The 143,789-nt window shown below is 50.8% G+C and overlaps 2 long non-coding RNA genes across 2 annotated transcripts; one reads left to right on the plus strand and one right to left on the minus strand.

Moving 5' to 3' along the window:
• The first annotated feature begins 12,993 nt into the window (after window positions 1–12,993).
• On the plus strand, window positions 12,994–71,218 carry LOC132213091 (uncharacterized). Its single transcript, XR_009447891.1, has 5 exons — window positions 12,994–13,511; window positions 17,307–17,404; window positions 20,313–20,489; window positions 45,745–45,844; window positions 69,124–71,218. It is a non-coding gene; the product is annotated as an uncharacterized LOC132213091 (long non-coding RNA).
• A 24,001-nt stretch (window positions 71,219–95,219) lies between these two features.
• On the minus strand, window positions 95,220–98,652 carry LOC132213772 (uncharacterized). Its single transcript, XR_009448061.1, has 3 exons — window positions 98,403–98,652; window positions 96,513–96,635; window positions 95,220–95,740 (listed from the first exon to the last, which is right to left on the minus strand). It is a non-coding gene; the product is annotated as an uncharacterized LOC132213772 (long non-coding RNA).
• Window positions 98,653–143,789: the final 45,137 nt, after the last annotated feature.

The following is a 143,789-nucleotide window of genomic DNA, read 5'->3' on the forward strand; positions in this document are numbered from 1 at the left end:
CCCCGACCAGGCCAGGGATCAAACCTGCAACTGAGGTACATGCCCTTGACCTTCGGTCCCAGGCTGACACTCTAACCACTGAAAAAACCAGCCAGGGCCAGGGTATTTTTTTTTTAACTCTCAAAATGAACAGTAAAACAAACAACCCAATTTCATAAATGGGAGGAGAATTGAGCATATACTTCACCAATGAAGATGTGTGAACGGCAAATGAGCACAAAATCATTAGTAATAAGGGAAATGCAAATTTAAACAGTGAGATACCACTACACACCTACTAGACTGTTTAAAACGAGAAATAATGACTATACGGAACTGTGGAGGAACTGGAAACTTAACACACTGCTGTGGGAATATCACAGGGTGCATCCACTCTGGAACACAGACGGGCCATTTCTTACGAGTTAAACATACGCTTCCCCTGTGACTCGGCCACTCCACTCGTACCTGTCTACCCTGGAGAAAGGAAAGGATGTGTCCACACAGACACTCTCACGTACACGGTAACAGCAGGTTTATTGTTTATGCTCAAAACTGGAGACAGTTCAAACACATAGTGAGGAGCAAATGGATAGCCAAAGCGGCGGCGCATCCACGCCACAGGACCCGTGAGCAACGAGGAAGAGGGTGGGTGAATCTGAACGTGACAGCGCCTGGTGGAAGAAGGCGGAGGAAAGAGATGCAAGCTGTGTGATTCTATTTACACAAAATTTTAGAAAATGCAGACTCATCTGTAATGACAGGAGAACAGTGGGAGTTTATAGTATTACAGGCCTATCTGAGGAAAAGAGAAAGATCTAAAATCAGTCAGTCAAGTTCTCATCTTAGGAAAGTTTTAAATGTCTGAAAATGTAAGAGACAGGGGGATTCTGGGATGGAGGGCCGAATAGGACAAAAGAATCGAAGTGAATTACAAATGCATGAAGTAGCCAGTGAGTGGGTGGGGGTCAAAGGGGCCACCTAAGTAGCTTTGGAAACGAGTGGAGACCGTAAGGCCAGAAGCAAAAGGGACTGCACAGCACCGCCCTCTAGTTGATGAAGTTGTTCCCGTGGGAGTGGGGATTAATGGTGCAGCCCCCAGTCATGAATCCTGGGACTAAAGAGTTCTGTAAATGGATGGTGACGGTGGAAGCCAGGCTTGTCATCGTTGGAGTGGGAGGTTGTAGCGGAGAAAGGAGAGGAGGCTGGAACGATCCATGTGGTGATGGATTAGCGTCGAGACATCAACAGGGACTCGTGTTTAGCTTAACATAGATACAGACGATGCACACACAATATTTGTAGGTTTGGGTGGGTATGGACACATAGACGTCCTTGCTCTGTGAGCTGAGAGCACCTGGAAGAAATGACAGTCCTGTAGCAATGAGCACACCTGGTACCAGGTGCTGGGTTTTCATCCCATCCTCCAATACTAGGAACCAGGGCTTCCTGGAGAAATGGCTGATTCTGGCGTGGGTGGGGAGTGTGCAAGATGAGCCTGGGGCACTGTGCAGGGCCAGAAAGTAAGGAAGTGCTCAGAAAAACAAACAACAGCACAGTGGTGTTGGGGGGGAGGGTGGGGGGGGGGAGGAGGGGCGTCAAAGGAACACGCACCAGCTGAAAGAGCTCCCAGTGGCCAAAACTGAAATCACTGGAACAAGAAAAGAAGGAAGTGTCGGACTGTGAATGATAGAAGCGTAAAGCAACTGCGTATGATTCCATACTGACATGTGAGTACGATAAGGTCTGTACTGATAACACAAACACGCGGATGGCAGGGAACGGGCAGGGAACGGGCAGGTCTGCTAGGCTGTACAATTCAAATAACTGATGCAGCCACTTGGCCCCAAGGAGGGAAGCGTCACTCCCACTCCTCAAGTGTGGGCTGTGGACAGTGACTTCCTTACAAAGAATACGGTTACGGCGTGGAAAGGGAGAAAAGGGAACTTTAGAATCCGGAGACCCGGCCAACACCACCTCAGCCATGGGTTCAAGGTCACCCTCAAGAGTGAGAAGTCCTGTTGAATACATGTGATGAGAATGGAACTTGACTTCTTCCTCCAAAAACCCATAATCTGAACCTACTCATGACCAAAATGCCAGAAAAAATCCCAATTTACGGACATTCTACAAAATACTTGACCAGAAGTCCGGAAAACCGGCAAGGTCATCAAAAACAAGGAAAGTCAGAGAAACTGACACAGCCCTCAATGCCATGCCGTGTCCTGGGTGGGATTCTGGGACAGATGAACATAGATAAAAACTGAGGAAATCTGAGTGAAGTGTAGACTTTAGTTAACAAAATGTGTCAGTAGCGGTCATTAATTGTGACGGTGTACCACACTGACATAAGATAGTAACTGTAGGGGTACTGGGTGTGAGGTTTGTGGGAGGCTTTTGGACTCTCAACTTTCCTGGGAATTGAAAACTATTCTAAAATAAATAGTTTATTTTTTAAAGTAAAGGCAATTCCCTTCGCTCTCTTCCTCGCTGCCCTCTTCCTTCCCGTTTCCTTCCTCTGGGACCAGGAGTAACACCACGCGTGTGTCCAGCACTTGGCATTCCAGCTCTCCTCCTGCGTTGGGGCGGGAGCCCTGCCACCGCGCTGTGTGCAGTCTGCTCCGAATAGCAGAGGCCCACGTGGGGTCAGAGGGTGAAGCCACCTGTCCCGGGGAGCAGGCTGTGAGCAGTGACTCCTGGGCGGCTCCGGGCTCTGTTGGCCCCACCTGACACCCGGCCTCTCCGCTTGCCACTTGTCCCTCTGATCACAAACCCCCTGGGGCCCAGGGTGTGTTGCCCACATGTGTCCACCCCAAGTTGAGTTGCTTTTACTGTCCCTCATCTCTCTGTGCCACGCACCTCAGTTGGTTAACCCCAGCGCTCTCATGGAAGGAAGTTATCATTGTGCCCAGATTGCAGATGAGCACACTGAGACCAAAGAGTGATTATGATGGTCACTTCCCTTTTCCCTGATCCCCTGTCCACACCAGCCCTGGCTCTGGCTGGCACCCACCTGCCTGAGGACCCAGGTAGAAGCTGCTCATGGACACCCACCACCACGCATGTCCTGATGTGGCCTCTGAGCAGACAGACATCACTGTTCCGCACAGGAATGTGCCTAAGGGAGCGTACCAAACCCCACAGCAGAAATTACACCCTCTGCGGAAAATGTCTGCAGTGGGAAGACCATCCCATTCCCTTCTCTGTCCTCTGGACCGCAGCCGCGCCCCCACACCTGCTCTGGCACCTGGAGGCGTGGGCAGAGCTGAGTGGGATGGCACGGTTACCCGGGGAGGGTTGGAACTTTGAAAAGGTGGTGATCTTTGGGAGCTGAGGAGCTTCTGAGTCTCCCTTCAGCTCCCAGATCCCAACCACGAGCCCTTTCTTGATGTACAACCTGTGCTCAGACCGCAAACAGGGCCAAGGCTGCCTCGCTCTATGTTTGCTGGGACTGGACACAGAGCCGCCTCTGAGATGTGCACATCCCTGCATTTGCAAGATGGAACGGACGGTGTCTCTGCAACTCAGATTCGGAACAGCCTTTGTGCCCTGTTGTGCTGGGGCAGATCCCTCTCTCAGCTGCTCGCATGGAGCCCTGGGAGAAGGTGGACAAAGGTGTCTGGACTGACGTGGGAGGGCGTTAAGGTTCAACTGAAATGTCGGGGGCTGGTGCAGGGAGCCTCCCTGAACAAGTGCGTTTCGGGGCCCCCTCGCCCCACACCAGCCGTGCCGACGGCGCCTTCACCTGCGCGAGGAGCAGCCTCCCTTCGGAGCTTCGCAGGCCGCCTCTGCCACTTCATCCCGTGCGGCCCTGGACGAGGCGCAGGGCCTCTCTCATTGGAGAAAGGGACTGCCTGCTTCCCAAAGACTCCCAGCTCTACGCTCAACACGTTCTTTTGTCTCTGAGCTCATGGGGCACGAGCTATGCTGAGCACTCCTCCCGTCGGTCTGTTGGGAGACAGCCACATCTAGTGACGAGCCGACTGAATTCGAAGCGGGAAGGATTTGGGGCCAAAGCCGGTACAGGAGTGAGTGAACGGAAGAAATTCAGTTGAATCAACTTCGACGATCTTGAGTACCTGCTACCTGGAAGTCACTAAACTGTAAGGGGGGGGGAAGGACAAAGGCGTGATTCTCTCTCTAAATACCCCACATTCTAAAGGCTGCGTTCAGGAAGGCTCGGTGGAGGAAAAATGACCAGAACTTGTGTAAACAGTAGAACAATGTGGGGACAGTGAGGCTAAAAGAGGGATGTCGGGAGGCGAAAGAGAGCAGGAGATGGATTTAAGGCAAAGAGCAAGGGAGAGCAGGTGGCCTCTGAGCTCCAAGTCCAGTGCTCCCCCTGGGACGGTCCACTCGGGACTCCGGCACTGAGCCCCACGTACCACCTGGCAAGGTGCCGTCACCAGGAGGGCTGCAGGGTTCTGGGGATGGTGGCGTGTTCTGTGAGGACTCCCTAGGCTGAGAGGGCTTAGTGTCACTGGGCTGCGGAGACACCGAGAGCCAGGAACGGGGTTCCACGGGAGCTCTGTGCCCCTCATCCTGTCCCTGGGCGAGCACACCCTCAGCTCCTGCCCGTTATTATAACTTTAGTCTTTCATGGGAAGAGTGGGAAGTTAGCAAGAGGCTGGGTCTCCAGGTGGATGCGACAGAGACTCCTCCCCAAGATTCCCAGGGGGGCCGCGCCTGTGCCCAGAAGAGGAAGGGTGCTCGTCCTGCTGGGAGGTATTTGTTGAGAATTAGGCAAAATATCACTTCCGCTGAGGACAAAGCCGTTTAGGATTTCGAGTAGGAAGAGGGACGGTCTGGAGCAGAGAATCAAGGGGCTGTGCTTGCAGCTGCCGTTTGACTTTCTGTTTGGACCACAGAACTGATATCTGCAGAGCCCAGCTGAGGGCTTTGGCGTGGGTTTTAAAGGAAAACTGACCGCAGACACCAGTCCCTGTCCTGGCCCTCTCAGCGCCTGTACCTTCCCCAGGCTACAGAGCGCCCACCTGGGCTAGAACAGGAACGGACGGTCTCGGCTCCGGGGGCTGGGAACCTGAGATCGAGGCCAGGGGGAGGGTTACCCCTGAGGCCGGGAGGGGAGGGGGTCCCTCGTGCCTCCTCCCAGCTTAGAGGTGGCCCCATCTTCGCTGCTCCTCGGCTTGTGGAGGCCTCACCCGATCCCTGCCTCCCTGTGCACGCGGTGTCTCCCTGTGTCCCAGCGTCCTCCTCGTGTAAGGACACCTGCCGTGTTGGATTAGACCAGTGGTTCTCCGCCTTGGCTGCACATTAGAATCACCGGGGAATCTTTTTAAAATCCTGATCTCTGGGCCTCATCCTCCGGAAATTCTGTTTCTTTGTTATGGAGTGGGGCCACAACATTAGTAACAAAGAAACAGACTTTCCGGAGGGTGAGGCCCAGAAATCAGGGTTTTAAAAAGATTCCCAGGTGATTCCAATGTGCAGCCAAGGTGGAGAACCACTGGATTAGAGACCCACTCTGTCCGGGCATCACTTAAGCTAAGTGATTACACCTGTCCCGGCACTAGTCCAGTGAGGTCACAGCCTGCGGTCCTGGGGCTGGGACTGCGGCACAGGAATTCTGAGGGGACACAACTCCACGGGTAGCAGCACCGTTTCTGCACAGAAACTCGAGTGGGAGGGCCCATCAAGGCCCAGGCAGACAGGGATGACGCATGCGTGCTGGCCCCTCACGGTGTGGTGGAGCCCTGGACGAGTGGGCCCGTCCCAGCCAATGGGCTGCTCTCTAACCAGCCCTATTCCCCTGGGCAAGGTGTGACCCGGGGCTCCACCTCCTCCAGGTGACGTGGGGGTGAGGCTACCCCCTGCCGGCCCAGCTACGGTGACCAAGGGACAGTCACTCTGACTGCGGAAGCTCTGTGCCGTCTCAGCTCCTGGGTGTCCTCGGTGCCTGTTGGCAGGGACCGCGTCTGATGCCTGAAACATGCCTGGCCTTCCCGGGCTGGCTCCGCACACCGGGGAGCCTCCGCCAGGCTCCTGGCCGCCTGGTTGCGCCTGCCCGCCTGTCCCGCTGCTGGAAGCAGAGGCTGGAACCCACCAGGCAGGCCTGCGTTTCGGACGTCCCGGCCTGCCCTCCTACGTGCGAGCTGTGAGGGTTCGGACGGGGTGCAGGCAGGTGAGCGGGCGGCGGGAGGAGGGGCCCCTGCGTGCACCTGTGGCGGAGGCTCCTCTCTGGCGGCCCCCTCTCCACGGCCTTCTCTCTGGTGCCTCCAGCCTGCAAGGCTGACAGCCCTCTCCCGATAGGAAGTGGCCTTTCACACCTGCCCGCGGCTCTGCTTGCTAACAGTCTTGCCACCTTGTTCACCCAGGGCCAGGCCTCTCGCTGCCCTGAGCAAACAGATGCCCGTCCAGTGCGAAGTCCATGCCTGTGTCCTCTCTAGAGGGGGGTCACCTTTTAACAGAAAGGCTTCCCACCAAAACGACCCCCACTGGGTCTGTTTCCTGTCTCCACCTGCGGAGAGGGAACTCGCCCACTGCCCAGCTGGCCAGCCCAGGGCTGGAGGGAAAGCAAGCGGTGGGTGTGTGCTCAGACCGACCGCCTCCTCCACAGCGTTGTGCGCGGGGCCCCGGCCCAGGCCCAGGCCCGACAGGACTCTCTGAAACGTGATGTGTTTTCTTTCTTTGCTGCCGTGTCTGTGCCAGATTTCACCATGCCCGGATCTGGGGTCTGTGTGCACAGCGTTGTTCGGATGGTGGAGGGACTGCGCGGGCCGGGGGGTGGGGTGGGTAGGGTGGGGGAGTGTGTCCATGGGTGTTTTCTCTCTGTCTTCCTTTTGCTTTCCTTGCCTGGTTTGCTCACTATCCTCTGAACATAACTTAATGAGACTGTCCTCATCCCCGGTCATGAACGCTTTGAAGACAAGCACCGCCATGTGCCTCCCGTAGTGTGTCCCCGCGCGAGGCGCTGTCTGCGAGGCACCGTGGAGTTCACAGCAAGGCCTCTGGACCCGTGAGCTTCCCCTGGAGCTGTGGTTGGCAAACTGCATCTTGCGAGCCACATGCCGCTCTTCGGCCCCTTGAGTGCGGGCGCGCGTATAATGCAATTGAAACTTCGTGGCCCATGCGCAGAAGTCAGTTTCCGGCCTGGGCGAGTCTATTTTGAAGAAGTACTGTTGATATTTGGCTCTGTTGACTAATGAGTTTGCCGACCACTGCCCTGGAGGGTGTGTGTGGCCATGAGCAGGGCTCCTCAGACACAGAAAACTCCCCCCTCACTTGCAAACAAGCAGCGAAGGCTCTGAGCCCAGAGTCACTGTGGTGCCCGAGGCCCCCACAGGCCCGGCTTTCCAAGGGGCTTGCGCCCCGGACCTCCCTGACCTGTGACAGAAGCATGGCTCCTCCGCGCAGCAGCTGCGTGCCGAGGGCTGGGGTCCGCGGTCCAGTGAAAAGCGTGGATGCCAGAGGTGGGAGATGCCAGCCTCAGTGCAGGGCCCTTCCTGGGAGGCAGAGGCCTGAGGCACTCGTTGGCCGGAGGGGGCAGCCTAGCAGCACATGCCGGGATCTCCTGGGGTGGGGGCCAGAGGGCACTCCTCATGGGCAGAGCCGCCTCCCACAAGGGGGTTGACATCACCCGTAGGACCAGGGCCCATGGGATCCGGGCTGTGAATGAAGAGCCTCAGGTGCCCTGTTCATGTCTTTCAGAAATCACCGCAATCCCGGACAAGACAGAACCACAGGTCTCCCGCGGGGAAGAGGTCTTGGGTCACCCCGGGCTATATTTAGACTGGAAAATGTGCTGGCTCAGAGGAAGCCGGTCCCGTGCCCTTCTCCAAACTGCACCCTGAGCTGGGAACCCCACCCCTCCCTTCCCACCTCCAGGAGCCCTTCCAGCCCGGGGAAGACCCCACAGGGTACGGCCCGGCTCCTCTGGTTGATAAACTTGTGGGTCATGGGATCGATCGTGCAGCTCGGGTGGCGGCCCAGGAGCGAGCTCAGAAGCGCGGTTCCCCCGAAGTGGTGTGAGTGCGGGGGGCCGGACGGGCACAGCAGGGCGTGGGCACAGGTCTGGGCCAGCTCACCTGCTGCACTCCAGGGCGTCACGTGACCACAGCGGAGCCGATTCAGCGGGTCCACATCAGCAGCACCCTGTGAACTTCCTTTTCGTCGCCATCAGCCCTTGCTAGGAACCTGAGTCTGTTGAGTCACCGTGTTGCTAGGGATCTGCTCGTGATTTCTCAGAAGGAACAACGCCCCCCCCCCCCCCCCCCGCCTGCCGCCATCCCGCCCAGCCCCACTTCCCACTTCACTGGCGGCCGGCCGGGCCGTAGGAGCTCTGCTGAAGGCAGGCGCCTGTTCCCTGCGCCGGGGACCAAGGAGCAAAGGGAGGGCCGCCCTGCCCTCGTGGCCGTGGCACCTGCTGTGGACAGGCAGACGCGCCGCTTCCTACCTTCACACTGGCAGCAGGAATGGCTGAGTCCTCACTTCCTCACCCAGTTGGTTCTGCCTGGGAAAGGCATCATGGGTCCAACCCCCGCCCAGGCTCCCATCCATGGCCCCCGCTTGGCCCACGGCCCAGCCTCCCCACTCTAGACTCTACTCAGCAGCAAGTGGGACCTTTGAAAATGCTCACTGAGCCACGCCTCTCTCCTGCTGGGAACCCAACAGTGGCTTCCTCTTGCTTTTAATACAGAATTCTGCCTCCTCCCTGGCACAGCCAGTACCTCCCCTGTGTCACAGGTGTGGCCCACTCACCTGCACTGGCCCAGTCCTGGGCACAGCCAGGACCTCTCCTGGGTCACAGCTGTGGCCCACCCACCTGCACTGATCCAGTCCTGGGCACAGCCAGTACCTCTCCTGGGTCACAGCTGTGGCCCACCCACATGCACTGGCCCAGTCCTGGGCACAGCCAGGACCTCTCCTGGGTCACAGCTGTGGCCCACCCACATGCACTGGCCCAGTCCTGGGCACAGCCAGGACCTCTCCTGTGTCACAGCTGTGGCCCACCCACCTGCACTGATCCAGTCCTGGGCACAGCCAGTACCTCTCCTGGGTCACAGCTGTGGCCCACCCACCTGCACTGATCCAGTCCTGGGCACAGCCAGTACCTCCCCTGTGTCACAGCTGTGGCCCACCCACATGCACTGGCCCAGTCCTGGGCACAGCCAGGACCTCTCCTGGGTCACAGCTGTGGCCCACCCACATGCACTGGCCCAGTCCTGGGCACAGCCAGTACCTCCCCTGGGTCACAGCTGTGGCCCACCCACCTGCACTGGCCCAGTCCTGGGCACAGCCAGTACCTCCCCTGTGTCACAGCTGGGGCCCACCCGCACTGACCCAGTCCTGGGCACAGCCAGTACCTCCCCTGTGTCACAGCTGGGGCCCACCCGCACTGACCCAGTCCTGGGCACAGCCAGGACCTCTCCTGGGTCACAGCTGTGGCCCACCCACATGCACTGGCCCAGTCCTGGGCACAGCCAGGACCTCTCCTGTGTCACAGCTGTGGCCCACCCACCTGCACTGATCCAGTCCTGGGCACAGCCAGTACCTCTCCTGGGTCACAGCTGTGGCCCACCCACCTGCACTGATCCAGTCCTGAGCACAGCCAGTACCTCCCCTGTGTCACAGCTGTGGCCCACCCACATGCACTGGCCCAGTCCTGGACACAGCCAGGACCTCTCCTGGGTCACAGCTGTGGCCCACCCACATGCACTGGCCCAGTCCTGGGCACAGCCAGTACCTCCCCTGGGTCACAGCTGTGGCCCACCCACCTGCACTGGCCCAGTCCTGGGCACAGCCAGTACCTCCCCTGTGTCACAGCTGGGGCCCACCCACATACACTGACCCAGTCCTGGGCACAGCCAGTACCTCCCCTGTGTCACAGCTGGGGCCCACCCGCACTGACCCAGTCCTGGGCACAGCCAGTACCTCCCCTGTGTCACAGCTGGGGCCCACCCACATGTACTGATCCATCCTGGGCACAGCCAGTACCTCTCCTGGGTCACAGCTGTGGCCCACCCACATACACTGGCCCAGTCCTGGGCACAGCCAGTACCTCTCCTGTGTCACAGCTGTGGCCCACCCACCTGCACTGGCCCAGTCCTGGGCACAGCCAGGACCTCTCCTGTGTCACAGCTGTGGCCCACCCACCTGCACTGACCCAGTCCTGGGCACAGCCAGTACCTCCCCTGGGTCACAGCTGGGGCCCACCCACATGCACTGGCCCAGTCCTGGGCACAGCCAGTACCTCCCCTGGGACACAGCTGGGGCCCACCCACATGCACTGGCCTGGTCCACCTCCAGGCCTTTGCCATTTGCTGTTCGGTGACCCTGGTTTGAAGCCTGGACTCTGCATTCTGGTCTCTTTCTAGGGAGCAGCTTGGCACTGCTCTGGCTCACGGGCAGCGCTGCAGCCCACCCCTGCCAGCTGTTCTCTCGGGGAGGAAACAGGCACCATGGTGCCCCACCGTCAGGCTGGTCTCACCATCCCCGAGGCCCCAGCCCACCGGCGCCCTGTGGCCACTCCTCTGCCCCAGGCTAGGGTCAGGCTCCCGAGACTCAGGGCAGCGGCTTCCTTCCTGCACGGGGCCCAGTGGCCGGAACGCGGGGCTGTGAGTGAGGCAGGTGGCAGCCTCATGGAGTGTCAGGCAGAGACCTGTCTGAAAGGAAGCAGACCACTTTGCCTGCTTTAGATGACCTTTCTTGAGCCAATGCACTAACACAATTGTATTTTTCTATTCAATTATAGAGTCATCTCAGAAGAAAACCCTTCTAATTAGTGAAACTTTGGCTGAGTTTGATGTTCGGTGCTGGCCCCAAAACCCAATTGCTTCAAAATCATGTGTTCCCAGGATCAGGCCCACAAAGATGACCTTGAACCAATCACAGGAAGGCAACCCCACATCTGTTGCTCAGAAAAGCTGACCCTCTCACGGGCTGCCGAGGTGTCCTGGGACAATGGCCACTCCAAGGGGCCTTTGAGATAACGTAGGTCCTTTGTAGAAGATGGGATGTGGGCCCCCGGAGGGCCTCCTCTAGTGATTTTTAGAGAGAGTGGAAGGAGAAAGAGAGCAAGAGAGAGAAACATCCATGTGGGAGAGACACATTGGTTGCCTCCCACACGTGTACTGGCCAGGGCTGAGGATCAAACCTGAAACCCAGATATGTGCCCCTGACTGCGAATCAAACCCCAGACCCTTTGGTCTGCAGGCTGGTGCTCTAACCACTGAGCAACCGGCCAGGGCCGTCCTGATTTCTCTTACAGCCCCAGTGTCACACCATGCTTGTCATCAATTTAACCGTTAACATTTTTAAATTAAAATTCACTGTCATCTAACAGGTCATAGGTTTTGAGCAATATGCTGTTTGTTCTAAAAATCCCTATGTAATCAAGTTACCACTCACAATTACTGTCCACCCGGCCGCTTATTAAAAAATTGTTTTCAATGAACAAGCATGGGTGTATTTTCACAGCGTGGGGTCCACAGGAATGAGAACCTTCCCGATCACAGCCCAGCCCCTGGGCGTGGGGGCGATGTTGTCAGATGACAATCTGGGCTGTTCCTGAGGCCATGTGACTGCTATCCTCATGTCCCGTGGTGTGTTTTGTAGACGGATGCCACTTTGTAAAAATAAATTGTTAGATACACGCTTACAGGTGAATGCGCGTTCGAGGTGTGCTGGGGCGGGGCGTTAGACGGGAGATGGGGACCAGGGTGCTGAGCGGTGGGCCTGTTGCCTGGGACAGAGGCCTCTGCACTGGGAGACAAGTACCCCGATAGTCAGACACCCCCAAGTCCCTACCTGGAGAGACAGCCAAGCCAATGCAATCCCTTCCTCCCACCTCCAGCCCCACCAAAGGCCCCACAGTGAGTTCTTCTGCTTTGTTTTATTTTGTTTGTTTTTAATACCTGAGCCACCCTGTTAAAACCTAGCAATTCCTGGCTCTCTTTACAAAACCCAGAAGATCTGGGCCCACCGTGTCTGGGCCCACCCCCAGCAGCAGTAGCTAAAGCTGCTGATGAACTGTGCCCCTGCCCCCACTCCTTCCCTTTCCGGGAGACGCGGTGGGTGCCTGAGCTGTGGCCCTGGACAAAGCACCCGAGAGCCTCAGCCTCCCCTTCTCTCCAGTGGAAGGACAGCGTGGCCTCGCAGGGGGCTGTGTGCTCTGTGAGAAAGACTCCCCAAAGGGCACGCTGCCACAGAAACAGGCCCACGGCAGTCGCTGCCTCTGCTGCGCGTCCTCAGGGGACACTGCGCCCTCAGGCATCTTCGAAACCACAGGGCAGACAGCCGGGCCCTGTGTGCAAGCAGCCTGTGTACTGTCTTCCTCCTAAGTGGCTTGTCGGGGGAGTGAAGACAGCATTACTCAGAAACAGGTGATTCCCAGCTGCAGTCCCCCCTCTGATAACAAAGGACTCTGCCCAGAGCGGAGGCCAGGCGGGAGCTCTGGGCTGCACAGAGGCTGCCGGGACACCTTGGGTTTGTTTGTAACTAATCTCAAATCATGAGATCTTTTCCACTCGCGGCAAACCCGAGTCCCTCAGCAACATCTGTGGTAAGACGCGAGGAGCATCTGTGGACGCCGAGGAGAGGGTGGTTTTCCCCACCAAGTCCAGAGTTACCCTCCAAGTTGTAATCTTATCATATTTAACTGGTTCCACATAAACAGATCTGTGTATATTTTCAGTAGTTTCAGCTGAAACCTGTTAAGAACAGATGTGCAAATGGTTGCCCAGCACTGATCCGTTTAAGTTTATTTTTCCATGAACAGCCTTTTCACTCTGCCCTTCTTTGCAGGGGCAAGAAGAAAAAAGTGGGACTGTCAGTAAAGTGGATATTACACGCTTCAGAGTTCTCCGTAGCCAGTGCTTGTCGCTGGTTTTCAAATAGCTCTTTGGCTCGTGAGGCTGTGAGCTCAGAGGGTGCACTTGATCGCAGTGTTTGCTGAGACGTGTGGCTGGGAGGACGGGCTGTAGCTCCAGCTCACCGCCGCCTTTCCCTGCCCCGGCCGAAGTCCAGCAAGTAAGTTAGCCACATCTTTGACCTGTTCGTTTTGTGTGTGTGTGTGTGTGTGTGTGTGCTTTCCAGTTGGAAAAAAGGAGTTGGGGGTTGTTAAAAGGAACTCCTACAACTCAACAACAGCAAAAATCTGATTTGAAAATGGGCAAAGTACTTAAACAGACATTTCTCCAAATATGATATAGATACAAGTGACCAGCAGGCATATGAAGATGGCCAACATCACTCAGAATGAGGGAGACGCAAAAGAAAACCACAGCGAGATCCTCACCCCCCCCCGCCCCCCGCCCATGAGGATGGCTACTATAAAAACAAACAGAGAACAAATGCCGGTGAGGATTTGGAGAAACTGGGAAATTCGTGCACCGTGAATGGGAATGTAAAATGGTGCAGCTGCTGTGGAAAACAGTCTGGTAGTTCCTCAAAAAGTTAAAAATAGAACTACCATATGATCCAGCAATTCCTCTCTGGGTATTAGCCAACAGAATTAAAAGCAAGACCTCGAAGCGATACTTGTTCATAGCAGCATTATTCACAACAGCCAAAAGGTGGAAGCAACCCAATGTCCACCCACAACTGAATGGATAAACAAAATGTGGTCTGCACGCACAATGGAATATTATTCAGCTTTAAAAAGGAAGGCAGCCCGGCCAGCGTGGCTCAGTGGTTGAGCATTGACCTGTGAACCAGGAGGTCGAGGTTTGATTCCCAATCAGGGCTTATGCCCAGGTTGTGAGCTTGATCCCCAGTGTGGGGTGTTCAGGGGGCAGCCGATCAATGGTTCTCTCTCATCATTGATGTTTCTAACTCTCTCTCCCTCTTCCTTCCTCTCTGAAATCAATATAGATAAAGGAAGGCAATTCTGGTACATGGGACAACATGGATGAATCTTGAGGACATTATGTTAAATAAAACAGGCACCAAAAGACAATTGTATAGTTCACTTACACGAGGGGCCTAGAGTGGTCACATTCTTTGAAACAGAAGGTAGCATTCTGGGTGCCAGGGGCTGGGGGCAGGTGAGACGGGGAGTTAATGTTTAACGGGGACAGTTTCCGTTTTGCAAGATGAGGAGTTCTGGGGATCTGTTATACAGCCATGTTCACCTGCTCGGCTCCCCTGAGCTGCACACTTGGAGTGATGAAGATGGTGAAAATGAAAATGGGAGGAGTTCTCATCAGGACACGGATTTCATGGCAAGGACTCAGTGAGAGAATGCACAGCTGGCCAGACGCTTGTGGAGATGCTAATGCGGGGTGTGTGTGTGGCGGGTAAGATGGGCTGCTTCCCAGGTTTGAATTTCTGTTCTGGAGCACACTCCTCTCTCCACATCCCACTTCCCACCTGACAGGGTTCATCAGGCCACCTGGGTCTCTGTCACAGCCTACAGACTCTCTGGGAATGTCCCCTCTGGACATCTTGGCCTCTGGATCCAGAGCTGTCGCACTGGCCTACGTTTCCCTGTGGATGGCACCAGGTTCCACCTCAGTGGCCTCTGAGCCATCTCCCTCCAGTCTGCAGGTTTCCATCCCACTGATGGTGCCTTGGCACTGGGAGCTGGGGGGGGGGGGAGGTGGGGGTATTATGCCAGATGAGCCTCAGGGTTCAATGTCAGCTGGGAGAATCTACAGCGCCTGACCATGAGGGCCTAGGCCAGTGGTCGGAAAAGTGCGTCCCCTTGAGTGTGGCTCTTCCACAAAATACCACATGCGGGAGCGCATGTACAGTGCGATTGAAACTTCGTGGCCACACTCAAGGAGCCAAAGAGCCTCATGTGGCTCTCGAGCCGCAGTTTGCCGACCACCGGCCTAGGCGAACCACTTTGCCCCAGGGTATCGCCAGTAAAAGGAGGGTGAAGGCAGACTTGGGCAGATCTGCTGGGGACTCTGTTCCTGAATCAAGTCCAGCCTGGTGACCTCTGCAGGATGCAGCAGCCGAGCTTTACAAGCCTGTGCCGCTTAGCACGGAACAGGACACTGGGGCTGAGCGCTACCACAAGCACCTTTGTGTTTTCACCGGGAGCTGGCCTCTGGGCGCTCGCTCTGGGCCCCCAGCCCTGGGAGGCACCGGCCAGCCAGTGGAGGCAGAGCCTGAAGAATGGTCTTTGCAAGGCGGGCATCCAGCAGGGAAGCTCCCTGGCAAAGTGCACCACTTTGTCTTAAAGAGGAGGAAAGAACACAATCAAAGCATTCATTAACACTTCAAAGAGGTTCAAAGAGCACATTTGGTTCCCAATTACTGCCCTCCTGGTCGGCAGCATCTGGGCGAATCGCATTACCCTAATCCAGGGGGCAAGGCCCAGGCTTCCCAGCTGCAGGGAACTGCGGGAGGCTACAGTTCTGGGGGCCAGTGTCCCATCCTGGACCCGCTGCTGGCCCTGTAGTGATTCACTCTGGGTTAGAAAACCATCATCTTCCCCAAGCTATCCACGTCCCTCCCTGATCCTTTCACCTGATTATTATCTTGCCTGCCCCTGCCCTTTTTTTTTTTTTTTTTTAGAAGTTAACACTCAAAGGCCTTGATTTCTAGAACTGAGTCTGGACTTTGCAGAAGCAAAACCCAGCAGGCCCAGACATGGCTCCTTTATTTCTTACCTCCCTTGTGGCCACTGGTTTGGGGCAACCCCTCTGAGCCCAGGCCAGAAACCTCCCAAACTGGGTGGGGCTAGGGGTGGGGAGTTGCTGGAGTCTTGTCATTATCCTAAGATCTGAGAGCACTCAGCAAGTGAGCCCATGCCTCTGTCCGGGGGAGTTTAGCCCAGCGCTGCCTCCTGAGTGAGGAGACAGGTGAGGGTCAGACCCTCCCGCTCTGTCCCCACCTTCGGATTGCACCTAGAGCCCTTCATTCACTCAGGTCACCACCCCCAATGCAGCATCTTCACTCGGCATTCATGCCCCCCACCACTCTGACTTCCAGATAGTATCTTTATCAATACTGTGGGGTTTTCCTAACATGACTGACAGCTCCATGACCTTCCTCTTCAGCCACCAACAAAAGGGGACTTCAAAGATGTGTGTGCCTATGTGTGTGTTGCCTGTGTGTGTGTGTGTGTGTGTGTGCGCACGAGTGCCTGCCACCTGAAGCACACACTCCTAATGAAAACCAGGATACATTACAGAGACTGGCAACCTAATGATTACAAAAAGCTATATGAGGCATAACCCATTAGTGAGCGGCATTTTGTGCAAAACCAAGATACCGGGGCAGAATAGCACGCCTTTGTGCGGCACGCACTCAGCTGCAGCTCTGACTAATGATACAGCCGGGGTCTGTGCACACTTTCCCCCTTTGTGCCTATTTTCATAAGCTAATAACTCAAGCATGAAATTGTTTCAGGCTGAAAGTAGCGCGAAGAGCACAGCACACTGTGTGTGGAACAACTTTTTGTTGTTGTTGTTACTTAATTTAGTTCGGCTGTTTTTAAGTCAGAGGAGTGGAAACGTTGATGTGCGCTTTCTCTAGCAATGTGGTGTGGTTAAGCCCAAGAAAGTTTGGGATTTTGTTACACAAAGCAAGTTTCTAATGACTCCAGATAGGGGTTTCTCTTTGTACAGGTGTATGTTTCTGTTTGGTACAGGTGGGGACTGTTGGGGGAGGATGAAATGGAATCAGAACTGTATACTATAAAGGACATCAGCCTGACTCACCTGCCTTCAACTAGAAAACTCCTATCCCACCAGCAAGTCAGCAGGCTGGTTGAGCAGCAGCTGCCTGGACAGCTGGGGGTGGGGGCGGGGTAGACAGCTGGGGGTGGAGGTGGGGTGGAGCAACCGCGATGAATGACAGTAATGCCCCTGGATCCTAGAGCACTAGGGTTTGCTGAAAATGTTCCTGTCCACAGAATCAGAGAAAGTCCAATTGGAGGAGACCAGATTTCATAGGAGTCTTAGCATTTTTTCTTTTTCTTTTTTAAATCCTCACCCAAGAATATTTTTCCATTGATTTTCAGAGAGAGGGAAAGACAGAGAGAAATATCAATGTGTGAGAAACACCTCGATTGGTTGCCACCTGCACGTGCGCTGACCAGGGCCCGGGGCCAGGGAGGAGCCTGCAACGGAGGTACATGCCCTTGACTGGAATTGAACCGGGACCCTTCAGTCCTCAGGCCAACGCTCTATCCACTGAGCCGGCTAGGGCTTAAAAGTTTTTCTTTCTTCTTTTCTTTCATTGAGACAAGAGACTTTGAAGACTACAGAAGAATACAGAAAATAATATCACAAAATCCTCATACCCATGTTCCAGAATTAGCAAGTGTCAATATTTTATAATGAGGACTCCAACGTTTTTAACGTAAAATAGCAGAAGCATTACTAATAAAGTGCACCTTTTCCTTTATTTCATAGATGGGCAAAGTGAGGAGCAGGAGGGGCAGGACTTGGCTGACGTCCATCCTCGGCAGCAGCCTCCCGAACTGGGTCCTCACGAGGAGACTATTAGGAAGGTAAGACCAGCACCCTGGTCCCACTTGACAGATGAAGAGCTCGGGCCCCAGGGGAGGTGTCTGAGGGCCGGCAGCTACTCAGGGAGGTCTTCATAGTGACCTATTTCGTGGGGTACAGTTTAACTAACAAGTCGATCATGGATCACTGCCAAAGGAAAACAAAATATCCTGCTACCCAGTGAGACCATGCGATGGTTTTGATTTTTATTAGTGGATTGCTCCACTTATAAATCTTTGGTAAATCCCTGTTCCCCTCAAAGGGCATCTGAACCTGTTGAGAGTTTTTTAAAAGTGAAATTGGACCAAGTTCAGCGAGCAGCCCTTGTGAGCATCTCCGAACTTCTCAGCACACGGCTTGGCGGTGCATCTGTGCAGCCACCTTGGGTTGGGGTTGCGTCATGTCCCGCAGAGCCACTTGCGCTGGGGGAGGTCGGAGCGCCCAGGCCACCGCCCGAATCTCAGTGGGCAGGTTCACACCTGCCCCGGCTTCCAGGCTGAGGGCACCAACTGTGGGTTCAAATAACACTAATAAAAATCCCGCGTTGACTGGTTTTAGCGCTGGAGAATTCTCGCTGGTCATTTCAGAGGGACTGAAACTCCTCAGGATTATTTTAGGAGAAGTAAAAAGCAGCAGAGAAGAGGCGGCAGCCTGAGTTCCCCCAAGTCCCGATTGGGGCGCGGGGATGGTTACCAGGAGGTGCCCGGCTCAGACGGAACCGCGCGCCCCACCTGCGCGCCAGGCAGGGACCGACTGTGCACCTACCTGCGGGGGTTTCACATCCAGACGCGTGGGAACTGCTCCCCTGGGTTGGCCCCGTTAGATACTTTGGGGAAACACCTCCTCCTCGAGGGAGTCCTCTCCTCTGAGGCCCAGGGGAGAACTTCCAAAGACAGAAAAACCGCAGGGTTCCCGGCACAAGGGCCTGGCTTTATCAGCTGAGCGCAGGTCCTTCCTGCCGGGCCCTCCTCTGCCTAGAACAGAAACACAAGCAGAAAAGCATTCTGCAGCAGACACCCGGGCAGTGCTCAGTCCTCAAACGCTGTCCAAACGAGCTGAGTTCATTCTGTCTTTCTCTTTTGTTTAGCTGGGCATGAACATTGTCACCTTTCAAGACCCCTCTAACCAGCAAACAAGCAAACCTAAAAGGGCTGGCCATCTTGAACACACCAGGCAGGCTAACTTCATAGTCAAAGGCCTCAAAGAAAACGCTGGAAAGATGGCTCTAAGCTAGACCGACTCCAGATTGCTGGAGGTGGCCTGTGTGACACTGGAAAGCTGGTGGGCGATGGCCCTGTGAAGAGGAAACTGGGCAGGGAAGAAATTAACACAGCGATTCCTTGAATGGGGTTTGGAAAGATTTGGTTAAGGACAGCCCCATTGTTTCTGAACACCCATTAGCAGTGTGTGTGAGAGTTCCAGTCCCTCCACATTTTCACACTTGCTTACTATGGTCAGTCTTTTCATTGCACTCGTGCTAATAGGTGCATAATGATATCTCTATGATTTAATTTGCATCTCCCTAATGGCTAATAATGATGAGCATCTTTGCATACACTTGTTTGTCATTCAGATGTCTTCTTTGGTAATATGTCAGTTTAAATATTTTGCCCAGTGTGAAATTATTTCTTAAATTTATTTTTCAATTATAGTTGACATACAATATCATATTAGTTTCAGGTATACTAACTAGAACAGCATAGTGATCAGACATTTATATACCTTACGGCATGATCCCCCAGTAAATCTAGTAATTTGACACCATACATAGTTATTATAATATTATTGACTATATTCCTTATGTTGTATTTTATATTCCTGAGACTATTGTTATAACTCGTAATTTGTACTTCTTAATCCCCTTTTTATTTTTGTCCATTTTTAAATTGGGTTGTTTGATTTCTGATTGAGTTTGGGAAGTTCTTCATATATTATGGACACAAGCCCCTTATTGTATATATGACTTACAAATGTTTCTCCCAGTTTATAGCTTACCTTTCCATTTTCTAACAAGGGCTTTATTTTTTTGTTTTGAAGGAGGCCAGTATATCAGTTTTATTTTTTTTATGGAGTATGCTTTTGATGTTATATATAAGAAATCTTTGCCTAGCCCAAGGTCACAGACATTTTCTTCTAGAACTTATAGATACTTTACTCTATGATGACCCATCTTCTAGTTAATTTTTGTATATGATATAAGGTGTGGATTGAAATTCACTTTTTTGCCTATGGACATCCCAAGCGTTCCCTTAACATTTGCTGAAAAGATGATCATTTCTCCATTGCCTTGCTTAGCACCTTTGCCAGAAATCAGTTGTCCATACATGAGTGGGTCTATTTTGGACTCTCGATTCTGAAGATACAGTGAGATTTGTGCATATCTTTACTCCACTGTCCTGATGATTGTAACGTTATCATAGGTTCTTTTGCAATGTTGTTTTGATCATTAAGTCCTTCGCAATTCCATAGGAGTTTTAGGATCAGTTTGCCAATTTCTACAAAAACTCTTCTGAGATGTTGATCAGAATTGCATGGATTCTATAGATCAAGTTGGTAAAGATTTACACCTCAACAATATTGAGCCTTCTGACCCATGAACACAGCATCTATCGGTTAGGTCTGATCAAATGATTGAATCCATACCCCCTCCCCTGGAAACTGACCTTTAGGCCACTTCACAACCAACATTCCCTTTCGCTTAGACCACATTCCACTTGCTAAGACCATTAACCTTCCCCTCTGGACCTTCCCAGGAACAGACCCGCCCAGAGAATTCTCTGCCAAGAAAAAGCCCACCTAGAGTCCTTTAAAACCTGACTCCCCGTCCCTGGGTACTGGCGCCATTTTGGGGCTGAGCCCATCTGAGTTTCCAGATGACCTAATACATTTATGATTCTTTACCACTTTCAGCCTCATGCGTACCTCCTTTGGGGACCCTAACATTTGGTGTTGAAAACCCAGGAGGGTTCCACGGGGAAGGGGAGAGATCGCTGGCCTCCCTCCCTTACGGCCAAGGAGGACACCAGATCCAGGACCTCTCCCTCCCACTGCTGGGCCCCCGCTCAATACTGGCTCGTTTCATCTCCGGTAAGTAACAATTGGATCACCTCTCTGGATTTCTGATTTGCCATTTTCCGTCTCAGACAAAAGACGTGGCCCTAGGCCAGAAATCCTCTCCAGCCCCAGGACCAGGTCCCACAGTCTTCCTTGTTGCGTTGCTGGGAGGCCTGCCATGTGGATCAGACTGTCTTCCTCCCTCCGGAGCCTGATTATATGCTGGGGATGCCCTCCCTCTAGTCTACCTTCCTTGGTCTCCCCTTCTAGCTTCCTTCCTCTTCCTAATTTACCCCATGGGGGGTTCTTTTTCTGTCCCCAGAAAACACTCCTCTGGGGTGTCTTCTCCAGAATCTTAACACACTCGGCCTTCCCAGCTGCAGTGCCTTATCTTCTATTACTGCTGGACACAATGTAAATTATTCACATTTGCCCGAGAATGGAACTTTTGATTTTAACATTCTCCAGGACTTAAGACAATTTCTGTCACCACAATGGGAAGTGGTCAGAGATCCCCTACATCCAGGTCTCCTTTATACTCTGTAATCGTTCTTCTCTCTGTCAAACTTGCTCTACTTATCAAATCCTACTTCTCTACTCAAAGCCCCCTCTGCCAACCCCAGACTGTACCCCTGAGGCTTCTGATCCACCTTTCCTCAACCCATGAGGTCCTTCAGACCCTCCCTTCGACCCTTCTGATCACTTGGTTCTCCATTCCCCTCCAGCTCTACCAAACCCACCTCTTTATGTCACTCCTCTGACTGCCCCCCATCTTCAAACTCCACCTCTTTGTCCATCCCCTCAACCTCCTTACCAGGCCCCCCTCTTACTCGTTCACGAACAGCCCAGCCTCCAGTCCCCGTCCTTCCCCTCCGAGAGGTGGCCGGGGCCGGGGGGTATTGTCTGGGTACACATCCCATTTCCCATGTCCATCCTCACACAGATTGAGAGGCATCTTGGGTCTTTTTCCACCAACCCGACCGCCTTTACTAAGGAACTAAGTACCTGACCCAGTCCTATGACCTGACCTGGCACATCTTCGTCATCCCATCCTCCTCTCTCACCCCAGAGGAGAAGGAGCACATTTGGCTAGTAGCTCAAGACCATGTAATGCCCTTCATAGACAGGACGCAGTGGTCAACCCAGTTGGTGCTACCTCAGTCCCCCGAACTGACCCCAGATGGAACTACCAGGTCACTTCTCCAGGGCACCGACTCCGTACCCATATGATCACCTGTCTCATTCCTGGACTCAAAAAGGTTGCCCATAAGGCAGTCAACCATGGCGAACTTAAAATCACTCAGGGCTCATGGAGGCCTTACAGAAACTGGCCACCTTAGACTCCACCTCCCCAGAGGGAACCCTTCTTCTGAACTCCCATTTTATATCCCAATCAGCCCTCAACATACATTGTAAACTTTGAAAAATAGACCTAGGTCCACAAACCCCTCAAAAAGACCTCGTTAACCTGGCCTTTAAGGTCTTTAATAATATAGATAAGGAGACCCAAATCCAAAAACAAAGGCGAGATCAAGCCAAGCCCAGAAGGAAGCCTTTCAGCTCCTAGCCACCACTCTCGGGAACCCCAAATGAAGTGCTAGTCCTCCAACCAAGGATAAGGCAGGGCTAAGCCTCCTCTGGGCCCATGCTTCTAATGAATGAGGAAGGGCCCTGGACCAAGCCCTGCCCAAACCCGAGACCCCCGCCTGGGCCCTGCCCAAGGTGCGGAAGGGAAGGCCACTGGAAATCAGGCTGTAGTCTGGCCCCTCCAGGTCAGACCTCAGCCAGTCCAGCAAGGCTGCCCTCTGGAACTGGTTTGGAGCTCCCAGACCTGGGACTGGCCACCAAAGACTGAAGCTGCCCAGGTCCTGACAAGGCCCCACAGACTTGTATCTCCAGGACAGAGTCTCGGGTAACGATTGTGGTGGCAGGTACGCTGATCTCCTTTTTAATTGACACTGGGGCCACTTATTCTGCCCTCCCCAAATTAGCTGGGACCCTTGTCCCCTCCTCAATCTCTGTTATGGGTGTTGATGGACTAGTCTCATAGCCATTAGCCATTTCACCTCTATACTGCATCTTACTAGGCACCCCCTTTATGCACTCTTTTCTCATTCTACCTCGGTGCCTGACCAGGACTACCTTGCATCCCCTCATAAAGCCCAGTTGTCCTGAACCACAGTCACCTACCTTGGTTTCACTCTCACTCCACGTAGTTGAACCATTACCTTAGAGTGGTCAGCAAACTGCGGCTCGCGAGCCACATGTGGCTCTTTGGCCCCTTGAGTGTGGCTCTTCCTAAGCCTTAGGAGTACCCTAATTAAGTTAATAACAATGTACCTACCTAAATAGTTTAAGTTTTAAAAATTTGGCTCTCAAAAGAAATTTCAATCATTGTACTGTTGATATTTGGCTCTTTTGACTAATGAGTTTGCCGACCACTGCCTTAGACCAAGACTGTCAAACTCAAAGGCCAACACAGGCCAAATAAATGAGGCATGCGGCCCATGGGCTGTGAGCTTGACATGCTTGCCTTAGATCATAAATGCCTTATCTCCTCCAGGACTGTCCTCTCCTCTAGACAAGAAATACTCTCCTTTCTCAGGCTTGCTGGATACTTTCACCTCTGGTTCCCAACTTTAGTCTTCTTGCAAAGCCCCTCTATGATGCGGCGAAAGACCCCTTACCGAGCCTTTAGGTCCCAATGCCAGCATTCTCACCCCTTTAATGCTCTGAAACTTGCTCACCTCAGCGCCTTCCCAGACCCCGCTTCCCAAATAACAACTTTCTTTACTGCAAAACTGCGAAAGTTTACTTAACAGTCCTGCTACTATCAGAAGCTGAACTCATTATCACCCAAACCTTAGTATGTTACCTCTAAGGGAAAATGTGACAGTTTTAAATCCAAGCAGCTAGAGGTCTGCTCCCTCACTCCCTCCCCCCCCCCCACCACACACATCTTTTCTTCAGCCTCATACGCCTCTACATAATTTTCCAAAGTCCTTGGTAATTTAAAGGCTTTGGGGCATTGCTAGGTTAAATGATAAACATCTAAATATTTTTAAATAACATAAGATATTGAACATTAATTGCTAGACAAGTTTTAAATTCATCTGCTCTTAGCTTTTATTACAGAAGGTCTCATACTTTGTTGAAGGTATATTTTCTTGAAAGTAAGAGTATGTTTAAAGTGTGTTCATAAATGACAATTTAAGAAATGCTGGTTGTTTACTTTGGTTATCATTGGAAATTAAGGTTTCTGAATGAGTAAGAAGGTTTGTGAAAGTTGTAGAAAAGTTTGTCCAGTGAGTCAGGACCTGACCACCCCTGATGTCCGAAGGGACCCCTTCTCTCTTGGTAAGCTAAATCAGCCCCACTCAGGCTCTCTCCTGTTGCTTGTGTCCTTAGATTGAAGCCTAGACTTTCTTTATTTCCACCACTCATTCACAGTCCTTGACACTATCACTGAAAGCCTCAACAGGTCTTCTTGCTTGGCATTTAGGAACTTCTCTCCCCTTTTCTAGCCTTCTTAAAAGTCATACAATGCAAAGGATACAGAGTCAGGAATGATCCCGTAATACAGAGAAATAACAAAGCAGACCAGAAGGCCAAGGCAGTGGCTCAGAGGAAGTCTCTGCCTTCCCAACTCTTAGCTCTACCTCATATAACACCCTAATATACTCCCAAGGAATTTCAGTCCCTTTTAGCTCTTGGGGCCACTCAGGAAGATCTATGGCTAAAATTTCAGAGAAAATATATCCTTCCCAGGGATAGGTCCATGATATCTTATGGGCTAGTCACAATTACCTACATATAGGCTATAGATCGCTTCTACAGTTCCTAAAACCCCTTATCACATGTCCTAGCCTAGCCTCCCTACTGCAAGATATCACCCAAACCTGTTCTACTGGTTACTCAGCATCTCCCCAGGGACAGGTTAGATCTCCTTCTTTCCCCACTCATCAGGCAAGGGGCCAAATCCCTGCACAAGACTGGCAAACTGACTTCACTCACATGCCTCCTATTAAAAGAACCAAATATCTCTTAACCAAAGTGCATACCTTCTCAGGCTGGGTAGAAGCATTCCCCACTGGGTCTGAAAAGTCCTCCGAGGTCACACAGCTCTCATTCAGCATATCATTCCCAGATTCAGCCTCCCCACCTCATTACAATCAGATAATGGACCTGCTTTCATGTCTCAAATAACTCAACAGTCTCCTACACAAGCCTACTGACCCCAGTCTTCAGGCAAGGATACAGACTGCTTTTTATAAGCTAGAGTAAAAAGGCGAATTCCTTAATTCTCACCTAACTCAATTAACTCTCAAAACTAAAGAACCTTGGACTACTCTCCTACCTCTAGCCCTTATGTGCATCAGAGCAAGCCCACACACCCTCCTTTCTTAGTCCCTTTGAACTCGTGTATGGAAGACCCTTCTTATTAGGAGACTTTCCTTCCACAGAGACCCCTCTAAGAGACTATGTTCCCATTTTAAATCTCATCCAACAATTACGGAGAGAACATGCTGATCAGGTGCTCCCTAAACCTTTATGGGAGACATTCCCCCCTACTCCCCTACAGCCAGGGGACTGGGTCCTCCTAAAGGAAATCCATCCACCCAACAATGCACAGCCCTGGTGGCAAGGCCCTTACCAGGTACTCCTAACTACTCCAACTGCAGCTAATCTATTGGGCATACTCCATGGTTCCACCTTTCCAGATTAAAACCTGCCCTTGGAATACTACCATCGCTTGAGCTGGAGTCCCCTAAGTATCCCAGCCACCTGATCAGGCCTACCAGACTCCGCCTTACCTGCATCCCAGAAGAAGACGATGAGTGAGTGAGCACCCCTGATGTGCCGCCTATGTACTGCCCTTATGGACCCTGCCTTCCCTGAAAGCCCGGTTCCTCTCCCTACTGCCGCCTCTCTCTTCACATCAGGATTCTCACCTTTCTTTGGGACTTACCCATGGGATGAGATTTCCGTCTTTCTAGATCCCAAACATGCCCTTTCCCTTCCTTGGGACAATCCTGACCCTGGAAGTGGGAATTAGCTCTCCTTCTCATCCTATTCCAATCCTCCTCTCCTACACCCGTAAGGAACTTTCTCACCTCCACTCATCTCAAACGAACACTTACCCTTACCCATTCCCTCCTAAACCAGACCAATCCAGCCTTAGTCAGGAATTGCAGACTCTGCCTTCCCCTCTCCTCTTCAGCGTATACACCATCCCTTTACCAACCAAGAGACGGAATAAGGCAAAAATCACTCTAGCTTATAAAAAGGAAAAGGGGATTACATGTCTAGAAAAGGCAGACACCCTTCTAGGTAATTATCCTACAGCCCAGGCAAATCAAGCCTCCATTCTTTCCGATACTTACGTTCTATCTCTTACTAAGGTAGCTCCTTCCTCCACCGGGTCACAGATCCTATCACTCTACACACTCCACTAATTGCCTAAGCCCCCTTATGCTTTACAAGGTCACAGGGCAACATAATAGGCCATCCCCCATTGTTAGCGTGCAACACTACAGTTAACCTAGAACTACTGAATGCCACTGGTACCAGGTCTCCCCAGAAGCCAATGGTTGTTTCCTACAGCCGGTCCCTTTTATTTCTTATCCAACCATTCAGGCCCAAGGCTTCAATTGCTTCTTTCCTTCCCTTTCTCTTTTCCCTTGGATATCAGCCCACTCTAGTGTTCCCACCCACTTTCACTGCAATAGAATCTCAACCACTCATCTGTCACCTCTTATCGGCTGGGCCATGGCGACTACCCTCTTGATTTGGAGTGCAGAACCAGGAAAAGGACCCTCATACCCTTTAGTCCACCTCTTCTCTCTACACCTTTCAGCTTGTATCCATGATCAGGGATTTTTCTTCCTCGGTGGGGGAAACACATACATACATCTGCCTCCCAACCAACTGGGCAGGAACCTGTTCTCTGGTCTATCTCTCACCCAATGTAGACATAGCTCCCAATAATCAGTCTTACCTGTCCCCGTAACTCATCATATCCAACACAAAAAGGCAGCCCAGATAATCCCCTCCTCATAATCCTCAGCATCACAGGAGGGGTTGGAACTGTCATAGGGGCCTAACCACTGCTCTATCATATTTTGAAATCCTGTCCCAGGGCTTACAAGAAAGCTTAGATGACATTGCCAAAAGTTTAGTTCACATTCAGGATCAAATAGACTCACTAGCGGCTATCACCTCTTCCAGTGGGAGAGGACTAGACCTCCTGACTGCAGGGAAAGGGGGTCTCTGCCTCTTTCTGGAAGAATGTTGTTTTCATGTCAATCTGTCTGGTCTCATCAGAAATGCTGCCCAAAAATTAACAAAAAGGGCCACAAAAACTAGAGAACATTAATCAAATTCATGAGACTACTGGCTAAAGGATATACATTGGTATACCTGGCTGCTTCCCTTCATAGGACCATTAACATCCCTATTCCTCACCCTTGTTTTTGGCCCATGTAGTCTGCATCATTTTTCATCTTTCCTTCAGGACTGCTTTCAAGCCTTCGCCAACCAGTCTCTTGGGGAATCATGCTGCTGCAACCCCTCGCTCCAACCATGAGGAATTTATACAGTGTTCCAGCCAACTACAATCAAAGTCCATCCCCCTATGATCTCAATGTCCCCCATCATCAGGAAGTAACTACAGAAGATTTGACCTCCATCCCTTTTGCTTAGACCATATTTCACTTGCTAAGACCATTAACCTTCCCCTCTGAACCTTCCCAGGATCCAGACTCGCCCAGAGAATTCTCCACCCAGAAAAAGGCCACCCAGAGTCCTTTAAAACCTCTGACTCCCCATCCCTGGGTGCTGGAGCCATTTTGGGGCTCAGCCCATCTGAGTTTCCAGATGATATAATAAATGTATAATTCTTTATCACATTCAGCCTCATGCGTTCCTCCTTCGGTGACCCTAACCCTGTCTACTCAGGTTCTCTTTCATTTCTCTCAGCAATGTTTTGTAATTTTCAATGTCTAGATCTTGTCCATCTTTTGTCAGTAAATATTTTATACTTTTTGATACTATTGAAAATGGTATTTTTAAAATTTCAATTTTCATTCTTCATTGCAAGTATACAGAAATCCCGTTGATTTTATGTTAATCTTGTTTTTTGAATCTTTACTAAAGTCTTTTTTTTTTTTTTTTTTTTTTTTAGCTCTAGTAGCTTTTGGTTCTACAGGATTTTCTACAGAAACTCTCATGTTATCTGCAAATAAGGACAGCTATACCACTCCATTTCCAAGCCAGGTCTCTTTTCTTTCTAGTTCTCGCCGTTTTGTGCTGGATAGAATCATAAGTATGCAATAAGACCTTGAGGGTTTCTGATCCTAGGAGAGGAGTATTTGGTCTTCTGCCACTAAGAATTGTGCTAGCTGTAGGTTTTCAGTAGATGCCCCTTCCAGGTTGAGGAACTTCCCATCAATTCTTAATTTGCTGAGAGTTCTTATCAGAAATATTGGTTGGCTATTATTAATTGGTTTTTCTGTTTCTGTTGAGACCACAGTTTACTTTTGTCATCACTTTACAAGTTTGAGTGAAGTGTGGAACACTTACCTCTTTTTATATCCCTTTACCCTTTCTGCTTATAATATAACTAGAGGCCTGGTGCATGAGTTCATGCACAGGTGGGGTCCCTTGGCCTGGCCAGCAACTGGGGCCAATCGGGGGGTGGGGGGTGGGGAGGCAGCAGGCTAGGTGGAGGGACTGCAGGAGGTTGGCTGGCCAGCCAGCAGGAGGGACCATGGGAGGTTGGCCGACTGGCCCCCCAGATTGGGGCCAATGGGGGCGGTGGCCAGCTGTGGGGAGGGACCGTGGGAGGTTGGCCAGCTGTGGGATATTGGCTGTGGGAGCACATTGACCACCAGGGGGCAGTTCCTGCATTGAGCATCTGCCCCCTGGTGGTCAGTGCATGTCATAGCAACCAGTCGACTGGTCATTCGGTCGTTCAGTTGTTTGGTCGTTCAGTCGCTTAGGCTGTTATATGTATAGATTGTCTTAAATATTTCTTCTACATACAGTTAGAATCCCATTAGGCAGTGTCACAGTTTTTGCCTCAACCTTCATCACAATGTAGAAAAGTCACAAGGAAAAGGAAAGTACCATAATTACCAATATTTTTGCTTATCATGTTCTTTCTTCCTTACTGGTGTCCCAGAAGTCTTCATTTTATTGTTTCCTTTCTTTTTAGAAAACGTCTTGTAACCATTTTCATATAGTATGTCAGCTGATGACAAACATTCTTAGTTTTTCTTTTCTGAGAATGTCTTGATTTTCTTTCAGCATTTAAAAATACTCTGGCTGCCCTAACCGGTTTGGCTCAGTGGATAGAGTGTCAGCTTGTGGACTCAAGGGTCCCAGGTTCGATTCTGGTCAAGGGCATGTACCTTGGCTGTGGGCACATCCCCAGTGGGGGGGGGGGGGTGCAGGATGCAGCTGATCGATGTTTCTCTCTCATCAATGTTTCTAACTCTCTATCCCTCTCCCTTCCTCTCTGTGAAAAATCAATAAAGTATATTTAAAAAAAATAATAATAAAAATACTCTGGCCTCAAAAAATAAACAAAACAAAATAAAATAAAATAAAATAAAATAAAAATACTAGCCTCTCCAGTTTCTAATGACAATATGCTGTCATTCAAACTCCCCCCAGATAAAGTGTCACTTCTCTCTGTTTTCAATAGATATTTTTTTCTTTCTGTTTTTCAGAGGTTTGACTATGCTATGTCTTGATATTCATTTCTTTGGGTTTATTCTGTGTGAGGTTTGCTCAGCTTCTTAAATCTGTAAGTTCATGTTTTTTGGGGTTTATTTTTATGTGTTTGTATTAATTTCAGAGAGGAAGGGAGAGAAATAGATAGATAGAAACATCAAAGAGGAGAGAGAATCATTGATCAGCTGCCTCCTGCGTGCCCCATACTGGGGATCAAGCTCCTAACCCTGGCATGTGCCCTGACTGGGAATCAAACTGTCCCCAGTTCCTAGATCGACGTTCAACCACTGACCCACACCACCCAGGCTATGAGTTCATGTTTTTTGCCAAATTTGGGAAGTTTTAAGTCATTATTTAAATTCAGTACTTTCTGCCCTCTTTTCCTCTCTTTCCAGAACTCCAATGTCACAGAATTTAGACTTTATCATAGCCCCCTTCACCCCACCGGGTCCCTGAGGCTCTGGGTCTATTTTTCAGGCCCATTTTCTTCTCTGAGTGTCATGTACATTGATGGTTAATATTGTCCTGTCTCTGGTTCGGTGCCTCCCCTCTGTTCTGCTGGTGAGTAACTCCACGGAGGTGGGCTGTTGCTTTGGTTACTGTATTTTTCAGTTCTAAATTTTCCATATGGTTCTTCTTTCTATTCTATCTTTCTTGACTGGGACTTCCTATTTTTTCATTTGTTTTAAGAGTGCTTGTTATTGCTCTTCGGAGCATTTTTATGGTGGTTGATTTAAAAGGTTTGTCAGGTAATTCTAACATCTGTCTTCTTGGGGTTGGCATTTATTAACTGGTTGTTTTCACACAGTTCGAGGTCATCCTGGATCTGAGCATGATGAGTAGTTTCCTATTGAAACCCGGACACTTGGGGTATCCTGTTAGGAGACCGTGGGTCTTCCATTAATCTGTTTTAGGGTCTCCTCTCACACTGCTCCAGTAGGGACGGCAGGAGTGGCAGGGAGCCGCCTCCTTACTGCCAGGTGGGGTGGAAGTCCAGGTCCCACACAGCCTTTGTTGACACCGAGGTAAGAAGTAAGAAGGTGTCTCCCCAGTTCTAGCTCCCACACGGCCTCCACTAATAAATAGTTTCCTCAAATGCAGGGGTCAGAGTGCCTCATGGCTGAGGGGTGGGCTGAGTCCTGGCTCCCCCAGGCCGCCTCTGATACCACCAGTGGGGAAGGGGAGGGAGCCGTGTTGCTGCTGGGTGGGGTGGAAGCCCAGGTGCCCGATGGCCCACAGCACCGTGGAGGAGCTGTTCCAGGGGGCACAGAGGAAAGTCTCAGCTCCCTGCTCAGCGTGCTCAGACACACCCTGGGTGGAGAAGTTGGAAGATGGGGAGGGAGTGACACTGAAGGTGGGACACCCAGCCCATGTTCTCTTCATCTTATCACATTCGCCACCACAGGCCCGCACCGAGCTGCTCACACTGGCTATTTCTGTTTTATCTCCTTTACCTCTCTCCCTGCCCTGCCTCCCAGGGTTAGAGCGAGGCAGAAGCAGAATTCCCAGCAGGTCTGGCTGATCCTAGGCCCTTGCTTTTAGCCATGATGGTTTATCATTTATTCAATTCTGCATAGAGGGGACGAGTGCCCTTTGGGGTATGCGTTTGCGGGGTGTGGGGAGGAGGGGACTGGCAGGGCTCTGAGGGAGGAGCCTCCATGGGTGTCCACGTCGGGGGGAGAGAATGGCGGGCTTGATGGGAAGGAGCTGGGATTTGGGGATTGGCAAAACCTGAGTTCAATCCCAGGGTCCACCCGAACCCACTGATGGCGGGAGTTTGGGGAGTTGTTTAAGCTCCTGCTTCCTCCCCACGTCTGGGCGATGAGGTGGCAATGGTGGCTCCCGGGAAGGTTGCGGGTGGGTACACTGAGGTCCGGCGTGCGAAGTGCTCAGGTGGTGCCCAGCTCACAGGAAGTCCCCATGCGTCTTTGTCATTGTTCTGAAAATTGGTGGGCACTGCAGACCCAGAATCCTGACGTGAGTGGACACACCACAGGGTGGCAGGCAGCCCCGTTTGTCCAGAATGGAGAACCTAGCAGAGCCCAGGACCCCCGGGAGGACGTGTGCAGGGACCTGGGCTTCCGCAGCAGGGCCTGAGCGGCCTCTGGGTCTCTTCCTTGGAGAGGTCACTCCAGGCCTGTGCTCTGGGAGCAGCAGGGGCTCAGCAGAGGGAGCAGCGGCTTCCGCCGGCTCTCAGACACCCAGCTGCTGTCTCTGGGAATGTGTTTTTCCACCCAGAGGGAAGTGGGGGGTGGGGGGGTTGAGAAAGGAGGCAGGACGGTTTCACAAACACTGGCCTGTTAGCTCCCGTGCGCGTGCCGTGGACACCAGGCCAAGGCCAGCGATGTGCGGGCTGTGGGCACTGCACACTCACGGCACCACTGAGATGGATTTTGCAAACTTATTATAAACAGATTACATTCTTATCCTAATGTGGCTGTTGGCCACCTGCCCGTGAATTTTAGCCTTCAGGAGAAAACAATCGCTTGAGCTGGGTGTTCAGTACTTTTACTTTCCATACATGACTTGGGGTTCCTTCCAGTTTCCCTTCACCCCAACACACACACACACACACACACACACACACACTCATACACACTCACACATACTCACACACTCTCTCTCACACACACTCACACACACTCACTCACACTCTCACACACTCACACACACTCACATACACACTCACACTCTCTCTCACACACACACACTCACACACACACAACCTCTCACCCACACTCACAACAACACACACTCACACACACACTCTCACACTCTCTTTCTCACATACTCACACACACACTCTCACCCACACTCACACACATACACACACACACTCTCGCACCCACACTCACACACACACACACACACACTCTCTCTCTCTCTCATCCACACTCATCCACACTCACACACATACACACACACTCACACATACACACACACTCGCCTTCAGTAGTGGGCCCAATGACCACCTTTCTATATATGTATGTTGGGAGCGCAGTACCTACTACCATGTTGGAGGCAGTATTTTGGCTTTTTAGAAAAAGTCCTTTGGGAGTCACCAAACAGTTCACATTCAACAAAGTCACTCTGGCTTCTGCTTACAAACTCGTCCCCTCAGAAAAATACTTTAATAGTCCCCTCCTTCCCTCTCCCAAGTCCCACCAGGCTCCCCTCCCCTCCTGTCCGTGTTTATAGTCTCTTCCTCCCTCCCTCCCTCCCTCCCTCCCTCCCCGTCTCTCTCTCTCTCTCTCTCTCTCTCTCTCTCTCTCTCTCTCTCTCTCTCTCTCTCTCCTTCTTCCTTTTACAAAGTCCTCCCCATTTGCCCTTACCCAGAAATGCCGTCATCTTTGCTTCCTGCCCACCATGGCCTACAGAATCCTCCTCTGAGCAGGGAGGTGGGCACAGAATGAGTGCCCAGGCCAGGCCCTCAGGCCCCAGCACCAAAGGCGGAGGAGACAGCTCTGTTCCCCACCCACTGACAGGGCGGCTGCATCGCCATCTCCCATCTCGCAGCCAGGCAGTGTCTTTGCCCCAAGAGTCAGCCCGGCAGCCATTCCAGGCACTGGCTGCTTTGATCTCACAGGGCAGGGCCATTTCCTCTCGTCTTTCCTTGGTAAAAAGTCCACTAGGCAGCACATTGTGGAAAGGGATTCTAGTCAGACCACAGGATGCTAAGAGTGAGTTCTCTGGATGCAGGCACTGAAGACTCCCTGGCCCACCTGGAAGGGTCTGGGCTCCGCTAGACCTCCCGTAGGTCCCACCAGAGGCTGGCTGTCAGGGGGTTCCAGCAGCAGGTGGCCCTGGCCCGTGCAAATGTGGCCACAGACTGGCTGCTCTTACCAGACAAACGGCCTGGCAGAGACTTTGTAGATGGTTCAATAAGTGCTGAGTGAGAGGCCTTGAGGGACTCCTCTGTAGAAGAGCTTACCTGTGGGTGAGCGAGTGTGTGTGTGTGTGTGCATGTACACTGTGGTTATGCATGTGTGAGGATGTGTGCTGTGTGAATGCATGCACACATGCTGTACTGATTGTGCATGTGTGAGTGTGCACAGGTGCTGTGAATGTGTATGTATGAGTGTGTGCACATGTGAGAATGCATGCACACATGCTGTGGTTGTGCATGTGTGAGTATGCATGTGTGCATGCATGTGCATGTATGTGTGAGTGTGCACATGTGCTGTGAATGTGTATGTATGAGTGTGTGCACATGTGTGAATGCATGTACACGCGCTGTGGTTGTGCATATGTGTGTGCACATGTGCTACAGTTGTACATGTGTGAATATGCACATGTGTGCACCATGTAGAGATGGACACCAGGCACGCACAGCTTTCCCCCTCCCCCAGCAGCTGCACACATCTGCTCTTCACATCCACAAGCAGTTGGATGGCTCTGAGTGCCAAGATGACTATATTTGGTTACATTAAGGGCAGCAGGCTGTGCCACGGTTTATTTAACAGGGTGCAGAGCGTTAGATATTAGTGTTGCATCCTATCTTTGGCAAATACAAGTGATGCCTAAACGTTTTTCTATGTTTCACTGCTCACACTTGTGTGAGACTAGCTGTGGACAAATTCTCAGAGGCAATGTGCCCAAGTAAAGAGATAGAATGTGTTTGTGGTTTTAATAGATGTTGACAAATTGCCCTCCATCAAAACTGTGCTATTCTATAAACACCCAGGATGAATAAAAACACCTGGTTCAAACATCTTTTCGAACCTGCCACGTGGCCACAATGGGGCTGTCTGAAAGATGAACAATGGGCCTTGGTGTAAACATAATCGCCTTTCTTTTTTCATGAATGGTGTTGGGCATTTCCTCAGATGCTTGGGGGCCCCTGGTAACCCATTCCCAGGTCTGCCCAGTTCCCATACTGTCCCATTTTTCTATTGATTTCTAGGTGGCTTCATATATTAGGGATGTTTGCACTTTGTGATCTTGAGTAACATAGTTTCTCTCAGTTTGACATTTGCATTTTGAGTTTGTTCATGGTCGGTGTGGTGTATAGAGAAAACTTGATTGTTAGGTAGTCATTTTCAACAATTGTTTTTCCCCTTTGGTTTTGTGGTTTGTGTATTTGCTAGTAAAGGCATTCCTCCTCTGAAGTGAAAAAAATAATGATCATTTTCTGTTAGAACTTTTATAGTCTTATTTTTACATTTAAATGTCTGAGCTATGCAGATTGTGTTCAGATATATAACTGCAGTGTAGGTTCACACGGTGTTTTCCTAGATGCTGCCCTGCCTATTGTCCCAATACTATTTCCTGAGTGACCCTCTCTCCCCACTGATGTGAAATGCCACCTTGGTCCCCTCCCCGAGGCCTGGTTGGCACATGGCCTTCTCTGGGGTTTCCACTCAGAGGAGGAGAAATGCTTTTAAATAAGCCACACATATGCATAGCTCAGCTCAGACCGGGTAGCATCCCCAAAGGCTTCCTTTTATCTATGGTTTTAAATGTAGAAAAATCGCTCCTCACTTTAAAAATACACCCCTCCTGTTAGCTTCCCATCCCATCCCATTGTCAGCCTCCCACCATCACCGCCCCTGCAGCAGCCCAGTGGTTTGAGGGCGAGGAGGAAGAAGTGCAACATTTGGGCCCTGAGCGGGAGAAGCTCAGAAAGACATTCCCGGTCAACACCTGGGCTGGCCAAATCCAGGACACTGACAGGGCTGTGTCTCAGTCGCCCACCTCTGCTCTGCCTCCAGGTCTCCTTCAGTGCCCCAGGGGCTCCGCTACAGGTGGCCCTTCCTGGGGGGTTCCCGTGCCAGCAGCTCCGCTCACAGCCTGTCCCCTCAGAGGCCCGGGTAGCGGACGGCCACAGTATTTCCCTCACGGGCACACTGGCTGTCGCTATCCTCCTCGATGACAAATCAGCTCCCACTTGCAAACACACCCTCCACGCAGATCTGACCTGTATTGCTGGACTACCTTCTCTTCTGAACCAGCTTTCACAGAGCTGTCCCCTGAGGAGGCATTTAAACCCACTGAGCAGCTCTGAGTCCATTTGTCTCTGCTCCAGGTGGCACAGAGCAGGTGGAAGGGCTCAGATAAACCGGGGTTCCTTTTCCTGTGTGCGTTAGAGCACCCCGAGGACGGTGTTAACCCCCTTCCGAACCCTGGGCCTGTTGATGGTCACACTGGCTCCTCCACTTTGTCCCAGAATTAATCACTTTATAGGTTTGAGAGAGAGAGAGAGAGAGAGAGAGAGAGAGAGAGAGAGAGAGAAAGTTATCAAATCCAGACCCCATGCAGAGCCAGAGACCTCTCCGTGGAACCCCCAGAAGAGGGGGGTCAATGCCTGTCACTGGAGCCAAGATGCCCACCAGCAGCTGGGAGGGTCTCCCCCAAGGGCCAGAGTGTGGCCCCAAGTTCCTTTGGACATAAGAGTCTTAGTCTTCTTCCCTATAAGGTGTGTCACTGAGCGACAGGCGACGTGCTGTTCCAGAGGACAAAGATCGGGGCACGCCCTGATGTGACATCCATCGAATGTGTGCAGACAGATGCCACAGCCCCACAAACCTTATCTCTCCCAGGACACACATCATCACCTTCGCCAACTGTGGCGTGTAATCCGAGGTTCCAGCACCGGAGCGTGCCGGGCAGGTCACACGCTCAGGACACCATACAGGGTATTGTCTCCATTTCACTTGGTTAAGTCTCAGTATCATCTTTTGCATGTGTTTTGTCCTAATGGCTTTTTTTTTAATTGTCTCATCACCTAGAGATAACCACTAGGAAGAAAAAAACAAAATGTTCACCTTTTTTTCTGTATAAGTGTGTATTTCCCTTTACTATTGGGATCATGATCTCTACAGTGGTTTTCATTAGGAAATAATCTACACGTGCTTAATGTCTGTGTGATATTTCATCTTATAAATGTATCATGATTTATTATCAGGTGGACCTGAGCGCACCAGTGTCCACCCTTTGTGGCCACATTGGTTTGTTCCTAGGTGTTTTCTCTCTTTGTCCTTCACTGGGCTTAGTCACCATTAGACAAACAGAATTGGGGCTTCCCCCATCACTTCTCTCACTCAGGATCTGTGTGCCCGTGGGCCCCAGTCCTTCGGGTGAACATCAGGAGATGGTGCCCAATCTTTCTGGCCTCAGGTTCTTCTTGTCATACTGAGCCTGGTAGCAGCATTTATTTCCTGGAGTTGTTATCAAGGAAATAGTGTGTAGTTATTATTGATATCAGTATTATTATCTACCTGTTATTGGAACCATTTCTGGTTACAAGTGATGGAAACTCAACTCAAACTGGTTTAAACACAAAAAGAGAATCTATTGGCTCAGAGAATTTTCCCCAAGGGCTGGCCGCCAAGCAAAAGGCTCAGAACTCTGTCAAGGTCACCGGGACTCAGGTCTCCCCTGGCTCCACTGCTGCTCTGCGTGGAAGGGAGATGGTGGTGGCAGCACCCAGCCGTACCCTCAGCCCCCAGCCGGGCAGAACCATGGTAAGGAGGCCGGCCTCAGCATGGACTTGGCTCTTATGGCCTCAGTATGGACTTGGCTCCTATCTCTGGGAACTGGCGCCGGGCCCAGATGAGGGGGAGCCCCACTCTGAACTTGGGAGATTTTCTTTCCTCAAGGGAAGTGCTTTCGAGCCTTCCTGGCCGGGATGACATCGCTGACACTCCTGAGCATGTCCTCCACTCTGCAGCGGACCCATAAATGCAGCTCTTAGCAGTAAGACAGACTTACCCCCCCCCACCCCCCCCCCCCCCACCGCCCAGTGTGGATCTGACATTCCTAGCCGTGACTCTTGTCTGACATGGCTAGGCACCTTCTTGTGCTGAGGGTGGGTAGGTAACTGTCGGCATTTACCCTTGACCCTCCCAGCCTCCTAGATGAGCTTCCACACCTGGTGACAGACCTTGCAGCACCCTTCCACTCTGCCCAGCAGGCCTGCTGGACTGAATTGGATGCTTGCTTCTATTTCTGCGAGATGGACACTTGGCCTGTCCTAGTGCAAGTCTGGTCACTCACTGTGGTTGTGGGGTGACACTTGGGTGCTGGGAACTCTATTTTTTGTGACCTAGAATGCACGGCCCCTTCCTTTTTGCAACTCCATGGCCCCTTGTGGCCTGGCTTCTGTCATGGTGCAGTCTCCATGGAATGGGAATCCATTCCCCTTCCCTCTGTGCCCCTGCATGGAAATGGAAAGGCGCTCTGTTGTCCACAACGCCTCGTCCCCTGCCCAGAGCAGTCCCCAGCTGAGCTGAGCGCAGCAGCCTCGGAAGCAGCGGGGCAGCCCTTTCTTTCCCCACAGAGGCACCTGACAGTCCAAGAACTCCTGTCTGGGGCTGAGCCTGCTTCTCCAGCTCAGAGCCCAGCTCTCCCGTGGGCTCCATGAGCATCTCTGCAGCGTCCAATGCACGCCCTCCCCTTTTGCCTGAGTCAGCAGGAGTCATTTCTTTTGCTGTCCAGAGCTGGCTGATATCCTTGTGCAGTGCTGCAGCTGCCCGGCTTTTATAGATTTACTTGGGCTTTTTGCTTTCTCCCTCTGAAGTTTCCATCGAAACCCTTTCTGGTCACACTGGCAAGCCTCCTGCAGCATGTTCCTCTTGGATTTGGTTAGTACATACTCCTTCTGCCAGGACCCCGCAGTGCTGGGATGGATCCGGGCTGTGGTCCAGGAGACACAACTCTCCACTCTGACACCATCCACACGCCCAGATGTTCCCTCTGTATACTTCCCTCCTCCTTTCTCTTCCAAAGTCACAAATTTCAAGTGAAAGAAGGAATGAAAGCACCACCTGTAACACCATTTCCTCCCCAGAACTTCAAAGCAAAGAGAAATATATTGGGTTTAGACTCATCACACCTGGAAGAAAACTTAGAAACCATCATAGGTCTTTGCTCGGTGCCATCTCTGATCGATTGGTTGTGGCTGGCTGGGCTTCCCATCTGGGCGCGAGGAGAGGTGCTGTGAGGGATTTGCAATGTCTGCATGGATGTGGTCTGGGAGTCAACAGCAGCGGTGCTGATGACTACTCGCCCGTGCTCCACATTTTACAAATGATGAAACTATGTCACACACCCATCAAGTTGTCTAAAGCTATTCAGAAAGACAGGGCAGATTTGGGGATAGAATCTAAGTTGCCATGCCTTTCCTACCAATGGCAGTCACTTCCCCTTCCGGCTGGAGTTCATCAAAGGCCACCTGCTGATGGCAGGCATGCCTCCATCCTGGTGCTGATTCTGTGCTCACCCACCTGTGTACATGACAGCAGGGCCTAAAGAGGAGCAGACTGGTGCCTGGGGACCAGGGTAACACTCCTGGGGGACTTTCAAAATCATGCTGATGCCTCGAGGCAAGAGGTGGTGTGGCGCCCAGGAAAGGCATCCTGGGTAGTCAGGCGGGACTGGCCTGGAGGGCACCCTGGGATCTCCCCTGGGCTTCACACTTTTTATTAGATTGCGGTTGGAAAACTTCAGAAACTGCTTTCCCAAGTGGAATCCACGTGGGGAGACGACAAAGAGTTGGGGGAACCTCCCCCAAATGCTAAACTCATCACACTGAAGAAGGAAGTCGGGTCCAAATCCAGACCTGGCGTGACTCCTGAGAGCCCGCTGTGGGAAGCTGGGGACGGAATATCTTCATCCTGCCCGCAAAAGCCAGCTCCTTCTTCCAAAATCCATCCTGGTGGACTGTCAAGGTCGGAGCCCTCAGAGAAACTGCTCACCTCACGGATGGCGAGAACCCAGCCAAAGCAGCTCCAGGGACTGGGTGGCTGCCAGCGAACACTCACTCAGCAAGGCCAGTGGCGGGTCCCCCGTCAGGAACAGACCACTGCTGCTTTGGGGGAGGGAGTGCCTGTGGATTGAGACCTATTTTCAAGAGCGTCCTCCGTGGCCGTAGCAGGGGACAGCAGCCTGTTTTATTAAAAGCCAGTTGCTGGCAGGGAAAGCTGTCTGCCTGCTGCGTGGGCAGGGGCCCAACAGTGCTGCGGGCAATTCCAAGCCAGCACTTCGAGCTGACATCAAACCAGGAAAGAACACGGCTGCTTTTTAGCTGATGAAGCAGTACTTTTCTTTCTTTCTTTTTTAACAGTTCTCTCGCCTGGTTCCACTGGACATTTTGTGTGTGCGGGCATGCGTGTGAAATTCTCTACCTGCCGCCTCTGCAGTTAACAACCCTCCCCTCTGACCCCCCTTCACCCCCTCCCCCACTCTGGCCTCATCGGCCTTCCTAACCCTCAGGCCTCAGCCCCGTTCCCCCCACCCCCCACCCTGCTCCAAACTGGGGAGGAGAGGGAGCCCAGACAGTGGCCTGAGGTTATTTAGTGGGTGGGGGCAGGGAGGAAAGAGAAATGCTTTGTTTATCTTCTGGGTCTGGAAACTACAAAATTCATCTGTTTCCAAGGAAGCCTTCATTTGTAGGTTTCCAAAAATAAAAAATAAAAGGAGGCTCACTTCAAAGAAACTAGGGAAAAGCTGTTGTCTTTGTGAGTCCATGGGTTTAGTATTGTTTTGTTCCGTGGTTTTTTCACAGGTTTGTTGAAGGTAGGCAAAGGCTGTTACTTTTTTCCTCCTCTGCTGTCTTACCAGTGAAGAGGACAAATATTTTAAGAGACTGATAGAATTTGTTCTCAGAATATGTTCTCAGCTCTGCTCATTTCACACAAGTCTATGGGAAATTGAAGTTTTGTGTAAACGTTTATAATTGCATTTTCTGCTGAGGTTTTTAGCTGACTTTGGGTGTCTTCCATTTATGTTGTAAATTAAAATCACTCAAATTGTCCCATTTTCAGAAATTAAAAAAAAATTAAGTGTGCTTCAACACAGAATTTTAAAATAATTTTAAAAGCAGTTTTAATAGGCTAGTTGGTGGTCTGTACATGATTTCTCTCGGTCTTTTGAAAATTTGGAGTGAACAGTGCCCATATCAAATATGACATGTTAATTTATTGGCTGCTTTCTAGCCTTGAACTCAGACAATAAACTCTTCATGGAGTTCCCAAAGATGGTATATGTTTTGAGAAAAAAAAAAGACTTTTAAAATAGAACCCGTGTAAATAAAGGGACTTCAGAAAAAATATATACTTGAACATGTTACTTCACATGTGAATGTTCAATTTCATCATCAGGTTATAAATATTCCATTTCCTGTAATTTACCACATTATATGAATCGCTGTACTCTTCTAAGCCTAAAATCATGTAAATGAAAAGTTCTTGCTATGTACATTAATATTTCATACATTCATTTTATAGGAATTTTCAAAATCTTGGGAAAAGGTAATATACGGCACCGAAAAAAAGAGTGACATAAATCACGTTAAATCCAATCTACTTTTTCCTAAACGATGTCTTTAAGGTAAAAGACGTTCAAGCCATTGGGTGTTTTTTCCTCTCCGCTCTCTGGTTCATAAGAGAAACCAGAGGATATCTTTATGGGGAGGGAACGGCTATAGGAGGCAGTATTATTTTTAAGGAGGCTCCGGGTTCTATCAGTTGGCACAGTGTTCTGCCTCTTGTATCTTTGCTGGTAAATTTAAAACACGAGTTGCAAGTTTTAACTTTCCCACATGTCATTGGGCCACCAAAAGCCCATCCTGTATTGCTGGGCAAAGGCCCAAGGTGAGAAACAAGTAAAACAGAGAGAGGGGAGGTCTTGAGTGCAGCTACACATCTGCAAACAAGGAAGCTCCGGAACGCCCATGGTAGGTCCTCTACTTCTAGATAAATGCAGTCCTCATCATTCCAGACCCTGGGTGAGGGATGGGAAGAGCTCAAAGAAACCAGTATTTACGTTGCTAATTAACTTTTGCTACAAGAAAGAAGTGATAACCTGCTTGTGTTTTCAGAAGAAATCCAATATCCTCTTAATGAAACACAGACCGGGCACAGAGAATTGTGACTACAGTCTTGAATAATTGTGACTACGGTTGATTTCTTCCAAGAAAGCGGAGGGTGGGGTTTTGATCATTGGAAGCACCAATGACAGTATTTTCTTCTGCTTTCTGGAAAATCAACCAGGAAAGAAACTGTTAGCATAGGTAGCTAGATAGTAATGAAGAAAGGGAGAAAGAGAATCAGACACCATTAAGCATAATAAAGTAGGGAGCTGAAAGGACAATAAGCCTGCTTCACTAAGAGGCTACAACTTCACACACTCCCCAGGGGACCGCTGCAGGGGGGTCCAGGGGTCATGCCAAGAAAGGAATAAAACCATAAAGGGGAAATTCCTCTGTTGGGCGCATGCCCCGTAGAAGCCAAGATGGTTCAGGGGGAGGTGCTTCCACTCAGGCATGTGAAGTGGGAGCCAAGACGACAACCATAAAGGCCCGTCCGTCCGTCTGGCCTGTGGAAAGGATCAGATCGCATTAGGGATACAGAACCCCAGACGATATGGGGAAAGGGTTGGTTAGGGGGAGGAACCAGAGCCAGCCTTGGAAGAGTCAGGAAGTTGATTGGTTATAAAAAGTACCTGGTCCTTCCCAGGTCCGAGATGATGTAATCAGCCTAACAAAGGCGAGCGCTCTGTCTTTCTCATGCTTTCTTCCTTGGTAACACCCACTCACCCTGTTCTTTTGCGTGTTCTCTCCAGAGCAGCCGTGCAGCCCTAGCAGCTACGTGGACTCCAAGTGCAGGCTCCAAGCACAAGCCTGGGAACAGCACACAGCGCCCGCCAAAGTGCAGTGCATCTAAGCTAGGGCATGTTGGTAGAGGCTGACCTGGACCAAGCTTTGATGGGGACTGAACAGATGGCACCGAGTGGTAGACACTGGCCTTTGCTCTAGGCTTGGTGGAGACAAGGCTTTTTCCACAGACGGACAGACAGAGATGAGACGGTGGGAACCTGGGGGCAGCCTTCCCTTCAACCCCAACAAATCTTACCACTAAGCCTTATCCTCCTGTTCGTGGGTCCCTGGAGTGCTTTCTTTGCGACTCTGTGAAAAGGCCCTATTTCCACTGGCAGCAAAACTATGTCTGAAACGTTTAAAAAGTAGTTGGTCCTGGCCTCGGGTTCTGGAACTAGGTGCTGCACACTCACCTTTCCCTATCCCATTTCTGTAGATACAACTCAATACCCTGGCAATCAATTGTTTGCCAGGGTATTGACAAAAGAACTCTGATGGTTGGGGGAAAGAAGGGGGACTGGCAAGAAACCTCAAACTTGAGAAACAACAATTTGTTGAATTTTCAGTTTTTTTGAATCTCCCATGTACCTGACTGAGGCTCAGGAGAAGATTGCAACCTGGAAGCACCAAAAGGCACAAACAAAACATCTCAAGATTATCCAGCTCCCTCTGCCAAAGTCTGGGGAAGGGGAAACCCAACAGAGACAGAAGTTCCAGTCCCCACTTTACAACCCAGAGCATCCACCCCACTGACAGCAGCAAAGCCAGGGGCAGTTCTGGCTCCTGGTCCAAACTGACATACCAGTGGCCCATCTGATGCACCCACAGCCACAGCAGCAGTGAAGCCCTGTGTCTCCTTGGTCTCTACCCAGTGGCCTAAGGAGGCCCAGGCCCACCAGTTTCTTTCCCACTCCCAAAGATTGCCTAGCAACAGGCTCTCCAAATATAATAATTATTAACAAACAGTACAAAGTGATATACTGAAAAACAATTAAATCAAAATGGAACTCTAAAAAATGTTCAAGTCACCCACAGGAAATCAATAAAAAAGAAACAGAAGAATAACAAACAGAAAACAATTGATAAAATGTCAGACTTAGCCCTAATAAATCCATAATCACCTTAAGAGTAAATGGTCTAAATACACCAAATAAAAGATAGAGATTGGCAGAGTGGTTTAAAAACATGATCCCAGCCTGGCTGGCATGGCTCAGTGGTTGAGCGTCAACCTATGAACCAGGAGGCAATGGTTAGATTCCCTGTCAGGGCATATGCCTAGTGTGGGCTCCATCCCCAGTGTGGGGCGTGCAGGAGGCAGCCCACCAATGATTCTTTCTCATTATTGATGTTTCTATCTCTCTCTCCCTTTCCTCTCTGAAATCAATAAAAATATATTTTTACAAACATAAATAAGTAAATAAATAAATAAAAGCATGACCCCAAACTCACTTCAAATTCAATGACACAAGTAGACTAAAAGCAAAAGAATAAAAAAGAAACATGAGTGGCTATGCTAATATCAGACAATATAGAATTCGAAACAAGAACATTACTATGGGCAAAGAGGGGAATTACATAATGACAAAAAGGATTAATCCATTAAAAAGAGCTATCCTATGAACAAAGCAACATTTCACAACATATGAAGCAAAAACTAAGCAGAAAAAGGAATTAGATAAATCCACTACTATAATTGGGAGCTTAAATTCTCACCCTCACTGACTAGGACTTCTAGGACTACTAAAGAGAAATAGAGAAGAGCTCAACACCACAACTGAAAAGATGTAATTAACATTTACAGAACGCTCTGTCTGACAACAGCAGGATCTGCATTCTTTTAGAGGGCCCTTGGAACATCCTCCAAGATAGACCCTCTCCTTGGTCACAAAACAAACCTTAACAAATCTGAGAGAAATGACATCATGGAGAGTATGCTGTCTGACCATAATGGAATACAATTAGAATCAAAACAAAAGATCAACAGGACAATCTCCAAATACATGAAAACTGAACAATCCTATATAATAAAAGGCTAATATGCAAATTGTCTCCTCGACTGGAAGTTCAACCTGAAGTTCAACCAGGAGTTTGATAAGGGGGTCGGGCTGGCTGGCCAACCACCCGAGGCCCATCCCCCTGGCCAGCCTGGCCCAACTGGCCCAGATTGGGGCAGGCCAGCCAGACCCCACCCATGCATGAATTCGTGCACTGGGCCTCTAGTAAACTTATAAATAACTCATGGGTCAAATAGGCAATCACAAAAACAAATTCTAAAATACGCAGAACTTACAAAAATGAAAATGAATGTATTAAAATGTGTGAGATGCAGCTAAAGCAATGCTGAAAGAGAAATTTACGGCACTAATGCTTACATTAGAAAAGAGGAAATATCTCAAATAAAAAGAAAAGCAAAATAAACTAAAAGCAAACAGAGGAAATGAAATAATAAAGAATAGAAATCAATAAAATTGGAAGCCGGGAAACAATAGAAAAAATAATGGAAATAGAAGCATCATTAATAACCTCTAGCAATATTAGTAAAGATAAAAAGAGAGACACAAATCACCAATATCAGAAATAAAACAGGAGATACACATTGAAAAGAAAATAAGAAAATCCTACAAACAGCCCTTCCAGTAGCTCAATTGGTCAGAAAGTTGTCCCAATGCCCCAAGGTTGGGGGTTTAATTCCCAATCAGGGTACATACAAGAAGAAATCAATGAATGCATAAATAAGTGCAATAATAAATCAATGTCAGCCCTAACCGCTTTGGCTCAGTGGATAGAGCATCGGCCTGTGGACTCAAGGGTCCCAGGTTCGATTCCGGTCAAGGGCATGTACCTTGGTTGCGGGCACATCCCCAGTGGGGAGTGTGCAGGAGGCAGCTGATCCATGTTTCTCTCTCATCGATGTTTCTAACTCTTTATCCCTCTTCCTTCCTTTCTGTAAAAAATCAATAAAATGTATTTTTTTAAAAATCAGTGTCACACACTCTCTCTCTTTTTATGAGGCCATCATTACTCTGGTACCAAAACCAACCAAAGACCGTACAAAAAGAAATAAAAAGCTACAGACCAGTATCGCTCATGAACCTAGATGCAGAACTCATCAACCAAATTTAACTAATCAAATCCAACAATGTATAAAAAAAGACAGCACCACCAAGAATAATGTATGCCAAGTAGTCAAGACTGATTTAATATTTGAAAATCAATCAATATAATCTACCATGTCTACAGTAAAGAAAATTATCATATGATCATATCAGTTGATGCAGAAAATAATTTGACAAAATTAAACACCCATTAATGATGGGGAAAAATACTCTCAGGACACTAGGAATAGAGGGGACATTCCTCAGCCTCTTAAAGACCCTCTGCTAAGCCCTACATCAAGCATTATCTTTAATGGTGGAAGACAATGCCAATTAGCTCCAAGTTCTGGAACAAGAAAGGATGTCTACTCTCACCACTCTTTGTTAACACAGTACTGGAAGTTCTAGCCACTTTACTAAGGCAGGGGAAATAAATGAAAACCATACAGGTTGGAAACGAAGAAACAAGAATACCTTTCATTGCAGACAACATGCTTGTTTACATAGACATTCTCAAAGAATCTATGAAAAACACGTTGTCTTACTTCCATGGCTGCACTGACAGGCAAGTACGTGCAGTTTTCTTAGGGGGTTGCTTCAATCAACAGCAGCACAGGGGCTGAGGGTGCAGCTTGGGCATGGTAGACCAGGTGGACACCCCAATTCCACCATTCCCATCTGTGTGCCCCCGGGGACCCTCCCTGGTCTTTCTGAAGTTTGGTTCCCTCATCTGAAATGGGGTCAATGACATAACCCAGAGTCTGTAGTTGTTGTGAGTGTTAAATGACAAGTACTGTGCTGTTGCGGGTCCTTGTTGCCGCTGTCTTCCGTGATAATGTGCTATCTGCTGCGCTGCCCCCAGGCACCACCTCTGGAGCCAAGAGACCAGAATTCTCCTGGGACTTCTCCTGGGACTTATCAACTCACCAAACATTCTGAGCCTCACTGCTTTCATTTATAAGGTGGGGACAGTAACCCTGTCTCATAAGATTCTTGTTAAGACCATATGAAACAGCACATAAAAGTGCTTGGAGCACTCTGCTGATGCTGATGATAATGATAATAATAATAATAACAACAACAACTACAATTTATTGAGCACCTCCCACTTCCAGGACCCTGGCTTCATTTTTACCTACAACCATTTGCTTAATCCTTATAGCTATGAGCTGTTAATCTCATTTATGTTGATTGGGAAATAAGGTCCCAAAAATAATGTGTCCAAAGACACAGCTTGTAAGCGAAAGACTAGATTTGGACTCCCAGGATCTGGCTGTGTTCTCATGCTTTCCAGAGAAAGAAAGTTAGTGAGGGCAGGACTGGGTTGGCACGGCATACTTCCACTGGTAAAGTGGGTATAATCTGGTGTGACAGGCAGTAGAGCAGCCAGAAATCACCCTTGGCAGTGCCAACTGGCTCCAAATTAGCAAGCTGTCTGAGAAATCAGGTTCCCTCTGCTAGGACACCAGGCAGATGCTAATCAGACAATCATCCTTCCATTTCCTCGAAGGATCAGAGATTAGGCGAGGCCACCACGTGCACAGGTCTAAAATAACTCGTCACTTCTATAAGGGCTCCGTCTGGACTGAAGTCATTCTTTCACGTGCAGAAAAATAAAGCTCATGGACTTAAAATAGGAGCAGGGTCAGAGGGCCAGCTGGGCTCATGGGTGCCAAGGTTCTCAGCTGGTGTTTCCTCCTAGTTCCTGCTTTGGAGAGCAGGTCTCTGCCTCGGTTTTGAGCGGAGAGGGGGTGAAATGTGTGTCTGAAAAGCCCTTTTCCTTTGCTTCCTCTCTTCTCCATGTGTTCCTTTCATCCATAATCCACATTCATCTTCACTGGCTGTTCATGTACTGTTCTGAAATATGCTAGTTACAGAAATGGAAATGCTGCCTCTTTCTCCCTACGTCTGTACAATGGATCCATAAAGTTTTCTTGGAATATCCCTGCGCGGAGTGTAATGAGGAAGCCGTCTGGGCAATTCCCGTGATCCCGTGGGAGGAAATGGGCTGTCCCCATGTTGGTTACTTCTATGAAAAGCTGTGTACTTCGTGAAGGAGGGTGAACTAGTGTCTAAGATCTTACCAATTCTAAGAGTCTCTGATTTATTGCCTTTTTATAGCTTGGCCTATATTTAGGTCAATGAATTGTATTGGAGATGGACTCATCACTGATTTACTCAATGAATTATTTCATGAAAAAGTTATTGAAATGAGTTCTAATCCAGACAAGATCGCATAAACGTGTTTCTCCCATCTCCCCTCCTGGCTAGATAATCCAAAGGAAAACTCTGAAAGAGGAGAAGAGATAGGAGAACCAGTTAGGGACCCGAGAACTGGAGGAACAGCAAAGCAGTGGGGTGTCATCTACCCCATTCTAACAGGAGAAGGGGATGAAGCCTGGCATTTCCTGCCGCCCAGTATAGCACCCGAGGACGCCAAAGCAGACTCCTTCGTTGCCCCTTCCTGGTGGGCTTGGGATCCTCCTCCCTCACTGACAGACACCTGGAGTGACTGGGTGGCATCCACAAAGGGGCTTACATCACAACCACAGCCCAGCCTGGGTTGCAGGTGGATCCCCAGCCCCGGTCAAGGTGCTTTCAGGAGGCGACCGATCCATGTGTCTCTCTCTCTTCCTGCTCTCTTCCATTCTCTCTAAATATCAATGGAAAAAATATCATCAGGTGAGGATTAACAAAAACCCAAAATGTATACATTATACCAAGAACCAGGAAAATAAATGTGAAAAAAATAACCAGCTGACACCAACCCAAGATATGGAAGTATCTGAAAAAGACTTTAAAACAGCCATCACAAAAATGGATCAGAAAGCAATTCAAATTCTCCTGAAACAAATGAAAATGTAGAAAAATCTCAGGAAAGAAAAAAGTTGTAAGAAAAAAAATCAAGTGGAAGTTATAAAACTGAAAAATACAATAACAGAAAACAACCTTACTGGATGAGCTCAATAGTAAATGCATATGACCAAAGATAGAATCAATGAAATTAAGGAAAGAACAATAGAAACCACAGATTCTGAATAACAGAGAAAAAATAGACTGAAAAAATTCTCTAAAGTGAATGAGGACTTTGAATAACAAATTAGTGGCATTAACCACACTGGAGAAGGGTTGTTAATCAACTTACAAGAACTAATAGTGACAAATAATTGAAAAAAATTTAAATGACACCATGAATAACAGCATAAAAAATGCAGGAAATAAGAGGGGCAGAGAAGATTGTCAGCATAGTGAAAACACTCTATGATACTATATTGGTGGCTACATGTCGTTATACATTGTCCAAACCCATAGAATGGACACACCAACAGTGAACCCTAATGTAACCACGGACTTTGGGTGATAGTTGGGACACCCGTGTCAGTGTAGGTTCATAAGTTGTAACCAATGCATCTCTTTGGTGGTGAATGATGATCACAGAGAAGGCTGTGCATGTGTGGGGGCAGGGAGGATAAGGGAAATCTCTGTTCCTTCCCCTCAACTTTGCTGTAAACCTATATCTGCTCTAAAAAGTCTATAAAAAATACAGAGAAATAAATCCAATGAAATTTAATTGAAAACTGTGATAGTGTTGAGAGAAAATCTCTCCAAACTGATCTATAGAACCAGTGCAATTTTAATACAAATTACAGTAGAATTTTACTTTATTTTTAAAATAAACTTTATTTTATAATTTATTTGGAAAATTTAAGGACCAAATCAATCTTGAGTAAGAACATGTGTCAAGACTAATTCTGAAGCTTTAGCGAACAAGGCAGAGTGAGATTTGCATAAGCCAGACAAAGTGACCCATGGAACAGAAGAGAGAGGCTAGGTCTGTGGTGAGGACACTGCCGTGCGGTGAGGCTAGGATGCATGTTTTTTTCCTAAACTCTGCTGAGTCAATTGGACATTCACATATAAAAACAAATCCCGGCACTACCTCATGCCAGACACAAAAATCAAATCGGGTAGATAGGGGATATACATGTGAAAGCTAAATTAACAAAACTTCCAAATGATAGCATAAGAGAATGACTGCATGCTTGGACATGAAAAAAATGTTCTCAACTCCAGCACTAAGCCCACAGGAAAAGATCGATAAATAGGACTTCATTAAAACTAAAAACTTCTGTTCATCAAAAGACACCATTAAGAGAGTGGAAAGGTAAGCCACAGTTGGAGAAGATACTTGTAAATCATATGTCTGATAAAAGACTCATCTCTAGAATGTTTAAACTTTTTTACGTAAGTCACTAATAACCCGATAGAAGAAACTGAGCAAAAGTCTTGACCAAGCACTTCACCAGAGAGATGAGACGGTTTACCGGTAAATGTGAGCAGGGGTGCAAAGTAAAGTCACAAGGAGACAGGACTCCACACCCGCCCAGCGGCCAACAGTGAACGGACTAATCATCCCAAGTGCTGGAGAGGAGGTGGGCCACTGCCACGGCCATCCACCCACCAGCAGCGTGTAAATTGGTACAAGCACTTTGGAGAATTGTTTGGCAGGACTTCCTACAGCTGAGCATTGCATATCAGGACTCAGTAATTCCACACCCAACTGAAACACATCCATACGCGCACTGGAGACGTGTATACAACTGCTTGTTGCTGCCTACAGTAGCCAAAGACCGGTGCAAGCCACATTTCCAGCAACAGTGGGGTGGATAAATATGTTATGGTGTACATAGCAGTGATATTGAACAGTAACACAACACCCAGCAACACAGAACTGAAATCTTCATGGTCAGTGAAGGAAACCAGACAACCAAGAAGTACACTGGACAGTTGTATCTTCATGAAGTTCAAGAACAGATCAAGCTCATCAATGAGGACAGAAGTCAAGGTGTAGTTATTTGGGGAAAGTGACTGGAAGGAGGCAGGGGGCTGCCGGGAGTCGATAATGTCCTATTTGTGACCTGGCTAGTGATTTCATGGGTTTGGACCTTTTGCAAAAATCCGTCAAGCTCTCCTGCTTCTCATTTGCACGCTTTTCTTGTTTTACTTCAATCGTTTACTTAAAAGAACATACTTGGGTTTGCAAAGTGGAAAACAACCACAAAATCCTCATTACATCCCAAAGAGTATTTTATAGGATATTCAAAACCATTAGAAACCAAGATGTCCTCTTACTCCGAGCCAAAAAATAAACAAATTCATCCAAAAGGAAGTGGGCTCACAAATGACTTACTCATACACGGTCCACCCTGAGTGTCCCGATCTCTTCCAACCTTCCTTGCAGCAGCTGGTCTGCTCACCTGTCAGCCGTTGAGCCCTGGGAGTTTGGTCACTGAGCCCTGACTCTGGTCCTCCCAGCTGTTCACCCAGCGCCTTGACCAGGGACAAGGAGGCTGGGCACTGTCAGCCTTCCCTTGTTGGGACACAGCTCACCGGTGACCTGTGTGGTCATCCCTTGCCTATTCCCCGTGGCAGGCATATAGAACTGGCTGCAGAATTCTATGGGACCTTCCTCTCCCTCTCTCTGCAATATCTAGAGAAATTTTGCTGAGACACCAAAGATGCTAGGAGCCTCTACTGAGCAACTTGGCTAATATCATCTTGGCCTTTTTAATGAGAAAGGGGTTCTCATTTGGAAGGTGTCTCTGGTGAGAGGAAGGGCCCTTAAACCCAGAAACCCAGATACATTCCACTGTGAGAGGCTTAGGGCTTTCCAGTCCCAACTCCCACCGACCAGCCGGTGAGAAGTGTTGGTATAGCCAGCGGGGCGTTTTCAGAAACCATCTCTGTGCAGGCATCCTGATGTAGCTGCTCCCTCCCGAGTAGTTGCTGAAGTGATGTGAGGGTGGGTGGGGCCTTGGAGAACACCCAGCATAGGCCCCGGTTGCCAAGGAGGACACCCAGGCCTGGGAGGGAAAGGATTTGCAACTTGAGCAGGAGGAGCACAGAGAAACCTGGCCGTGACCCACACCTGGGGTGTGAGGCCAGAGCAAGGCCTGTTGATCCAGAGTTAGCTGTCACCTGCTCCCGTTGGTGCCTTCACTTTGCTTCCTACTATCAGAGTCAGGTTCCACCGCCTCCCGAGGCGGGGGAGGGGCCGCCTGCACCGCCTGATGGAGCCTATGGCTCCCAGCCCCACCTGGGGTGGGCAGAGGAGAGAGGCAGCTGGGCGGAAGGGCCAGTCCAGAGAACGCTCATCCTTGTGCCTGCTCTCAGAGCACGTAGGGAGGAGTAAGGACCTTGGCCTCTGGAAGTGCACGGTTCAAGGCCACCTGCACCTCTTAACTTCTCTGGACCCCAGTTTCCATTCCCCTGAAGCAGGGATGGTGGCTATGGCCACTGTGTGGGGCTGCTGGGAGCAGCAAATAGCAAGTGAAGGGCTCAGAACAATACCCAGGTCACAAGCACTGTGAGTGGTGAGGGTAGGTGACCACTCCAAGAGGCAGGGCCATTCTCCCAATTCCTCAGGTGAGGAAAGGAGGCAGAGGCAGTTCTTGGTACTTGCCCATGAGGCAGAGCCTGTCAATTGCCCAAGCTAAGCACTACCTGGCCCCTGGGAAGGACCACCTGGGTGGGCAGAGAAAGGAAAGGAGAGTCTTACAAGTGCAGCCCCGATTGGGCGTGGGAGAGCTGCTAAAGGAAGACCAAGGTCACCCCCTTGACTGGTCAGCCTCTAGAGCAGGGGTGGGCAAACTTTTTGACTCGAGGGCCACAGTGGGTTCTTACACTGGACCGGAGGGCCGGAACAAAAGCATGGATGGAGTGTTTGTGTGAACTAATATAAATTCAAAGTAAACATCATTACATAAAAGGGTACGGTCTTTTTTTTTTTTTTAGTTTTATTCATTTCAAACGGGCCGGATCCAGCCCGCGGGCCATAGTTTGCCCACGGCTGCTCTAGTGACAATTTTGCACAGCACCTGGCCTGGGCAGGGGTTGGACGGCAGACTCTCTGTGGAATGGGTAGGGGCAGCCTGAGGTGCTCTAACAGCTGGGTAGCCTTTCCCTGGAAACCATTCCTGCTGGTGAAAGGTCCACTGTTAGCCATTTCTTTGGCTTAAAGGTGGATCTCTGTTAAAAGGCAGAGTCTTTGCTCACAGAGAAAAAGAGTAATTCTCCTCAATTCCTAACTCTGAGTTGCATGTAAGCAGGTTTTAAAGAAGCTGGGGGAGAGAGCTTTATGGTTACCTCATGTCTGAAAGAAAACGGCAACGAGAACACAGCTACAGAGACCACTTGGTTTTCTGGGCCGGCCCCACTTCAGACGTGCTGTGCTAAGTGGTGCCTCATTTTCCACACTGCCTCCTCTCTGTCTCCTATGAATCTCTAGCATTCCTGTGAATCGCTTTATAGACGGGGAAACAGAGGCCACTCCTATTCCAGGGAGCAGAACAGCCAGTGCTAGCAGATGGGGGCTCCTGGGCCCAGAGGGGACCAGGAGGGAGAGGGGACCAGGAGGGAGAGGGGACCAGGAGGGAGAGGGGACCAGGAGGGAGAGGGGACCAGGAGGGAAGGGAAGAGCTCCTGGAAGCCAGACCGATGGATGTGAGCTGCATTCCGCGGGCAACATGAAATCCGGTTAGTAACTCTGAGACCCATGTAGTGAACGGGACTCCTGCCTCAGAGCCTTGCCTTTGCCTCTCCCTCCACCAGAGTGCTTGGCCAGGCACCAAGGACATCTCCGCTCTCAGCAGTCACTCCTCAGAGAGACCTCCAGCACCACACGGTCGCCCTCTGCCTTGCACCCTAATTTTCATCAGTGCTTCTGATGGGTTCTGTCTGCAGTCTGTCCCCATCACTAGCAGGTCAGTTCTTCTTTGTCTCAATGTCACAGTATCCTAGCACCTGAAGCAGTACCCAGTGTGGGGCAGGTGTTCAGTAGATGACTGAGGAATGGATGAATGGGTGGGTGGATGGATGTTGAGTAAAGTGAGCCATTTCTCCTGTCACACCCCACGCTGACACTGTGGGAGGTGTCGGAGGGGCATACACTGCCAAGTTCCAACCAGTCTGTCCTTAGTCACCGTTACGTGGGCCCGTCTACGAAGGCTTCGGCGGAACCTAAAGTACTTAAAGGACAAGATTAGGCAAAGAAACTCATTTGTGTGGCCGAGAAGCTATTCGGGATGGTTATGCTTCGTTCTAATGGAGTGGCACTTCAAGTTTGTGATTAGTGTTCATCTGCAACATTTCTGCTTTTGCTTCCAAGGCTTGGTGTGATTTTTTTAAGAGACTAAAGGAATGAGAGCAGCTCCTAGCCTCTCGCAATAAAGATGGCACCAATGGCAATCGTTTCTGGAGCTCTTGCAATGTGCTGAGCGCCATCCCAGGAACCTGACAGGCGTTATCACACACAATCCTCACAACAGCCCCACACAGAGAGAGGAAACCAAGGCCTCAACCAGCTGCTGTTCCGCCCTCACAGCCTCCTTTCCTTCCAGTCCTGGGGGTGGGGGGGTGGGGGGGGCGTTCAGGGCGGTCAGACTGGCCCAGGATGCCCCAGGCAACCCTTTGGCGATGTGACAGGTCACCTCGGTTGGCTCTTTACAAGACGGAGGGTCATCCTGCAAAATGTGGGTCAGGGGCCTCCCACTGCTGGAAACCTGCCTTGTTCCCTGGCAGCTTGGGGGTTCGCCCAGCCCGTGTGGGCCCAGCTCTGCTTGGTGCGCTCAGCAAACCAGGTGCCAAGAGGCCGCGCCACCACGCTCCCCCCTCCCTCCCCATCGCATTCCCTCACCCGGCGATGCCTGCACAGGCCCCTTTCCACATCTGCCAGGGGGTTTTGTGAGATGTTCTCAGACCAGAAAAACAATGGCCAGCCCGGTCCGACCTCCAATGCATGCAAGACTTGTTTGAGAACAGTCCTCAGATCGGAGTTCTTAGCCTCCCGCTTTCAGTTTACAGAAGTCATATGCAATAAACCCAGGGCTTTCTCATGTTTTACGGATTTTTGAGGGTCCGCTAATGCCAGACTCTATAAGGGGCGTGAATAACATACCAGTGACTCAGACGGGGAGGGAATGCAGTTGTGGGGGTGTGGGGAGGATGGAGGAGGTTCCAACCCAGACCTAGGGGCAGGAGAAGACCCCCAGGCTGGGGTAGGAAGGGTAAAGGAGCGGGCAGCCTGTGGTGGTTTATTTTATGCTTCCACTCGCCTGGGCTGAGGAACCCCCAGAAGGCTGGCCAGACATCATCTCTGGTGTGTGTCAGGTGTTTCCAGAGAGATGAGGTGTGAATCGGGGATGGAGGGAAGCACGTGGCCTCCCCAGTGTGTGTGGGCATCACCTAGCCAACCCCAACGAGAGCAAAGGCGGCCAAAGGATGAGTCTGCTCGGTGCTGCAGCCAGGACAGCCATCCTCTGCCGCCCCGACGTGGCCCCTGGTTCTGGGCCTTTCAAACTCAGACGGACATGACGCCATCAGGCCTCTGACTCTGAGTTCTGTGGACAAGGCAGGACTTCACACCCGCTTCCTGAGCCTCCAGCCAGCAGACAGCAGGTCAGGGGGCTTCTGAGCCTCTGTGACCATGTGGGCCAATCCCTAGACTAAAGCACCACACATGCACCCATATGTGCCTGTCCAGTGGAGCGAAGTGAGTCCCAGCGTCAGCAAAGGGGCCAGAGCAAGCGAGGTCCTGGCCTCGGCAGGGATCTGAAGGAAATTCAGGGGCAGAGACCAAAGGAATGAGGGCAGCAGCTGTCCCGGAAGAGGCAAGTCTCATCCCACGCGCTGTTCCTGATCTGGGGCGCAAGTGTCCCTGGAAAGGCAGGCAAGCCAGGATGGATCGTGGGCCAGTCCTCCGTCCATCCTGTGTGTAAACGTCTCTCTTGGGGGGGTGACAGTAGTCAGGGGACTCATGCTGGGTGGCCTCTTTCCCCTTTCAGATCTCCCGAACCATCCCTGGGGGCCTGGGCGGAGAGAGCCCTGCTCAGCAACTGTGTGTGCACAAACCTCTGCACCCGTGTTTATTTTTAAGGCCCTTTCAGACACTGGCCCATTCGTTGGCCAGACACCGAGCCTGCCCTCGGGTGTAGCTGACAGTGGCCAGTGGACTAGTGCTGCACAGAGGCTTGGGCTGCAGACAATGGAGGCTTTGATGCCAAGCCTGGGATTACAGGAAGTCTCTTTACCCAACTCATGCTCTTACCCAACAAGCCAGTGAGGCACGTGATGTCTGGAGGTCAAACGCCTTGATGTCTGTTCCCTCTTGAATTTGATTGAACCCGTGGAGGCCACAGCCTCAGGCTGTCAACTTTGCACTTGATTTGAAGCGCTTTTCTGGCGGCTATGTGAGTGGCTCCAATGGCTCGCCTACACTGACTGTAAAATCACCCCTATCTTCCTTGGGGTGTGCAATGTGTGAGGAAAGACAGGGTGGCTTCAATGTCCGGACACAAGGTAACATGTAAGGGGAAGCTCCAACCATCACTGCTGCATATGATCGGCTCAGGGGAGCAGCCTTCCCCGGGTGAGCCCTGGGCCTGCAGTGGGTGTGGGGAAAGGCAGAGCAGTTCCTGCCCCTGCACGTTTCCCTCTTGTTTGTTGTTCCGTTTAGAAGCCTGGGGAGACAGAGATGGCTCCAAACCCTCTGTTCTCGGGCCTGGTGACAAACTGTCCCCATCCATTGCCCACTGCACCCCGACCTGCTGGGTGCAGACCCACTAGATGGAATAGGAACCTCCAGGGGGCTGTGCCCACTGACCCTGATTCAACAACCTCTGAGTCCTCTCTTGGTCACTTCTCCCCGTGACAGCAGGGGAATGGGAGCTGCCAGGAGGGGAGAAGCTTGGTCCACTGGCCAGGAGCTCTGCAGGCATCCTCTCCCAGGCAAATGCCTTCACTCTCTTTGGAAAGCTCCCATTTCAGGGGGAGGAGGGGACCAAGGGCTGCTCTGGATGGTGCCACGATCCCAACGCCAGAGCCAGTTTTTTGGTTTTTTTTTTTTGGTGGGGGGGAATGCAGGACCCCAAACCCATTCTGGAGAGGGGCCTGTAGGGGGGTGTGAATGCGAGGAGGGGAAGGGCAGGAGGTCATGGCACAGCCGACCTGGATGGCCTCCCATGGTCACCCAGCTTGCACTCTTGCCCTTGGCTCACTGGCCACACGGGGACATGCTGAGGGTCGCTGGACAGATGGCAGTGGGAAGGGAGCAGACAAGGGGGCTGGTGAGAGCACCAGTAACGGGCACTAGTGCAGTTCGAACTTCCTGGTAAGAAAGGAAAACACAGAGGCAGCAGCTCCTGTGGCCACTATGAGAAAATGTGCCAATTCTTCAGGGAACTTCTTTTTTTCTGGCAACAATTCTTGGAAGAATTTATGTGACAGACACCCCAGGGGGACAGCCTGTGTTGGGAAGGAGGTTACCTGGCCTGCGGGGCCTTGGAAACTCCAGTCATGCCCTCAGAAAAGGGCCAGGCCAGGCCGCCATGTGGTCCAGGGCCTGGGAGGATGGTGCTGTGTGTGATCAGAGGATGCCCTGTGTAGGAAGAAGGGGGCTGGGGAGGTGCCCCCAGACTCGAAGTGGAGATCTGGGCTACGACAGACCACGTACCTGTCACTCCACCATTTACACTGTTTGCCTCATCCAAAGGGCCTATGCCTGTCCTTAGGGACAACCGCCAACAGGGAGCCAGGAAGACAGGGCTCGCTCCTTAGCCTAGGCCAGCTGAAAGGGGAAGTTGTCACGGTCAGAATAAGTGGTCAGCATTGCACCAAACCCAAGAAAGCAGCCCTGGGCCTCTGGGAGAAACGGAGCCTGGGGAGTCGGTGAGATTTGAGGACTGAGCTCGGGCTTCTGGAGGCTCTGGGTCCTAGAGCAGGTCAAGGCTGTGTTGCTGCCGATTCAAATGCCAATAGGAATCCCCAATTTGGGGTGCGGTGAAATGGAAAGTTTATTCAGTGCCAGCAGCTCCACGGTAACACAGCATGGCTGTGAAAATCACTGCTGCGGAACATCTCCAACGCCATGAGGCTGCAGCTCCATTCAGCAACGTCGCCTCCGGGATGGTGTTTCAGCTTCAGTCACAGAAAGGCAGTCTGCAGTCCTCATGGAAAGTGCACATCCCTGAGCCCAGGGAAGCTGGCTTATATAGACTGAAGTGCCACTCCTGGTCCCTGATTGGTCAGAATGCAGCCACAGGGATTGGTCAGAATAGAGTCACTCCAGTTGGTCAGAGCTATGCAGCTTGTTGGGGGAGAGCTTCAGTCCTATTGGTTGAAATAGGATTCCAGGAACTCCTTTAGAAGGGCTGGCTGGCCGGGAGGCAGAAACACAGTGCAGGCAGGCAGCTCAGTGCAGGCTGGTTACGGCAGAGGCCACTGAGCAGTGTGTGTGGGAGGCCCCTCTGCAGAAATGGCTGCTAGGCTCTCCTTTTTTTTTTTTTTTTTTTTTTTTTTTTAGCCCAGTTAGCCACCAGGAGCCCTTCTTACCTTTTTTGTTTTGTTTTTTAAATTTTGTTTTATTGCTTAAAATATTACAAAGAGTATTACATATGTCTCCTTTTCATTTTCCCCCTTGACCTTCCCCCGGCCTCCCCTACCCCCCAGTATCTTGTGTCCTTTGGTTATGCTTATATGCATGCATACAAGTCCTTTGGTTGATCTTTTAACCCCCCACACACACCCCACACCCCGCTCCCCCAACCCTCCCGGGCCTTCCTGCTGTAGTTTGACAGTCTCTATCTGATGCTGCTTTGCCTCTGTATCTATTTTTGTTCATCCTTCTAACCTTCTTAGTCTTCAGGGCTCACAGCTCAAAAAGTGATGCCTGAGAGAAAAACGAAAAGAGGGAGGGGAAGAGACGGGGAAGAAGAAAAAAGGGAAGGAGAGAGGAGGGGGGAGTGGAGGGAAAGGGAGACAAAGGAAGAAGAGGTGGGGAAGGGAGGGGGAGAAGGTGGAGGGGAAGAGAGGTGGAGGGGGAGGGAAAGGAGAGGGGAGGAAGAGGAGGTAAGAGAAGCAGGCAGAGGAGGGAAGGGGAAGGCAGTGAGGGGGAGGAGGAGGGGAGGCAGAAAGAAATGGAAAGCTGAGAGGATAGAGAACAGGACTAGAGGCAAATGAGACAGCGGTCAGGAAAAGAGGCAAAGCCAAGACTGTAACTGGGAGTTCTCTATTCTGCTGTCTGGCTAGAGCCATGCATGTCATAGGCCCCATAAACTGAAAACATATCCATCAGGAGAGGTTGGGGAACGCTATCCTAGTGGGACGCCTCAGGAGCTGGCTTCCCTGACCCTGTGGTCTCAGAATGGTCCAAGCTAAGTCGCCAAGTTGGCAGTGAGAGAAGGTGGGAGCTGCTGGAGGAGCGGTCTGGGAAGGGGTCTGGGAAGGGGTCTGGGAAGGGACACAGGTGGGCCAAAGAGACTCTAAAAGCTGTGGGCAAGTCTGGCTCTTCCACCCCCTCAACCCCTAAACAGACCCACCAGTATGGGGGGAAGGAGGGAAGAGAAATAGCAGCAGACCGAAGGGTTAAGTAGGGACTGGGAGGTGGAGGGCTGGGACTTATCACCAGGCAGGGGGCATGCCCCTAGTGAAGCTCCCGACCCGCCCTGGCTGGGGGGCCTGAGACAACTGCGTGATTCCTCAGAGCGCTGCCCTGGGACGCCCCAGGAGTCAGCTCCCTGCCCCCACAGAGCTGTTATGAACCCCAACCCACCACCCAGGACGGGAGACTCTGGGTCAAAGGAAAAGCAAAGATGCTTCAGGGGACAGAACGCATCTTAAAAGATGCTTCATTTGACTCTGAGATTTCAGGAAGATGCTCTACCCCAAAACCATGCAAACTGTGTGGAGACCATTGAAGGCATTAAAAGAATCAGCACCTTGATCACCTGTCTCCCCTGTTCTCCACTTCTCTACTGAATGTAGAGCAAACCGTAAAGTTGGAAGTTGATTTAAGTTTTTAAATATATGAACCACTGTTTATTATATTAATCTGAGTAAGAAACTAATTTTTTTTTTACATTTTGATTCTCAAGGTTTTATAGAAAATTATAAATTTTCATCAGAAAAATGATCTAGGTCTACAGGGCATAGCATTTTATACAAACTTCCGAATTTCCCCCAAGGCCCCAGGTGTCGGGTTTGCCATTTGTGTCTACAGCTGAGCATTGTCCTGCCACAGTCATGACTCAGCGGCTTCAGGATAAACTTGGCTGTGAGTTCTCTTCAACGATTCAGATCTTGCCCTTGACACATGCCTTTAACGGCTGCGTCACCTCCTTCACATCTGCTCAGTGATGTCCCAATTCTACTGAGTCATGGGGGAACCACAGGCTGCAAATGGCCTAAGAGCCCTCGGGTGGGTGGGCCGAGCGTCACCTGCCGTGTGACTCAGCAGCCAACAGATGCCATCATGGAAGAGCAGAGAAAACAGAAGGGCAGCTCGTCCACAGGAAGACATGATGACGTGCTTATTTTATAGTTTCAGTGGTGTGTCGCCGGTCAGGTGTCGACTGTCATACTCTCCAAACAAGTTGGTCAAAATGGGAACTGCCGTTTCCTTGGGCTGCCCAGGTCAAGGCTGGTCTGGAAAAGGTGGAGCCAGCGGGTGCGATGGGCCCTCGGTCAGGGCCAGGGCACTGTCTGGCCCTCTTCTGCCCACAGAAGACGCTCCTCTGTGTGGGCGCTGAGTGACAGCCGGCTCAGGTCGGGCCTGCTTCCGCCACCGCAGATTCCTCTGCCACAAGTGCCGGCTTGCTGGCAGTTGTGCAAAAGGGGAAGTCTCAGCAGGGACCTAACCCTCCCAGGTCTTCCCACACCCCTCTGGGCAGCCCTGCACGTGGGTTGAGTGACGGGGAGCCCGCCACCCAGGCCCATTGAACTGCAGAGCTGAGGCAGCAGGAGTCGGAGCATCTGGAAGGTCAGGGAGATCCCAGCTCCAGGGAGCTCTGTCCGTGTGTCATCGTGGCCAGTTAGTGGAAGAAGACGCTTGGCACAGCTTGTCTTTCACAAACACTCAGAGGAGAGTGCCAGCTAATCACCGTGCTCATGTCACCTGCTGGGAAGGAGGGGTCTTCAGCCTTTGGCGAGGGCTAGAGAGCAAGGTCAACCCCTTTAGACAGATGCTGTGGGCCCCTGTGGGGCTGAAACTGGCCTAGGGAGTGCCTGGTCTGCAGGGAGCCCAGAACGGTGGTCAATGCGCTCTGTCAGCCCCCAGAAGGGCTGGCCTGGCTGGTTGTCACCAGGCTGGGGTTCCGGCGAGGCTCTCCAGGAGGCTGAGCTTTGAAAGCTACGTCTGAAGCTCCCCTGTCGAATTACTTTTATTCTGTCCTTGTCTCAAAGTCTGGGTTCTCCACCTGGTCCTCCTGCCTCTCTCCTGCTTGGCCTCCTTCCCTTGTGCAGTCTCTTCCTCTCTCTCCATAGTTCCACTTTGGGTCTTCTCACCAGGGGAGCTTGTTTTCCAGTTCTTTCTTTCTTTCTTTTTTTGTAGTGTAAATAGCTTATTTGCTCTTATATAATGAAGAGATCAGAAAAGTAACATGAACTGCTTACGTAACATTTCTAATATTTCATAAAATTTCTAATATTGCCAAGAAGCAGGCCCATTAAGAGACAAACAGAAAGGAACATGCCAACATTGCTGACTATTTGTGGATTACCAAACAGGCGATTATTTTAACATATGCTCATCAGCATGAGTTTTGGGAAACAGCTGCTTGTGGTAAAGTCCCAACTATGTGCGCCGTATAGAAGGCAAGTCCTCAGTTATTGGGGTCGTAACCTCTGAGAATCCAATGGAAGTGACTCACCATTACCTTAAAAAATGCACAAAAATAAAACCATAAAACACACAGTTTTGGATGCTGGTGGCAACTTGAGTCCAAGTTAAGAGCCTGTGGCCCGTGTACACATAAGAATTCCCCATGTCCACATGGAGCTTTCCAGCAACAAGTGGGAAGTGAGCCCTCAGGTCAGCTCCTACTTTTTAAGAATCTAATGAAAGTCATGGATTTTCCCCCCTAAAATGAACATATCCTAATGCCTCTAAAGCTTAGTATTCATTTTCAGGAGTTTCAGATTCCTCTTAAAGCCCCCTCATGAAAATTCAACTCTGTTTTCTGATGACATTAACTATGAACTGTGAGTGTAAGCACCCCCACCCTGAGGCCATAGTTTGGGGTCTCCTCCCCTATTTCCCCCTCGGTTCCTGACCCCCCTCCCCACTCTCCTCCCCCTCCTTAGGTGTCCTGGCTCACTCTGTGGCTCCTCACTGTGACTCCCAGGGGTCAAGGCCACAGATACCCAGTACCTCTTGCCATGGCATCTGGAGATGTGGTCAACATCCCAGTTTTGACCACAGTTTTTTTTTTTAAATATATTTTATTGATTTTTTTTACAGAGAGGGAGAGGGATAGAGAGCTAGAAACATCGATGAGAGAGAAACATCGATCAGCTGCCTCCTGCTCAGCCCCCACTGGGGATGTGCCTGCAACCAAGGTACATGCCCTTGACTTGAATCGAACCTGGGACCCCTCAGTCCGCAGGCCGACGCTCTATCCACTGAGCCAAACTGGTCAGGGCTTGACCACAGTTTTGAATAGGATTCATGGAATAAGGGATTCTGGGTCTCTTTTTCAATACACATTTGGGTCTTCCCCCCCCCCCCACCCCACACACACACAGGTTAAAACAGGTTAAGCAGTACAAAACTTGGTTGAATCTAAGTTTGCTTATTGGGTCAGAAACATACCAGAACTGGGAGAAGGGCAACTGATAAAACCCTGTAAACACCAAAAAGATTGAGAAATTTTCATCTGTGAAGATGGTGACTGAGGGAGCATATGATATCAAGGAAACCATGAAGGCTATCAGTAGCTCACACTGGGGTTTGCTTACCGAAACTGAAAATACTGAAATTAAGGGGCCTGCAAAAAAAGAGAGATAGACAGCATCTTCTATTGGCTTTCACACTAATTTGTGTAGTGGGCAAAGGAAACATAGGGGCCTCATTATCCTGAGACACTGTGTAAGTCATAGACGCAAATAGGTTCAAGAAAGTTTAGAAATCACTGAAGGAAATAAAAGAAGACATGAATGAAAGAAAAAAAACATCTCGTGTTCACAGAGAGGAATATTTCATTGTCAAGATGTCACTTCTACCCAAAGCAATCTACAGATTCAACACAATACAGAAATGAGAAAGTCTATTCTCAAATTTAGATGAAGGTTGAGTGCCCCAAATACCCAAAACAATCTTGAAAAAGAAAAAGGCAAAGAACTTACACTTCTTTATTTCAAAACTTACTACCAACCTACAGTAATCCAAGCAGTGTGAGACTGGCATAAGAAGAGACATAGGGATCAGTGAAATAGAAATGAGAGTCTGGAAGTAATCTCGTACATCGATGGCGAATTGATTTAGACAAGGTGCCAAGTCCCAGTGGGGAAAGAACAGTCTCTTCAACAAATGGTGCTGGGACAACTGGAAAAACACACGCAAAAGGTGACATTGAACCTCTACCTCAAACCATATACAAAACTAACTCAAAATGGATTAATGACCTTAGTACAAAGGCTAAAACCATACAACCTGTAGAATAAACCATGGGGGTACATTTTCATGACTTCAGTAGGCTCTTGGATTTGGCATCAAAGGCACAGGCAACAAAAGAAAAAAATAGATAAATTAAACATCAAAATTAAAAACTTGTGCACCAAGGGATATTATCAAGAAAGTTAAACAATTCTATAGAATGGGAGAAAATATTTGCAAATCATATATCTAATAAGGATTTAAAATTTAGAATACATAAACTACTCCCACAACTCAACAACAGAAAGGCAAACAACTCACTTTAAAAATGTGCAAAGGATTTAAACAGGTATTTCTCTAAAGAGGATATGTAACTGACCAACACACACATAAAAAGATGTTCAAAATCATTAGTCATTAGAGACATGCAAATCAAAACCACAATGACATGCCACTTTACACCCCCTGGGATGGCAATAATAATGATTAACGAGTGGGAAATAAGTGTTGGAGAAGATGTGGTGAAATGAGAGTGCTGATCAGTGCGGGAGGGGATGTAAGATGGTGCAGCTGCTGTGGAAAACTGGTTCCTCAAAAAGCAAAACATAGAATTGCCATATGACTCATCAATTTCACTCCTAGATATATACCCCAAAGAGTTGAAATCAGGGACTCAAATAGGTACTTGGATGTCAGTGTTCATCGCAGCGTTATTCACAATAGTAAAAGACGGAAACAATTCAAGTGTCCGTCAGCAGATGACTAAATAAACAGAATGTGGTGAATATATACAATGGGAAATTATACAGCCTTATAAAGGAGTGACGCATGCTACAACATAGATGAACCTAGAAAACACTGTGTTTGTTGAAATGAGCCACACATGCCCTGGCCAGGAAGCTCAGTTGATTAGAGCGTTGTCCTGATACGCCAAAGTTGCAGGTTTGATCCCCAGTCAAAAATCGACCAATGAATGTATAAATAAGTAAAACAACAAATCAATGTCTCTCTCTCTCTCTCTCTCTCTCTCTCTCTCTCTCTCTCTCTCTCTCTCTCTCTCTCCTTTCCACTTCCTTTCTCTCTCTCTGTAAAAATAAATAAATAAATAAATAAAAATTTTAAAATTAAATAAAAATAAATGAGCCAGACACAAAAGGACAAAGACTGGTGACACCACTTAGATGAGGTCCCCAGAAAAGGGGATTTTACAGGGACAGAAAGCAGGATGGTGGTTACCAGGGGTTGGGGGAAGGGGAGTGGGGGTGAGTGTTTAATGGGCACAGAGTTTCTGTTTGAGGTGATGAAAAAGTTCTGGAAATAGAGGCAGTGATTGCACAACACAATGTATTTGATGCCACTGAGCAGTAAGCTTTTTTAAAAACAAGATTTAGAGCACTGTGTAGGTTATACTATCATTCTGAGCCAAAGAAAACATGGTGGGATCAACCCCGGCCTTTGTACAGCTTCATCCCACACCAGTGTGAGTGACGGTCCCAGCCACGGAGGTGCCCCTCGAATGCGTGTGGCTGGGTGAGGGTGAGCATTGGCTCTTCTGGAACCTGTCCTCAGTGCCACCAGATGTGGTCACTGCAGACATCCCTCAGGCAAAGTGGAGTGCCAGTGCATTTCTGACAAATCCAGAGCTGCTGGCCACGGGTGTCGCTCCAGGAGGGGCAGTCCTCCAGGCACAAAATAGTCACCTTTTTGAGGAATAGCCACAAAGGAAACTATATTCTATTAGTTTGCTGGTAAGAAAGAAAATCTCTCTTACACACACACACACACACACACACACACACACACACACACACCAGTTACAGGTATTGGCCATGGCTCTCCTCTCCATCTGGCATGCTTTTAGGCCAGGACTTCCCACCTGGTTCACCGATGGCATGACAGCCACGCCCCTGGATCCCGTGGAGTGCTAAGGCAGCTCCCTGCAGGCTAGGCAGTGTCCCCAGCGCCAACTGCAAGAGAGACTCAGCCAGCTCAGAAAGAACCCGGGGTGGGGGGGGGGGGGAGGAGGTGACGAGTGGCCTTGGGAGGGGACCTGGGCTGCTCCAGGGCTGGGAGAGTAGAAAGCACAATCCTCCCTAATGGCTGAGACTGCCTGTCCCAGGTCCCACTGGGACCCATGACCCTCTGTCCCTGCCTCACTCACTGTGGATGCCACACCCAGGGTGAGGGCCTCCAGGCCAGGGTAGGTCACATACCCCTCTGAGTGGCTCAGGCCAAGGCGAGACAGGATTTTGCTTCCTAGACTCCTGGGTCGGGGGTGGCTAGTCCCCCACCTGCACAGAACACAGGAGGAGAAGCATCCCAAAAGGACACTGGGGCCAACAGGAAGCAGAATGGATGAGGGCAGACAACACCTGGTAACAAGTTGTATTATATCACGCCCCTCCTGGAGACTATCAGATCCCACTGGACTGAGGGCAAGGGTCAGGGCCCTACAGCTTCTTCAGTACCGCCTCGCCAGGCCTGCTGGGTGTTTGTGCATCTGGAGTCGCTGGTGCCTGAAGGAAAATGCATGGGTCTCCAACTTTGGCGGAGCAGCCCAAGCTCCCTCTGCTTTCCCACACAGAGGACACCCTGCCTTGCTCTCAAAGCCTGGGCCACAGCGGTCTAGATCCTCCGGGCGGAGGCTGGGGTGCGGCGGGTCCCCCTGAGCAGAGACTGTGGAAGCCTGGTGATGTCACCCCCTTTCTCCTCAGGCAGCTGATCGGGACATAAAATGACTCTGTGGCAAGTGCACCCTGCTCCTTTTCTCAGCCTCCTGCGTGTGGTGCTGGTGCCAGGCGGAGGCAGCAGGAAACCAAGAGGCGGTCAGGGCCAGCTGGTGGGAGAAGCATTCGGACTGGGTGGTAGGTGTGGGGAGCAGGTCAGGGTCGGGCATGCTTACCCACAGCTGGGCTATAGGAATAGGGGCCAAGGTCAGCCACACAGGGAGAGTCCCAGAGGAGGGGTCAGGCCAGACGATGATCAAGAGAGAGAAAGGAAACAGCGAACTCCGTGGCCAGGCCTGTCACCCTCAGATATGTGCCAACCCTGGGAAAGTCCCTGGGAAAGTGGGCACAGCGCTGCCCTCCCCGAGGCAGGCAGTGAGTGGCAGAGCCAGGGCTTGAACCCGGGCCCCTCAGTCAGAGGACCCAGCAAAGAGGACATGGTTGGGGACCAGTGGGGATGTGGAACAGTGGACAGGCCTTCCTGGGAATTAGGAATCGAGGGCTGGGCATGGCTGCCCCCGGGGACACCCGAGTCAGCTGCCTGAGTCTTTCTCTGTCCCTTCCCATCCACTCCTGCAGTGACTGACAGTAACTTTGAACTTTGACTCCATGTCCCAGCCAGGCCTTGTCTCTGTGTGTGCATCCAGCAGGAGGGTGGCTCCCACAGCACCGTCACAGTGCCTGACGCCAGAGGCCACCCACTGGGGCAGAGGGTCTGAGGAGGTGCCCTGTGGTTGGTCCCACTGCCCCTGCTACGCGCTGGGTCAGGCTTGCTGTCTCAAGTGGCACACGATACAATTTGCAGAGAACATTCACACGGTCCCAGCCTGCCTTGGACTCATGTTTTCCTTCTTGTACTGATGTTCCCTTTCCCTCGATATTTGAAATCATGCAAAGATGAGGCTGCAACAGAAGTCACTAACTGCTACCAGAGTTCAGTCCATATTCCCCCTCTTGCCTTCTCAACCCACTATCTGAAAACAAGAGCCTGCATTAGAACACAGATGTTGATACAGAAGCTGCTAAGAGTTCTGCACAGCCCAGCCGGCGTGGCTCAGCAGTTGAGCATCAACCTATGAACCAGAAGGTCACACAGTTTGATTCCTGATCAGGGTACATGCCCAGGTGTGGGCTCAATCCCCAGTGTGGGGTGTGCAGGAGGCAGCTGATCAATGATTCTCTCTCATCATTGATGTTTCTCTCTCCCTCGCTCTCTCCCTTCTTCTCTGAAATCAATTTAAAAAATAAAAATAAAAAAGAGTTCTGCACAGACCATGCCAGCTTACAAAAAAGGTTCAGTTATTGTTCCCATTTAACAGATGAGGAAACTGAGGCTCATAAAGGGGAAGAGCCCAGCCCTGGGCCACGGCAGCATCTCAGACATGAACCTGCAGCCCACGCTCTAGTCCCTTGGTCTTAAAGCTACCACCTTCCTCCACTCCCACCCATGACCACCATGGTCTCACCTTTTCAAGTAAAAAGAATCACTATTTCTGGGGATGCACTTAACTGTCACACTCCACCCCTGCCCATAACATATTAATTATACCCTTTTATTCCCAAAGCAGCTAGAATTGTGACCCAGTGCTCTGTTGGCCTCAGATCAATGCTTGTGGCAGCTCCAGCCTTCAGACAATCCTAAAAAGGGGGTTAGGACGAGCTCACCTGGCTCTCAGTTGGGTAACTGGTTAACAAGGGTTTACACCAAATATTGATTTGCTGGGTGTTTGCTGAGCAGTCCCATTTGGAGTGGGGTGGGGAGAGGGAGAAACATTAAAACATAGAAAGTTCGGTGATCCCCAGGGCCACGTTGCTGATTTGGAGATGAGGGAATAAAGAAAGGTCATGTGGGAAGTCGCTTCTCTTGGCTGAGGCTGGGCCGGACCATCACCATGTGTAACCCCCTGGCTGACAGGAGGAAAGCGTGGGTCTGTCCTCAGGTGAGGGCACGGCCTACAATCTGGCGCTGCCTGGCTGTGGCTAGCTTTTGGTGTAAGCACTGATTAAGCCAGCTCAGCTTTTCAGAAGGGACCGTCTTCTTCTTTTTTCTTTCTAATCCTCACCCGAGGACATTTTTTCCATTGATTTCTAGAGAGAGTGGAAGGGAGGAGTGGGGGGAGAGAGAGCGAAACATCCATGTGAAAGAGACACCTCAATCTGTTGCCTCCCACATGCACCCCTCCCAGGCTGGGCAACCTGCCACCAAGGTTCATGCCCTTGACCAGGGATAGAAGCCGCAACCCTTCAGTCTGCAGCCCGGTGCTCTCACCACTGAGCACCGGCCAGGGTGAGGCTGCCTTCCTGACCCAGGGGAGCTGGCTGCGCACCTGCGGTAGGAGAGGCCGTCCTGGCCCGTCCGGGACCCCCCTCTGCGGGCCCGGAGCCGGAGCCTGCTCTTCTTGGTGCTCAGCTCTTCTGAACGAGCCCGGCCTCTAACCGACAGAACCCAACCCAGTCAGGGGGAGGCATTGAAGTTTCCAAATGTTCGCACCATTAGCAAGATTGTACACTCATGATGATAATGAACCTTAAAGCAACCAACAACATCAAAAGACTTAGGTGTGAACTCCGTTATTCCTAACGGCCGAAAGGAAACATCTTTCTTTGAGAACCAGATGGAGGCAGTGGGTGGGAATCGGGCACTGAGCTCTGGCTCTCAGGCGACAGACCCTGGTTCTTGTCACATCTACTGTCATTTGAAATCGGGCAGTGATTCAGGGGCTCTTCAGGGGACCTGGCTCACATCTCCTGCACGTGCCTCGATGGTCCCCACGCTTCCCTGAGTGAGCGGGGCATTCCCACGCTGCTCTGGGTGGGCAGAGCCCAGCGCAGCCTAACGCCTCTGGGCAGACAGCGGCAGGGCCTAGATTGGCAGAAGCAGGAGGGGCAGCCAGCAGACTCCAAAGAACCAACCACACACAGGCTCAGAGGGAGGACAGAGGCACTGTGCAGAGTTCCTAGTGCAGTGGTTCTCAACCTCCTGGCCCTTTAAATGCAGTTGCTCATGTTGTGACCCAACCATAACATTATTTTCGTTGCTACTTCATAACTGTAAAGTTGCTACTGTTATGAATCGTAATGTAAATACCTGATATGATGGATGGTCTTAGGCGACCCCTGTGAAAGGGTCGTTCGACCGCCAAAGGGGTCACGACCCACAGGTTGAGAACTGCTGTCCAAGTGTGTCCCATGTTGCATCACTTCTGTTAAAACCCAAACCTGGTCCTAGCCAGTTTGGCTCAGTGGATAGAGCCTCGGCCCACAGATTAAAGGGTCCCAGGTTCAATTCTGGTCAAGGGCGTGTACTGGTTGCGGGCTCAATCCCTGGCCCTGGTTGGAATGTGTTCAGGAGGCAACCAATCCATGTGTCTCTCTCACAGCGATGTTTCTCTCTGTCTCTCCCCCGCTTCCTTCTACTCTTTCTAAAAATCACTGGAAAAATATTCTCGGGTGAGGATTAACAAAAAACAAACAAAAACCCAAACCTGGCTGCCACCCTTCTTAGGCTGGAAGTAAAACCCTCTACAGTCCCAAGGGACCCTGGTGAAACGTCTGCAGGCATCCTGGGTCTGGGGGGAAGGTGGCCGCCCTACCCCTCCCCCCTCTCCCCCCCCCCCCCCCCCCCCGCCGCCTCCTGCAGTGACTGCCTACCCCTCAGGTCCCCTGCCTGCTGGGGCCTTTGTCACACACTGCCCCAGGAAGCTGGAGTGGAAAGCTCACTTTTTCCCCTGTTTGAGTGCAGTTGGGATCATTTTTAATACATTTCTTTTTGCTCTTCATCAACTTCAAATGTATTAAGATGTCCTGAGGGCAAAAGAACCGATTTAGCTCTCTGATTACAAGCCGGCTCTGCGCCTAATGCCTCACTCGTTTTGAAATACTGACATTAACAGGAAAATCACTCAAGCTCTCTCCTTACTTCCTGTGCTTAATTAAGTGGCTCCGCAGGTGACTCAACCCTTTTATTTTTCAGAATGACATCAGACTTATTTTCCATTTTAATAGCCTGGTTACTTCATTGATTTTTAAAAATCCAATTTCAGTTCCTAGTGCAACTTTTGTCTGTGGTTTTTTTTTTCCTCCACCCCAGGAAATGCGAACTCCCATCCCGACTAAACTCCAACTGTTGCGAAGGCCTCTGTTTATGTTGTGTCCAGGGTCCAAACCTAGAATTCGAAGGACTTTGAGGTATGAGCCATATTTGCTAATCACCTAAGCAATGGCACAAAGTGCTGGAGTTTCAATGTAATGAGTGATCTTGTGCCAATCCTGAGTCCCGGGGGTGGCGTCGGGGTCCCTGAGAGGAGCCATGTCTGGCTCTCAGGCCCCTCCGGCCTCCGGGACTGTCCACGCCGGTCACGTTCCCCTGTTGATCGAGGAGGATGCGTCCAACCTCACCAGCTGGTTTCGCGTGTCTTGGACATTCATCTGGCGGCCGTATGACAGTATTCACCATTGCTGGGAGGTAAGATGCGTCGTTTGAGGGGAGACCGGGGAACCGCTCATGCTACTATGACTGTTTGGACTCAGCCTCATGGGAAAGCAGATGCCAGTGACTCACGTGCTTTGCCTTGTGCTGGGGTTTGGTCAGCGCTTGGGTGAGCTGGGTGAGTTTCATGTCTGTCCCCCGAGGGCTTTTCCTCCATTGATTCACGCTCGCTCCTGGTGAGGACGGGGCGCCCATCCGGGGCCCTGCAGGCCACTCGGTCCTCAGGTGGCCCTGGGAGGGAAGCACACAGGCCGCACAGACCCTGGAGCAGGGGCCCCGGTGGCCCAGCCTTCTCTCCGGAGGGAAGGGCCTGGACGTGAGCAGGTGACGTCCGTGCTGTGCTGCCCGCGCTATCCTCCTGGCTCAGCCACAACCGGAGAACTCCCCAGGGCAGGGCCTTAGCGGCTCCCATGATGCTTTTCTTCTTAACCCAGCAGGAGTCAAAGATATAATGCAAACCCTAGGCACTCATCTAACGTTAATCTCTTCCTTCTGTCATGTTTGCATAACGATAATCTGAGGAAATTATCCTGGAAGAATACATTCTCTAATGGTAATATTCCCCCTGAGAAAGATGTCAGCCATCTGCTGTCGGCGTTCTTGTTATTAGAATGTCCTGCTTTGCCTGAAGAACTAGGAGGTTTGTTCTAAACTAGCATCCCATTTGAAGAAACGCGGCCTCGTGATGAAATATGTCATGGCCGTCCCTGCAAAAAGTTCCCTCCGACCCCTCGCTCGGAACACACACGCCAGCCGGGTCCCTGCACTGAGCTGCTGTCACCCAGACGACACGTGGGCGGGTGGGAGGTGAGGGGGAGCCGGCGTTGGACTCAGGCCGCCCCTTCCCCTCCAGATAAGGTGACGGGCTCACGCGGGCTCTCAGCCGCTGCCACCCGCTCCCAGGCTGGCTTCCTCTGCGCTGCTCCCTGTCAGGGTCTCCCGTGCTGCCTGGTCCTCAGGCCCAGGGACAAGCCCAGCCCCTCACCGAGGACCCACGAAGCTCAGTCTCAGAAGGCGTGTGCGTGACAGGCATTACCGAATGGTGGGGGTGCCTGGCTCATAGGAGGTGGACGGTAAAGATCCGCACAAGCACTGATCGCACATTAGGGCGTCTTGCTCTGAGCTGTCTTCAGCCCCCACCCCTGCGGACTGCCCTGGCCCCTTCTCAGCCTCCCTGCTCGAAGGTGCCAGGGACCCGGCTGACTCCTCAGAGGGTCGCGTATTCCTCTGCTCCTCCCGTGGCCCGAAAGGTTCCGGGTGTGTCTGTGCGGGGTCCCCTCAGCCCCACGCCCCAGTCACCAGGAGACAAGGTGGAGAAGTGTCTGGAGGGGAAGAAGGGGGTTCTCAGGGCGCACGCTGCTCCCCACTGTCCCGCTGGTCCCTTCGCGCGGCTTCTCTGCTGGAGCTGGTGCTCTGGCAGAACGGGCAGGACAGGGGTAACTTGGTGGGGAAGCCACAGACGCCTCTGCCGCCGCCTCCGCCCCACCTGGCCTCCCCCAGGGGGAGGGGGGCCGGGGGCTCTGTCCACGGCCACTGTCCACAGCTGTCCTTTCGCTGCACTCTGGGTCTGTGCTCGCTACTCATTTTCTTGAAACTTTCTCAAAACGGAGCGACATATTACTTAGAGATGGTGCATACCGAGTAAAACGTACAAGGAAAAGCTAGGCATGGCTGACGTGAGAGCCAAGAGGCGCTTCTCTGGTGAAGGGAAGCCGAGGCGTGGGGCGGGGGTGGGGGGCCAGGGGAGGGAACGCAGGACTCCGTCACCTGCTTTCCTGCTTCACCCTTGGGTGCGCTGCTCACAGGTGCTGCAGGCTTCCCCGGGAGGCAGGTTTCACAGCACGTGCGCTGCTTCACAACCAAGAACATTTTGAAGAAGCCTGGACCACCCCTCGCCGGCACCTCCCTGGAGCCAGCCAGACCCAGCGTGCGTGGGGGCGGACCCACACCGGCCCCACCACCGCCTGCCCACCAGCCACAACCACCATCCACAACACCAGCCACAGCCCGTCCTGGTCCCCATCGCCTGTGGCCACTGTCACCTGGCAGCATTCCGGACACCCCGTCGTCTCCCCTCCCCATCTCCCGGGATGACGTGGAACTAACGGATTGTGTGGGCGAGAGCTCTGCTTCCAAGTCTGGAACCTGCCTCCACCCTGAGTTCCGTCCCGGCTGGCGGGTCTGGTCAGAAAGGCAGGGACACGCCCGGTACAGGACACATGACTCAGCCCAGGGCACCTGCTCAGCGCCATCCTCGATGGGCAGCATAGGAGACTCGTCCCCCCTCGTCCTTGGCTTGGGTTAACACCCCCATGACCCGGACCCGTGTGGTCCTTGCCCCGACCCTCAGGCCTTCCCTCCACCCAGCAGCTCGGACCACCCACTCCGGCTCCCACTCAGCCCCAGGCCGGCCTTGCCCTGGCGCTGACGTGGTGCCTTCTCCTTGACAGGCTGCAAGGTCTTCTTTGCAAACAGGTCATTGGGCCCTGACGCTGCTATTGACCCCACTGATCAGACACCACTTTCCCTTTGAAGCGCTTGTCTGTGAGGTGGACACGCTGATACCAAACCTCTGTGCGAGGGGGCGGGGAGGGGAGGGGTGAGAGGACACACAAATATTTGCTGGATCAACTCCCAGGTGTCTGCAGATCCGTGATAGGGTCCCACTCAGGAGGACAGGCGGGGCCATTGCTCACAGCTGATCTCCCACCGTCCTCACCCCTCCCTGCACGCGAGGCCATGCGGTGGCCGGTGCACAGTAGGGCTCTTTTTCTTTGAGTAGCTGGTGAGTGTATGTCAGAGCTGGAGGCACGTGGCTCTCTGGGACGTTAAAGCGAAGAGAGCATCATTGAGCTGCCTGAGGCCACACAGCTCTTTAGGGGCGCAAGTTTCAGGATGGACTCCCCATATTCAATCAACGCACCTTGCCTGAGCGGGTGCCACGGGCCAGGCTCTGCTGGCGCTAAGGCACATCAAGAACAATGGATTAATATTCGCCCGTTTAGAGAAGTCAGTCCATCCCAGCAGACAGACTGGAACGAATAAGCACAGATCGAATGACGGCCTTGGTGAGGGGACGCGTGCCCGGGCCCCAGGGGGTTCTCCGGGAGGCGGTGCTAGGCGTGAGCAGCGCTGCCTGCGGGGGAGGGAGAACGCCCCTGGTGAGGAGGCCACGAGCCAGAACGCAAGAGGAGGGCCCGCAGCTAAGAGGCGATGAGAAGTTAGGGTCCCAGGGCCTCACAGGCACTACCTGAGGTGTATGCGGGTGACACGGCCAGGCGCTGCACTGGCTGGAGGGAGAGGGAGCTGGCAGATCAATGGGAGGTGTTTGCAGAGAAGGTGACGGGCAGTGTCCTGTCGTTCAACAGAGGGGCCACGGTGACAGGCCACTGGCATCTCGTCCTTGTTTCCCTGTGTGACAGGGACACGCACGCCTCACAGCCCTGTTGTGGGGGTTGTAGGTTTGCAAGGGGCCTACGCTGTGCAGCACCGAGAGAGCCCTGCCTGCTTTCCCGTGAGACACTCCCTGGGCTTCGTAGGAATTGCTAAGATCCGCTTTTCCTTTTATTTAAGATGGAGATAAGTTCTTCATTGTAATGCGGTCGCGTGTACCAGTCTTTCGTCCCTGGGTTTGTGCTTTCTGTGCCTTGCTTGAGGAATCCTTCCTTCCCCACCATGAGGCCACAAATATATTTCTCTTACATTACGTTTTCATAGTGAGGCCTTTAATCCGTCTGGAATGTGTGTCTGTCTGTGTGTGAGCCAGCTCCCTGCTGCTTGGTGGAGTAATGTTGAGAAAACTGGGTCCCTGGTCCCCGTGTGCCCACCTGACAAATAAGCAGCTAGATGAGGTCCTGCCAGACGCTTCCCCCAGCCCACAGTGAACAGTAGGGGTCCCCCAGCCCACAGTGGACAGCAGGGGGTCCCTCAGCCCACAGTGGACAGCAAGAGGTCCTCCCTGCTGCAGACTGAGACCAGGGTCATACTCCTGTTGGTGCGAAGGCAGAGCAATGGCCACATCTTCCCACAGGTTTCCCCGAGGCAGGCTTCCCAAGGCCTACTGCCACCAGAGCTTTGCTTTGCATCATCACTCATTGACCTTAGAGTTTAGCTCTGTTTCATGCACCAGGCTAAGGAAGGGAGAAGCTCAGCAGCTAAAATTTGTATTTAAACCCCATGTGCAACCACCCTTGCCTTTCTGGAAATGCCAGCCTGCAGGGAGTTCAAGTGCGTCCTTTAAATTCTTGCAAACTTGCACTGAAGGGCCCCAGAGGTGCCCAGCTGTACAGGTCAGGATCTGCCTTCATGGCCAAGGGTCTCTGGAATGAGTGGCTGGTGACCGAACAGTGGCGCACAGGTGAAAACCAGCCTCCGGTTGTTACGAGACTGAGTGGGGCGTGGTCACCCCACGGTGGGGAGACGGCCTGGTGAGGAGGAGCCAGTGTTCACAGCAGGTGGCGCAGGTAAAAACAGCTCAGCCCGACTCACTGAAGCCTCATGGTTGCACATGGTCGAGATTCAGGGGAAGGGGGCGGTGCCGCATGGGATCAAGGGTGGAGAGGGACCTGGGAGGAGCTCTGGGAAGGAGAGCCTTCTGCCCGCCGGGGCCCAGGTCCTGCCGGCAGACACCAGCTGGCCTCTCTGTCGCTGTGAGAAATGCCTCTGGATGGGGAATCGAACGGCTCGAGGTCTGTGCTGGTTCATTTTCTGCCAGCTGGACGGGGCCACAGGGTGCCCAGGTGTTTCTGCACCGATGCTTTTTGGACGAGTTTCACATTGAAAACATTGTTCTTCCTAATGTGGATGGGCCTCGTCCAATCAGATGAAGGCCTGATAGAATAAGAAGCCCACCTTCTCTGCAGTCAGGGGGGCTGCTCTGGCCTGCCTGCCTCCGCCCAGGGCCGCGGGCTCCTCTGGCCTCCAGACTCAAGGGGAAGTCTTGGTGCTTCCTGAACCTGGGCCTGCGGCTTTTGCTCTGGGACTCACACCGTCACCTCTCCTGGCTCTCAGACTTGGACTTGGATCGGAACCTGCAGCTCTCCTGAGCCCCCAGCGTGCCAACTGTGGTCCTTGGGACTCTCGGTTTCCATCATCCCTGTGTGTATGTGTGTGTGTGTGTGTGTGTGTGTGTGTGTGTGTGTCCTATTGGCCTGTTTTTCTGGAGAATCTGACAAAAGTCAAGGCCCCATGGAACACATGTGCCTACCTGAGATTCCCCTGACCCTCCGTGATGGGAGGCGGTCCCCGACAAGATGACATCCTGAGACCCGGAGGGTCTACAGCGGCCTTTTCACACCTGGAGCAGCAGGGGGTCCCCTCCCCTGTGTTCCAGAAGCATGCTGGCTGCACATCCATGTAACAATGCGTGTGTGTGTGTGTGTGTGTGTGTGTGTGTGTGTCCAGTCTCTGCACTCCATAGGGCCAGTGGCTCAGCTCTTGGACAGTCGTTCAGTCTTTGTATGTCGAGACCTAGTCCAAGGCTGGCACGTGGATGATGCTCAAGTGTGGCTTTTGAACTGATTGGCACTGAGGCGGCCGTCAGCAGGCAGGGCTGGGGGATCCCCAGCCACCTTGGCAAGTGGGGACAGAAAGGGCCTGCACTCCAGCAGGTATTCCCTCCCCCCGGACACACCATCAGCCCTTGCTTTCAGGTAAAGCACCGTGGGGTCTCCAGGCCCTCCAGGCAGGCTCGAGAGGGACCACACATCCGGGCCAGGCTCCGGGGCAGGCCTCCTCCACGCCCGGCAGCTGGGCATGCTGGTGCGATTTCCAAATGGTTTTAAAACTTGGAGAAACCAAAGGGCCATCCAGGACTGTGATGTTCTCCTTCATGCAAAACTGGCCTGCAGGGTGAGCGACAGGCCAGGCCAAGGCAGTGCTCGTCAGCCGTGGGTGGACCAGCGAGCTGCTTGCCTTGCCTGTCCCTGGACCGCACCTTCACTCTGCTCCCTGTGTCAGAGCTCCGTGGTCAGAGCCCAGAACCTTCCTACCCGCAAAGGGAGGAGGTGCCCACAGGAAGCAGTGCAGGGCCTCAGTGCTCTCCTGCCTGCCTGCCTGCCTCTGAGGGCAGCAAAACGGCCCTGCCCGGCCCCAGCAGTTATCCGTGGAAGTAGAGTTCTTCGGGGGCCTCGGGGAAAAGAATTTCCTGAGGTCCTCGCAGAAGGATGGAGTTTTGTGGAAAGCTTTATTGATGATGTAAAATTAAGGGGGTTTTTCCTCCGAGGTCTCATCTCTGTCCATCTCGCCATGGAATAAGGTCCACTGTGTCATCAGCAGGGCCCGGGCTAGGCCACTGCCCCAAGTTTCTGCTCCATATTAAAGTCCAGGCCAGCATCTGGCTGGCTCAGCTTGTGCTCCCAGCTGCAATCCATTGCGTGTGGGGTCACATGGCCATGGCCATGGCCGTGCAGCTGCTTAGGGCCACATGGCTACGGAGAGAGGACACAAAAGCGCAGGGGCAAGTGCAGGTCAAGGAGCAAGAGGGAAAAAGGCAGAAGAGGGAGATGAGAGAGAGGAACTCTTTGCTTGGGATTTTACCCTTCCAACATTTCAGGCACTTGCAGTGGCTCCACCCTCGTAGCCAATGACTCTTTCTCAGGCTAGACGGACAGGCAAGCAGCTACCCTACGTCACCCCGACTTCACTGCGCATGTACCCAGTTCCCCCTTTGTCAATCCCTTCCCCCAGTGAATGGACCGGTGGTTCCCTGGGGAGAGTGAAGTTATAGTTTCCTGGTAAAGCTGCCCAGACGGCCATGCCTATAATGGCTGGCTTCCCTTTGCTCTCTTCCTCTTAGGAATATTAATAAACTAGCTAATTATGACAACACTGTGACCCTATCCACATCAGGGCCTTCCTGCCTTCTATTTCCTCTTAATGAAAGTCTGTCTTTTTCTCCACCCATGTTTGTCTACCTTCAGTGAATGGCTGAACTGTGTAAGCTGTGTGGACCCTGGGGTACCAGTCATGCATTTGCCGTTTCTGGTCTGATGGTTTCTGACAGCCTGGGACTCCATCCTCCAGAGTCTTGTAGCCATAGAACTTCAAAGCCTGAACTTTGAAGTCATCTGCTGATGCCTGGGCACAGGTATAAGGAGGGATGCACACAGGACCAGATGCGAGGGCACAGAGACCCATACCTCTCCGCCATGGTGCTTCTTCCAGTTCTGTCCTGGGTTCTTCTGTGGGTTTGAGAAGGCTTCTAAGAGAAGAGGCACCTGTTTTCAGTCAAGGTCTTAGTGAATATTGTGTGGATCTGACAGCTGCACACACACCAGCTTGCAGAGCTCAACCTTGCGTCCTTCGACTGAGTCATCCATCACAGGTGAGAGGCTGGCTAAGGGCTCCTGCAATCGGAAGCCTGGTCAGAGCCGAACCAAAGGAGAAATGAGAAACAAGATGTTTAGGACCAGGAGAGGGGGCAGGCTCCTCTGATGCAGGGGCGTCTCTCTTCCCACCCTCCAGGCAAAGCCTCGCAGATGGCCTGCGCAGGGCCACCCGGCAGCCTGCCCGCTCTTCCTTTCATGGCTCCACCCCAGCTCCCCTAGCCAGTTGCCTCGAGAGGGCGGCCTTCATCAAATGGCTTTTCACCTTTAACCTGCAATGCCGGTCCATGACAGTCATTACCTGCCAAGGAACAAAGAGCAACAAGGCAGATATGTACACACATGCACACACACAAGGGATAGTATGTGCTGAGGGGGCAGTTCATGCCGATGAAGAGAGTTCCGCCCACGGGTGGAGAGCAGACCCAGTCGCTGGCGTGCCATTCCCGTCACAGGGAGACAACACTGGTTGGTGCCCCATTATTGGGTCTGCAGTCGAACCACAGGATGCCATCCTGAGAGGGTCACAGAAGGCCAGGGCTGCATAGATGCCTGTGACCACCATGAAACACGGAGAGCAACGGCCTTTGTCAGCCCAGGGTGCAATGTGGGAAAGCCTGCCCAGCGGAAAGGGGACCAGGGCGTCACCAGGAGCCCAGAAGTCTCTTCAAGAAAAAAATAGTAACCCGCTCCACTTCCCCAAACAGACAAATTCGACTTGTCAGATGCAAGTTCAACTTGTGGACAACCCCCTCACAACTGGTCATCTCCATGGGAACGGCTGAGTCACCTGATGACACAGAAGGTGCGGGGAGAGGTTCCAGACACTTTCCTTCTGGTAGATTCCAGGAAGTCAGCCTGGTTAACAGGAGCGGAACTGGGGCATCAGTTTAAGTCGTCAGCGGATATCCTTCAAAAAGAATGGAAACATTTTAGCTGGTTCCCATTCCTGGGCCTGGGCCTGGGCCAGGATGGGGGCTCAACATGGCACCTCCTGGCCTCCCTCCTGTTTAGCCGAACTCCAAGCAGCATCCTCAGTGCAGCTCCCACTGGGGCTACGTACAAAGAACAACCGTTATCCAGAGCCCTTTAAGATAGCGAACACCTGTGAGAGAGGGAGCCAGGAACTCGCTTCAGCAGCACCCCTGTCCTTTTTCATTAGTATTATACATTTCTACTTTAATTTCCTACGGCTTCTCCCTGCGAAATACGGGTGTAATGTACACAAAGCTCGCCAACCATGACATTTTGTTCCTATACAAGAAACACTGTCCCCTTCCCAAGGTGATCTCTCTTTTTAAAAATGTGTTTTTATTGATTTCAGAGAGGAAGGGAGAAAGAGATAGAAACATCAATGATGAGAGAATCATTGATCAGCTGCCTCCCGCACACCCTCCCCACCTTCCTAGGGATGGAGCCTGCAACCTGGGAATGTGCCCTGATCAGGAATCAAACCGTGACCTTCTGGCTCATAGGTCGGTGCTCAACCACTGCGCCATACCAGCTGGGCAAGGTGTCGTCTCTTTTAGTCAGGCTTCGTGTAGGTCTGGTGACTTGAGGGTGGAAAGTTTGTTCATTTTCAGATTCAAAGGAATGAGATGTCTCTTGCCTTCAAAAATATCTGTGACTCGTGACTCGCTCGGTGAGAAGGTGACAAGGCTGCTCCCCTGTGGGTCCCACCTGGTCACGCGCAGCTGCGGAGGGCTCCTTTCGCAGGTGCTCGGAGCTGCCCCTTCACTGCCACATTGGCTGCGGGTGTCGGTGCCCAGGACGCGAGCTTGTCCAACTCGGCAGCATTTTGCTTTGTCTGCCACAGAACAGTTGCCTCACTGTCTCCAGGTTAATGATGTTTGGGCACAATGATTGCAAACATCTGGGGCCTCTTTGCCCTTCACCGGCGACAGACCAGCCGGTCAGTCCCTTGGGAACCCTCCTCCGAGTCTACTCCGCATGGTCAATGTGCTCCGGTGTGTGTTTACCCATGACTCTAGTTGTTGCTGCCTGACAAAGCAACCCCAATTCTTAAACACACTGTAGGTGAACATGTGTGAACTGTGGGAACGAACAAAATCCCTCACATGAGAACCAGCAAAGACATTTATTAGGAGTTTGCTGTAGCACGGGTGTCAGCCAGCATCACTTTTGGGGGCGGGCAGGGTGTGGGAGGCATCACAGTGGCAAAGGGACAGCTCCAGGTGGCCCTACGGGAGGCCATGGCCTGGGAAGCTGTGACGGCCTCGCTAGAAGCTGGGCATCCTATGTGATTAGTCACGGTACATGTTTGACTTTCTCTGCTGGTCCCATTTGGAAGTGGGGGCAAAAAATAGGCAGCTGTCAGTTAATGACCGGGTGCTGGGAGTTGGGCTGAGTGCTGTAGGCATGGTGGGGGGCCTCCTGAGCTGGCTGCTGCGGACGGTGGTCCGGCTTCTACCTGAGCACACACTGTCTACTCCAGAACTTGCTTGAAATGAATGTCAAAACAGGAAGGGGTGGGGAGGGCAAGCATCGTTTTGTGCCCATAGCCACATGGAGATGGGAAAACGGGGTCCTTGGCCTCCATGGCACCTGCCCCCTGGCCCATCCAGTGTCCCTGCAGCCCGATGACCTTTCTCAGGCCCTGCTGGGAACTTGGGAGCATGTGTTGAGTCCAACTTTGAGGACCAGGTGGGCCAGAATGGGAACCATGGAATAGGCCAAATTAGCCTCCAGGTGTGTGCACCCCCACTTCTCTGACCTCCTGCTCCATCCCACCCCCTGGGTCTCCTCCAGTGTCTCATCCTCAGACTCAGAGAGTTTTACTCCGAGCAGAGTGTCAAGCGGCAGACAAGGTGAATCCGTTTAACCAGGAGACAGAGCTCAAAGACCAGGCTCAGCCCTGGTGATGACGTGTCAGACGCTGGCTGCAGGCAGTGGCTCTGAAACACCCTGGGCGGGTGGCAGCCAACTCCACCACCCGCCAGGCAGCGGCACTGTCTCCAGGCATGCTGCTAGTTTGGACATGAGGTTTCTGCCCACATAACATGCCTTCAAGCAGGAAAGAGATTCTAGAATAGATCTTTCCAGAGGGCACAGATGAAGGCCTGGGGACCACATTCAGTCTGGATGTGTGCTTTGCTTGGCACACATGAATTTTAAGTCTTTTAATGACTTATCAAGATTTAAAAATGAGGAGCTAGCCTTTCATATTTTAAAAAAAAGTGTTTTCCAACTTCTCCTGGACAATGTGATGACGGGTGACACGGGGTTGTCTTCCCACTGAGGCTGCTCAGCAGAAGAGCGGTGCCCTGGGGCGGGGGGGGGGGGGGGAGGGGTCACGCGGTCTCTTCTTCAGCATCGATACCACTGCCTGCTGTTTTCTTCGCTTGTCATTGTCAAGCTAAATGTTTGGGTCCCCAAAATTCACATGTTGAAATCCTAACCCCCATGTGATGGTACCCAGAGGAGGGCCTTTGGGAGGTGAGTAGGTGATGAGGGTGGAGCCCCCATCAATGGGATGAGTGCCCTTGTAGGAGAGACCCCAGAGAGTCCTCTTCCCCTTCTCCCACGTGAGGACACAGCAAGAAGATGGCAGCTGGCAACCCAGAAGGCGGCTCTCACCAGAACCACGTGGGCACCCTGATCACCAAGCTGCCTGCGGTGCTTTTATATAGCAGCCTGCAGGGACTGCTGACTCAGCAGCATGCCCCGGGGGCATTCGGCCCTGCTCAGCTCCTGGTGTCTGGGAAGAGTCCATTATCCCTTCCCCAGAGGTTGTTTCTGGTGCCGGAAGGTTGCTTTGGGAGGATTCTGGGCACTGAAGAGCCTGTGCTGGGCACAGGGCGACCTCTGACCTGGCCCTCTGTGCATTGAGGTGATGGGTATATGTCCTCTCCCCTGGTCCCTTTCCCTCTTCCCGTGAGAAATGCCTCTTCTCGCCTCAGAAACAAAGAGGACTGCTGGGGGCAGAAGGGGCAGGGTCAGCACAGCCTGCAGTGCGAGTCTGAGAGGTGGGATGTGAGGGTGCCTGCTGGGCTGAGCAGGGGGTGGGATCTGAATCAGCTGTGACTCTACTACCTGCACAGTCTCAGTTTCCTCATCTGTCAGATGGGATAGGACTCGGAGCCCCAAGTTCACGAGGCGTCACTGGGTCTGTGTAAAATGTGGCCGTCAGGGAATATGGTTGGCTGTCAGTCGTAGCCGTCTGGTTATGTGGGGCCAATAAATAAATTCAACACGCGGTGTCTGCACCAGCCCAGGCCTCTCTCTTGCACCTGCTGCATGTCCGCATTAAAACAGCGAGGCGAGGCTCAGCGTCACTCCCGAGGGGCACAGGGCAGGGCCGTGGAACTGCCCCCGGAGTGCCATCAGTGTCTGCGACAGGGAGGGGATACGCCATGTCAAGCCCAAGGCTCGAAGGCCTCTTCCCAGAAGAGACACCCATTCCCTCGGGTTTCCAGTCAGATGAGGGTTTGGGCATATTTAGTTTGCTGGCACCACGCCCACGTGTAAGCGTTTGATGCAAGTGGCACAGCCATGTTAAGTGGATGAGGCCGGGCTCTGTACAACTCAGGGTTCTCCTTAAATTAAAAATAATTCTCATGTTGACTTGAGATTGTTAAACGCATACAGAGTGCTGTTGGATATTTCTTTCAAGGTCTCACAGAGGTTTGCCTCTTGCCCTGTGGTGTGAGGACCTCTTTGGGGGGTGATTGTAGGTTCTTGGGTAAGATAGGGAACCATGGGAAAGCCCCAGCCTGCTCCCCAACAGGAGAGCAAGTTCTGTCTGCACTGCTGGGAAACCCACAACGTGCTGATGGGCAGGGAAGGCCTCGCTGATATCCATCTCTCTGACGCAGCGCAGCACCCAGCATCGCCCTGCGCCCCTCTAGAACAGCGGTCGCCAACTGGTGGTCCGTGGACCACTGGTGGTATATGAGGTCCGTAAGGTTGGCGACCACTGCTCTAGAAAGTCCATCTAAGAAGCCCGCACCACAAAAACGGAGCAAAAACACCCTGGTGCCCACTGTGCCTGAGCTATTGGGACATTCTTCGATAAAAAGAAAGGGAAAACAATTTTGGAAATGCTTTCCCAGGTGGCACAGTTGGCACCAATCAAAGTGTGTGTGCCCAACATTTCCAAAGGCCAAAACTCAAAACATCAGTGTTTGGAGTATGGACAGGCTTATTGATCTAGAACAGTGATGGCGAACCTATGACACGCGTGTCAGAGGTGACACGCAAACTCATTTTTTTTGGTTGATTTTTCTTTGTTAAATGGCATTTAAACATATAAAATAAATATCAAAAATATAAATCTTTGTTTTACTATGGTTGCAAATATCAAAAAATTTCTCTATGTGACACGGCACCAGAGTTAAGTTAGGATTTTTCAAAATGCTGACACGCCGAGCTCAAAAGGTTCACCATCACTGATCTAGAAGGTGCCAACCGAAAAGACGGGAGATCTAGTGGTGCCTCAAATCCGTCTTAAAGTACAGAGTTCAGGCTTATTTTATGTCAAGGCACAGAGAAATGGGAGGGCAAGCAGTAATTGACCACCACAGACATCTGGCACCAGCATGGGTCTGAGGAAGAGCCAGAATCTCTAAATCCCTTTGTTCCCTGCTTTGGGCTTTCTATGCGGAGAGACGGAGACCCCACCGCTCCCCAAGTCCTGCTTTCTAGGGACAATCACCATCTTTCCCTTTCTCCAGAGAGGAGCTGGAGGCCTCCCTGCCCCTTCAACCATGGCAGGCCCTGATGTGAGGGCTGGACAGGGGCTCAGCAGAGATGCACGCCTCTGCTCCTCCATCTCTTCTCCCATAAACTCATTAAAGCGGCTAAGACTGCTCTGGCCACTGTGGCTTAGTTGGTTGGAACGTCATCCTGTCCCACACACTGAAAGGTCACGAGTTCAATCCCTGGTCAGGTTGCACAACCTATCAATGCTTCTCTCTCACATCAATGTTTCTCTCTCTCCTTCTCTCGAAATAATAAAATAAGGCCAAAAGTGCACAGACCTAGTCATGGCAACACTGAGATTCAAACCAAGCCGGCCAAGCTCTGAGCCACTAAACCGAGCCGCCTCCTATTATCATATGATTATATTATAACCCAAATCTAAAAGACCACCCACTGCTTTTTTTATTGGATCCTTCCAATAAACTGGTCGTGCTGGCAACACAATTCCCTAAGGAAACAGAAAATGACTATTCTGAAATAAACCTGAAGGACACACCCGCCACAAAGCCGTGGAGTTTTATGTAAATACAACCAGGGCCTTCTCTGCCGCCTGTCCTCACTCAGGGCAAGAACCCAGGACTCAGCCACCGAGGGGAGGGTGGCTCAGGCCCACAGCGGCAGGCGGTGCCAGCTGCAGCAAGAGGCCAACAGGCGAAGAGAGAAAAGGTTTAAAGGCTGATCTGAGAACTCGGGGGCACTGAAGGAAGCCAGGCCTTTGGCCCCAGGGAAGGCCGAAACGCTGTGGGTGGGGCTCATTTGCATAACACTTAACACCAGGTAGAGGTGCATCCACCGCCTGCCTCCTCCCTGAGCCTGGGGTCCTGAAAAAACACTTACTGCTGATCCCGGGGCCATGTTTCTAGAGGAAGGAGATGTGTCGTTTTAGAAATACAGTCACGGAAAATCCTGCAACCATGTGCTCCATGGAGGTACTTCAGGGCCCCCCTGACGCTGGAGTTGCCCAGAAGCTGACCTGCGCGGAGCACCTGTTGACTTTCCCAGAAAAACGAGGGGGATAACAGCGGGACAGGGAGAGAGGCTGTTACGGTAACATCTTAGCACAACCCCACGTTCACTGGGAGAGCACCGTGGGGAACGGTTTAACCACAGGCTCCTCACGTAGAACGCCTAGCACGGCTGCCCGGCCGCCTCGGCGACCCCACTGTGCAGGTGAGGGGCCAGCCTGATGGAGAGGTGCTCACCTGGGCCACAGGCCCCCATGGCCCGCTTCCCCCCCTTCCTGGATGGAATTCCTTTGATTAGCCCTGCTGGCGGTTTGGGGGTGGAGGCCAACCGCACAGGGCCCTGAAGGGGGCACAGATGCAAGAGCGAGAGGAAGGGGGGTGGGAGGTGAAGTCCTGCCTGGCGCTGAGATGGGGAGACTTGGGGCCCCATCAGGACTGCAGCCCTGTTACCACTGGTTTAGCCAGACATTTGCAGGGCCCCAGAGGACTTCCAGAAGCTTCCTCCCCACAGTGCCCCATCCCTCTCTCCGGAGGCAGGACCCTCCTGTCATGGATCCTCTGTACCTCCGGTCCCTCTCCGCACTGGACCCTGTGATTCCGGGGGGTCTAAGAATGACCCCTTTCGGTTTCAAAATCACCGCGGAAGCACCTTTAAGATCGTGCTCCCCAGTCAAGTCCGCACCACACAAGCTCATGACCAGTGGCTCCAGCAGGAACCGTTTGGGCAAGTTTTGGCGACTTAAACGAGCTAAACATCAGACTGGGCTTTCGGTGGCCATTGAGCCTGAGGAGACGGGATCCACGCGGAGGGCGGGCCTACCCGGCGGCTCCCTCTGTGGGCCTGTGTGGGCACTGACCCTGCAGACCCTGCCCGCACTGCCCACTGGACTCTGGGCCCAGGTGCCAACTCAGAGGTAAAGTCTCCCCCTGACCCAGTTTTAGGAAACCATTCACCCCGAGAGACATTCCTCCCAGACATCTGAATGTGAGGCTGACCTTCTAACATTTATAAAAGTTTTCAAAACTTATAAAAGCTGTATCGTGTTAATACCTCAAACTTTTATTTTAAAAAGTAAAGTTGGTGAACCCGGTCCATATTATAGCATAGGAGGCAGATCACTGGGAGCCGAGGGGGCAGCCAAGGCAGGGGTGGGTGGGGTCTGACCCTCAAACCAGGAGGCCGCCAGCAATCCCGTATCTTTCCGTTGTCATAAGTCTTCATGCTACCGGGTGTCGTTTTCCAAACACAGGGTTGTAGACAGGATCCTCTCCATTTTGTAAGAAATGAGAACACGGTAGCCCAGAGAGGCAAAGAGACCCGCTGCAGGCCCCCAAGAGGAAGGGAGCAGAGCGAGGAGTCTCACCGGTCTTCTGACTCCACTGACTGTTATTCATTTTTTAAAAAATATCTTTTTATTGATCTCAGGGAGGAAAAGAGAGGGAGAGAGAGAGAGACATCAATGATGAGAGAGAATCATTGATCAGCTGCCTCCTGCACGCCCCACAGTGGGGATTGAGACCGAAACCAGGGTCGTGACCTCCCAGTTCATAGGTGGATGCTCAACCACTGAGCCACGCTGGCCCGGCCTGTTATTCACTTTGCCATATGAAGCCCTCGGGGGATAGCAGTCCTCCGTTCAGAATGTTTTCCTGGGGAAATGTCATGCCACGGGTCATTTCAGTGGGCCTGGCCTGGCCCTCGAGGTGAAATGACCTGCTCTGTTTGCCCCAAAAGGAGAGGGTGTCTCTTCCACTCCCAGGGCAGGATCTGAGTGGCATCTTAACGTTTCCACTTTGTGTTTCTAGACCTGTAGCTGCCTCTTCATGATCAGAGGGTGGGTTTTGCTTTTTATGTGTTTTTCTGAAGCAACTGGGGCTCTTTGCTTTTCATGACGATGCGGGCTTTAAAAATCCTCAGAGAGAGGGAGGAGGGTGCAGCACTGACTTGTCTCCGTCACGGAGAGCAGGATGCAGCATCCGATACTAACTGAGTGTCCACACGAAAGCCTTGGGCTCGGCTGTGAACGCTGCGTGGGACTTGACGTTATAATCTCAGAGGGCGGCAGAGAGCAGTGACGAAGGCCATGGTTTTAAAGTTACGGTTGAGATCAGGTGTGTTTTCTGCCATGTTTTTCCACCGCAGAAAGGGGTGTGACTTTATCCATGGGTGGATGTGTCTCCCTTCCGGGAGCCTGGCCTATGGAAGTGGTACCGTCATCATTAACTGGTTAATGTTACTAAAGGGGCGGCCAGCCATTGTAGGCATGGTCTTTGGGCAGCTTCACCAGGAAGCTACACTTCACACTCCCCGGGACCACCAGTCCACTCCCTGCAGACCACTGGGGAAGGGATTGAACAAAGTGGGAGATGGGTGCATGCGCAGTGAAGTCAGGGTAACACAGGGGAGATACTTGCCTGTCAGTCTAACCTGGGGAAATGGTAATTGGCTAAGGGGGTAGAGACACTGCAAGCAGGCAAAATCCTGGAGGGTTCATTGGTTATAATCATCAAAGAGTTCTCTCTCTTGCTTCTCTCTTGCCCACTTGCTCCTCTGTGACCCGCACTCACCGGTCCTCTCCTCATAGCCACGTGGCCTTAAGCAGCTGATGGCCGGGGAACATGGGGACTCTACATACAGGATGCTAGACTGGACCGAATATTAATATGGAGCAAGACTAGGCAGCGGCGTTAATTCTTGTCCTGCTGGAGACAAGATTGGACTTTTCCCACGGTGGGACGGAGGGAAATGCAGCATTGAAAACCCAGAGGTTTAACTTCATGGAGCTGAAGATCACTCATCCCCCATGCGAGTCTCAGGAAATTCCTTTCCTTGCAACATCTCAAGAACTTCACTTCCACCGGTAACAGGGGGACACAGAGGGCACCCACCAATGACAAAAGGTCATGCAGAAAGAGGTCCCTCTCAGAAATGTCAGAAAAGCAAGGCAAGGACCTCCTCTCTGAGGAGCGGGCTTCGTAAACCAGAGGGGGAGCTGCTGGCATTCTCTTTGGCAAAATGTTCACGTGAGTTAGCAAAGAGCAACTGGAGGTAGAGTAGAGCTTTTTTCCAAGCTCAGCCTCTGGACTGACTCCGTTACCCTCCACCTCAACCTTGGTGGGGAGGGGAGGCCCAAAAGCCTGGCCGCCAAGGAGAGCCTGGGGTCTGGGTCAAGGTGGCCTTGAACTTGGCAGGTCGCCTTGTGTCATTTTCAGTACACAGGACGCAGGTGGGACCCTCCAGTCAGCTTCCACTGAGGGAGGGTCATTAGCGACTGTGCTGGGCAATTGGCTAGTCACTGAAGTAAGACTAAGGTTTTAAAGGAAACGGGACAATATGTTTATGACCTTGGAGTCTGTGGGCAAGGCCTCAAGCAAGACACAAATCACAAAGGCAAACAGAGAAAGAGTTATGTCATCATCGAACAGTGACACTTCTGATTCAAAATCAGAAATCACTGGAAGCTGAGATAAAAGACAAGCAACAGAGTTTTACATTATATTGTAACATACACATTATATTGTAACATACACGTATGTACAGAGACGTTCATATGCTCACATAAATTGTGGATTGTTAGCCAGGCTCTAGCAAGAACTTTAATCAAGTGATAAGGAAAAGAAAGGAAAGGAAAGGAAAGGAAAGGAAAGGAAAGGAAAGGAAAGGAAAGGAAAGGAAAGGAAAGGAAAGGAAAGGAAAGGAAAGGAAAGGAAAGGAAAGGAAAGGAAAGGAAAGGAAAGGAAAAAAAAAGCCAAGACCACAATCCAGTAGAAAAATGGAGGAAGGCAATGACCAGCAGGTCACAGAAAACCCAAACAGAAAGTGGAGGGTCTCCAGGAACTACCGGCTTAGCTTCATGGTGCACTTTTTTTCCCACTGAGAGCTTATTCTTTTAGACGTTTTATAAAGAAAAAATTACCTGCAGATTAAACCTGAGCAATGTGATTTATTATTTTGCCAACAAATAGGAAGGAAGCTCTTGGTCTATTGAAGGGACCAAAGTTCTGCTCCCTGAAGCCGCCTCCTGGATATTGATTTCATGGGGTTGGTAAGAAACACAGGCTCAGGAAGGACCATGGCCCTTCCCTGCCTACCCCAGAGATTCAGACAGAGACACCTGCTCCAGGAAGGAAATGGTGTCTCTGTCTGAAGGGTGGACCCCAATTTAAGAGGCTTCTGGCCACCCTTCTGCCATAGGTGCTCCATTGAATCTGTGCAAGCCTTAAGAGGGCTGGGATTTTCCTCCCCTCCAGTGTCCAATTTTGGAACCACGTGTATGTGAATGATCAATGCTGACCTTCCACCTGGAGAGGCTAGAATGAGCTGGGAGACCAAGCCCCAGTCATAATCCTTGTCCTGCCCTTTCTCTCTCTCTCTCTCTCTCTCTCTCTCTGTCTCTCTCTCTCTCTCTATGATTCCGCCCCCCCCCCCCCGTTTTCTATTTACTTACTTATTGTTCTTTATCTAAGAGTTGCGCGCATCTTCCCAGTGCCACGTGCTGTGTTGGCTTCCAGGGGACAACGGCCACCCTGTTCCTGATCTCAGGGCTCAGCAAGGGGGGGTCCCAGCCTGGGGGAGGCCCTGGGTCTTTCTGGAGCGGGTGCTGAGCTGCCCTGAGGCCCCAGAGCAGCTGCCGGGCCGCACTGTGTGGGCCTGGGGGGTCCCAGCAAAGGCAAACGGACCCCTGACCACGCCAGGCGACTTCGAAGACGGGGGGCTTCCCTGGAAGGAAACGAACATTCTCTGAGCTCCTGCCGTGTGCTGGGACCACACTGGGACTCTCCAAGGATGGTATTTCATTCCCATTGGCCGTGTCCGCAAGACAGCGTTTTTCTCCCACGGGACACGGAGTCCTGTCCCGGCCCAGTCGCACCGAGTTAGAGAGCCACGCGCCAGCCTCCGAGACGGAGCGGGAGTGCCCTTTCCTCCTTGACAAGCACAGATGCGGAATGTGCTCCTCTTCTCAGGAGTGTGTGCCCATCCCACACTTGCGGTGAGTGATGTTCTTCCATTGTCAGCCTTCCGTGGACAGTGGGGTAAAGCTGGGACCAGCAGGTCAGCAGATGGTGGCAGGGGCATTCCGGCCCAGGCCCTGCACACCCACCGCCCTGCTCCTCCCGTCCAGGGCCCCACCGGAGAGACACCTTGTGTCTTATCATCGAGCACATGCTATCGGACACCTTTCCTAAAGGAGCCGCCGTGGGAAAGCAGCCGTGTCTGTCCCCACAGCGTGGTGCCAGGCTGCCGACACCGCACAGCGTGGAGGGCACCTGGGCACTGGCCTCTGCAGGTACTGGGGGCAAGATCATCTACCCCCTGCAAAATAAAAAGAAGAAACTGTTTTAAGAATCACATTCAAAACCCACCTCGGGCCTCCCCATGTCACTGAGGTGGAGAGATGGTGCTCTTGACCTCTCCTTGCTCACAGGAAGCTGGGCTCCTGCATGCGTCCTGGCAGGGATGCCCTGAACCTGGGCACAGGCATCTCACCAGAGCAGGGGCCTCGGCTGTTCCCGGGAACACGGCACCTCGGGATGGATCTGAAACTGAGCAGAATTTTGATTGACCCTGTTGCCTGCGTTTCTGCCTCTCAGCTCCCCACCACAGAGAGCACCACTTTGGTCTCCTGACTCTCCCTGCTCTCCCTTCAGCCCTTGGGCTTCAGTCCCCTCCCCTGCCCTCTGCCCTCATGTGGGGTCCCTCTCCTTGACCCAGGGAGCACCACATCTGTAGCTCTCAGTGATCCTAGACAGTCCGTGTGGGGGCGGCACTGGTGCCATCAGATCCCAGTATTGTCCTGTTCACCTGCCTCCCTCACCCCCGCCCCCGACCCTCTCCAATCCACAATCCTCCTGCGGGCACCCTCAGAAACAAGGCGCGCTACGTACACTGTTTCATGCCAAAGGAGGGGTCCAAGCATGAGTGTGCTGCCAGGAGGTGCTGGGGGAAGGGGTCCAAACTTTCAAGGAGAAAAGGCTCAAGATGGGAGCCTAGGAAGGCTTACAGGATAGTGGGGTTCTCTTGGGGCCTGGTAGAAGAGAAATTTAGACGAGCAGAGAGGCTGAGAAGGTGTGTTCTGAGAGGGGCAGAGGGCCAGCCCGGCAGAGGAGGGACGGGCGGTAAACCTGGGAGTGGGTGGGGGGTGCAGGCTCTGGGAGGGTCAAGGGTAAGAAAAGTCTCAGCAAAAACCAGGAGAGGCTGCAGGCTATAGGGGCATGAAAGCTGAGCTGAGGGGCTTGAACCTTCCTCCGGGGGCAATGGTGCCCCTGAAGGCTTTGGGAGAGAATCCCTTTCACTGTCATTTGTGACTATAGCATTATTGGGAGTAAAATTTGCACAGTCAACTGCTTCTCTACATTCTTTAAATATATATATCTACACCAATAAAAGAGAAAGATGCAAATTGTGACACCCACCAGTCAATCAGGAGTGAGTATGCAAATTAACCCAACAAAAATGGTGAGTTAATTTGTATACACAGGCACGGAGCAGCTGGGGATGGGTACGTTCTGCACCGCCCCAACTGCTCTGGGCCTCTGGGCAGTGTGGGAAGGCGGAAAGGAGGCTCTGGCTGGAGCAAAGGCAGTGCCGGCAGCCAGGGGAAGGAAAGCCCATTCTTGCACGAATCTTCATGCATCAGGCCTCTAGTATATATATAGATAGATATATTGATTTCAGAGAGGAAGGGAGAGGGAGAGAAAGATAGAAACATCAATGATGAGAGAGAATCATTGATTGGCTGCCTCCTGCATGTCTCCTACTGGGGACCGAGCCTGCAACCCAGGCATGTGCCCTGACCGGGAATCAAACCGTGACCTCTTGGTTCATAGGTCAACACTCAACCACTGAGCCATGCCGGCCGGGCCTCTCCTCTATATTCTTTAAGCATATGGACCACCCTCCATTTCCTGGCCTTAAGGATTCCCTGGCTTTAGTTTCTCAACCCTCTTGCTGCGGGGCAGCACCTGCCCTGTCACAGGGAGGCCTCAACCTGGTCCAGGTCCTTGTCACAGAACAAGGGTGTGAGCCTGAGGCTCTTGGTCACATAGGAGGGAGGACTCAAGAGGGAGTCTTAGAGAGAGAGAGAGAGAGAGAGAGAGAGAGAGAGAGAGACCTAGTCAGGAGTGGAGGAGAGAAGTAAGTGTGGATTCATGAAGGCAGGATCAGGGAGGGAGCCTCAAAGAGCAGCTGCTCCCTGCTCCCTGCTCCCTGCTCCCTGCGGGCGAGCATCTCCAGTGCAGCTGGGAAAGGAAGAGCCCCCTTGCTTGGCTCCAATGTTAGTCTATAGTCAAGCACTGCATTTGCCAGAGAAGCGTGTGTGGCCCCCAGAGAGTCCGGGATGTCTGAGGCGACTTGCCTTGCTAGTTCCCATAGCTGCTAGTTCCCACAACCGAATCGGTAGCCTCCTGGGAGGCAAGTCCTGCGATGGAACCGGGGGTATTTGCTAACCGGCCCCTGCCTGCAGCCTTTTGTTTACCATGATTAATTCAGATCAGACTAAGGCAGACATCCTAAAATCTCTTCCCTGCAGCAGATTTTTCTCTTTGAATCTTTTGAGCAGGAAAGAAGGGAGGGTCAAAGGTGTTTTGTTGTTTTCGTTTAGTGTTTTGTTTCCTAATAAACAGCTTAAAATTAATGTATAAAAAAGCAGTTTCAAGGTGGCAAAACTAAGGTCCCTTCAGTCCCATCTTTTAAATAATAAGGTTTACTTCCCAGAACAGAAGCTGGTAGGCCAGTGATGGCGAACCTTTTGAGCTCGGCGTGTCAGCATTTTGAAAAACCCTAACTTAACTCTGGCGCCGTGTCACACATAGAAATTTGTTGATATTTGCAACCATAGTAAAACAAAGACTTATATTTTGGATATTTATTTTATATATTTAAATGCCATTTAACAAAGAAAAATCAACCCTAAAAATGAGTTCGTGTGTCACCTCTGACACGCGTGTCGTAGGTTCGCCATCACTGTGGTAGACTGTCCTATATTTCGATGACTCAGTTATGTAATCCTGAAAATAAGTCAGTTTCATTAAATTGTTGAGTCTCATTTTAGGAGGTGGTGATGCAGATGGACTCCCAAAATGAAGCCCATATTGTGTAAATTGGGTATTTAATAGGAGGTGTGCCTATGAAAACAGAAGAAAAAACAAAGGTTAATGACCAGAGCAAATCATAAGCCAGTGCCTGAGTCTGTAAGGCTGTCAGTGGAGAAGGTTTCTGGATCTAAGGCTCAAGCTTCATTTTGCTGGGATGAAGGCAGTGACTGGCTGGTAGATCCTCCCTGTCTGCAGTCTGAATGCCTCTGGTGATGTCATCAGGTGCTCAGGTAAATCCTGCACAGTTTACACAGCATCGGTCACTGAGATTGAGATTGTTTAAGCTGTTGTGGCAATTTCTCAAATTTATATCAAGTCGTTTGGCTGCCATTGCAAAACTCAGAGAAAAATCTTTAGTTTTCAATAATTCTAAATCAAAGGGTGGGAGAAAAGGAAAACACTAGTTTGGAGGGTTATAGCCAAATATTTAAGGAAATAAGAAAAATTCAGGACTCAGTTCAGTTTATAGGTGAAAAAAGAACAAGCCTTTAAAGACAATTAACTGAACTAGAGTCTAATACCCACAACTGTGTATTATAGATTCTATCGAAACACAGTTTCCCCCATAAAATCATTTTTATCAAAGACAGATAAGTTAAAGTTATATACTACATTAAGTCCAGTTTCAATTTGGCCTGAGCATTTGCATGAGCACAACAAGAATAGCAAGTGATCATATAGGCTCTCTTAAATCTGCTTTGCTAGAAACTCCAGATTGAACCTTAATTAGCCCCTCCGGGCGAATCCAAGCCACATAGTTGCCATCAGGCTTGGTCTGCAACACCTATAGGTTTGGTAAGTTCCTCAAATTCTCAAGGACACCAAAAATGTCTTGAAGGTCTTTCTTCACCATCTCCCAAGAAAGCAACCTTCGTTCCTTACCTGGCAAGATTGCCATAAGTGGACTATGTCAATAAGGAAGCTATTAGGCTGTTTTTCCAAGTGGCGTCTATAGGCTTCCAAAGTCAATCCTAATTTCTTAAGGCTTTCTGGTGACACCCAGAGTCTATGCAAGTCTCTCTCAAGCATGGCATTTTAGTCAAAGTCTTGGTTTATAAACCAACTTCCAATTGTGTCGTGTTATAAAAAGAACAGACTCTTACTGAATTCATGTAAATAAATATACTGCCATGAAAATGTTAATACTCATTAAGGGTTTCCAAATTCTGGAGGGATAAGGTGGGGAGAAAATATGAATGCTTTAATGTTGCTTATAAGGTATAATTTGCCAAATTGCTCTTAAAAAAACAAGTTTTCTTGTATCTGGAAAACAGAAAGATGAATAATTAGCAATATTTTCAACAAAAAGTAACAAAAATTATAATTGACTTCAGTTCATTCAGTCCCATAATCAATTTTTGTTTGTCCTGCTTATTTGCCAGTATTTACGTGAATCCAGTTATTCTTTAGAGTTTTATTAATCTTCATCCAGTTTAGAGGTATGATCTAAAAATTTAATCTCAGAAATATGTAATTTAGAATAAGACAGATTCCTTTCCATGGATCTTTCTGAAGATGTGATATATTTCAAATGCATCAGAGTAAAACAATGACTGTCTCTAAATGACAAAATAATAACTTAAAATGACATGGTTAGAGATCTAGTTGTAATGCAATTGACAAAGAATTTATTTTTTGTGTGACAACATTTTAATATATAAAAATTAGAATTACAAATGAAAGCATATCAGAACTTTGTGGACTCTTGGAGATTTTCATATACTCTCTAAAGCATTCACTTTAATAATAAAAATATATGTATACAAATAGAACATAGTTATTATTTATTTGTTTGACAAAGCTTTAAGCATATCAAATAGGCCTAATTAGTTTGAAATTTATCTTTTATCAGGAGAGAGAAAACAAATCCTTGTGGTATTCCAGGGACCACTGGAATAACTCAAAGCCATTTCTAGCTTAAGAAGTCCCGTAAGCCAGGCCCGAGTGGCTCAGTGGTTGAGAGTTGACCTATGAACCAGGAAGTCAAGGTTTGATTCCCGGTCAGGGCTATTAAGGTTCTGGGCTCAATCCCCAGTAGAAGGTGAGCAGGAGGCAGCCAATTTAATTTTATATTATTTATTTACCCAGTGACAGTCAAGGATATCAAACATAAACACAAGCTAGCAAAACGTTAGTTGGTAGGATTAAAATTTTTACGTAATCAAGCACCTGATTAACACAATATGACACATCACTATACTAATAAAACATGGAATCTTTGCTTTTTAGGCAGACAGGAGAACCTTTCCCCCTTGTAACAGACTGAAAAAGAAACAAACCAGTTCTATATTAGCTTACTTTTGATACTTAGGTTTATTTACTAAATTATATTTACTTTAATATTATTTAACTTAAATCATGTAAAATTTCCTTTTAAGATTTTTTTATAAACCTTCTACGACATTTCTAGTCCCTAGTTTACCTCTCTTGAACTCATTTAGAAAAACAACCAACTTTAGAGCAACCCAATTTTTTCTATTTTCTAAAAAATATGTCTCCATACCTTATACCTCCAATTACCAAACCATACAATTTCTTTCCAACCTAACTGGAATTCTTAACTCTTGGAAACCTGTATTTCTAGTGACAACTAAAAGTAATTATCATTCTTTAGATTGGCAAATTTATGAATATATTTCATAATTCCTAGAAACAGGTTTTTTTCATTGGCAAACACATTCACACTTTCAAGAAACATATTTCAAATAAAGTACAAGATACTTTCATTAACAGATCCAGAGTTATTTTCTAACTTCTCTGTAATAAGAAGCCAAAAGTAGATAAACTTAGGTCAATTAATGTTTTAGTATTTTGTTATTTCAAAATATCTAGATATTTAATACTTTTTATTATTTAATGTAGTAAAACTCTGAAGTTTTAAGTTACCAAAGACTTTGGAAAACTATGTTTGGCATATATGTTGTCATTACCAAAAGCTTTATCAAAAACCTTTCATTTTAGTTACATCCAGTTATTAGTTCTTAGCAACTCTATGAGATTTTAAAGTCAATCATTACCCAAGCCATTTTCTTGATAAATTTGGTAACAGAGATAAATAACATGGACTTATTTTTGTAAACCCAGGCAAAACAAACATATATTTTATGTTAATAACTCTAAAAGACATCAACTGAACTTAAACCAGCTTTAATATCAAACATTTTCCCAGACCACATGATCTTAAAATGAATATTTGGGATCGTTTTTACCAAACACATAAATGTTACTAATCATTGTAAAGAAGACAAGATCTTTCATTTGCTCTTAACAACTCGTAAGGAGCCTGGAGGAGAAGAGGGAAGGTATCAGGTTGAGTGACTTCAGCTGCTTAAGTTTTATCTTTTTATTATTATTTTTTGAATATATTTTTGGTGATTTCAGAGAGGAAGAGGGAGATAGAAACATCAGTGATAAGAAAGAATCGCTGATTGGCCGCCTCCTGCACGCCCCACATTGGGGATCCAGCCTGCAACCTGGGCATGTGCCCTGACTGGGAATCCAGCAGTCACCTTCTGGTTCATAGGCTGATGCTCAACCACTGAGCCACGCTGGACTGGTCTGCTGCTTATGTTTTAAAAGTGCCAGTTTTTCCCTTCAATTACCCCTAGCCTCATTTACATTTCTAATTACCCAGCAGGAAGACTTGTTGAGATTCTCAATGAACTTTGCAAAGGCTGTGAATGAGCAGTGGAAACAAAGCAAGTCTTGGCTCCAATTCAAGGAATTCTATATATGCAACATCCCGAAGAGCTCTTTACACGGGAGGCTAATTGCTGAACAAAGTTAAGCATATCCAGTCCCCAAAAGAAGAGAGAAAAATAGGAAAAGAAGGTGTGCTGTTTGACACAGAAGCAAAACAGGGTGGGTCCATTAGGTTGCTGAGGTAATCAGCCCTGGCTCCTGGCTGCACCCTGCTGAGGGCAGACTCACCGGAGTGGCAGCCATGACTCCACGTTCTCACGCTAGGTTCATTCCCTCAGACAGGGGACTTAGCTCCACACCACGACAGTAATGGGAAATAGAGGGAAGTGCAGGCCTCCTGGCTGGCTCACCAAAAGCTGGTGCAGGGCGGTGCCCAGGGAGGCCAAGGGAGGCTTCAGCCAGATCCAGGTCCTTGTCATAGAACAAGAAGGAATTCAAGAGCTGGCAGAAGGTTTAGCAAAGCACGGAAATTTTACTGAAGCAATAGTAAGCACTCGAGAAGTGAGGGCGGGCAAACTTGGAGAACGGGACACCGTGATGGGGTCTGGGTGGGAGGTTTTTCTTAAACGTGGGCAAGCGGGGAGGGACAGGGCCGGTCCTCTGCTTCTGACGCCGGTGGGTGACTGCCCACGGCATCTCTTCTCCAGACAGCCATTTCTTTCTGGTCCTCCCAGTTACAGGAAGCTAGGCAGGAGGAAGCCGGGGACAGGTGGTCAGTGAAGGTCACATCTGTGATGTCCCAGCCAAGACAGAGAAGGGGAAGGGTAGAGCTGAGTACGGCCTTTGTTCCCTGGTCTGACTTTCCTGCTCGCCACCAAGTTCTGGGGTGGCCTCTCTGGGCGTCCGGACACCCAGTCCTGTTTCAGCCAGGGGTGGGGTGGGCTGGGGAGTGTCTGCAGGCATCAGGACGTCCCCGTCATGTGCCTGTCACCCGGCAGACTCGGGACTGTAATGCCATCAGGATCCAGTTCTGGGGGCAGGACTGGTGCCGGGCCGAGGTCTGAGGGGACCAGAGCCCAGAAAGCTTTCTGCTCCCCCCGTTGGTTCCAGATGAGCCACTGCAGTATTTGCTTAACACTTCAGATCAGACAAGAGTAACTTGTGAATTTTTTATTTCTAACACAGCTTGAAGTTTATACCATTTTCATGGGACGCCAGGCGATAAAGTCCCCCAATCCTATACCTGGAATTGTCAGAACAGGACCGAGGTGCGCCTGCCTCTGAACGCAGAAACTTTTATTTTGTAGCTACTGTCTCTGCTCCTTAAGGTCTGGTTTTGTGTGTGGGAGTCTCCGGGGTGATGGTGCTGCCAGATAAAAGTTGTAATGAGAGAGAGGGAGGTAGGGAGGGGTCAGGTGGAAAGAGGGCGGAGAGTAAACACAGCTCCAATCCCAGGTCCAGACTGCAGGGCACACAGTAGGTCTGCAGAGGGACTCCAGAGGCCTATGAATGCTCTCCATTCAGGAGTCCAGGCTTTTGTTTGAGTCTGGGCTACCTTCTGGGGAGGGGAGAACGGGCTGAACCGGTCTGGCGACTCTGGCTGGCTAACACTTCCCCTGGGGCCTGACTCAGTGAATGAAGTCATCAGGGTTTGGAGGCAGGTCTGCCTTGTGATTAGCTTTTATCTCCACAGTGAAGGGGCAGCCTCCTTTCAGCCTGGGAACAAAGAGGAAGGTGGCTGCATGGAGGGCCATTTTGTGCTGGGCCCCAACCATCCGGCAGCAGTAAACGAGGCAGGCCTGAGACAGTGGGGGCGCCCCTGAGGGGCGCAGGGTGAAGGGGGTGGCCCTTGCTATTCGTTAAACATGCTGTGTTGGCTTCAACCGCAGCTGACCCTCTTTCTCCTGTCTCTCTCCCGGGCTAAAGCCTGACCAGAGGGCCCAAAAGCCTTAATAGAACCACTCAGGGATTTTTGATCCTACTTCAACGCACCTGCCCTCCCCCAGTGAGGACCTTCCGTTACCCTCCCATCCATAACCTTCAAGTGCAAGACACTGGGTTTTTCAGGCCACAGACGCCATTATTTTTCTAAAAGACACATTTGTTCCCATCCTGCCTTTCGCTAAATTTCCTACTTCAGGGATGCTTGAGCCTAGCACTGAAGGCCTTTGGCAATTCTCAAACTTAAGGCCGTGGGGAATGTCATAGGTGAACAAGGCAGGTGAAAGCTCACTCTAACCTAACCCTAACCCTAACCCTAACCCTAACCCTAATCCTAACTCTAACACTAACCCTAACACTAACCCAGCGAGGGGCCCAGGCACTTCCCCTGGGGCCCTGCCAGTGCAGAGTGGAGCCTGAAGTGAGTGCCTTTTTAAATTTTTCCCCTGGAGCCTCACTTGCCTCACCCTAGTTAGCCCTGGTGAGGACAGTGCTGGCGTGGAGTAAGGAGAAGGGATGGCTGCCTGTCTGCTTCAGCTAGTCGTTGCCAAAAGGCAACACTAGTCCCATGGCTGCTGCCAGGCACAGAGCAGGTGTCCAGTAAAGTTAAGGGCAAAATGAACTTAGGAACAGAATGACGGGGCCAGGATGAGTCTTAAGTTAGCATCATGCTTCGTGCAAGAGCTGAGGACTCAGAGCCAGCAGCTCAGCTGCCCTCTGCTGAGGAAGCAGGCAGTGGCCTGCGCCCATGTCCCGGGTGGGATTCCCTCATGGTCTCAGGACCCAGACAAACCCCTTCACATCTTCACTCCAGTTCTCACTGGGTAACAGAGTAAGAGAAAACAGGAAAGAAGAAAAGAGAATTTTTTTTTAAAAGCACACAAAACACATAATCGCAAAATAATAATACATTGAAAAATACCAGTAATTCTAGCAGCTATAAATAGACTTAAACTTACCTACTCCAAGAGAGAAATTATCAGATTGGATTTCTAGAGAATCTAGCTATATCCTGCTTCCAAGACACCATCTGAGACAAAACCACATAGAAAGGCTAAAAATAAAGGGATGGAAAAACATACACTACGCAATTGCTAGCAATAACAAACAAACTATAATATAAGGAGCGAAACCACATAATCACCAAGACACCAAGCCACTCAGAAGCCATTATAGCTCTAAATGTACGCACCTAACACAGGCACACCTCAAAGCACAGCGAGCAAACAGGCAGCACTGCAAGTTGTGGGGCCGGGAACAACTGCTCTCTCCCCTCAAGCTTCTTCCGCCTGGTCTAATGATCACAGGCGGGAGACCGAGTCACAGGAGAAAACGACCCAGTTTCATACGTACATATGTATGGGAACCCGCAGGCATGAGAGCATCGGACCCCACATGCACAAGGCTCCGAGGCAGAAAGGGAGCATGGGCACAGAGGGCACCCTGAGACAGACGAGGTGAGGTGCCTCGGGGCTTAAAGGGCCACTGCAGGGAGAGCCATGTTAAGTAATTAGCAGTTTGCCCTGCCTTAGAGCTAGGTCAAAAGTCATCTCTGGTTTTAACTCTTATCTCGGGCCAGGCTCCTAATTTAAATTCTTCTTGGTAGTTAAGGAGGGAGCAGAAGTTTCTTTTGAGCCCTCAGGGTCTCAGCTGCCTTTAGCTCAAAACCATCTGCATTCCACAGGGGCACATCCTGTGGTGCCTAGCTCCCAACCCTGACAAAGGCAAAGGTTTTGACTCATCGAACTTTATCAGAAATTGGTGAGGCAAGCAACTGGGAAGAAATTAGGATAGAAAAGATTTGGGAAATAAAAGTAACAGGCATTATACAAATGGCTGTGTGTGTGTGTGTGTGTGTGTGTGTGTACGTACCCAAAACTGCAACCAAAGCACATAGGTGATTTAAAAAGTTGGCCACACACTAAGTCACAAAGAAAGACTCAACAAGTGCTAGAATTCACCCAAAATCACACAAATCCTATTCTCTAAGCAAAACCCAATTAAATTAGAAATCAACTTGTATGTTTGTGACTCAATAACTCGGATGTTAAAGAGGAAATTACAATGGAAATTGGGGGGATGGACTGGTAACACAAGTATTCTGCACCAATATGTGGCTGACTACTCAAAGAATATTTAGAGGTAAACAAGTAAGTGAAAATTTATTTTTAAAATATAAGCTTTAAGGTGAATGAGCTGAGGGTTCAAAATAGGAATTATAGGGAACTTCGTGAACATGATCAAATATGTGCCAGAAATGTACAGCAAACGTTGTAACTAAGGGTACAACTTGGGAAGCTGCCCATCAACTCAGGAACAAAACAGGAGGTGCCTTATCAATGTGTCAACACCCAGGAAACCACACCGAAGGCAATAAAACAAGCTACAGAAATAAACGTAAGCAAAAATGTTTTTATTTGCAGGAAATATGATAACTTATATAGAAGACTCCAGAGGATTTTCACATAAACTATTCCAATGGAAAGAGTCCAGCAAATATGCTAGATGTAATATCCACATACAAATGTCAGTCCCATTTTATGGATTAGTTATACCATTAGAAAAACAACAGGAAAAAATATCTCATTTATACTGGCAACAAAACTAGAAGATCTCTCTGTGTACATTTAACAAAAAATGTGCAAGTTGTTTTGGTTTTGACTTAGGTTTGAGGGAGCTTTTTTTTGGAGAAAACTTGGGCCATGAAAGAAACTATGAGTCAGCTGAGTGATTTTCCTTGTCTTGAATGAGAAACTAGACTTTATCAGCAAAGATGTCAATCTTCCCTTAATTACTCTCTAAATTCAAGACAACTTTATCCAAATACCAAAGGGTATTTTTTAAAAATTCAAACAAGCTGATAACCACAGAGACTGATTGTAAAGTGATAGTACTGAAGATGGTGAAATATTGGTACAGAGATCGCAAACAGATCAGTAGAAAAGCAGAGAACTCAGACACTTCCCTATGCAGGTAGAAATTTGACAGATGACAGAAAGATCATAACAGATTAGTAAAAAGGAGGTGGATTCATTCAATAAATAACTTGGGAATAATATGTTATTCATACAAGAATAAGTTAGATACTATCACAACACATGCAAAAATAAAATCTATGTTTATCAAATACCTAAGTGTAAAAAGAAAGTACTTTAACAATTTAGAAGAAAATATAGAAGACTATCTTTATAATCTCAGAGTAAGAAATTGTTTTCTCAAACTAGTTACAAAAAGACAAACTTTAATGCAAAAATTAATGGGCTACTTATTATAACAAATAGGATTGGATTAAACTTTTTAAAGCATTGTTCATAAAAAAGGTTAAATATCAAGCCTGATACAGATATTTGCAATGCTGACAAAGAGCCAGGATCTGGAATATGTGAACACCTACAAATCAATGAAAAAAATAACACGAATAGCTCAACCTAAAAATCTGGACAAGTCATGGATGAGGCCACCCAAATGTCAAAGTAACATTTGATTAGATGGTCAACCAGAGAAATGCAAACTTACACAACAAAGAGATACCATCTCTGTATTAGGCAGGGTTATCCAGCAAAATAGAACCAATAAGATGTGTAAATATTTGGAAAGAGATTTATTTTAAAGAATTGGCTCACATGATTGTGGTGGTTGGCAAGTCCAAAATGTGTGGGGTGGACCAGTAGGTTGAAGACCCAGGCGAGACATGATGTTGCAGATGAAGTCTGAAAACTATATTGCTGGAGAATTCTCTCCTGCTTGCGGAAGTCGGTCTTTTGCTCTATTCAGGCTTCAGCTGATGAGATAAGGCCCACCCACATTATTGAGGGCTGTTTACTTTACTCAAAGTCCTCCATCTTTAATGTAAATCTCATCCAGAAACATTTCCCCAGAAACACCAAGAATAGGCCTGGCCAAACTGACACATAAGGTTAACCATCACAATCTCTAATGCATCAGATTGGCCAAAGTGTTCATCTGCCAGTGTTAAGCCCAGATTTCAGGATCCCCAAAAGACCATCAGGGAGCCGAGTCCGATGCAAAAGCAAAAGAGCCTTTATTCAAGCTAGCTCGAGCTCCCCGTCTACCACACTCGCTGACGCAGCAGCAGGAGGCAGAGAGAGAGCAAGAGCTCTGTGGGGAGAGGGGTTTTATAGGGGGGTTGGAGTAAGGGGAGGAGAGAGGACTGTGGGCCCTGTCGATTGGCCAGGCACAAGTCGGGGTCTTGTTACACAGGATGTGGTTGTGTCTATGACGCACACTTCCCTTGATTGTCATTGGTTAGTTTAAAGAAATCCTACGTGTGGCTAGCAGAGGCTTGGGCTTCCGGGAAGAAGCTCCTTGCCGAGCACATGGCTAAGGCTGCTGCCCAAAAATGGAGGATCTGGGGCAAGATGGAGGGCGTAGCCCTCGCCCTTTCACCAGTACCAAGTGTTGACACGCATGGGAAGCACTGGGAACTCACACTGTGCTGATGCTATGGCGTGGGGCCATCCTTTTGGAGGGCGGAGGTACACACTGGAGAAACTCACACATATGTGCATACATATTGACTGTAGCCTTGTGTGTAGCAGTGAAAAGTCAAAAGGAACTGGAAAACCATCAATAGGAAACAGATGAATTAACTATGACACCTGCACACATAGACTATTAGACAGCAGTTAGAATAAATGAGTTAGAGCAACATGTACCTGCATGGATAAATCTAAAAACACTGGTGAGTGACAAAACCAAGGTTCAGAAGGATATATACAGTAGCGTAAATTTCCATAAGATTTAAAAGCATAAAACAATACTATGTATTATTTATGGATGAGCACCGTAGGAAAATCTAAAACCTATGCTTGAAATTAATACACACTGAATTCAAGATTGGGATATCTCAGAGAAGTGGGGATGAGGAATGCGGTCAGGGAAGCCATCAGCTGTGTCTGTAACATCTTATTTACTATTTTTAAAGGCCTGAAACAATATGTGGGTGTTTGTCATATACTTCTGTATACCTACCTGTTCACAGGTTTAAAATATCTCCCAAGCCCTGGCTGGTGTGGCTCAGTAGTTAGACTGTTCGCCAGTGATCCCAAGGATCTCGGTTTCGATTCTCAGTCAAGGGCAGGTACCTGGGTTGTAGGTTCGTTTCCCGGCCCCAGTGGGGGTGCGTGCAGGAAGCAACTAATTGATGTGTCTCTCACACAGATGTCTCTCTCTGTCTCTGTCTCCCTCATCCCTGCCACCTTCCCTTCCACTCTCTAAAAATCAATGGAAAAAACATCCTCAGGTGAGGATTAAAAACAACAAAAAGTATCCCCAAAAGAAGTGTATAGGGAGGTGTATGTGTGTCAGAGGAGCTACTGGAAAAATAAGCCCCCCAAGGAGCAGGCGGCAACCTTGGGGTGTTCCTCCCTGCTGGTGATAATCACTGCTACACACAGAGCAGGAGCCCCAGGGACAAACCAAACACAGGGTGACAGGTGCAGTGAACCCCCCTGTGGTACGATGAGTCAGGCACAAAGTGGGAACCCAGAGGCTGGGGCCCCACGTATACCAGAGTGCAGAGGAGGGCTGTCTGCTCAACACGGCCGCGCGGGGGCCATTCATGAGGCTTTGGGGCTGTGGTCATTGATGGCTCTACAGAAGCCGTTCTCAACCTGTGGGTCGCGACCCCTTTGGCGGTCGAATGGACCCTTTCACAGGGGTCGTCTAAGACCATCCTGCATATCAGATATTTACATTACGATTCATCACAGTAGCAACATTACAGTGATGAAGTAGCAACAAAAATAATTTTATGGTTGGGTCACAACATGAGGAACTGTATTTAAAGGGCCAGAAGGTTGAGAACCACTGCTCTACAGCGTGGTGGTACTTTTCTCCAGAGATGGGTTGGCCCATGTCCCTCATATGAGTTATGTTTTCCTCCCAAGAGACCTATGGACAGGAAAAGATCTGAATCATGCATGTGGGTTGACCCGTATGACCCCAGCACTGGAAATCCTAAAGGGCAGGCATCGCAGTGTCTCCTTCCAAGAATCGGTTGGCATTTAACTTCCCTTGTCTGGCCTTCTGCGTGGCTCTCAGGCTCAGGGGGATGAGGCACAGGGGCATGTGCTGTAAACAAGGCTCATCAAGGTATGGGTTCGGCCACCTCTTGCCTGAGTTTAGTTTGCTTTGTTTTTGCAAAGAGTGTTTTTGTTTTTTTTAAAAAGCATTTGTTCATACCAAATATTTTCATCGTGTTCCTTAAATGGGGTTGAGAAATGAGAAAAGGGCCGTGGCAGTAGCAGGAAATAGGGCTGAGAATTTCCACTGTGCGCCGGTCCCCGACCAGGGCTATTCTTAAAACCTGAGGCCTCGGCAGGTGGCCCTGCAGGGTGTCCTGCAGGTGAGTCACGTGGGAGGAGTCATCTCCAGCCTTTGCACATTTTATTTTTTTAAAAAATATATTTTTATTGATTTCAGAGAGAAAGGGAGAGGGAGAGAGATAGAAATATCAATGGTGAGAGAGAATCATTGATCAGTTGCCTCCTGCATGCCCCACACTGGGGATCGAGCCCACAACCCAGGTATGTGCTCTGACAGGGACTCGAACCGTGACCTCCTAGTTCATAGGTCGATGCTCAACCCCTGAGCCATGCCAGCCGGACCAGCCTCTGCACAAGTTAAAGTGCTCAGATGCCTTTTCTCTGTGTGTTTTTCTCTTAGTTCTGATAGGAAGCCAGCCAGAGCCAGCTGTCTCCTTCCCCAGGTTCCCAGGGACCCACAAGAGCTGGGATGGGTTAGGCCAGTGGTCGGCAAACCACGGCTCGTGAGCCACATGAGGCTCTTTGGCCCCTGGAGTGTGGCTCTTCCACAAAATACCACGTGCAGGCGCGCACATACAGTGTGATTGAAACTTCGTGGCCCATGCGCAGAAGTCGGTTTTCGGCCTGGGCAAGTCTATTTTGAAGAAGTGGCATTAGAAGAAGTGGGGGGTGTCGGTCAGGCGACGGGAGACGCGGTGCAGGCGGGCTGTGGGATATGCAGCGCAGGGGAGGCGCGCATGATTCATGCACGAGTTGAGTGAGCCAGTCAGTCAGCAGTCTCACGTGCAGTGGTTAGTGCTAGTCGCATCCGCAAATCGTGCGCGGGTGACAAAAGTACCTACTCGAAGCATAAAGTTACCTGTATTTTTCCAACCAGCTGCAAATCCTACAGGTATTTTTGTCATCAATTTAAGAATTGTAATTCTTTTGTGTTGGTGGCTTTATTATTATTTTAGCAAAGGCCAGCTTAGGAATACCCTGATTAAGTTAATAACAATGTACCTACCTATATAGTTTAAGTTTAAAAAATTTGGCCCTCAAAAGAAATATCAATCGTTGTACTGTTGATATTTGGCTCTGTTGACTAATGAGTTTGCCGACCACTGGGCTAGGCAAATAGCTACTGAACCAAAGTGAGTGTAAGGAGACAAGGCAGTAGCTTAGTCCTCACTTTAATTGTCAGGCAGGAGAGCAGGGAGCCTCCTGGATAAGGCCCGTGCCCCACGGCTCTCGGTCTGCCTGGGAAGGAGGGACAGCACATGGACCGGAGCCTGCAGAGGAGCCCAGACATGGGACCTGCAGGGGTCCCCATCAAGGCCTTGTCATGACTGGTGAAAGGGGACACCAAATGCAGATGAGAAGGACAGCCAGCCTGTCGGGACCTGAGGCCTGCCCCCCCCCCCCGCCTCTTCCCCCCTTCCAGCTCCCCCCCTCTGCCCCTCCGCCGGCACAGCCCATGCTGGTTCTGGGACATTCCCCACAACAGGAGCGCAGGGGTGCGCCTGGGCGGGGACCACAGGAAGAGCTGGAGGATGGACCAACGCTGTGAAGAAACTGCGTTGAGTCTGGAAACAAAGACGCTGGCTGGTACGAAGGCAAACGGGGGGCCTCTTGGTCCTTCCCAACAAACAGGCAGATGTAGGGAAGTGAAAGCCAGATATTGAGGCGCGTGATGTGAGGCCAGAGGAGCGCTGGGCTTAGTAAGTGGAAGTGTGCGTCCCGGCCCAGCGCGGGGCCCGGCGCAGATCCCAGGAGGCACTGCAAACCCCGATTGGAATTCCGGGGAGCTTCCCAGAGCCTGGGGCTCAGGGCCCTTCAGCTAAAGCGGGAGTGGACGGAGGCAGCTCTCCTCTGCCCACCATGCCCCTGCGGCTCAGCCCTGGCCTCAGAGGCTGCCCATCCCTGGTGGAAGCTGGCACTTTCAGTATTAGTCCATCATCACCTTCCTGTGTCATTTAGTTCGACCTGTGGGTTGAACTTGGTCTTACAGATAAGACGGCAAGCGTATTTGGGTCACAAGACCGTGGAACACCCACTCCTGCTCCGTATCGAATGGCTCCATGGACTGGCACGGGGCTGGGCTCTGGCCTGTGTTCGCTCAGGGGAGGGCCTCTGGCCTGGGTGTTAGGACCACCACTGTACAGAAAGGAAACCGAGTCTCCGAGAGGTGATGGTTTTTAATTCAAATCACACAGCCAAGCAAGTGCAAAACGAAATGTCAGTCAAAAGCCACTTTCCATGCCTCTGCACAGCAGCAGAAGTGAACACCCACTTTAAGATGAGAACACCACCATGAATATTGGATACTAGAGGCCCAGTGCACGAAATTCGTGCAGGGGCGGGTGTCCCTCAGCCCAGCCTGCACCCTCTCCAATCTGGGACCCCTCGAGGGATGTCCCACCTGGTTCAGGCCTAAATGGGCAGTCGGACATCCCTCGCACAATCCAGGATGCTGGCTCCCAACCGCTCGCCTGCCTGATTGCCCCTAACTGCTTCTGCCTGCCAGCCTGATCATCCCCTAACCACTCCCCTGCCAGCCTGATCGATGCCTAACTGCTCCCCTGCCAGCCCAATTGCCCCCAGCTGCCCTCCCCTGCTGGCCTGTTCACCCCTAACTGCCCACCCCTGCTGGCCTGGTCACCCCTAACTGCCCTCCTCTGCCGGCCATCTTTGACCACATGGGGGTGGCCATCTTGTGTTGGAGTGATAGTCAATTTTCATATTACCTCTTTATTATATAGAATTCTCATAGCATCATGCATGGGCATGAACACAAGAATTCTGTGGGACAGATGCCCCCTGCTATGTGTGGAAAGTGCCTAGTTGGAAAATGAGCAAAAACGAACATCAGCAGAGAGGAGGGGCTGGGTGTGCTGCCTTGGCTCTGATAAGAATTTTAGGGGTGAGGGGACCAGGCTGCTGCCCTCTCTCTGGCTCCCTCACTGCTTAGATGAGGCTGAGCCAGGCAGCCTGTGTCTCCCCATGTGGTACTTCCTGACACCAAATACATTGTTTCGATACCAGCTCTCCAACACCAGCTGCAAACTCAAGTCCGTTCAGACACTAACTAGCAGAGTTAGAGAAGCCCCCACAGTGAAGGCTTGGACCCCCAAGACTGCCAGCTGCAAACGAGGTGCCCAGGCTGTCCTCGCTTCTGCCTGGCTGACCACAAAGTCGGGGCTCCCCCTGCCCCTTCCTCAGGTCCAAACATTTGCTAGAACAGCTCACAGAGCTAAGGAAAATGCACTCCTTATAATACTGGCTTATTATAAAGAATACAACTCAGGAGCAGCCGCATGGAGGCGATGGCCAGGGCTCGGCCTAGGAAAGGGCAAGGGGCTGCCACACACACCCGCCCTGGTGGGCACCTTCCCATCAGCTCCACAGCGCACCTCCCGCAAGCCCAGACTCCCTGACTTGGGGGTTCTTAGTAGTCCTGTGGCACAGGTGTGATTGGTTAACCACTGGCCACTGGTGACGGAACTCAATCGCCACCCCTCTCCCTCCCAGGAGTTGGGGTGGGACTGAAAGTTCTCATTCTCTCATCCTGGGTTGGTTTTACGGACTGACTAGCCTCATCCTACAGCTATCTGCGTCCTTCCCATGGTCATCCATGTGCAAAAAGAGACAGTAAATTCTGAGGATTTTAGGAGATCTGTGCCAAGAATCCAGATCCTGCTCACCAAGGCTCAGGACCCCCAACTCCTAGATTCTTAGGGAAACCTTCCGCTTAACTGTCACATGGGAACCCGGCAGCTCTGCAAGTCTTTTTCGTGTAGCCAGGACATGCCACACTTCGATTGGCTTGTTAACGTGGCCATGTTTTCTGTAGTTGACCCAAGCTTTACTCCATGGTGGCCAGAGAACCCACAGCCTGCTTTCTATTTGGGGAGCTTAGTTATGATTCCCTTTGTATTGTAGTATGACCATGTGTGCTCTGATCTTCTGTAAGTACACACACATTTACCCATCCGTCATCCATCAGCCATCAGCCATCCACCCATTTACAGTGCTCTTCAAAACCTCTGCAGAGCCTGGGCACATGGGTTCTCACGTCAGCGAGGTCACTCAACTCGCGGTTCCTCAGCATCTTGGAGTGTGCAATGCTCACCGCCAGCCGGGCTCCTGGCTCCTGTGCTCACTTGCTCTGTCACTCGAGATGGCTGAAGGCAGGGACATTGCCCAGTCCTTGCCTGACACTCAGGAGGACAGAACAGAGGCTGCGGTGTCTCCCGCCCTTCTGGTTTTGTCAGTAGGACTGAGACCGCCGAAAGGTGTGGAAGAAATGCACAGAGTCCGAGCTGTAGGTTATCCTATATAATAAAAGGCTAATATGCAAATTGTCCCCTCAGCCAGGAGACGGGAGTTCAATTGCTCGATATGATGTGCACTGATCACCAGGGGGCGGTGTAGAACATGGTGGGTGACCAGTGGTGGTGGGGGGGGGTGCTGAGGGAACGAGGGAAGGAGGAGGCGGGGAGACGGGAACCTGGTCAGCCCTGATCACCGGCCAGGCCTGGGGACCTTACCCTTGCATGAATTTCATGCACCGGGCCTCTAGTCTTTAAATAACACTGATGAGAAAATCTGCTCATTTCAGAGGCAGACAGAGTCATCTGAGTCATGGCTGGCACCCCTGTGCTTAGAAGCTCTGAGGTTGTCACTTAGCCTCTCGGAGCCTCTGTTAACCCACCTGTAACCATGCCTGCGTCTTGGCTCCTGGGACCCTGTAACAACACCACACGCAGACTGCCGCCCCCCCCCCCCCCGCCCCCTCCGCACAGGCAGCCGACCACGGTGGCCCCGGCTGGAGGCGGAAGCAGTGCCCAGCCGAAGGCAGCATCACCTCTGACCTCGTTCCCTTACTCGCTGGGTCCCCTCAAGCTCTCCTGTTGCCACAAAACTGGCAGAAACAGAGCCAACTACAGCGCCCTGAGGCTGCTGTGGGCAGACAGACGTCAGCCATACGGAGCAGGAACAACGTAAAGCTCATTAAGAGTAACAGCTAATGCGACTGTGGCTCACCACGTGCATGCAGGATGCTGACCGCTCCGCCTGTGTTCGCGCCCCTAGTGCTCCCAGTGGCCCCATGAGATGGATGCTCTGAGGACCCCCTTCTGTAGGCCCTGAAAGTCACAGCTCACCCCAAGTCACCCAAAGAGCAAACCGATCCACCTCTGCAGGTCCATGGAGGTCAGCTTTATGAACAGGCGGCTCTCCTCTGCGGCGACATCCGGGGCTGCTCCTGAGGGTGGGAGAGGCTGCCGAAGCCGCACCAGGAAACAGAGGCTCGGGCTGGGATTACCTCCTCCCCTCTCCCCACCCTCCCCGCCCCGCCCTGCCCTCCCATCCCCCGTGGTCGGTGCAACTGCGGGCTCCACGTGGCCCCTTGTGCCTCTTCTCAAACCCTGAACGCCCCTGCTCGTCCTTTCCTGAAGTCCTCAGATGCTCGATGCTCACCGTGGCACCTGGGCCTGTCTCATTTTCACCAGAATCTCACTCTCTCGCCCTTGTCCACTTCTTGTCAGGCTAAGGGGCTAGAGAATTTTTTTGCTGTGTAACAAGTGACCCAAACTTGGCCCCTTAAAACAACACCCATTTCGCCCTGGCCAGTGTGGCTCATGGGTTGCAGCATTGTCCCGTCCACAGGAAGGTGGTGGGATCGAGTCCTGGTCAGGGCACATACGCAGGTTGTGGGTTCGACCCCCAGCCACGGCGTGTACAGGAGGCCAATGGCCCGTGTTCCTCTCTCACATCCATGTTTCTCTCGTCAGGACATGAACACGGCTGGACGCCTAAAACTCAAGGTTTCTCATGACGTGGCAGTCAAGCCACTGGCTGGGGCTCTAGAGGCTTCCGAAGGCCTGCGTTGGGGCCCAAGGGTCTGTTCCCAAGCTCCCCCGGTGGGTGTCCCTCTGTGCCCCTCACCCTGGGCCGCTCCACAGGCTGCCTCTTGACGCTCAGACACTGTGACCAGCCCGCTAGGCCTTGTCATCCCAGAGCAGGTAAGAGAGCACCCAGGGTGGAAGCCAGTCTTCTCATAGCTCAACATCAGCAGTGATGCCACCCCCTCTGCCCTGTTCAATCGTCAGAAGCAAGTCACGTGGTCCACCCCACCCCCAGGTCTCCCCAGAAGCACTGGGGGGCTCCCTGCAAGGCGACCGTGGCTCCCTCAGGACCCCAGCACTTCCACACCCAGACCAGCGGAGCCTGACATAGCGGTCAGTGCTTTCACGGAGCCCCGCTGTCTGCTGGGGCTGTGGGGTCACCGGGGGCCATGGGGTCACTGGGGGCCATGGGGTCACCGCGGGCCATGGAGTCACAGGGCCGTCTCTGAGACTGCCTACCACAGAACCCTCCTCCCCCGCCCCCCACCCCCGTTGTTTCTCCTAAAGCGAAGGAGAGAAAGAGAAAGACCCTCACTGCATATCTCTGCTCCCCTCTGAGCCCTGGGGTGGCCAGTGCTGTTCTTACGGCTTAAAAGCACCCTCCCCTGCACTGGGGACCATTTCAAATGGTCACATGAAGAGAGCGATTTCTCTCCAGGACTTCTGTGCCCTGCGTGGTGGGGCCTCTCCTGGGCAGGGGAGCGTGGAGGGCTCCTCGGGGGCTGTCAGAGCCGGGCTTAGCCACGGACAGTGGGGCTTCGGCAAAGCACTGACCAGGCTCCCGCTCGTCTGGGTGTGAAAGTGCCAGGGAGCCCTCAGTGCTTCCGGGGAGTGATCCGGAGAGGTCCGGCCTCGGGACCCCGATTTCCAAAGGGTCTTAACAGAGTGTGTGTGACATCCTCAGAGTCACAGGGTGTCTGCGTGTCGTAAGGGTGTCCCGCCAGCAGGAGGGTGACAGGGACTACCCTCTGACACTCGTCTCTGCCGGGCCTACCCCGTCTGGCTCAGTGCGCGTGGTGGTGGCTTCAGCACACGCCGTCCCAGCGCCACGGGACCGCGGGCCTGGAGCAGAACCACGTCAGGGGGGATGGCCACGGGCACATGCTCAGGTCCAGGTGGGTGCTGGGCCCCCTGGCCACACTGGGGCCAGGCCCTGGCCGCTCTGCTGCCAGCTCTCCCGCCATCTAGTGGGGGACAGAAGTCCAGATAGAGGGCCCGTTTTCAGTCCTGGCCACCCCCTGCTGCCTTATTCTGCCTCCTGTTCCCCTGCTCAGGGTGCGTCCCCTGGCCACCTCCTCCTGGCTGGGGAAACCGCTGGAGGGGGTGAGGGTTCCGGGGGAGCCAGAGTTGGCCTCTGCAGTTTCACACGCCCGCCACCCCAAATCTCGCCTCAGACCTCGCATGTGGGGCCTGCTCACCAGGGAACGGATCCCACCTCGGCTACCACGGCCACATCCAGGGGCAGGCGGCTGGCCTGTCTGGAGAGGAGGCTGCCGCGTCCCGGGAGGCGGGCTCCTGCATGAGGCCAGAGGCCAGACCTCCTCCTGCAGGTCACCGCCAAGGTGGGGGAGGCACGGGTTCTGCGCCCTCCCTCCCTTTTCCTAACCCAAATGCCGACTTGCAGCCTCTTCTAGATGCTTTCCCCATCGGGAAATCAGAAAAAATAAGGAAAATCTGTCAAAATAATCGATGTGGAAGAACTCAGAAAATGGTGTCATTCGACAACAGCAATCGCTCTGCCCATCTGCTAAGCGCCAGGATGCCTTCTGAGCAGCAAGCCAGACAGAGACACAAACAAACCTGTGAAGACCGGTCAGCAGGTGACAGGATGAGGGCGTGTGTGTAGTAAGAGGTTTGGACCTGGGAGGGATGAGTGGGGAGCCCTGCGCTGCCCTGAGGGAAGGACTGCAGCAGAGGGGACCCCGGGGGGGTGTCTGTGTGGGAGCTCTGCCCCCCGGGGGGGTTGGGGTTGCGCGCCATCTGTGAGAAGAGTGCTGGACTGTAAGTCCGGGGCCACAGCCCCAGAAGACACAGCATGGGAAGTGCCGTTGCTGGTTCGTTGAAAACAAGGTACAAAAATCACTCAGCAAGAAAGTGATGCTGATTGAGAGGAGAAAGTCCAAACTCCCTTCACAGCCCACTCAGCTCCGATCGCCCTGCTCTGCCCACACCCCCAGCCTGCAGCGCCAGCAGCGAAGTCCTCCCTGCAGTCCAGCCTGGGTTGCTGCGTCTGACACCTCCAGCCCTACCCCACACCTGCTCTGTAAGACTCACCTCGAACACCTCCTCCTCCATGAAGGCTCCCACCATCCCGTCCTGGGGCCGCCCCACAGCGGGTCATCCTGCCCAGGCCTTCTCTCAGCCTACGCATCCCTCCTTGGCCATCCTATTGCCGGGGGCCCCTGGGAGCTGCCCAACCTGCCTCCACCTGTGGTGTGACAGAGTGCTTGTGGGAACCGGAGTGAAGGAGCCTGGGACATGGGACAGGCTTTCCTGAACGAAGTGGAGGTGAGTCAGTCACCTGTGAGGTGGGACCGAAAGGGTCCTTGTCTGTTCAGAATTACTCCAAATACCCCAAGTAAATTTTCATTAAAAACAAAGAAATCATCTATATTGTTGAAAGTATTCCAGATGTCCCCTTTTCTCCCCTACTGACTCCTTTTAGCCCACACCCACCCCCCCTCCCAGGCCTTCACCACACTATTGTCTGTGTCAAATTTCCATTTTTATTTGATCTCTGTGATGAGAGGTGACTTTATGTCATTGCAGAAAAGGAGCAATGCTATGGGTCCTGTCTACAGAGCTGGCTTCATATGCATTGGGACAGTCCTGCCATGTTTCTGAGTTAACACATGGGACACAGCACCGCTTTCCTTCTGGAAAGTTGCAGGAGACACATGGCCTCCCGACAGGACCCATGATCCCACCAAAGAGGTGGAGGCGGGCCTGACTCACCTCCTCTCACTGAGCACATGCTGAGCCCGGCCCCCGCCCTGTCCCCAGCACCAGCCTCCTGACCCCCCTTAGAGCCTGCACCTCAGCTTCCTCAGCCATGAAACGGAAGCCAGCCCTGACCTGGAGAAAGACTCTGTTTCCTCAATTCCAAGGCACACAATTGTTCAGATTTTAATTATTCTGGAATCAGGATATGTCTTACAATTAGTGGGTACACTCCATGTGCCATTTCTTTTTTCTTTCTCCCTCCCACCAAAAAAAAAAAAAGAAAAAGAAAAAAAGGAAAAAATCTGTTTTTAAAACAATGGTGTCTCTTACAATTGATGACATCTTAGAATCAAAGAAAATAGCACTTAAATCGCAGGGTGCAGTGGGAGGTCCACCGTGCCTGACCCTGGCAGCCATTGTGAAAACCATGCTTTGTTCTGCTTTAAATGCCTGTTGGCGTGAACTCTGAGCAGCCAGGTTCCTAGACCCCCGAGGTCCCGGCCACGGAGCATGGAGCGTGGCAGACAAAGGGAGCGGAGCGTGGAACCACCGCATGAGGCCAGCGGTGCCAGTCTGGCCACTGGCCTTTGTACTTCTCATTCCGGATGCACAGAGATGGCTGCCAGAGAGCAGAGGCAATCTCGGGACACACAGGCCTCCGAGAGGCCTTAGGATTCCGGAAGTCAGCGGCCAGAGCTCTGCCGAGCCAGACAGGACACATATGGGAAGACAATTACGGGGAAGCCAGAGTGGCTGGAGGGGAAGAGGGCCGGGGGCAGGAGGAACCGGCATTGTGAGCAGGCCCGGGTCTGGGCGCTGGCGCAGGTCCTCACAACCTCACTGCCCAGGGTGCGCGCCCTCGCGGTCTTCCTGAACAAACTCCACCCACAGTCTCAGAAAGCTGAGAAGCGCTGCTGGGAGTGCCACCGCACAGTAAGGCACTGAGAAGTCCTGCAGGAAAGAAATTAAAGCATTTTTGTTTCCTGGTCTTCAAACTTATTGGATCACAAAACCCTTTTATTTGAGTAATGTCTTGTAAAATCTGAAGATTTTCTGCAGAACCGTCACTGGGCATGCGAACTGACAGCCACGGCATCACTCTCCAGTGGACCCTGGAAAGGAGACGACAGTGGAGAAGTGAGGGGCAGTACTAGAGAGCAGGTTCTTTTGGGGTGTCCAACCCATGGCCGGGGAAGGAAACACCTGGGGCATTTAGGCATCAGGACTGGCCTCCTCTGGGAGGTTGGTGCTGGCTCTCACAGGTGTGCCCAGGGCAGCAGCTCCAGCACTGGTCTGACAGGGGTGCTGGCCGGTGATGTGCCCGCCACGGTCTTGACACACGGGCTGAGTTGCTTTTGGGTGCGTCTTTTCTGGAACAGGAACTCACACACACGAAAACCACAGCAAGGAGAAGTCCAGGTGCCAGACCGTGAGCTTTGACCAGAATCCGCCCCCATGGAGAGGTGGTGAAGGCGGGGGGCGTGTCCCCACCCACTGGGGTCAGGGATTGGTTATGACCGAGCTTTGCTTGGCCCCGGGGGCTGCCTGCTGCCCACACAGCCCAGATGTGTTTTTCTGACCTGCATGGTGACTGTTGAAAACCAGGGAAACTTCATAGAGGATCTAGATTTCTGGCTTCTCTTGACAAATTAAAAGCCTGGCCTTCTGGGGCCTGCACCCGGCAACACTAGCCAGACCTGGTCACAGCACTCCTCTCCACGACTCCGGCACTGAGACTCCCCAGCATGGCAGTCCCCACTCTTCTGACTGCTCATGCCTGGTCCACTTCCCTCCTGTGCCCAGGCGGCTTCTCTCCTATGCCCAGGTGGTTGCACTCCTGCCTGGCCCCACAGGCATCTGGGCTTGCAGCCTGGATGCACACCATATGCACACAGGAGGAAACATGTATGTGTTTGTGCATGCATGCATGTATGTGTGTGTGTGCATGAGTGCACATGTGTGTGTGAAATCCCCGGGCATGTGGGGCCCAGAAAAGGCACTACTTTTCCTACTCCCACCACGATGCCACGGGGATCAGAGGAGCTCTGCCTGCAGCTTCTCTCGGGCGCTGTGTTTCTCTGAATTCTGCACGATGGACCATGAAACCCTTGAGAAGGGGAACGACTTGGGAGCTGGCAACGAGAGGGCATGGCATCCCTGACACATTGCCGGGACCCCTGGAATGACATCTGGACATCAGGATGCCGAACAGTCACGCCTGTCTTTGGTGAGGTCGGCGAGCAGGCCACCACAACACTTAATGCCCAAAGAAGGTTAGACTCGCCTCTGCTGTGGGAATAACCACTCACAGGGTCCAGCATTTCCTTCTGTCCCTCATGGCAATCCTGTGGATCAGCTGTTTGTTGTTTTAATCCTCACTCAAGGACATTTTCATTGATCTTTAGAAAGAGGGAGAGAGAGAAATATTGATCTGTTGCCTCCGGTACAAGCCTCGAGGGGAGATGGAACCCGCAACCTAGGTTTGTGCCCTGACTGGGGATCGAACCCAGGTCCTTTCTGTGTATGCTCCAACCAACTAAGCCAGTGGTTCTCAACCTTCTGGCCCTTTAAATACAGTTCCTCATGTTGTGACCCAACCATAAAATTATTTTCGTTGCTATTTCATAACTGTAATGTTGCTACTGTTATGAATCATAATGTAAATATCTGATATGCAGGATGGTCTTAGGCGACCCCTGTGAAAGGGTCATTCGACCGCCAAAGGGGTCGCGACCCACAGGTTGAGAACCGCTGAACTAAGCCATACCAGCCAGCACTGGATCAGCTATTTTTATTTCCCTACTTTGCAGATGAGGAAATAGAAGCTCGCAGAGGTTAAGTGATTGGCCCCATGCCACTGCCCTTAATACAAGTACTGATGTTAACAGCCAGAGTCCCCTCCCTGGCTGGGCTGAGCACTTCACACATCTTTTCTCATTTAATCCTCCCTCCCTCCCTGGGTCTCCTAGGGGGAGACAGGCCTGGGAGGGTCTGCCTGAGTTCTAAGCCCATGTCCTGCCACAGTAGTAAGACCAAAGGCCACGCCTAAGGGCTGATCAGTGAGCGCAAACATGGGATCAAACCCAGGTCTTTAGTCTAGATCCGCACCCCCTCACCCCCTCCCCCACCCCGGTCACTGGGACTCCTATTCATTTTCAGTGTTAGCCTCCCGGTTCCCTGAGCAGAGACGACGCAGGATACTGGTCAGGAAACTCCACTGCCTGAGCCTCCACGGGCTCCTAACAGTCCAAGGCTGTGCCTCTCCTAGACACAGACCCCTGTGCTGTGACTCTGGCTAGTGCAGGCTCAGTCCTGCCTGGGTCCCAGTCTGGCCCAGACTCACTGGTGCCTCGCCTGGGACAGGGGCACAGCCTCGGCCATGTGTCCCTGTGTCGGGGGCTTTGGGGCCTGGTGAGGCTGCCCCTGGGTGGGGCTCAGGTCTGAAGCTGGAGAAGGAAGCTCTGCTTCTTAGCACTGGCAGGGGGGCCAGCAGGCCACGAGCAGCAGGGAGGGAGCCTGGACCAACTCAGAGCAGGGCTGGAGGTGACCTGGGGCACAGTCAGGTTCCAGGGACAGGCCAGAGGGGCGCTCCTTCATCTCAAACCAGCACAGCCACACATCCCGACCGCGGGGCAGGGAGCCCCTGGCTGCTTCCTGCAGACCAGCATCGCCCGGGATAAGGTGCAGCCGCCCTGGTAAAGGCCCGCCCAGGACCTGAGCACTCCCACCCACCCCGCGAACTTATAAATCGGGCTGGCCCTGGACCACTCAGCCCCCAGGTCCCCATGTCTCAGGAAGGTCCCAGGCGGCGGGTGGCAATTGACCGGGGCCTCCCCAGGCTCTCTGCAGTGCCATGCAGAGGCGTTCTGCTCTTCCAGAAACTACTGTGACCCGGGCCAGGTGGTTGCTGAGTTATTTTTGCTCTGTTTCTGAGATGACCGCTGGGCTTATTACAAAACCCCAGGAGCCCTCACACTCAGGGGTCAGGATTGGGGTGGGGGGGAGCCCAGCTCCCATTTTCACACTCTGCCCGCAGGTGTGGGAGCTTCACCATCCCCCAGGGGGAGCCCACGTGGGGGGGACCATGAGCCCCCAGCTGCTGGGTCATGCTCCGACACCCTTGACAATATGAAAACCTGTTTAAAAGAAAAGAAACGGAGAACACCGCTTCGTGGAGTTGACGCAGCCCTGACAGGAGCCCGTCAGTTGAGCTGGGGGGTTGGGAGAGGGTGTGGGGTGGTAAGAGCCAAGCACCAGCAGCCAGGAGGCCTTGGGTCCTGGATTGTTTGTCCAAGTACATCCTGTGAATGTGCGACGCTCCCTGGGCCCTGCCAGGGCCAGCTCCCATCCATCAGGCATTCTAACATTTGAAAGCAATTACAGTGGTTGGAGCTGTTGGCCGGGCCTGTTTTTCCCAACAGACAGCATCCAGGCGCCCATCCCCCCAGCAGAAGGGGAAATGCCACTGTGAGCGGCCTGGTCAGAGTCCCCTGAGGGGGGCACCGGGTCAGAGCACCTTGGAGGGAGGAGCCTGGGGAGGTGGAGCAGGAGCGGAGGATGCTGGCCCAGCTCTCACAGGTAGGTGGATAGGAGCATTCCTGCCCAGGGGCTGAAGGGGGAGGCCCTCGGGGAGGGGGTGTGGGAGGAGAGGGAGAGTGAGAGGGAGGGAGGGAAGAACATCTCCAGGGCAGGGTTGGCAAAATTCTCCTTCAAAGGAAAAATGTGCAAGTGTTCGGGGATGCGGGAGGAAAGGGAGGATGTGAGGATCTTCAGTTTCAACCCAGTTTTCAGTGCAAATGACCTCTCATTAAAAGCCCAAATCTGAGAGGCTGCCTCAACTCCTCGGTCTGGGGAATGGGTCGGGGAGGGCTCCGGAGGGAGGGTCCTGCAGGGGGTACCAGCTTAGTCACGGAGCTTTCACTTTCAGAGCCAGAAGCACCTCGCTCTTGAATGAGAAAGCCGAGGCTGGGCCATCAAACTGATTTGCCCAAAATAACGCAGCCTGAATTCAAACCCTGGAGGGTGCTCCAGCCACGCCGCTGTCACAGGACAGTTGCAAACAGCAGAAGCTGGGTGCCCACGGGCAGTGCCTTGCTGTCTGTGAAGCGACTGCCCATGCCATCCCCCGCACAGGTGAGACCCCCGTAAGGTGTGGCATCTGGTGGTCTCTTTCTCTGACAGTTACTTTTACGACCAGGCATGCTTTCGTGGTGGACGAATAAAGCAGCATTTACACATCCAGACACCGCCTCGAGTCAGCGGCGACCCTGCATTAGCTCACCTGTGGTCACTGCCTTCAGAGGCCCCACCCCTCCCTCATGCATTCCCATGCCTGAGGAGCTGGCCCTGGGGGCTGAACAAGACATAGAAAGGGCTCTCACTGCATCATGATCACACTCTGGCGGTTGTTATCCAGGTGCTGAAGGAGGTCAGGGAGCCCAGGAAGGAGGCGGCACTGTCCGCAAGCTGGGGGTGGGGCTGTGGCACTGGATCTATTGCACATCTTTCCCAAGGTCGCTGGGTGGAGCGCAGCGTCTTTTCCAGCCTAGCTGAGGTCTCGGCTCACGTACCATCTCTGATTTGCCATCTTTGGGGTTCTAGCTGACTCCCCCCTTTTCCCAGTGAAGAAACTAAGGGCCAGAGCTGGCAGCAGGGTTGATATAGAATCTGGACCAACAGACATGAGGCCTGGGCAGCTGGCAGACCTTCCCCCAAAGTGGTCAGAACCTCCCCTCAGCCTCCATTCACCTCCTCCCCCTCCCCCCATCCACACAAAATTACATTCACAGGAGCTGCCCTGGGTTATATGAGACACTAGAAAATCATTCATTTTTTTCACGCCCATTACTTTTCATTATATAATACATGTGCTTTGCAGGAACATGAGAAAATATAGCTAAAAAAAAGAAAAAGAAAAAATTAAAGTCACCTGTAATCTTATCACTGCCACATGCATTTACATTTTGTTGAATATCTTTCTAGTTACTAGAATCTAGTAGGTTTCCAGGCATCGCTCTCTGCTTATGCAGCTGGGTGGTGTGTAACTGCAGAGTAATTCATTCATTCTGCATGTGTGTGTTTGTGTGCCTCATATATGATAAGTATGTAAGCACACATATACACACAGACATGTATATGATCCTATTTGCACACTTGTTGGTAAGCTTCCTTTCCACTTACCAATATATTAGGAATACTCAAAATTCCCCCCACCCCCCAGCTTGCTCTGTGTCACTGCCCCTTCCCACATTCCCTGAACCAGCAGTATTATGGGCATTGAGCCCCCCTCTGGGGCGGGGCTTCCCTGGCAGCCCGCACAGAGTGCCATAGGTTGGAGACAGGCTGAGCCAAACCAATGAAGAGTTCCCGATAACAGAGTGCAGAGCAGCACCATGGCCTGTGCCCAGCAGCCAGGAAAACAGGACTGGGAGCAGGAAGTAGGCCAAGGCTGCATCTGCTGGCCAGGGGCAAGGACGCCCAGGCACCCTGCTGTCTGGCCTCTGCTGCTCAGTGCCTTCAGCTGGGATGTGGCCAGAAGAGCCAGCCTACCACACAGCTCCTCAAAGGTGGGGTGGGGAGGGCAGCCCTTATGGAAGAGTGGATTCTTGGGTGTCTCCTCCTTCCAGCAGTCAGCGGGATGGAAAGTGGAGAGCACCGCCCAGGTGGCACTGCAGCGGAGGAGGGGCCATGGAGGGGGGGAAGGGGCGAGGTGGTCCCCCACACAGGGTGCCCACTTGGAACACGTGGCTCATTATCCGCACCTGTGCCTGGTTGAGGAGCTGGCTCATGTATCTGGGCAGGGAACTGAGAGGGTGGCTGCGCCCTGACCTCAGCAGGTCAGATGGAAGGAGTGGGCCATGGGGTAGGATTTGCCTTTGGTTCACCAAAAGGCTAGGAAGCAGGAGTGAGACAAGTTCCTTCCACAGAAATCTGAAAACAACAAGGCAAGTTGCTCTACTTGCAAAATTGGAAGAGCCGGCAAAGAAACCCCAGAAATGGCCAAGATCATAGAGGAAGATGGTGAGGAAGTTCACAGGCAAATTTACCCTAGAAGCCAGGTGGAGGTAGCCCCAGGTCTGGCCTCCTCCCATTACTCCTCTGTGCCCACAGACTGAGAGCTGCCAGCGGGGCTGAGTTCTGTTCCTGTGGGACCCCAGCCCCTAGCACAGCAACAGGAAGATACACAACAACCATCTCCATCCACTGTCCTCCCCGGCCCGCCTCAGGCCATCCAGCCACCCCAGCCGGAAGCCACCTTCCCCTCCCCTGACACTCCACGGAGCACCTTCCCTTCTCGGGGGCTCAGCCCTAGGACTCCGTGGGCAGGCGTTACTCCCCCCAACACAGTGGGGTGATTCAAGGAAGCGATCTATAAAACCTCTCCCAGAGCAGGCCACATGCAGGTGTTTCATACATGTTTGCTGAGGGCACCAGGAAGGGCACCAACTACTTAAAAGGCAAAGATGTAAAGTGTGCTTTGTGCGGCCCCAGAGCTTTCAGTCTGGAGAGCTACGCCTTCCCTTCTTTCTCTGCACTCACTCTCCAGCAATCTGCAAGCTGTGGAGGACCTACTACAAGCACTAGAAGATGTGGACCTTGCCCTTCAAGGAGCCAGCACTGGAGGTCACAGAGTCAAGGAGACTTCAGCCCCCCATGATGTTGGGGATGGGGTCCCACGGGCAGCAGACTCTGAGATGGAGATTGTATTCATTTGCTGGGCCTGCGTGGACTACCACAGCCTGCGTGGCCAGAACAGAAATGTACCCTCTTGGTTCCAAGGGCGACAAGCGTGAGATCAAGGCGTCAGCAGCCCTTATGGAAAAGTGGATTCTCGGGCATCTCCTCCTTCCAGCAGGATGGTAAGTGGGGAGCACCACCAGTGGCTGTGAGGGAAGGTGCCAGGCCTCTCTCCTCAGCTTGCAGATGGCCATCTTCATGTTCACATGGTGCTATCCCACCTGAGCATCTGGGTCCAAGTGTCCCCTTTTTATATAGACTCCAGTCATGGCGCATTAGAGCCTGCCCTAATGACCTCATTTTAACCCGATTACCTCGCTAAGTCCCTATCTCCAAATGAGGTCACATTCTGGAGTTAGATTTTAACATAACAATTTGTGGGGGCACAGTTCAGCTCAGACATGAGTAGGCAGGTGTGTACTAGCTTACTATGGGATGCTCTCAGGATCAACGCCTTGGAAGGAGGGGAGGAAACAGGAATACGCCGCCAGAGAATAGAACAGTGCTATGGGGCTAACAGCTTCAGTGACGTCAGAGGGAGCTCGGGGGCTGGAGTGGCCTGTCAGAGCTGTCCCAAGTTAGGGTTAGGGGTAGGGGTAGGGGTAGGGATAAGGGTAGGGGTAGGCCAAGACAGACTTGCTTTTATACCCCCACAGTGGCGAGTGGCCACCCCAAGAATGTCTAACCATGGCCTCTGCAGATGAGGCAGTCCCTAGGGACCACAGCTGGAGCTGCCCACAGCCCAAGTCCTTCCTGCGGGTGGGACACCACGCCCGCTAGCATGGGTGGTACCCGTCCCAGAGAGCCCGCCGAGGTGCTGTGGACGGTGGGGATCACAGCTCCCTCCCCAGGGGAGGGAGGGGAGACTTCATACAGCAGGTGTCATTTGCCCCTGAATTGGTGGCAGGGGCACAGTGGCTCATGAGAATCAGGTTGACGCTCAGAGGGCCATGGGACTTTCCAGGTGGGGAAACAGAGAGGAAAAAATGTGGTGTAATTAAGTGAGGCCATTCTTGGCAACGTGGAACATTGAGATTGTGGAGAGGGAGGAAGACTATAAAATAAGGTTGGATCTTGGTCAGCAGGTAATAGGAGCCACCAACATTTTTGGTTTGTTTGTTTGTTTTCTTTCTTTTTAAAAAATACATTTTTATTGATTTCAGAGAGGAAGGGAGAGGGAGGGAGAGATAGAAACATCAAAGATTAGAGAATCATTGATCGGCTACCTCCTGCACGCCCCCCTACGGGGGATCAAGCCCACAACCCGGGCATGTGGCCTTGACTGGAATCGATCCTGGGACCCTTCAGTCCACAGGCCTACGCTCCATCCACTGAGCCAAAACGGCTAGGGCTGTGTTTTTCCTTAAGAATTTTTTATTTTATTGATTTTTAGAGAGAGAGGATGGGAGAGGGAGAGAGTGAAACAACGATGTGACAGTGGGGCATCGGTGGGCTGCCTCCTGCATGCTTCCTACCAGGGATCAGGGATCTAACCCGCAACCTGGGCATGTGGCCTGACCAGGAATCGAACCAACAACTTGTGGGTGCACGGGACGACACCCAACCACCTGAAGCACACCAACCAGGGCCACCAGTGTTTCTAAATAAGACAATGACTTGATCAGAGCCACACTCGAGGACATGACCAGGGTGGCACTGCAGGAAGTGAGCTATTGGTGAAAGATGTAAAAGCTGAACTGCTGAGTCCCCAGAGTTCCCTGAGGGAGGACAGGAGCCCCTCTGGAGTGGGGTGAGGTGGGGTGGACAGTGGGATGGGCAGGAGAGGGACCACTGATGACAATGCCAGGCTGTGCCAGGTGCTGCAAGGGAGGAGGGAGGTGGCGGTGTGAACCTGGGCAGGGCGTTCTCCAAGCAGAAAATGCGGAAGAGGAGCACATTTGAAAGAGAAGACTGTTTCTATGGAGATATCCAGCAGGCAGTTGAAAATGAGGGATGAGACCTTGAGAATCTCAACTCGGGGCTGAGAGACCAATTGGGAGCTCAGCCACAGCAGGAGTCCTGCACATGACCCCTCTCACAAGGGACTTCCATGTGGGTAGACACGGCCAACATGCAGAGCCATCAGCCCCCAATGTGGGATCCAGCACAGAAGAGCTGAAGGGAGGCACGGGCCTGCAGCTGGCAGCGTGGGCCAGGATGGGGCAGAGGACATCAGTTATATCTTGAAGGAGGAACGGAGTCTGCTTAGGAATGGAGGAGTCATGGAATAACTTGGGAGAAGGCCCAACGAAGTAACTGGGCCCTCGGAAATGGAGAGAAAGGGTCGAGCTGATAGGTGGGTTTTGAGGACGGACCACTTGTCTCCTTGCACATGGAATACAGGGAGCAGTAAGTTGAAGAGGGTGCCATAGACTGAACCACAAATGAAGGGGAGCTTTAAAGGGAACTGCCTCTCTACTCACATTTCTGACACCAAACGTCTGGGTTTTCTACACCAAGCAACTCAGTTCTCTGTAAGCACCAATGGGATGTCTTGTAACTTAATTCAGTGCCGGAATTAGCAGAGACCCCACAGGCTAAGGGCTCAGGTCCACAAAACTCTCCCACTTTGGATGCCAATCACAAAGAGTGGGTCCCCAGGTTACCCACACTTCTGTCTGATTTGGCTACAAATTGGGGGTTCCCATGACCTCCTCCTCAGGCTCAATAATTTGCTCTAACACAGTGGTTCTCAACCTTCCTAATGCTGCGACCCTTTAATACAGTTCCTCATGTTGTGATGACCCCCAATTTCAATGTTACAAATTGAACATAATTAAAGCACAGTGATTAATCACAAAAACAGTATGTAATTATATATGTGTTTCCCGATCGTCTTAGGGAACCCCTGTGAAAGGGTCGTTCGATCCCCAAAGGGGCCGCGACCCACAGATTGAGAACCGCTGCTCTAACAGGTCACAGAACCCAGTGACATAGTTTACTTGCCGTTCCTGGTTTATTATAAAGAGAGTATGAAGGATGCCTATGAGCAGCTGATAAGAGGCACACAGCAGCGGTCTGGAAGGTCCTGAGCGTGGGGACTTCCGGCACATGGATGCATTCACCAACCCAGCAGTTCTCCAAACCCCTTCATTTAGGGCTTTTATGGAGGTTCCAATACATGGGAGTGATTGATCCAATCATTGGCCATTGGGGATTGGTTCAGCCCCCAGTCCCTCTCCTCTCCTTGGAGGTTGGGGGTGGGGTGGAAAGTTCCAACTCTCTAATCACAAGTGGTTGGTTCCTGGGGGGGTTGGGAGGGGGAGTCCAGCTGCTATTCTGAATCCACTTAGGGGGCCCACCGAGAGTCACCTTATCAGCATAGACTCAGGTAGGTAAGGTTTAAAGGGGCTTTTGTGAATAACAAAAGACGCTCCTCTCACCCCTAACACTCAGGAAGTTCCCAGGGTTTGGGGAACTCTTGTGACTGGAACTGGGGAGAAGATTGAAGGGGGCCAAAGCTTTTGCCACCCTGAAGCCACCTTTTGGGATACAGATTTTAAGCTGTTTATTAAGAAACAAAGACTCAGAATCTTTGACCTTCGCCCTCCCACCAAGAGATTCGGACAGAGAAACCTGCTCCAGGCAGGGGCCTTCGGATGCTCACCTTCGCTGTTGATTTGAGTGAGGACAGTGGGTGGGAGGGTGGCTAGCGTGGGCCTGTTCATTAGATTCCCCGGGTCCCATTGCTTCTGGGTTCATAGCAGGAACTTACCTGCCATGTGTATTCTGCTCTTCCTCAATTACTTGTAAATCTCCTCTTCTCACTTAAAATCTCAGCCCTCTACCCGCTTAGGGTGCCCAGGATGTGCCCCGGCGGCTAAGGAGGAGGCAGCGACATCTCCTTTGTCCAAAATGACCCATGTACCCAAGGTTGTCTCCCTGTCTGGAATTCATGCTTCCGTGACTTCCCCGTGCGCACGCATTAAAATCTGATTACTCTCCTGTTCATCTGTCTCTGTGAACGTGGTCATTAGCTCAGGTAGAACTTAGAAGGTGGGAGGAAACGTTTATTTTTTTAGCCCCCCACACCCCCCTCCCCAAGATCTGCAGCTTCCTTGTCTCCCACTTCTACCTTTCGGGTAGTTCAGCGTGGCCACAGCCTCAGCCCCAGAACTTTCATGCCCAGCCCATGGCCGTGTGCCAGGCCTCCCTGCCTCACCTGCTCGCAGGTGTCAGAGGCCACAGGCAAGTGAGGTGAGGTCGAGGGTCCCCCTGAGTCTCTGCCATAGACTCAAAGGAAACCGTGGCGTCTCCTCCCGTAATAAATGCCTCTGCATATTTGAAGATGGCAGTTAAGTCATTTTTAAGCTTCTCATCTCCAAGCTAAACACTTGGCCCTGTAAGGTTTTGGCAACTGTAAGGCCCATATGCCCAGGAAAAGCACAACAGTCACGGGGCGTGGTGGGGGGAGGGGGGAAGGGGGGTGCTCCTGTGTCCAACCCAGACTGCGCTTTTTGGAAACTTGGTCTGCCTTCGGGCCTTCAATTACATGTAAGTTCAGGAGCTGCAAGTGTCTGAGCCGGGGAGCCCGGTGCTGCAAGGCTCCGTTTGGCCCTGACAGAGGCTTCCATTCCTTCTGTTTCAGATGCATTTGGGGGACAAAAGGTACATGGGAATTACTCAGAAGCCCAGTCAGCTAAAACTTCCTGTCCAGGTCCCTGGGGGTGGGATGGGCACCAGAGCTTCCTGAGAGCCAGGCAGACTGCTGGGAAGGCTGCCCTCTGACCCTGAAGCCGGCCAGACCGGTTCTCCAGGCCCTCTCCGTGGGGGCTGGTAACCTTACCCTCCAGCCAGCCCTCCCTCCCCGGCTGCCTTGCTGAGCGCCCTCAGGAGATCCCGGACCACATTCAGATCCCTCCTCGCCTGCTTTTCACTGCGCTGTCTTGGGAGCCTGTCAGCGTGTCCTCTGTCCCCAGAGTGGTCTGCTCTGGGCGGCCGGGAGCCAGCTGCTCTTCTGTTGGTCTCCAGGCCGCCTCTGCCTTCAGAGCGCTGCTGTGAAGTTCAGCTGCGCTTCAGAAGACCGGAGTGCCATTACACGCTCATGGCATCACTGACACACATTCAACACGTTTTTTAAGGCAAAAGAAGCTATTTGGACAGTGCTGGTAATTCTGAGTGCCATCTGGTTATCCCCAGCAGTGGACGTGGGCAGACGGTCAATTAGCATGGCCGTGGGTCAGCCTGTGCCCTTGGTCTGGCCGTGCCTGTCCTCCCTCCTCTCTGCTCAGCCTGGGGGCACCCGGCTTTGCCAGGGAGGGTCCTTAAAGAGACAGAGTGTGGGCCTGCATGGCTCCTGACTGGGAGGCCTCAGGGGGTGCTGGGCCAAGAAAATGGGCCGCGTGGATGCTTCACCAGCGAGGGAGTGGGTTTTAAATGTGATGGCTCTTTAAGGATTTCAGTTCTCACTACACGAGCACATGTGCCTTGGGAAGAACTTTGGAACCTACCGGCCCAGGGAGAGGTGCCACTGCGAGGCCCCTGGCTGCCGTCTCCGCTGCTCCCAGTGTCCAGGACAGTGCCTGGCACTTAAGGAAACATAAATAATTTCTTACTTTGTGGAATATTTGAATTAACTCATTATAGACGCAAAGTCCCACTTGGATAGTTGCGCAGTGTCTACTGTGTACCCTTCTCTAGGGGTTCAAAAAGACAAAAATCCACACTCTCCTTTCCCAAAATCTTTATAAAGACAATAGAGGCCCAATGCACAAAATTCGTGCAAGGGGCTCGGCCCCTGCCGCTGTTGCCGCTGCCGCCACCACCGCTGCCTTGGCCCCCTCTGCTGTGGCTTCGTCCAGAAGGACAGCTGGTCTAATTAGCATATTGCACTTTTATTATCTCTATCAACACTAATAAAAGAGAAAAATGGTAATTGGCGTACGAGCTACCCTTTTCATTGGCTAATCAGGGCTATATGCAAATTAACTGCCAACTATGATTGGCAGTTAACTGCCAACTAAGATTGGCAGTTAACTGCCAACAAGATGGCGGTTAATTTGCATATGTAGGCACAATGCAGGGAGGCGAAAGGGAAAGCAGGAAGAAGCCCCCTGCCACTGACAGTGATCGGAAACCCAGGGGGGAGCTAAGAGCTGGGGGGCAGGGCTGCCTTTGCCCTGCCCCCCAGCCATGATCGGAGAATCAGGTGCCTTTGCCACCCAGGCCAGTGATAGCAGGAAGTAGGGGTGGAGCCAGCGATGGGAGCTGGGCACAGTCGAAGCTGGCAGTCCCAGGAGCTAGGGGTCCCTTGCCTGGGCCTAAAGCGAAGCCCACGATCGTGGGGCCGCTGCAGCTGCGGGTCCCCGCTGCCCAGGCCAGACGCCTAGGCCAGAGGCGTCAGGCCTGGGCAAGGGGCCGATCCTGCGATTGGAGGGTGATGGGGGTCAACGCCTGAGGGCTCCCAGTATGTGAGAGGGGGCAGGCTGGGCTGAGGGACACTCCCCCCCACACACACCCAGTGCACGAATTTCGTGCACCGGGCCCCTGGTCTATATATAAAGAGCCAGGGGTCATCGCAACCGAACAGATGACTGAACAGGCTGTGTGGGGTACAAGGCTGGCAGGGGGGTTAGTGAGGGACGACCAAATGATTGAGCAGCAGGCTGTATGGGACGACCAGGCCAGCCAGGGGGCGGTGCAGATGAGTGACCAAGCCTGCGGGGAGGGGGGAGTTGGGGGCGACCAGGCCAGCAGAGGGGACAGTTGGGGGTGACAGGCTGGCAGAGGGGGCAGAGGGGCAACCAGGCCAGCAGGGGGGGGGCAGTTGGAGGCGACCAGGTTGGCAGGGGGGTGCAGTGAGGGGAAACCAGGCTAGCAGGGCGGCAGTTGGGGGCGACCAGGCCTGCAGGGGGGGCAGTAAGGGGTGACTAGGCTGGTGGGGGGGCAGTTAGGGGCAACCAGGCTGGCAGAGGGGGGCTGTTGGGGGCGACCAGGCCTGCAGGGAGGGCAGTAAGGGGTGACTAGGCTGGTGGGGGGGCAGTTAGGGGCAACCAGGCTGGCAGAGGGGGGCTGTTGGGGGAGACCAGGCCAGCAGGGGGGGCAGTAAGGGGCGACCAGGCCAGCAGGGGGGGCAGTAAGGGGCGACCATGTTGTCAGGGGGGCAGTAGGGGCGACCAGGCTATTGGGGGGGGGGCATAGTTGGAGGCAACCAGGCCAGCAGGCAGAGGCGGTTAGGGGTGATCAGGCTGGCAGGGGGACCATTAGGGGCAATCAGACAGGCAGGCAGGTGAGCAGTTAGGAGCCAGGGGTCCCAGATTGTGAGAGGGATGTCCCAGATTGGAGAGGGTGCAGGCTGGGCTGAGGGGATCTCCCCTGTGCATGAATTTCGTGCACCAGGCCTCTAGTTATAGATAAACACGATGAATGTAAATAAAATATAAAATGATGTACCCCCAACTGAGCCAAGGATGTGTTCACAGAAGCACAGTCTCTTGCCAAACTCCTCTGTTTTCTAAAGCCCTTTTTCCTAAACCATATTGTCCAGAACAGCAGTTTCTCAGGGTGGAATGTGAGGAAAACCCTGGTGGTCAAGTGAATTCAGGACCAAGTTAGGCAGATTTCTGTGCACAATATTTCTCAGAACCTTTAAATAAATAAAACTTTATTGATTTAGAATTTACATATCATAAGGTTCACTGATGTTAAGTGTGTAATTCAATTGCTTGTAATATATTTAGAGAGTTATACAGCCTTTACTATGACTGCACATTTTCCATCACCCCAAAAAGAAACCCCGTGGCCATGTGCAGCCACTCCCCACCCCCTTCTCCCCCCACATAGGCCCCATTAGTCTGCCCTTCTCTGTGGATTTGCCAATTCTTGTCATTTCACATAGATGGAATCATACACAATATGTGGCCTTTTATGACTGGCTTCCGTGACATGGTATTTTCAAGGTTCATCCATGTAGTAGTGTGTATCGGTGCTTCATTCCTTTTTACTGAGTAATAGTATCCCATTGTATGCATATGTGACATCTTGGTTATCCAGTCATCAGCTGGTGGACATTTGAATTGTTTCTGCTGCCCGAGGAAATTGTGTCCTTTCACGGGATCACGTGGAAAGCGCCCACAGACCCAGGCACGGGAGATGGTGGTGTGGCAAGATTAATTTGGGTGGAAATGGAAGGCTGCCCCCGGGTTTCCAATTTCCCATCTCTGTTCTGCCATGGAAAAAGTCCAATCTCGTCTTCATCAAGGCCAAAGCAAAAGCCAGCGTCCAGAGTTTCTGCTTCATATTAAAGCTCAGTTCTTCGGAGCCCATGTGGGCTGCTGTGGGCCCTGTGGCTGCTAGACTCGCACAGTCGTGTTCCCGAGACAGAGAACTCTTTGTTTCCTGGGATGGTATTCTCTCAGGCTGGGGGTGAACCAGGTGCTTTTTCAAAATAACCAATCAGCTTCCCAAGTTTTTGCAGACTTCGTAGGGGTCCACCCCCTAGCCAACTGACCCCTTTCCTTGGTTAGACCGACAGGCCTCTATGGTTGCCATTTTGGCTCCTCTGTGTATATGCTTATCTCCCCTTCATTATTCTATCCCCTCCCTCAGTGACCTGTGGGGCGTGTGTGAAGCTGCATTTTCCTAGGGAAGCCAGCCTATGCTCCCTAGTTGATTATGCTTAATAATGTCTACTTTCCTTTGTTTGCTTCTTTTATTAATATCCAGCTACCTACGCTAACATTTCCACTCTTTGGCTGTTATGAAAAATGCTGCTCTAAGCATTCTTGAGTGAGTTTCGTGTGACTATATTTTAAGTTCTCTTGGGTGTACACCTAGGAGCCAAATTGCTGGGGGGTCATATGGTAACCCTGTGCTTGACTTTGGGGAATCACCGCAGTGTTTTCTAAAGTAGCTGCACCATCCAACATTCCCACAGCAATGTCTGAGAACCCCACTTTCCCCACATCTTCTCCAATGCTCGTTGTTGTCCATCTTTTTCATTCTTCCATCCTCGCGGGTGTGAAGTGGCACCTCATTGTGGTTGTGATTTGCATTTTTCTAATTAGCAATGATATCGAGACTCCTTTCCTGGGCTGTGGAACCTTCACTATTATGACTGTTTTGTGAATCTTCACAAGGGGATACAGTGGGCAGCAGTTCCCAATGTCCTAAACCAGGGGCTCATCCTTGCAAAGGGCAGCGCCTGGAATTCAAGCGCACGTGTCAGATGGGAAAGCACCGACCCAAAGCTGTCTGTGCCTGGCAATATGTTTGGTGAACACTGTTAGGTCATTGCTTTTACAAGTCTTGCTTAAGTTAAAGAAATCTGAACTCTGCTGCTTTACGTGGAATTTTACTAAAACCAAAAGAGAAAAGGAGACTAAAATCTCTCTCCTTGAAACATGGTGAAGATCCTGTTGTTTGATGGGGAGAGGTGAGGACTTTGGTTGCCGTGTGTCCCTCCTGTGACTACCAGTGGCCACATGCTATGGGATTGTCCTGGTGCTCCGGTCCATGAAGCAGTTTGGGCACAGACCCAGCCCTGGTGCCGAGCACCTAGGCCCTGCTGAGCTGCCTCAGCCTGACTGGGGCTCCTGAGCCACAGAGGTGGCTGCACAGGGCTCTCGGCCACTCCAACCCCCACTTTATCCAACACATGCCGCAGTGAGGGCCTAGGTGTCCGAAGGAGAGAATTTCCCAAGTGCTGGCTGCGGGGTGCCCATCCACAAGTCCACTCATTGTTCTGCGTCTTCTCAGGCACATCCTCCCTCTGTGGATTGTTTTTCCCAGCAGGAAACTGGCCTCATCTCCGTGGGCACAACCATGACCTCTGCCAGGCCCTCTCACGGTGTCCCATTCCTCCGTCCCCGGGTGTCTCTGCTGGCCCTGTGATCATGGGCTCGGGTCTCCTCCAGGGGCCTTCCTGAAGCCGATCACATGGCTCCCAGACTCACTTCCCTCCTTCCCCCACCATTTACTCACCCCGCAAGCCAGTCACAGCCCCTCGTCTGAGTCCTGTGAGAAATCCGGTGCCAGAGGCTGAAGTTTCTTCCTCAGTACAATTCAAGTGCATCTTCTCCTCCAACGCCTCTAACCATGGCAGGGGATGTTCTTTTAGTAAGGAGACGGGGGTGGGAAGGGCGACATCTGAGTCTCCTGTATTGTATAGCCATGGCCTTGGCTGACCCTATAGGGCACCTGGTTTTCATAAACCGCTACTTTGCTGTCCCCCTAGTCTTTTTTGTGTGGAGTCAATGACACCTGCCTCCTTGGTACTTTCCATCCCTCAGACCTCCTTCTAACAAACGAGAATAACTGGTCGTGCTGGGTGACCTGGGCCACGCTCTCCGCTCTCCGGCTTTTTCTCTGAGTCAGATTACCCTGCTCTCTTCTTCTCAACATCAGGATAGGAGAAGATCTCTGAGGGGCCCCTCACACTCACCTTGTGGACTAAAAGGGCACAAGGCCCACTAGGACTTGGGGACAAGGCACTTGGGGAGGCCAGGAGCCTCTCAGCCCTGCATTCTTCTCAGAAACTATAGAGTAAAGCTCTGTAATTTACCTTATAATGGCTGTAGCTGATTATAAAGCTGCAGGAATCAGTGGGATTTATGTCAAGATAGATACATAGATCAATGGAATAGAATTGGGAGTCCAGAAATAGACCCCCCCACACACACACACACACAAGGTCAATTAATGTTTGACAAAGGCCCCAAGGAAATTCAATGTAGAAAGTGGTGCTGGAAACATAAAAGAAAAAAAGAAGTAACTCAATTCTTACTTCACATCATATAAAAAATTAACTCAAAATAGATTATAGAAATAAATATAAGAGGTAAAATCATAAAACTCCTAGAAGAAAACAAGGGAGAAAATCTAGTGACCTTGATTTGGGCACAGATTTGTTCAATTCAATTCACAAAAATCACAAAAGAAATAATCTATGACTGAACCTCATCAAAATAAAAGTAAATAAATAAACTTCTGCTCTTCAAAAGACACTTATGAGAATGACAAAGAAAGCCATAGACTGAGAGAAAATATTTGCAAAATGTATGTTACAAAAGACTTGTATCTACAATATGTAAAGAAGTTATTTATGAGAAGACAAATATAACTTTTTAAGTGGGCAAAAGATCTGAACAGACACACTTCACCAAAGACTGTATAGGGCTGGCCAGTAAGCACATGAAAGGGGCTCACCCCTGTTAGTCATTAGGAAAATGTAAATTACAGCCACAATGAGATCGCACGAAACACCCACTGGAATGGATAAAATGAAAACGACTGACCACACTGAGCCTTTGCAGAGGTGTGAGCAGCTGGAATCCCCATTTACCGCTGGTGGAAAGGGAAGGGAGGGAGTATGGCCACTTTGAAGAGCATTCTGGTTTTGTTTTTTTCCAGAAAGTTCAAAATATATCTACTGTATGACTCAGCCATTCTACCCCTGGTTGTTTACACAGTCCTCGGAAAAGAAAGTAAAGATTCACACCAAGACTTGTACCCAAATGTTCATAATAGCTTTTATGTGAAATGATCAAAAATGGAAAGCAACCCAAATGAACCCCAGCAGATGAGTGTGCTAATAAATTGTGACATATTCATACAATGGAATGGAGATCCATGAAAGCATGATTGAATCTCAATTATCTATATTTATAAAAGGCTAAGTGACCAACTGTCCAACCATCTGACTGACCGACCAGCCAGTACATATGACGTGCACTGGCAATTTAAAAATAAATGTTGACTCGCACATGTGTGATACATATAAAGCTCTCGCTGGTGCCAACCGCACACATGTGTTTCGATCAATATTAAATATTAAAATATTTCTTCTAATTAATTTCCTTTCAACACGCACAAATCCGTGCACTGGGCCACTAGTGTTGAATAAGAAAAGACAGGCAAAAAGGAAGACATACTATGCTTCTAGTTATATGAGATTTTAGAACATACAGCTAATCTATAGTAACAGAAAGCAGACAGATTGGCAGTTGCCTCTTGGTGGGAGAGGGTTGGAAAGCTGAGGGAGGCACTAGAAAGTGGCAGAAGGGACCTTTCTGGGTGATGCATATGTTCATCACGTTAAGAGGACAACAGCTTCAGAGATGCGGAAATACGTCACAGCTTCTCAGATGTACACTCTAATCAATACAGTGTATCGTGTAGCAATCACGCTTTGATAAAGCTGCCACAGAAAAATGAACACATCTTCTGGAGCTACACCCTGAATGTTTTACAAACAAAATGATCTAAGGACTAGAATTTTATTCAAGACCTGGAGTGGGGTGTGAAGTGGGTGGTGATACCAATCCCATCAGGAACAGCAGCACTGGGTGCCGCTGCTGTCACTTCAAGGTGGCATAGAAGATGGGCCACCAGTTGGCAGTGGGTTCGTTTTCATGCATGTTTGAGCTGCTACATTGAAAAATGCCTAAAAGAAAAAGGACCCTAACCCTAGGCTGCGGTACTGCTGACTGCCTCGTTTCTGTCATTGGAACTGGTCAGAGGCCTGGTTACCCTGGCCAGAAACCTCATTAGGTTTTCTTTAGTTCAATAAAAAATGTGTACAGGTGATATAGTCTACAGGAATTGATTAAAATTGATGTGAAACACAATTAATCAATAATCAATTCTGGTCTTTTGGACAGGCTGAGTTTCCTCAAAGAAAAGATGCATGGCAGGGGCTGGGAGACCTTAACAGGAAGGGTTTGGGAGGGTTGCAAAGCTGCCCTTGTGTAACACTTTATAGATCAGAAGAGTGACTGTGCACCAAAGCAGAGAAATAATTGAGAAATGTGGACAAGCAGTTAAGGTAAACCCTGAAGGTCTCCTCCGTACCCAGCTCCCCAAGAGTAAGCATCATTATTCTACCCCTCCCACCCACCCCTTCAGCGTGGACGCTGCAGCTGCAGGGGATGGAAAAGTCCAAGCCGGCCAACAATGAACAGGCCTGTCTGAAATGTTCTCGAATGCCCTGTTAATTCTCCCATGTTAACTCCTTAGATTTTACTGTCTGCGAGGGTCGCTAACTTGCACCTGAGTGGAGGCATCCTGCAGGTTGGGTGTTGCCTGGTGGGCATGCTGAGGAGGGAGTGGGGACACAGGCTACTGTCACATCCCAGTCCATGAGGGCGCCGGAAAAACACTGGTCACCAACGTACATGGATCAGGCGACGCTACTTAAGCCCACAGTAGTTTGTTTATATGGACCAGGCATCTTGTTAAGGTTGCCTCATGTATGTGTCTTTAGAATTCTAATTTATTGGTAAAACATTTGAAAAGATAATGCAATCTGGTGACATGAACAAAATCGTGGAGCAAGAACCTTTAAAAAGTCTATCTTCTGAAAATACAAAGATAACATTGATAAAGAGACCCAGGATCCAAGAACTCTGGAAACTACCCAAAGGCTTGCAGGCATCTGGGAAATGTTTCCTTAAGCAATCAGCTGGATTTCACTAGGAACGGTGCGCTTCGGGGCATTTACCTACCCCCTTGCCCCTTGCCCACTGCCCCCTCTCCGGCTCCTCATGGCCTGGAAAACCCACAGGTTACAGTCGCGGAGCCTGCTGATTTTCTGGAAGCCCCACTCGCAAGTGTGTCCTTATTGAATCTGACTTGGACTCTGCCCAGTGTGAAAAGCCATTTCCTCTAGTGCATTTGTCAAAAACATTTTAGAGCAATTGTTTCACTTCACGTAAGCTGGAAAATAATTGAGACAAACAATGGGCTAACCAAAAAGTTTAAAATGAAAACTGGGCAATGGGCTGTCCCTAGGGGCTCTGAATAGCTCTGGCCTATTTAGGGGAACCTAGAGGCCATGAGCAGCATGCCTAAGCCAGTCTGTGCATATGCCCAGGGCTGCGTGTATGCTCAGAAAAAAACCAAGAAGGCCCTAAGCTCTCACCTCCAGGTACCTGGGATTCTGCCGAAGGCAAGGCAGGGCTGTGAGCTGCTGGGCGAGTGTGAGGAACCCTCAGCAGGTCAGCAGAGCCTGGAAGCTGACCAAGCAGAGACTTCAGCGACAGCACAGCTCAGAGAACACAGATTTGACAGAATGACATCAGAAAAGTCACTTCACAGACAACAAACAGCAACACCAACAAGTCCTGGGGAGGGGAGGGGAGAATCTAATTTCCAGTTTCAACAAAAAAGTTACAAGATATGTAAAGAAATAAAAAAATGTGGTCCACACAAAGGTAAAAGGAATCAGTAGAAATGGTTCTTAAGGAAGCCCAGACAGAGAACTTACTAGACAAAATCTTTAAATTTTGTCCGAAGAGCTAAAGAAAACAATGGCTAAGGAACTAAAGAAAAGGCCCAGGCCAGGTAGCGTGGTTTGTTGGAGCTTCGTCCCAAGGTTGCGGTTTGATCCCTGGTCAGGGCACATACAAGAATCAACCAATGAATACATAGATAAGTGGCACAACGAATCAATGTTTCTTTCACTCTCTCTCTTTCTCTCCCCCTTCCTCTCTGCCTTTAAAATCAATCAATAAAAAAAGGAACTAAAGAAAAGTATGAGAAAAAATATCTCACTTAAAAAAAATATGGAGTTGAAAAGTACAATAACTGAAATGGAGGATTCCTGAGAAGGGCTCAACAGCAGATCTGACAGCGAAAGAATCAGCAAACTCCCAGAGAGGTCAGTTTAGATAATCCCAACCAAAAAGCAGAAAGAAAAAGAAGGAAAATGAACAGAGCCTCAGAGATCTGTACAATACCATCAAGCCTATCAGCACACACACAATGGGGAGTCCCAGAAGGAGCAGAAAAAGGGGCAGGAAAAATAGTTGAAGAAATAATGTCTGTAAATGTCTCAAGTTTTATGAAAAAACATTAAACTACACATTCTGAGAAGCTGGAGATGGCTTCACTGGTGAATTCTACCAAATGTTTAAAGGGTGTACACACAACTCCTTGACAAACTCTTCAGAAAATAGAAGAGGTGGACTACTATCCAAGTTACTCTATGAGACCACTGTTACCCTGATAATAAAACAGACAAAGACACCACAAGGAAACCTCACCAAATACCAGCAAACTGAATCCAGAAACAAATGAAAATGATTATTCACTAAGACCCAGTGAATGGTTCAACATGAGAATCAATGTAAACACCATATTAATAAAGGACAAAACCACATGATTACTTCAATAGACCAAAAAACAGTTGACAATATCCCAAACCCTTTCATGATAAAAAACACTCAACGAACGAGGAGTAAAAGGGAAGCCTCCCAACCTGTTTAAGGCATCTATGAAAAGCCAACAAGGAGTGCCATGCTTCCTGACGGAAGACTGGAAGCTTTCTGCCTGAGATCAGCGATAAGGCAAAAATAGCCACTCTCCCTATTTCTATTCAGCTTTTTATTGGAAGTTCTCACAAGGGCATTTAGGCAAGAAAAAGAAATAAAAGTCATTCAAATTGAAAACAAAGAAGTAAAATCATCTTCAATCCTTTCTATAGAAAATCTCAAGGAATCCACCATAAAATTATTAGAATTGATAAAGGGGTTTAGCAAGATTGCCAGATAAAGATCAATATTTTTTTAAAAAAATCAATTGTATTTATATACATTAGCAAGGAATAATCCAAAATTTAAATTAATAAAATAATTCAATTTTTACAATAGTATCACAGAGAATAAGATACTTAGGAGTAAATTTAATTCAAGAAATACAAAATGTATATATACTCTGTGAACCGCAGAACATTGTTGAAAGACATCCTTTGTTTGTGGATTGTAAGGCAATATTGTTAAGATGGCAATGCTCTCCAACTTGATCGACAGATTCACTGCAATCCTTACCAAATCCAGCTGCCTTGTTGGAGAAATTTACTAGTTGACTATAAAATTCATATGGAAATGCAAGGGACTCAGAGTAGTCAAAATAATCTTTAAAAGAACAAAGTTAAAGAACTCTCACACTTGCTGATTTGAAAATGTACTACAAAGCTACAGTAACCAAGACTGTGTGGTATTGGCATAAGGGTAGATGTACAGATCAGTGGAAGCGAATCGATAGTCTAGGAATAAACCATGTACTTATGGAACTTAAGAAGAATTCTAAGACAATTTAATGTGAAAAGAATAGTCTTTCCAACAAATGGTGCTGGGAACTGACTATCCACATGCAGCACAGTGAAGTTATTCTCATCCTCACACCATACACAAAAATTAACTTCAAATGGATCAAGGACCTGAGGTAATAGCTAAAACCATGCAATTTTTAGAAAAAAGAAAAAAAAAGCGTAAGTTTTTGTGACCTTGGATTAGGCTATGATTTCTAAGATACGATACCAAAAGTACAAGCAACTAAAGAAAAAATAGATAAACTTAACTCCATAAAAACTAAAAACTTTGTGTTTCAAAGGACATTATCAAGAAAGTGAAAAGACAGTTCACAAAATGGGAAAAATATTTACAAATCATATATCTGACAACAATCTGGTATCCAGAAGATATAAAGAATTGTTACAAGGCAAGAATAAAAATGCAAATATCCCAATTTAAAAGTGGGTGAAGAGTGTGAATAGGCATTTTTTCAAAGACATACAAATAGCCAATAAGAAAATAAAAGGAGGCTAAGCATCATTAATCATTAGATAAATGCAAATTAAAACCACAATGAAATGCCCCTTTACACCCACTGGGATGATTAAAATAAAAAAGGTGTTGTTAAGGATATGAAGAATTTGACCCCTCAATATATTGATTGTGGGAATATAAAATTAGTACAGCCACTTTAAAAAAGAGTTTGCATCCAACAGACTGTCAAATTACAGCAGGAAGTCTGGGAAGTGTTGGTGGTGGTGGTGGTGGGGGGAGGGGGGCGGTTAAGAGATCAACCGAAGGATGTGTATACATGCATATAAGCATAACCAATGGACACAAGACACTGGGGGGGGGAGGGGGGTGAGGGCATGTGCCAACGGGTAGGAGAGGCCGGGGGAAAGTCAATGGGGAAAAAAGGAGACATATGTACTGTTATTTGTAATACTTTAAACAATAATATATATAAATATAAATAAATAAAAATAAAAAAGAGTTTGGCAGTTCCTCAAAATGTTAGGCATAGAGTTACTACATGACCCAGCAATTCCATTCCTTAAATACATATATATCTAAGAGAATTGTAAACATGTCCACATAAAAACTCATACATGTATGTTCACAGCAGCATCTATATATATAAAAGCCTAAGCGTTCATTCGACCATTCGACCAGTAGCTATGATGCACACTGACCACCAGGGGCAGACTCTCAATGCACAGGCATGAAAACATGGAACAGACTGATGAATCTCAGAGGGAAGGGGGAGGGGGCAGAGCGGGAAGAAATTAACCAAAGATCTTATATGCATACTAGAGGCCTGGTGCATGGATTCATGCACCAGTGGGGTCCTTTGGTCTGGCCAGAGGGCGTTGGACCAAAACTGGCAGTCTGTCATCTCCCAAGGGGTCCTGGTTTGCAAGAGGGTGCAGGCCAGCCTGAGGGGCCCCACCGGTGCACAAATTCATGCACCGGGCCTCTAGTTATTTATAATAGCCAAAGGGCCAGAAGAACCCAAATGTCCATCAAGTGACAAATGAGAAAACAAAAGAATAAAGTATTCTTCAGACATAAAAAAAATAATAATAATAAAGCACTGACACAGGCTATGACATGGTTTGAACCTTGAAAACATTGTGCTATGTGAGAGAAGCCAGTCTCACAGGCCACCTAATTCATGGTTCCATTTATGTGAAATGCCCAGCTCGGCAGGTCCAGAGACACAGAAAGTAGATGAATGGTTGTCAGGAGCTGGAGGAGAGGGAAGGAGACTGACTGCTCAGGGGGCCAGGTCTCCTTTGAGGGTTATGCGAATGTTTCAGAATTAGATAGTGGTGATGGTTGCACAAACTTGTGAATTCACTTAAAACCACTGCACTGAACACTTTAAAGGGGTGAAGTGTATGGTATGTGAATTGTAACTCAATTTTCTGAAAAAGGTAATGCAGTCTGATGGTTCAAAATTCAAGACACAAGAGTCAGCAGTAAAAAGTCTTCTTCTCCGACAGCAACTGCCTGTCGCCCTGCAGCCCTAGGGCGCTTCAGGAATCCGTGTTCTATTGTTCAAAATGTAGTTCTATGCACATACGGTCCATTTCTATACTGTACCCACTGCTTTGCACTTTGCTTTTTTCTTAGGAATTTATTTTGACTACAGTCTACCAGCCCCTTTGTAGTATACATCCTGGGACCATGCACTTCAGAGGGGCATGAGCTGTCCCTCAATGAGACATGTGTGGCGCTGCTGTTTGACTCTGTCGTATCATGGTCATTGGTGAACAGTCTTTATCAAGCCCAGCCCAGACCAAGGAGCTTGAATTAGATTTTGGACACCCCGGTGCTGGGGTTTTGCTTTTGGCGCAGCCTGTGGCTGTGTGATTCCTGGTGAAGTTGTGTACAGCCGTTACTCCTCTGAACACGTCTGTTTCTGGAGACTTCTGAGCAAAGTCCTTACCTGCGTTACACAGGTGAAGAGACGGACTGGTCTGCCTTGGGCCATAGCAATCAAAGACCAAACACAGGGACCTGGCGCCCTGCAGAGCCTGAGGGGTGCGCGGTCCCCTGGGGCCCTGCCAAGATGCCTGTCGACCTCTCGGTCATGGGTTAGAGGAGGAAGTGCCAGCACAATCCCCCTGCGCCTCTCCTGGGGCCACATTGCTGATGTTGTGCCTTAAAAAACCCACAACCTGAAGTCTCGGGGCCAGTTTTTGTGTGTTCATTCATTTGTTCATTAGACGTTTCTACATGAGCACCAGCCAAGGGAGCTGCCCTGAGGCCCGCTCTCCCCTCTACAGTCTCGCCACCACTGTTCCCGCCAGTCCTGCTACCTGAAAGGTCCCAAAGACCTCACTCTGTGATTAGGAAGTCAGTGGGGCATGTACCCTGTGCGGTGTTCTCATCGGCTTTCCAATCATTTCCAAGTGAAGGTCCCTCTAAGCCCTGACACCACTGTGCCAGGAGCACACAGGCACGGCGGGCTGCTCTTCCGAGTAAGAGGACCAAGCCCGGGGGGGGGGGCAGGAGCTCCCCACGTGCCCCGGACAGGAGGCCGTGGAAGGGGACAGAGTTAAAGACGGGGTGGGCTTTAAAGCTGGGGAAGCAGAACCAAGGGGAAGGCGCTGGATGCTGACAGAACCTACCCCACAGCTTTGTGGGGAGGATTAAGTGAAACTGTGCAGTCATGCACCAAACATGCTTAAAGGGACAGTTGCTGCTGAAGGAATGTTGGCTCAGCAATGAGAGGGAGGAGCGAAACGGCTGTTTGCAAAGACAAGGGCCATCGAGGAAACTGTTTTGCAGAAACTGCAGAGGCCATCTGGCCTTGGATGAAGGACCTGGGGAGCGCCTGGGGCCGCACTATTGGGAAGGCAACAAGGAGTCCACTGGAAAGACCAACAGCTTGGCAGCTGCCCGAAGGGCCCACTTGAGGCCAGAGGAACGAAGCGGAGTGGATACTCTCTGTTGGCAAGTGATTCTCAGAACGTAGTGTTCTCACCTTGTAAGTGGAAATAATTATATTACCTAACTCCTAAGACCCTTGTAATAATATTTGTAAATGCCTGATACAAGATGAGTACAGGATAAATGGTGGTGGTGAAGGTGATGTTTTGAGGAAGATTTTTTGGACTCAACTTTGTTGGGCAGGTGTGTTGAGGGGCTCCCTTAGGTAAGATCCACGGCTGGCACCTGGGCTGCAGAGGGTGGAGAAGCTACTGCATATAAGAGAGCAGGGACTCAGTGTTCCTGGGTGAGGGTGGAAATTCTGGAAGGAGAGATGTCAGGGATGAGGTCTCAAAAGAGAAAGACTTCTGCAAAAGAAGAAAAAGTGTGCAACAGGGAATTTGTTTTGGCTTTGGAGTATGCATGGTTAGCCTTTTCCTTAGTCCCCTCCATGTCATCTGTGAAGTCACCGACAGTTTTGGAAAAGGGGATCCTTCTTGGTTATCTCAGAGAGAGTTTGAGTTCTGTGTTGAGTTCTGTGATGGAAACCAGACCGACCCCATGGATCCCGAACAGGGCACTGCCGACATTTGGGACCTATTGTTATTGCTATGACCACAGTGAGTCTCGAAGAGGGGTCAGTGGTGGGGACGCGAGATGTGGATGTGGGCTAAGTGAGGGGAAGAACTCGGTGACTGTACATCCCTCGAACAAACCCCAAAGGGAATCGTGTCAGGAAGAAGGAAGATGGTTTCAATGCCAGAGGTAGCAAAGGGTCGTGGAGGTACAAGTGAAGCCGGGATGGAGGGTCCTGAGCCAGACAAGGGCAGGCAGCACGGTACACCCTGGTGGAGGCTGGTGACGGCGCCCGAGGGCCTGGTCTTGCCGGGAGGCACCGCATTGTGCAGTTGCACGTCTTCTTGTGATGGTCTTGGAGAAGGTCACATTTCTCAAGCTCCAGTTGCTGACATGTTTTTTGTGCTCTAGTGCAGCGGCCACCAACCTTTCGGACCTCACGGGCCACCAGTGGTCCGCAGACCACCAGTTGGCGACTGCTGCTCTGGTGACAAGGTAACTGACTTTCATGTCTGAAGTGGCCACTAGAGGAATATAAATAGTTGAGGAAACAGAATTCAGGGCTAAGAGGAGCTGGCAAGGCCTCTTTCTTCAGGCTTACAATTCAGAGCAAGAAGTGTTTATTGAGTGCCTACTGTGTACCTAGCACTATACCCTTATTTCCAAACTAGAGATGTAGGACTCTTTCCTCCAATCAACGAACACGTTTTCAGTGCCCTCCTGCATATAGTTTTAGGTTCCACTGAAAACTGCCCAAGATGCCTGGCACATAAACTTTTTCCTTCCCTTTACCTCCTTGCAACTGTCTTTGCGACTCAGGCCTATTTATAATCCCCTCGGCATTAATTTTATTGAAGAGACACTTGACTGAGCCCAAACCAACATTAAACCGCATATCCTTTGGTCAGTCTGAGAGTGGAAATCAAAACGAAAACATGACGATGACAATAATGATGATCACAAGACATCATCACCAATAGCTGCTACGACCTATGGGTCCCATAACATGTGACCACATGTTACCTCCATCCTCACCACAGCCCGTTTTACAGGTGAGGAAACTGAGACTCGGTGAGTGTTGCTCCCTTCTCAGGAGCCAGGATTCGGTCATTTTGTCTGTAGGGCCCTTTCTTCTGCTGAACCACATACTCGCTGTGGGCTGGGATGCCACCTCAGACCACAACCACATGGTGACAGCCCAACAGACGTTTCCTCAAATGGGCCTAAGAACACGCACCCCCACCCCCTTTTGAGGGGGTATTCAGAAGTGGAGAAGGGGCTTGTTTTGCGACTCAAGGGCAGGTCTGGAAGAAAAGGGTCTTCACCTGAAGGTGTCCTGGGCAGAGACCTGGCCCAGCTCCCTTCCCTCGGTGCCAGCTCTCAGTTGCTGGAGGGGGCTCCACCCACAGAGCTCAGCTGCGGTGCTGGAGGCAGGGGAGGGCATAGCAGAGTGAGGCTGGGCCCAGCCTCGAGGTTTGAGGTGAGAGGTATTTCGTCCACGTGGCTGGATATGGGGACAAGACACACAGTCCACAAGGCTCATCAGAAGCCCTAACTGTGCTGGCAGCGGCTGACTTAGTAAATATGGTCCCCAAGGTGCTAGCTCGTTTCTTGGAAAAGGGATTTTCAGAAAATTCTCAGAGCACATCAATAGCACAACCATAGCAACGAAGGTAACGATTCAAGGAATGGAGAAGTATGTTCTCAAAAATGACACCCGAGCGAGCACTGTGGTTCAGAAAGGGGTTTTTACGTTGTTGCTGTTGTTTCAGTTTTGGCCTCAGAGAGGATGCGCTGCTTTGCCATCGACAGTGTCTCAGCAGGGGCAGGGGCCTGGCGGGGACAGAAGGACATAGATGGAGAGACACGAGGACCCTCCCAGGACAGCCCGAGTGCACCCAGGAGAGCCCTGATCCAGCAGAGGAGCATTTCTTCTGAGAAGGTAGCCTCTGGGAGATGTTTCCGGAGAACGTGCTGTGCGTGCAGCGCGCGGGTCTGCCTCCTACAGCTGGGGTGCCAGGTCCATCTGACGGACCGAGAAGCTACGTCAGGTCTTGATCTGGACTCTCTCCGCACCGAGCACGCAGACATCCCAACGAAAGTCTGGTGCTGCCAGGAGCACCGGGGGAGCTCCTCCGGTCCTATCGCTCCCATTGCCGTGCCCTTGGGTTCAGGGTTCATTTCTGCATCTCCTCAATGGCCCACCCGTGACATCCTGCACCACAGGCCCTGCTCCTGCCAGGCCTGTCCGCAGCCTGCTCGTTTGCAGTAATTGCTCCTGGGGGCTGATCTCCAAAGAGTGGGGAAGGGAAGAGATCTTTGGAGTGTGTCACAATAGAACATCGTCTGTCCAACAGGCTCTTTCCAGACCATCGTCCCTTATCTCTGGGGAGAACAACGGGATGTGATTGGAGACAAGCTCGCTGTTCTTTGCAGCAACCTCTGAGCCAGAAATGGGCTTCCAGGGAAAGTCTCATTTGGGGAAGTGAAGAGGCTAGAGTTCTTTATTTTGGAAATAGGGAACAACCCTCTTCACAACCCGGTCCCCCTTTCTCTCTCTCAACCAGACCATCAGCTCCTTGAAATAAAGAGCCAGTCAAATTTCAGGGACGACTGGGTGAAGGTGAAGAAATACCTGGAGGACGAACTTTGACCCATGAGCTGTGTGTCTTTGAATTCTGGAGGCAAGCTGTCCCAGAGCCAGTCTGCCTTCCTTCTACCATTTCCAACTCACACACACACACCTGCTCTCTGGTTCCGTGGCCGCAGTGTGGTATCTGTCTGACAACCCATCTTGCATCTAGCAGTCATGAACCTGTCACCAAGTTATCGAGATATCTTGCCACAGGAACCATAGCAATAGGCAGCTGATGACAGGGTGGGGTCCACTCTGAAGTCTGGTGCCCTGAAGTCTGGGCCAAGGGCGGGCTGCGCTCAGCCCACCTGCGCGTGGCCATCTTCTTCCTGGGTAGCAGCTCATCCACGTGGGTCCCAGTGCGCTCCACAAGGTGGGTCTAATGGGATACCTTGGTCCTCTTCTTCTCGATTAGAGAATGTAGCATATGCTAATTTTAAGATCAACCGTATATGACTTTCTCAATCAGAAAATTTTAAAACAATGTTTTGATGAACACTTAGGAACGTAGAGCGACCAGTGAAATATTTATTGAACGAGTGACATAGGGACACATACATATTTGAAATGAACATGACTGGAAATGTTGCTTTTTTTCATCCTCTCATCCTTCAGAGCACCAGTACCGTTGTCATCACCAAATCCCTTTTTGCTTACGTCACGGTTTGTCACAGATAACTCACTTCAGCTGCATCATTTAAGATGCAGTGACTCAGCCTGAGGCATGCACACCAAGGAATGAAGTCGCACAGACATTGATGGAGCCTGAGATGGAGCATTTTGCCTTCACCCTGTAGGTTTGTAATGATCATCTGAACAGTGACAACATGGTACAGCATGGCTTTTTTAAGGATTGTAAAGGCTGGATGACACATTCAGCCCCGATGGTAACAGCATCTAAAACTAGTCTTGTTTGAGGATGTTGGAGCCAATGGTTCTTTCCCAGATAGGACTTTGTGCTTCAAAATAAATTGTTCAAAGTCATCAAGCAAATCAGTGCCCTGTAATATGAGACACTTTATGAGGATTTGACTCTATAGTGACTTCCTCTCTTCTGCAGTAAGA

This window comes from Myotis daubentonii, chromosome 12 (genome assembly GCF_963259705.1).
Source record: "Myotis daubentonii chromosome 12, mMyoDau2.1, whole genome shotgun sequence".
NCBI classification, from domain to species: domain Eukaryota; kingdom Metazoa; phylum Chordata; class Mammalia; order Chiroptera; family Vespertilionidae; genus Myotis; species Myotis daubentonii.